Source organism: Mytilus californianus, unplaced genomic scaffold (assembly GCF_021869535.1).
Source record: "Mytilus californianus isolate M0D057914Y unplaced genomic scaffold, xbMytCali1.0.p SCAF_8, whole genome shotgun sequence".
In the NCBI taxonomy this organism is placed as follows: domain Eukaryota; kingdom Metazoa; phylum Mollusca; class Bivalvia; order Mytilida; family Mytilidae; genus Mytilus; species Mytilus californianus.
Window position 1 is genome coordinate 77,890,859 of NW_026262734.1, and position 144,179 is coordinate 78,035,037.

At 31.3% G+C, this 144,179-nt stretch overlaps 2 protein-coding genes and 1 long non-coding RNA gene across 4 annotated transcripts; 2 read left to right on the forward strand and 1 right to left on the reverse strand.

The window, feature by feature from the left end:
• Positions 1-10,799: 10,799 nt before the first annotated feature.
• On the forward strand, positions 10,800-118,674 carry LOC127711697 (RNA-binding protein Musashi homolog 2-like). Of its 2 annotated transcripts, XM_052217809.1 has the most exons (15): positions 10,800-10,967; positions 11,101-11,141; positions 11,354-11,435; positions 20,036-20,120; positions 23,252-23,293; positions 41,165-41,257; positions 67,138-67,186; positions 95,570-95,652; positions 96,906-96,984; positions 99,539-99,598; positions 100,755-100,844; positions 109,438-109,665; positions 110,793-110,977; positions 111,877-111,937; positions 112,468-118,674. In XM_052217809.1, exons 1-14 carry the CDS (start codon positions 10,897-10,899, stop codon positions 111,913-111,915), a joined length of 1,227 nt encoding a protein of 408 aa, XP_052073769.1. In that variant the 5' UTR covers positions 10,800-10,896; the 3' UTR covers positions 111,916-111,937; positions 112,468-118,674. The 2 variants fall into 2 exon arrangements, with proteins under 2 accessions (XP_052073769.1, XP_052073770.1); XM_052217810.1 differs by lacking the exon at positions 99,539-99,598.
• On the reverse strand, positions 14,666-20,253 carry LOC127711698 (uncharacterized). The gene is made up of 3 exons (XR_007986848.1): positions 20,141-20,253; positions 16,843-16,936; positions 14,666-15,611 (listed from the first exon to the last, which is right to left on the reverse strand). It is a non-coding gene; the product is annotated as an uncharacterized LOC127711698 (long non-coding RNA).
• An 18,729-nt stretch (positions 118,675-137,403) lies between the features above and the next one.
• On the forward strand, positions 137,404-139,537 carry LOC127711695 (E3 ubiquitin-protein ligase Trim36-like). The gene has a single exon (XM_052217807.1). It carries the CDS (start codon positions 137,404-137,406, stop codon positions 139,318-139,320), a length of 1,917 nt encoding a protein of 638 aa, XP_052073767.1. The 3' UTR covers positions 139,321-139,537.
• Positions 139,538-144,179: the final 4,642 nt, after the last annotated feature.

Sequence of the window (144,179 nt, forward strand, 5' to 3'; positions counted from 1 at the left end):
CTTCACGGCGATTTCATTTCGCGAATTTCTCATTTACTTGATGTGGTTAAACAAGGAAAAATCAAAGTTTTACATATTCGCGACGATTTATATTCGCGTTATTTTTCTACTCGAGAAAGTCGCGAAAATAAATCGATCCCGAAAATTAGTTGGTTTACAGTACGTTTTCTTGTGGAATTTGTGACTTGTGATCTAGTACGTTGAAATTCCGACTCAAATTTGCGGTCAAGTACAAAGCAGGCTCTAGTAAAATCTCAGTAATACGTTAGCAACCTGTATCTGGCATAATGCATGTAATATTTGCTGCTGGACGCTAAGCAACTACCATTCAATCAGCGATGAAACAAAATATCACTCGATTAGTATTGTGCTTACATTTTGCAATAGTATCTAAAAGATTGGAAAGGAAATATAAGTTAACATTATATAAGTTCTCCTTTAGAAGTTTCCGCCGTAAGTAAAACCAGTCTGTTTAGTTGTTTGGGTTGTATAAATACGCAGTCATGTACACATGTCTTTGGGAACTTTTATTATTTAATAGAATAGAAAAATAAAGGATATGAGGTATCCATCCATGACACAAAATCAGTACATGCACAAAAAGCAAAGACAGCGCTTTTATTGCTGTTCTTCATCTCAAAGTCACATTTAGTCTGTAATGTATGGATAATATGCATCCGAAGTCAAGAACTTATTTCCGACATAAAAGAGAATGCCAGTAACGACTTCTGAATATACGGAATCAATGCAAAATCTCCCTGGCAGATCATTTGGTGACATGTTGGGTTTTTAATTCATTGGTGTATATACTACATAATGAAAGTTGTTAGGATTGGCAGTGGGAGACATGAAATGTATGTCCACAAGACAGCATTCCCAAATTTAGTTGTCATTGTTTTTCATATCTGCATGGGTAATTAGTGAAAGGTCTTCATCGGTGAACTTTAGAACTAACGCCTGGCAGTAAAACAGTCCTTAGTGTCAATTTGAACTGCAATTCTGATATTCAGCGATTATCTACGGCATAATGTACTGTAAAAAAACAATATATGATTTATTCCCCGAGGGTATCACCAGCTCAATAGTCAGCACTTCTGTGTTGACATGAATTATCATTGATATGATTATAATTATAAATTAACTGTTTACAAAACTTTGAATTTTTGAAACACTAAGGCTTTTCTACCTCAGGAATAGATTACCTTAGCTATATCTGGCAAAACTTTTAGGAATATTTGGTCCTCAATGCTCTTCAACTTCGTACTTTATTTGGTTTTTAACTTTTTTTTTATTCGAGCGTCACTGATGAGTCTTTTGTAGACGAAACGCGCGTCTGGCGCAAGTAAAAAATTTCAGTACTGGTGTCTATGATGAGTTTATTTACATAAATGCGTACAACATATATATGTGTTTCTAAAACAAATTGCATCAGTCTCGACCAAAAGAAAAATTTTGTCCTGCATTTTTTTTTAGTTTAATCTCTGTCCTGCCTTTTTATTTTTCACTCTATTCGGTCCTGCCTTTTTTTTATTAGTTTATCTGGACGTATTTTACATGAATTGTCATCTTTCCTTTTTTTTTTGGCAAAGTTGCTCATCTGCCTTCTTTTTACTCAAAACTCCTGTCCTGCCTTTTTTCAAATTTCATTCTAGCCCCCCCCCCCCCCCCTAAAAATATCAAATGGTAGCTGCCTAAACTGTATCAATAATTGTTGTTCCTCTACAATTTCTATCATTCGTTTCCAGACAATGAAGAACTCAGTGTTACAACAGACAAAGAGTGCCATCAAAATACTTGTAACAAACATTAAAAGATTGAAAGAAATGAGTAAAACGGTCGACACTGACAAAATTGTTTTAAAACGCGAAAATTTGCAAAAGTATTCAAACCATGAGGTATTGTCTCTATATGCGTCATGTTTGATGCATTACTTATCATTTTGGTATCCTCAAACCTATTTTCTGATTACCTACCATTCGTCTGCAAAGTTTAGCATAGCATTTAAAAATGCCACAAAGAGTCGTGCTGTTCAATTAAGTATCTTACAAATATACTTTATTATTCTCCTGACGTCTGATGCAATTGCTAATTAGCACAGGAATAAAAACCAAAAATACTGCAAAAAAAAAAGATTGACAAAAGTACATTGCATTGTAAATTTACATGTTATTCAATTCAAAACACATCCTAACATCTTAAAGCTTGTATGCAGTGTAAATCCAAATGTAAATAAATTTAAACATGCAGTTGACATGAATATAGTTTCTGGATAATATTTACTGTTACAACACACCTTAGACAAACATTTATGCGTACTTTGACGCTCGCAAAAAACTGTGTGATTTAATCTGCGGGAGCATTCGACCTGTAATCGATTAATCATATCGGACAGCGTTTAAATACAATGATTCGTATCGATCGATATCGATCGTTAAGTCAATATAATCTACAGAACTTTATTTTAAGTTCAACTGGACAGTATAGACAATCTTAATTATTCGATCGGAGGATTTAATTTAAATTGCGGATAATGGGCAATTCTATATGTTCGACCCTCCTGGAAAGTCCTGTATTATTCCTACTTCAAACGAATAAAGGAACAAATCGACCAAAGTCTGACCACATATGGTTCTCATATATGAATTCCGGTTATCAAAAAACACGTGCTCCCGAACAAGTTTTGATGTCAATTAAAAAATAGGGAAAAATGACGGTATCAATTTCAGAGAACTTTTTGTTAAAGTTATGGTGATGTTTCACAAAAAAAAACTGTGTTGCGTTCCTGAAACAAGATTTTATTTACCTATATACGTTGGCCATTATTTTTTCTTACAAAAACGAACTATAGCTTCTCTTTCATAATGAAAAGAACAAAAGTGTAAATTTAAGAGATTATTTTTGGCTAAATTACACAAACTCTTGGCCATTCGACTCCTGCGAAAGTATACAGAGTGCATATCAACCTTCAAAAATAATAAAAGTTAATTAATAAAAACAAATATCTTTTGGTGTAAATTTTAGTTGCAATACAAACATTGAATTAAGTACTTATTGTGTAATACATCGCTTGAAATGGCTTACGTTGTGCAAACATATATTCAAACCCCTTAAAATCAGTTCAGTACTCAGAAAATATTAAGAATGTAAGTAAATTTCTTTAGATAATAAATAATTTGATCTTTAACTTTAAAATTATAAGAGTAGTATTTCAAAAGTTTCTCACATTCAAGCGATTTTTTTTATTTTCAAAAACTGTTTATAGGTTGTAAAAAAACATCCCCCCTCCCCCACGTACACTAAAAAATAAACTGCACTGAAAAGAATTGAGATGACATTGTCTTACATAGCATTCTTATCTACATCCAATTTTCAGTTGAAAACAAGTTCGCTGGATAGTTGGGCATTTATACCACATCTCCTTGTTTTTATATTGATTGTGCTGGTGCTCGTGCTTTGTAAATGCAAAAGGATGTGGCCCATGCTAGTGGTATATGGCCTTATATTTTATGTTTTTTTAAAGGCCGTAGGGTGACCTATATAAATGTTTATATCAACGTCATTTGAACTCTGGTGTATAGTTGTCTCATTGGCAATCATACTACATCTCCTTATTTTTAAATCTATGTTTATAGGGAGAGGGTTGGGCGCCAGCAAACATGTTTAACCCCGCCACAATCTGTAAGTGTCTGTCCCAAGTCAGGAGCCTGTAATTCACTGTCTGTATGTGCCTGTCCCAAGTCACCACATTCTGTATGTGCCTGTCCCAAGTCAGGAACCTGTAATTCAGTGGTTGTCGTTTGATGCTGTATATCATATTTCTTTTTCGTTTATTGTTTTGTACATAAACCAGGCCGTTAGTTTTCTCGTTTGAATTGTTTTACATTTTTCATTCCGGGGCCTTTTTATATAGCTTACTATGAGGTATGGGTTTTACTCATGATTGAAGGCCGTACGGTGTTAGCTTCTACGTCCTTTGGTCTCTGGTGGAGAGTTGTCTCATTGGCAATCATACCACGTCTTCTTATTTATATATAATATATAGAACTTTGTGAAGCGTTGATGTATTAATGCTGTGGTTGCTTAAGGGGTCATCCATAATTGTCAACCATTTTCCAAAGTGTACAAAACGTACACTAGGGGGGAGGGGGTTAAAAAAATCAACATTTTTACCCTACGCTTTTTTATTAAATGCATCTATCCCATTCATTAAAACCAACAAAACAACAAAATGGTATCTTTATACTAGTACTCTTTTATTCTGACAAAACACAAGCATCACAGATAGATGTCATCAAATAAAACAGTCGGATATGTTTCAGTTTATTTTCAATGCAAATTTCTATATCAAACTAAACTGTAATAGACGGGATCTTCTTTTTATTAAGAATGATTGATTCTTGTCTTGAAATCTGAAAATGGTTGATTTACACTTTTTGAGGGAGGGTGGGGGGTCTGAAAAAGTGTATGTTTTGTACACTTTGGAAAATGGTTGACAATTATGGATGACCCCTAATGTATCATGGCATATTCCAATCATACGCCAGTGTTCTAATGGATATATCAAGTACGCTATATATGCGATATCATATTATATATGCTGATAAATTGTAACCTCACCACAAAAAAGTGACAGTAGAAAAATCACAGATGGATTGAAGACGTGGCTCGCTGGAAGCAGAATTAAGAAATGACTGATGAGAACAACATGTATAAGGAGACACTTGAACATCAGAGACAATTATACATGTACTATACAATTCAGATTCGATCTTAAATGAACACTATATATGCTACTGACGTCAAATACATGTATTGAAGTGCATTTTTCATATGCATGCTGTCCTCTTATGTAGCTATATAGACAAAGTAAAGTTTTAATACTATGCACTTTTGATGTATCATCTTAAGATCCTATTTTTCTTTCATTTTGATTCGATAGTTTATGAATCTGTTTCCAGATGTCGAATACAGCAGATACTATACTAGTAACTTAAGTCTTTTATAGTATACTATAAAAGTTATAGTATCGGACCGGAATATAGTGTCTCTTTTTCAGTTTGGTCGAACGATATACAATGAAAATATTACTTAATATGCTACATTTATATAGAGGGTCATTTTGAGTCTATATATACCATCATAGTACTGAAAAACCCTCAACAACATATCGGCAGGCGTTAATCTCTTCGGTTTTTGTCCCTTTAACGGAATTTCGTGATACTTCATTCGATACGATTTACTCTCAATAACCCGAATAATTCAGTCCCGTAATCAATCTATCCTACTTGCGAGCCACAGTAGAGCAGCGGAATATAACGACTGGATTATTTGGGTTATCTGATTACCAAAAAATATCATGGTAAATAAAACAAACCGCCATCAATAACCATAACCCAAATAATTCAGTCGTTATATTCCAATCACTACGATAATTCGATTAACTCTGCATGACACTGACCGTAAGAGGGCGCTAAATTATTCGAGTTACCACAATCATGCAGGTAGCACATGTCGCATATTAAATTTGGTTCTTTTTTTCTAAAATGAGACAAATGTACCAAATTTGGCTGTTTATAGGAACAGATAGCTTAATTATTTGCGGTCCCGCTCAACATTGCCGAAACGCTTCAAAAATGGAAAACCGTGAGTGACCATCACGTATACCAGGTACCGCAATAAGACTTTCCACGTCTCGCTCAAGTCATATACCTAACGAAGGTATTCATTTTCTTTTCACAATCCCGAAATAGATCCGTTGACTCTCACAACAAAATGTAGTTTATATTGTTTGAGCACCGGTCAATGTACAATAAATAAACCAGCTGTACACTTGCATAAAATTTTCATATATCTAATATCTAAAATTTTATTAATTCACTACAAAATAGTTCACGTAGAATCACATATGTTTATATATGACAGTGTTAGTCAGGGTATACATATATATACAAATAAGTCCATATTGCTTTACTCTAATCAACCTGTAACTGTAATGATGTTATGTGAGAGGAGATGTACGATGTGCTATGGGGGTGTGATCCGTTTCAGAGTGGGGATGTATAAATACACTGCCATTAACGGTCGAAAATATCGGAAAAATCCGATGCCAAACATCTTTTCACGATAAAGGACCGTCTATTACAATCGCTCTTTGAGATGTTCGTGCATGTTAGTGACCTGATGGACGACAAAATGGCTGCCTTCCTAAAAGTCTCCATTCCCTTTGCTCGACTTTTTATCAAATTTCTTCTGTTCCAGGATATGCACGAAATATTTGCAAACGGATATTCGGCAAAAAGTTATTAAATATATCAATCTGACAAACCCTTTTTTGATATGAATGTTTATGCATGATTTGGGTATAAGTGTTCGCTTCGAGCTGTATCTGTAGATTATATGCATTATTCATGCAAACTTTTGTACTATTAAAGCATTACACAAAAATTGATGAAAGTTTGCCAAAATGGATCCAAAATGAAATTTTAACTTTTGCATTATGTCCCACTTTTTTATGTAAATTGCTCATGAAATCCCCGTTTGCATTGGTCACAAGTTTTTTTTATCTAATTAGATTTGTTTTGTTTTTTTTTTTAGCAAATATCTTCCAATGAAATGTTAGGTAGAAATTATTTGAATTGGTAATTTTGCTCATATAGTTATTTGAATGTTTATCGTTTGAAAGCCAGGAAAATTGTTATTGTAGTATAATGCATTTTAAGCCTTTGCGCATCTCTGGTGCTTATTTTCAAAAGCGGTCGGTGAAGGCAAAGGGCTTGCTAAATGTTGCCAAATAGTATTCCTTTCAATTTTCACGTAAAAATCCTTCGATCACAAAATATGGTTCATGAGATAAGGGGACATCTACTTGCATATGTAAACTTAAGCAACAGATTACAGAAATGTGAAAATTGATCGGCATAGCTCTTTAGGGTAAAGCTGTGGTAACGACTTGTGTAAATTCATTTTTCTAATCGTGAACTTTTCATATTTATATAGCAAATACATTCTTATTGCATCTGCATATATGGAGTATACATTTTTTAGTTGATACATGTATACGATATTCAAAAGCTTATTTTTCCAATGATCGAATACCTGTGTCATCTATAATAAATGATCACGCATATGTGTGTATATAGAAGTCACAATCCTGTCATCGTTTTCTCGTTTATGACTTATCTTAAAAGTACAACATAGTTCAAAACAAATTAACAGAAACAACACGCGGCAGTTACTATACCAGTACAACAGAAACCGTCCTCTTCTGAAGCAACTGATAATTCATCGTGGTCTTACATGAGGTTCGAGTTCAGTGGGGAATTCAGGGGTACAGGAGAAGGGCCTACTCTCCCCCTTATCTATCGAAAAAAAATCTTTTAAATTAAATTCCACCTTGCTACATTCGGCGCTATAGTATAGCTACCATTAAAGAGAGAAATACTAACTTTCCTTGATCCGGAGTTGATGAACCATCTCTGAAATGTTTTGTGGACTAATTTTTAGCTTCATTTTTCTTGTTTGTTACTTTTTCCTTCTTCGACATTTGGTATTGTATTGCTACCTTGCCTTTCATGAGTTTGCTGATGCACAATCTGAAAATGCGTCTTGCTTAAGTTTATTGAGCCTTAACTCAATCTTTCAGAATTGTCTTTGGGTGGTCTGCCTTTACCTGTTGTTATAGTTGCTTGATTTGATTGCTATAGCAAATACAGCGATTGCTCGTTGTGTGATCATGGGTGTATGTGTAAAATGGAGAAAAAAAATCTAAACATAGAGTGTTTTATAAGGGGGAACTATGTGTTGCCCCCTTTTTTTTTGGCAAATAAATAAAAAGATAAAAAAAATGGAAGAGGATACGACTATTAGCAGATAAGCCAATAGGAAAGCTTATATTCTAAAGTATTTTTGCTAGCTCCCCCACACTTTTTAATCCACAGCTATATGCCACTGATATCCACGGATTTAATCCACAACTATATGCAACTGATATCCACGGCTTTACATTACTGTTGAAGCCATTTTTTATACAATAGAGCAAAGAGACAGGTTCTATTTCTCCGATATTTGTTTCACTCAAAGGGCCCGAATCTATAAAGTTGTCAATTCAATCCCACAGGGAATTGAATACTAAAGAGTATATATATATATATATGTTGTGTACGAGTTGTCATGTTGTACAAATTATAATTTGTACAGATTTTTTGTACAAGTTATCAGTGTTTTATGAACCGCTTAACACAAATGGATGATGCAAGCACACAGTCTTTTGTTTCGTATATTTCTGTCATATTTTCACAACTACATGATACAGTCTAATACTGAGCATTGATTCCAAAAACATTATAAGAACTCAAAAAGACTTTTGATGGATATGATTTTGGTATAAGGAGAAAAATAAAATTAGAATTTAAACAATTCTGGTGTCCTTATTTCCAGTTTGAGGACAAGGAGAATAGCACAAAATGTTAGGTTGAAGTATATAAATTTGAATTTAAAACATTAAACTGATACATTTTAGAAGATAAACCTGTATCACCTGGTGCAAGAAGGTATGTGTCAAAAAACTTATAACTTGTACAAAAACCCTGTACAAATTATAATTTGTACAAACTTACATCTTGTACACAACATATATATATATCATATACCTAGGACTAACATAGTAGTGTAATAGTCCTAATATATATACGTAAGATATTGTTTCACAGGTTAACATATTTCCATTTATTCAAAATGGTATTTGGCGCTATATGTTGGTGTTTAAGACATTTTGATACTCAAGAGCTAATTGAATATTTTTTTGTCAAATTTTGCATCGAAGGACGTCATTTACCAAAATGAATTAGAGTTTGTGTCAGAAAGACAATACGTAGCTTTACTTTCAACATAATCCTTGGTTTTGGTTAACAATTTATGTCCGTCTTTTACATTTTGGGGATAAATACTCAAAATGCCAAAATCTGTCAAAATTTTAGCCTAAGGCTATCTTCGTGCGTTTAGAATTTGGTGATCTGTTTAGAAATAAACCATAATATTGTCATAAGCATTTGGCTCTGATACTAATTAAAGATTGAAAGACTTTTTGCAAATTAGTCTGGTGGGAAATAATTTCAAGGGAAATTGGTCTACCTCTTTAATCTGTTTTTGATAATCTTGGCATCGGAGGACATTCGAAACTTCAACTTGAGATTTAGCTTTACTATACCGATACATGATTCTTTATTTAAGTTCAGAATATATATTGTAGAAGAAAACTAAAAAATGTTCCGGAATTCGCCAATGAGATAGCAACTAAACGCTAAAAATATCCAAAAGATATCTAAACGACCGGAGGTTTTCGACCTTCAAATGGTATACAGCTCTAAATCGCGCAGTCAAAACCAATAATTGTATGTCTAAAATATTTGAAATATATACTAGTATACAATTCCTTGATATGACAAACGGCTTGGGACAGGCACATGAACACGAGGCAGGGTAAATTTAATAAAACTGTTAATTAATCAGAGTACACACACATAAAACTGTGATTAAACGAATTTATATTAAAAGATTTGAGGCTTAAATGGGCCTGGTGTGAAGAAAAATATGAGGCGAAATTGGCCCTGCCTCATGTCAAATACATTTACATTGAGACATTAGATATAAAATAGGTGCTTCAGCTTGCTTTTCGGTTTAGAACTTGCGCATTGTTTAGACCAATCTAAAAAAGACAGTACAACATATATTCCATCACCGCATAATACACAGGACTCTTGGCGACATTGTGTCAAGATTTAGAGTTCTGGAGATGTGGTTGCTTATTGGTTTCCACGTCCGAGTGTTCTGACAATCAAAAATCAATCCCTCCCATTTTTTCTCCTAAGGGAAATTTCGTCATTAAAACAGAGTCCGCAAATTTCCGTTTTAAGTAGTTAAAGGAATGCTTTCTATAAGCGAGAAAAAAAGTTATTCCCAGATCATAAGGTATTATTCGCACCTGTCACGACGGACGGGTAAATAATTATCTCGTTAGATAACTGTCTCGTGTCGTCTCTATTTTTTATTTTCTAATTAGAAATGATTGCGCAATAATAAGTTAACATAAATCAACAAAAGAAAATGTTTATCTCTTTATGGTTTCCCTAGTTGCACGATTTAGGAGCTTCTTATCAGCTAACCTTTGGCAAACTTTGTCAGACGAGATTACCGTTTCGTTTGATAGGTTGATAAATGATTACAAAGAAAGTGTTATATACAAAATTATTGATAATATCGGGCCCAAGAAATGTCAAATCCTGTTCATTTCTCTGTTAGAATATGCCAAAATTATTTAGACAGGCAGATATACAGTTAATGTAATTACAAACGGATTAATTCAAGTCTGACGTGTTTACATTACGCATTGATTTGTAATAATTTAATAACAAAAGTCAATTCAATAAACTTCTTGTATCCTTACCGCCTAAAGAAATGAAAATATCGATTGAAATTCAACGCAAGTCATACATTTATCTCTCTCAATGTGTATTCGCCATTGAAATGCAGATTATATGTTACGATTTCATTCATGCGTGTTGTAAAATTCCTGATCACTAAAAATAATTCAATTTGCAGCCATAAAATGAAATTTGGGGCGGGTTTGTTTGTATTGTGTATTCAGAATAAAAGGCGTGGTTTGCGGTCGAAGGTAACAAAACGTCAGTAAATACTGATTTGTGTTACCAGGCAACGACCAATTATCCAATCGATAGGTGATATACGACTGTCAATCACTGATAGTTCGCGCCTTTGAGAGACGCGCGGATGGCCCACCCACCTTAAACCAATAGTAGTGTAACGAACATTCAGTCATCCCCACGTGCAGTACCTTGGATAACATTTGTAGTGTTTAGTTAGAGTAGTAGTATTTAGAAAATGAAGATGGATCCTGCTCAAAATTCACCAATTTCAACAAATGGCATCGATGATATTCCAAATGATCCAGGGTATGTTGATTTCACTTCTATTTCAACATTGTTTACTCGTTTGATCTTTTGTTAGTTAGCGTACGCGATCAAATTTCAATCAACTAGGTCACATTTCATGGTTTTCTTAATGCATTTCTTTTTCTTTTTGCAGGAAAATGTTTATTGGAGGATTAAGTTGGCAGACAACGGCAGGTATGTGATTAATTCAATTAATGAAATATGTCATCTTCTTTTGTTTTTACCGATAAAGTTGTGATGTTCCGGTTCAAAGATCGTAGCACACCGTTAATTATTTTCAATGGAGTTTTTTGTCGGAAGTATTCGAATCAAATGTCAACGAGTTCATCAGCAAGTGCTTGTTAGATCTATGGTCAATTTCAAAAATGTGCTTTTTTAATTTGTAGAAACCCTTAAATCGCATTTTGGTGTTTATGGAGAAATTAAAGAAGCTATGGTTATGAAGGACCCGACTACAAAACGTTCACGGTAAGAAACTCATTGTTTACATTTTTCGTTACGGGTCATTGATTTCCAATGCAATTGTAATTGTTTCGCTTTCTATTATTAGAATTCACACATTTCCCATCGCCTCAAGAAATTGATTTTGAACTGGGAACAATTAACAATTGATTTTAAACCATCCAGTCATTTTCTTTGGGTGTATACACTAAAACATTCCACAAGAAAGCAGCAACACAATAGCCTAATTCATTGTGATGTAGATATTTAAATAATTAAATGATATTTTTATAACATATTAGGTCAAATGAATTATAAATTTAATAGTTCACCTTAGTAGATATGAAAATATATGACATTCACTTTTGTTCTTTTATGTAACCCATCAAAAGATTTAAAATGGGACATTGTTATAAAATAAATTACAAGTAAAAACATTGTGTATTAAAATTTCCAAGGTAAAAGAAAAAAGCTATAAAGCAATAAACACAATCAAATAAACAGTGTATTTATAAAATAAACAATCTTACACACATTTAAGATCTTTATATTACAAGGGTAATAAATTTAGTACTCTTCAGTAATGGAATTTCTGTGTAACTAACATGTTCAAAGCTGATATCAACAAGTTCTTTACATATTTTAGTATCTTGACATTTACCAGATAAACTTTGTGATAAATGAAGAAAGTGATTCACTGGGTCCATATCAAGTTTCTTTAAATGCATGGTTATCCAGGTTTTTGGCATTTTAATTGAGGTGCAGATGGGGTGAAAAATCATTCAAATATATAAAATCTTTCAAGTGATCAGATTTAACTTTATTTTAACTTTGGACATTTTCATAAATGAACCTTATCTATCATAACATTCTGAAGATAAATCTGACCTTTATGAAAATCAGTCCAAAAATACGACCTTTAGAAACCTCTTTGATTTCTCATTTTAAAATGAAAAGGGAAATTGGGCATTAAGCACCTACATGTAAAAACATAATGATATTGCAAAAACAACAGCTATAAGTGCATGTAGTATCCTTCAGCAAAAAGCAGATTTACAAGATTAAAAGAGAATTTGCTTCTAGGGTTATATGTTGCAGCATATGTCAATTTCATTCTGATAATTATGACATATTTTGGCATCATTCACAATTCTCAAGATGACTGGACTGTGAGAAATGTACATTTACCTGTTAATTGTATATGAAATTATGGTTGGGGGTTAATGTGTAAAGAAGCATTTATTTCTCTCTAGATTTTTGCTTAAACAGGGGTATCTTATTTGATCGTGTAAGATTGCTATCATGTCTGGCAGCTTTTTTTAAAAACTCATATTTTTCCTATGAAAACCAAAATTCACTACTTCTATTTTAATACACAAAACCAAAAGATCATAGAAATCTCTTATTCTAATTCTTCTAGATTACTTATTCAATGTTAAAATTGTAAGTGGATCAAATACATTTAAAATGGATCAAGTTAAGCCATAAAATAATTCATAATTCATCGACTATACAAATTTATGGGTATTTTTAAAAAGAGTCAAAAAGGAAAATCAAACTTCCACAGGTGTATAAAATATTGGGGACCTGTTTGGTAATTATGAACCTTCTTCATAGCACTACTTCCATTAAAACCCAGTCAAATTATGACAGATTACTATGTTATATGCAGACTACATAGCTATTTAGAACAGTAGATACTGAAAAACTAGTTCAGCATTAGTATCTTGGGGAGCAATTCATCAGAATACTTTCTTCACCTGTCAAACACACTAACTGCTTATGTTACAGGTTGAAAATATATGTATCTACATCTTGTACCAATATTGTAAACATTGTTTTATATATAACCTGCAATTTCCTTGAGAAAGTAGATGGTCAATTTTCCCACAACTAAATTCTCACATTTTCATTGAAAAATATCTTTCAAAATTTCCCCAAATAAAATTTTTCCTCTGTATCAGGTCTTAAGTGATATTTCACATTTGTGTACAAATTTTAACTTGCCTTACACTGCCATTTCATACATAGTATAAAATATTAAGTCAGGCTTACTGGATGACTTGTTGGTTGTTGTTTGTTTTTGTTGGTATGTCTATTTATTCAGAGGAGTTGATAGTTCATATGATCTATTTCACTGTCCAATATTTTTGGTAATTCCTGTGATTGGAATTAACTCTGAAGGGACTAGATTCTTGTTTTACGCTAGCATGTACATGCAATGTTTAAAGGTTGAATTGGCCCATTGAATCCATGTATATAGAAAATGAGATAAAAGACAAAAGTAAATATTAAAACAATATTTCCCAAGGTATAAGTCGGGAATGCTTCTATGAGGTTTTTAAAATGGAAGAACTGGCACTTAAAAGACCATAGGTTGGATGTACACTTTTCCAATAATCCCTCTTAGATACAAATGTAAGAGAAAATTGAAAAGATTCAAAGGCTTGTGTTTGGAAAAAATTTAATATAAATGCTAAAATGTGAATTATAATTAAAGCAGAATACATTGGCAGGATCCGGAGGTTTAAAAATGTCTTGGCTCATATCAGTGTTAAAAATGTAAAAGATTTCTGATTTCTTCTAAAAAAAATGCTATTGTTCTGGTCCAAGATGAAATTTTTTGTAATATTTCTAGAAATATTTTGATAAATTTTTATAAGAATGAAGAATTTACTGTTCTTCTCCAGCCCTTTTTTTCTGTGATACAGATGTATTAATTGTAGCTATATATGAGATCATATGCTGGTTTGCTATATATAAGATCATATGCTGGTCTATTCATAAAATACAGTTACATGTTATTGTTTTTTGCAAAACTTTTACATTCATGAACTATACATTCAGCAACGTATGCTGACAAAAATTTGGCCTATTATTATTGAAATATTAATACAAGAATTCAGTGTTGAGAAATCTTTACATTTGGAGGTGCAAGCATAAACTGTCGTTCACGATTTACATGTACAACCATCCACCTGTCATGCATAATTGCTGCCTGTGTCTAGTTAACAGGTTGTTAACCCAGAAGTTGTCTTTATATTTTCAAAAATTTTAACTGATACAACCATTAACCTTTAACCTTTCCAATTTTTCCATGTACATAGTTTTGGACACTGTCATTGAATTGAATACCTTTTGAATTTCATCATATTCTGTCGGAACATCAAAAGAAATCATAAATATTAAAAACCGTTGAACATGGACTATTGTCTATGCAAACCAGGAAAATGTCAAAATATTTAATAACGATAAAAATGTTTTACATCTTTTATTAAACATTAAAAACATATTAATATTGAAGAAATAGAAAGAGAAATGTGATTATGAGCAACAACCAGGCTCATAAATGACTCTGGAATTGAGTTTTTAAAAATTGAGAAATCTCTGAATGAAGCTCGGCTATTTTCATGGGAATAAATAAAGGTTTAAGCATCTTTGTGAATCAATCTGCCATAAAAACCTTGGGAGGAAAATATAAAACTACTGAAGTATTTTTCAAGTGCCCATTAACAATTAACGGATGCTAATGATTATTATATACTTGAGCATTCTTTAGTAAGATTAAAAAATGTGTAATTATCTTCGGCATAAAAGATAGAGCCTCATTGGAGGAAGTATGAAAACATGTGATGGCTTTGCCTGGGAAAATTTCTGTTTAAAAGCATCTTTTTGGCAGGTTTGGCATTTTTGAGTTAATGAACGGTGTTGATCATTATGTTAAAGATGAGTGGCAATTAAATGACTTTCCGAAAAGAACAGCTTCTTGGTTTCAGTTGTGTAAGTGAGGGAAAAACAACTTAACCATTGTAACCCAATGGAAACTTCTGCAATGTTGTGGAAATTGCAAATGAAATGTTCCAATTTACATGTAGATGGAAGCATGTAGGTTATGGTTCATGAGAACTCAATTAAACAAATTTCATACAACATTGTGTATGGGGGTAAAGCTTTAAGCTATGTTTGAATGAAATTATTCAGAATTTAAGAAATCGGTAAGACGTTTGCTGAAATCTTCTCTATGTTGCAGTATCTTGGCCCTATTAGCATCATGTACATGTATCTGATGCATAAAAAATACACCAAATTCTCAGGAGCCCAACTGGCAGCCATACTTCAACCATTTAGCTATATCTCTGTGGATAAATGGACTAGCCAACTGCAACTTGAAGGTTCAAATCCCTCATGCTCAACTTCATTTATCTAAAGAAGAAAAACAAACTGTTCCAATGAAATTAAAGCAAGTCAAATTTCTTATTTGAAAAAAAAAATACTTATGTTTAAAAAAGAAGATTAAAGTGTTCTTTCTTTTGTCAAATTACAATTAATTTTTTTTTTTGTCAAATTACCTGGATCTAAAAAAAATCTTTAGAGGATTCTTTTATAATGAGGATATGGTCTTGACACTTTTTGTTTGTTGGATTCTTACCTCCATGGTAACTCAAATGTATGTTATCTATTTTGAGACTTTGTTCTGAAAACATTTCTCTGAAACTGGTGTGGTTTACTGGAAGGCTACGATAAAATGAAAATCACATGTTTTTGAACAGAATCTTTCATTTAGTAAAGTTATATCACTGGGATTATATTGCGAAATAAATTGCGATTATGTAATCAAACACAAACAGATTTGTGTATTCATAATGCACACAGACTTGTAATTGCGTTTAATGCATAAGTAGTCTTTTGTATTTTGATATTAAACATGCATTTTCTTTACAATGCATGTATTTTAAAAAGGGGTTGTCAGTTTCATGCCATTATGGATGTTTTTCACACTTAATGAACAACTATACACAGGGTTTGTAGTTGGAGGTCATCATGCATTTGTTGATACTGCTCTGTTACCCCAAGGTCATCCCAAGGTCATCCAAAGAAACAAGGGTAAGACTAGATTCAGCCATAGCTGAGAAAATGAAATTTCAATTTTTGGTTCATTCATGGAACACTTTCAATGTGCAGCATCCTAGAAGTGTATCATAGACGTATTTATTATTCCAAATATTAGTCTTGAATAATTTACCAATTAGAGGTAGTGCTATGTACTGGAAGATATACCAAGCTACTTAGGACTTGAGGACCTGTTTAGATTTTATAACAGTGTGGGAGTGTTGAAGTACATACATTCTAGTTGTTTTTCATAGACTTATAAAGCTCTTTGGAAATCAAAAAGTAATTTCTGAAAGACCTTGTCAGTGATTGTTTTTTGTTATATCATGGAAGTACATATGTACTGGTATTATATAATTATAATACATAAGATTGTTTTTGTTATGGACGGTTTAGGGAATTTGGTAATGTTAACAGATTTTTGAAGGTCATTTAAGGTTGAAATCTGTACAATACTTAGAAATTGTTTATACTCTAAATCAGTTCTATTCTAAGCTGAGTTTGGTAAGAAGTTTGTTCAAGGTAGAGTGAGTCACTCAGTTACCTGTATCTGTAAATTTGTATGGATCAAGAAAGTTAACAGATCGAATGCATGCTTCTTATCATTGCTCTTCATTATAGGAAACCAGTACCATTTCCTGAAAAGGGAAATAACTCATATGAAACTAGAGTTTGGTAATAACTTTCTGGAATCTCATCAGTGTAACTGTTTTCCCTAGGAGGTTTTGAAATAGAGGGGATTCCCTGACAGGATGGTGATCATGATTTTCGAAGAAGTATGGGACATATAAAGGAAAAGTCAAGTTTTTTAAGGATGGGGATTTTAGTCTCCACCATGCATAATCCCTCTAGGGAAAACACTTTCTTTAAAAGGATTTTTGTGTACATTGGAATTTTACAATTGATATCAGATCTTTAATTTCATCTGTTATATATAATCTTACCCAATTTCCTAGAGGGTGACATTTTTACAATATAATTTGCTCACAGCCCCTTCAATTCAAGATACATATACATGTAATTCCATACAAGCAAATAGGTGTCAGCTTTGCAAACCTTCAAAGTAGAATTCCCTCAAGGACAAATTTTCTAGAGGGAAACTTTTTGTAGAAATGTTGTTTTTCATAAAGTTCTATCTCACTTTTTAATGAATTATCACTGTTTGATATTTGTTTTTGTGATTGAATGATCCTTCAAATTAATCCATTCATTTATGAGGATATTAGCTAAAACAACCTGTCAGGTAGACAAGGCACTCTGTATTGTGTAAAGAAACAATGCTTTGACAACCAATTGTCAATTTTAACCAGACAAACCACTAATTGCAATGAACTAAAAAATACAGTGAATTAGCCGGAAATAAAAATACAGTGAATTTTTTGTAAATTTAAATTTCTGTGAGGTCCATTGATAAATCACTTTTGACTGGTTAACAGCATGAATGCATTTTTTTGAAAGCAAAAGATACATGTTCCAGGTATAAATGAATAAAACGTGGAATATTTCCATAATGAATTGAAAGGAAATTATTTACGGGCGGGTGGGCGGTCAAATTCAGTTTTGACTTGAATTTTGCTGAGGTAATCAGAAAATTAAAAGATTTTTGAAACATGATATACATCTTTCTGCTCATCTGAACACCTCATCCAGTCCTCAAAATTATTTACTGTATTTCAAAATATGAATTCCATACAAAATTCTGAATTTAAAGGGAACATGAATAATAATGAAGGCTTAAGTGCACGAAAACTTTCAAAATCAGATTAAAAGTCCATAATATTTTCTCCATAGACTGCCTTGTAAACAAGATATATTTTTGTTCCACATCATGGTGAGAAGATATTCGATATTCACACCATCTTAAAATTATTCCTTAACCAAGTTTCGGTTCTATTTGGTTGCCGTATGATGTGGCTAAAACTTGATTGGCTAGATTGAGATATAGAATTTAGAACAACCGTGGACAGGAGAAGATTATTAAGTTACAGTATGGGTATTCAAGACCGATCAACAGTTATTGCATCATGTTGCATTTAGAGGTTAAATTTATATCATTAAGGATCAGATTTAGAATTTAACCTGACAAAGTCATGTGTCCTTGGTGAGGACCTTCAAAAAAAGTTTTGTTAACACATATTAGGTAAAAAATCTGGTTTAAAATTATTAAGATGCCATAAAACACTTTTATAATGTAAATTAAGTAAACTCTCGGTCATTTGAATAAAATCAAATTGATCAAGACTATATCAAGCTGTTTTGCATGACAGCAAAGTATTATAGATTTACATAGTATTTGATTTATGATATGGAAGATATGATAAATGACTGTTTGATATCTACACAGAGGTGTTGATTTCACTTATGAGATGCAGTGGAATGCAAGTGAAATTTGTAACCCTATGACTTCTGTTCATGATAAACATGATTACCCTGACCCTAACAACATGCTTACCCTGATCCTAACAAGATTGCAGTTCAGAAGCACTCTTTGTAAGTGTTTACAAGCAAATGGTTGTTTATTCTTAAAACCTTCTGCTAAGATTTCTCATTTAAGATCTAAATTAACTCACAGTGACAGACCTGCCAAAAAGGTGACCTCTATTTAACAAAAATCTGTCCTGTCAGGTCACTCTCATTTCGTCCTGCTGTTGTAATTCCTGTGCATTTGGAAGTTGAACCTCAATTTAAAGGTCACCTGTCTTATAAGATCATTTATTCCGGAGAGAGACCCCTTTAAATATGCAGTTTTGACTGTATATGCAAATTAGACAGTAACCCAGCAACATAAAATATCTAAACCTTTTCAAGAGCTCAACATACTATCCCTCTTTGAACAATAGACAAGTATTCATTCAATACAACTAGCTCTAAATTGCCCTGAATTTTAAAGAGTTGTAAATAAATTTAACTTTCACACCAGGCAAGTACCTTGAGGGGCACCACATGATATATCTGGAGACAACCACTGACATGGGTCTTGAAGTCAGCCATATTATCTACCTTTTAATGTGACTGAGTTTTGGATCCAGGGCTTATGGTCTTAGAACTTAAGTGAGTGCTCTGAGTACAAAATTTGTGCTGGAACACCAAATCCAGTATTTCTAGGTGTTGATTTCTGAATCTTGAGTACCATAATCGTTCTCGAAATTTTTATGACAGCAAGGCCTGACACATTGAGTATACAATATGAAAGTAACAAATTTCTTAACAATCATTGTTAGCGAACCATAAGATTTAGTTAAAAGGTGCAAAACTACCACTGCAACATGTGATTTGATTACGGGAAGGGGGACCACCAGCCTTTACTTTAGCATGTGATTTGATTAAGGGAAGGGGGTACAACACTTTCATCCCTCTAGAATGTAAAATTAAATTTCAGACATGAGAAAAGCTGTTCATGACTTTCTTGGGTCCGCAGGAGTTTTCCAGTGTCTTAATGTACATGTCAGAGACATTTGAAACATAGATAGATTTAAAAATGTCATCTAAAAATTATGAAATTTTAATACATCATAGTTGTGGTACACAGCTGACACAAAAACTAAGTACTAATGTAAATAAAAAACATAAAATAGAAACTAAATTTTTATAGAGACATAGTTCACGAAATGTAGGTTAATATAGCTTTCTAACTGCATTTTTTACATAAATATTTACTTATTACTGTTGAAATGTAGATTTTGGTGATTATGGTGACTAGTATTACTAACATTTTTTGACATTTTATTTCTTTTCAGAGGGTTTGGTTTTGTAACGTTTCAGAATCCGGATGATGTCGACAAGGTGCTAAAAGCATGCCCACACGAATTAGATAACAAAGTGGTATGGTATTTTCTACTTACTTTTTGCATGTTTCTTTCATTAATTTATTTGGACCTGACCATTGTCCAATTTGTTGTATCTGTCATCTATCGTACATGTCGTGTAACTAGCTGGAATAAGTATTTTATTCTATATAAGCCTGCAAAGCATTTAAACACAAAGAAAATTAATATGGATGGTTTTGTTTTTAAATTTTAATCAATGGTATAAAAAATGTGAATATTATCAAACCAAATCTTGATTAAAAAGACCTAAATTAAGTGTAAAGTAACTTGTGTGGATTTTTTGGAATGGGCCATTTCATGTTGTTAAGTCTGGTCAATTTGGAATTAAATTATTTGTGAAAATGGGTAATTCACACATTCTGTATGACTTTGGAATTAAATTTTCATGGGAATAGTTCATGTTACCTGAATAATCCATGGGTATTAAACTGTCAAATTTACGTTTATCATGGAAATTGTCACAAATTTCATGAATAATTTGAACTGCAGATTTGAGGAGGTCATTCAAAATTCTTTATGTTATGTTCAAAAACTGAAAATTAAATGATTTTTACAACTTTTCCATGCAGATTATTAATGTGAATATGTTTTCCAGCATACTACACCTTAAAAAAATGGCCATGGTGTTGGATTCATTACAATGTTCCAAATTGCCACATTTTGTGATTTTTTTCTAATATCACTTGTGTCTGAGTTATGCCATGAAGTAAAACGTGTTATGATTATAATACAAACGTATATATCTAATTAGGCATCTATTAAAAAAACACACACACTAATTTATCAGTGTTGTACAGACAGGAAGTGCATCATGCAAAAAATTATATATATTCTTGTATTTCATTAACAATTTAACAAAATGTAATACGATAGTAACAAATTGGCGAAAGGTAAGAGCCGATTAATTACATCATAATTTGAAATGTACAACATAATATGTAAATTGGGACAATTTAGCATACTTGTGTTGTCTCATTATGTCATTTCATCATATCTATTATCATTATAATTAGGTAAAAGATTTAAGATAACATAATGTTTGGCTAGGTTAACACTTAACATGAGGGTACATGGATTATTTTTGACAAATGATTGCGTTACATGTTTTGACCAGAAGGCAGTTTAGAACCCTTTGTGTAAATTTTGTCACCAATGTAGTAAAAATGCCTTAAAATTCGCTAAAAGTTCAAACATCATGTTTTACATTAATACACTTTTATTTATATAAGATATTAATGTGTTGGTTTTGATTAGACCATTCATTTTAAAAGTTCGAAGGTTTATATTATGTATACATGTAATTATAATAAACTTTAAAGTAAGAGTTGACAAACAGGACCATTTTTTTTTTCTAATCAGAAGAGGGAATATGTATGCAATTTATGTTTCAAAAAAATTTAAAACATTTTTGGTATCATATTTATTATTGGTTCATTTTGTGAAATAGAGTTATCTCCCATTATGGCATGGTGTAAAATGTGTACTGGGCAAACAAGAGTGGTGTAACATGATTCATTATGGTAATAAAGATGTTACAATTCCCTGTCAAATCTTGACAGATATACTTGTAATATTCATATTTTATTGAAGTCGGAAATGTCCTCAAAATTGTCAAATTATGTGTTTACAAAAATTTGGTTCAAAGTATAAATTTGTGATGTAGCAATAAAAAGATTCTTTTTTATAATTATTACATTTTTATTACCTAAAAATTCTATTTTTCAAAACAGTTCTTATATAAATGGAAAAAGTAATGTAAATGGGACTATGTGACAAATTTTTTAAGTTGGAAATTTTTTGTCACACTACTGATTTAAAATTTGATTAAATGAAAAGCTTGCGTTTTGTTTATATATTTATGCAAAAAGGGGAAAAGGTTTAAAAACCTATTTTCATTACAGTTTTGTAAAAAAAAAAAATATTGATGATTATATCTTTTAACTTGGCTATGAAAAAAATCCAGATCAGTGGTCTTCGTTTTTGTGCATTTTATATAATTTTCAAAAATTTAACAGTTTCCTTATTCCAGTCTTAAAAGCATTTTATTTACACCAACGGAAGCCATATGGCTCGGATCAATTTCAGGTTTATACTGATTTGAATTTTTGTTTACACTTTTCCGAAATTACATTTCAAGATAGGGTAGCAGGTAAATTAATTGCTTGTAAACAATGGTCAGAGTTTGAAATTATTTCGAAAAGATTACTCTCACTCGTTATGCTTTTGTTTGCTGAACACTTACATGTTAAAATTATGAGGTTTTATTCCAATTTACGAAAATCCACTTTTTGTCAACATTTCTGATCCCTGTTTGCCTGCTTTGTTTAGAAAGGCTTTTATACAACGTCTGCTAATGACAGTCACTATCTGATAGACCAAAATAGATTTTTATACAATTTTCCAACTGTTACCGACAGAAAAGGATGCACGCCTTTATTTCGATCTACTCGGCTAATGTTTACTTATACATTTAAAAATTTGATGGGAAAAAGCAGTGTTATATCACATATGTTCCATTGTTAGCATATAACGATCCGTTTAAAAAGTTCAATACATTTTATAATGTCCAAACAATTCATCTGTGTGTAGAGTGACGTCGACTCTTCAAATCCTCAGAATTCACGATTTCTAATTGGTTCACAGTCAATTTTCACAGCCTGGTGTCTATATAGAAAGTAAATATTAAACTAAACAGTTATTTCAACTTGACTCACTTAGATATCTTTATACATACACAGACCTTGCAGAAGTGGGTCTCGCCATAGAACGCAACATCCGCTTTCTTCGTGTTCACTGCAAGCTGAGCTTTCCAGACAGAGCAACTTTTGGCTACTACAGTACACCAGAAAGTTCTCTGCAACTGTGTACATTCACAGATTTGATCACCAAACGTGAAGGGCAGAATTTGACGTGTCCACTCTTAGCTGTCAGAGGATCATAAACTTGTTGATTGACAAAGACATATTGTTTCTACGATTTTATTGTTACTTTTCTTGTTATATTTACCTTGGACTATCCAGACATTACCATAAGTCTTGTCTATTATTGTGTGTTTAGATTTCTCATCGAAAAAACAAAAAAATGGCAACAATGGATTCTAACAATCTCTGGTATCTTTATCCACAGGTTGACCCTAAAGTTGCATTCCCAAGAAAAGCACAGCCAAAGGTTAGTATTTCAGTATTTATTTTCAAAATTTGTTTTTCATGTATATACATAATTTTTGTATCCCACAGGAACAATACATGTTTGTATACTATATATATGTATTGAATGTATTCCATCAGCTATTTTAAGACATTTAGAGTACATCGAGTATCTATACATTTTTTCATGATTTACAGAAATAAGTACATTCTTACTACAACAAATATTGTTATGCCTACAATGTAAGGCTCTTTTAAATTATTGGTCATCATTTTATTTTTCAAATATTATGAGTGAATTTTCACATGTTCTGTTTGTCTTTTGTGGTAATTGATAGATGACTCTCATTCATGTTAAAGCTATTCTGAGGAGAGGGAGGGGGGATTTTAACATAGCCTTCAGTTGAGGGCCCCCACATATCATGCTCCCTTTGTCCAGTCTGAACCAGTTCTATCAAGTCAGGGCTTCAGGCTACCATAGTTTAGTTTTACATGCAGATATTTTTTGTGCTGGTCTTTGGCATACATGTGTACACATGTTTATACAACTTTGTACTGTATTGCATCGAGGAACACTTAAGTCAAGATTTATCTATTTTCTATAACAATAATGTAGGAAAATTCTGTACTGGATTAGATATTTGTGCACTTCAAAATTAAATGTACTTCATCATCCACATCCCTTAAAAGAGTCGGTTAAAAGGTTTTACATTTTACAACTGGAAATGAAATTGTGCATTATATATTTATAAACTGACATTATTAATTATGGTATTATGTTTTCATCTGGTTGATAAAGCTTAAAATTTTATAAGCAACTAAAAATAATTCCGGTAATCCCAGAAATATTATTTTATAAATTAAAAAATAGATTAATAATCTTTTCCATTAACCTAATACACAGCGCATTGAGGCATATTATATAAAGTAGGAAAACTTAATACCTTGATTTATTCTAATTGGAAATTACACATAAATTGCTCTTTTAAATTGCAGAAAACTTGTTTATCAAATGAAAGAAATTATGGATGAATGAATGCAAGGCAGTGCAATTGTTGAAAATATACTAAATATATCCCTGAAGACATTGAAAAAAAATTCTGTAGAATCAAATATCTTAATAGTAGTACTGAAAAAATTTAAATAGAACAGTGACAAAGTGGTGTCTACTTTGATCATTGGACCCTCAGTGTTCAATTAAGCACATCCAGAGAGAGATTTTTAGATATCTGAGGCTCATTACAAAATAACTCCAAATATTCTTGGTAACAAATTATTTAAATATGTATTGCCTTGTGGGAAAAGTTTTTTTCAAATTTCATACGTCAATATTTGTATTGACGTGTATAAAAAAAACCACTTTATTGTATCCTGGACTGCGCTAAAATAAAATAAATTTTTTTAGTTTTAAATGCAATATTTTCTGTATACAATGTGTTTAGCTAGACACATTATCCTTATAGTAAAATGATGCTAGAATTACAAAAAAGCTTGCCTAAGGCCTGACCAGTGCTTTTAAATTATTCTAACAAAACAATATGAATACCATCTTGTATATATTGCAAAGTAAGTTAATTACAAAACATAATGTAAGATAAACAGTAAAAAATTGTAGCATTTTGTGACTTCAGAGTCGTAGCAGTTTTATTTCTCTTCAGAAAACCCAGTATACACCCCATTGTCTTAAAACATTAATTTAAATGAATATGACATTTTTCAAGCCATTACTGAGTATTATTACAAATTACGCATTAATTATGGAATCTTCATATTGAATAATTGGAGAATGATTCTATATCAGATTAAAACTAAAGCCCTTGTGAAATGAATATCAATAAGCATGCAGCTCCATATCGGGAGTGTCAATTTCATATAGATAATTGGAAAATTGTTTTTTACTACTATTATACAGGTTTCGTAAATTCAATTCTTTTAAAACTGAATGATATAATTCAGATAAAATTGACTTTCCCGGAAAAAATGTTTGACACAGGAGTATTTGGGTTTAAATTATGCAACCAAATTGGAATTCTAAAATTTATGATTAGCTAGGTACAATATGTCACCTGGGTGACAAAATAAAGTGCAGACTTTACAAAGGCAGCTTTTAAAACATATAATCTAAGCTAGGTTAAAAAAGGGGGAGGGGTGTGGGCAAGTAAAACTTGGTTAACCCAGCCATATTTTGTTCCTGTACCAAGTGGTGCATAATTGTTCTAAGTATTGTTTGTTGTTGTTTTATCTTTGTTTGTATGTCAATTTCCTTGAAGGAGTTGTTTGTTTGTTGTCCTTGTGATCTGTTGCAGCTGTCTAATATTTTGGTAATTTCTTTTATCCTTTTTATGTACAATGTTATATCTGCAATGATAAACATATACAAACCTCGTAGCATTCTATATTGTCATCTTACTAATCTTTTTAAATGTAGGGAAAACAGAATAGAAATTTTAGAATTTTGACATTTTTCATACCAATTCCTTATATAACCCTAGAATTTTGTAGTTTTGTCATATTTCAATTGTAGTTTTGTCATATTTCAAATCTTTTAAAATGTCAGGAAAACAGACATGAAATTGCACAAAATCTAGTTTTAGGATAACTTGCTTGTGAAAACCAAACTATTCAATGAAATTATAAGTCAATGCCAGGGGACTTTGACTATCTTTGACAATAAAAGAATACTATAAGAGAAAAATGTTAAGCTGTTTAGCGGATTACAACCTCCAGTTTGTTTTACTTGAAACCAGTATTGACCGTTATTGATGTAACTTTGTCATGCAAGTCTTAAATACAAGATAAGTATGTTTTTTTTATTGCCGCCAGGAAATCGATTGATGGCCCTAGGAAAACTGTTCAGATACAGTAGTCAAAATACCAATGTGGATTTTTCCCATTGAATGATTTCAATATAGGATCTAAACAAAAATCATTTAAACATTTTCCTTATTTTCAATTTAGGATTTACTTTAAAAATTGAGTTTCGTAACGGCAGAATCCTGAGCTATTGTCCTCACTGGTCTATAAAATCTAATCTTCTTTCTTTGCATTAAGACGCCTCTGTCTTCATCAATCGGCTTTATAGAGCGCCATCCAGTTACGTTAAAAATCCAATAGAAATTCCTTCATGTCAGTTCATCAAAGTGAGAGAAAAAATCATTTGAAAACCATAAATTGACGTAAATGTGAGTTTGTTGGCGATGTTTAATCAACTAGAATATATAAATGTTATAAAAAGGTTTCTTTCTAACTAAAGCTTTGAATGTTTACAGGAAAAATCAATCTGTAAATGTTCCTGAAAACTTGACTGTAAGAAAAACACAACATTTATTAGTTTCCATCAAATCCTACATACCTGTTAAACAATGTTAATGTGTCCTCTCTTGTTTTCTTTGTTTTTAAGTACTGGGAATAGTCATTGACATTTGAAATGTCCTCTATGAAATTTGTTTCATGTTTATCTGCAGTGAAACAGAATAGCAGAGTCACTGAATGCATCAAAAGATGAATGCAGTAGATTTGATAGACTGCATGGCTTCAGGACTTCCAAGTGTTCTTTTAATAATGAAAGGTCCCGAACCATTTGAATTTTCAATATAAGAAAGTCAAAGATTTTGTATGTAAAAAGCATCAGTAGGAAGAATTGGAGGTTCTTGACGTTTGTAATTCAAAAATTCAAAAATAAAAAGTCCCTCCCTGAAAAAGACAGATCCAGGTATCGGATCCACTCTAATTTAAACCCCTACGGTTTTACACAAATGAGAGCACAAAGGGTTGGGTATCTCGGAATACATTTTTGTTTTTCTATAACAATCTTTTTGATTTCTAAATGTAGAAAAATTATTTGCTACTGTTTGTCTGCTTGAGAATGGAATTTTCCTTCCTGGAAAAACTTAACAGGATGATAACTTCACTGTCTCAATACGAATAGGTAAAATGTTGGTTGTTTTTTTTTAAAAGAATTTTCAGAGAAATATTTAATTACTTTTTCTCTAACTCAATTACCAACTCCCATAACCCCAGAATTCCTATAATTTGGTCACTTGCTTACAAATCTATTCAAATAGAATGATGACATGAAAGATGATGGAAATATTCAAACATTAATTTCACATTCTGAGAAGAATAGAAAAGTTATTGTTCCAATAACAGTTGTATTCAAATCTTTAATTCATGATTTGATTCAATCCATTTCATCTTGTGTGAAAGAAAATTTGATTAACATTTTTTATCGATAGATTTAGTTCTCTATAGAAAAAAAACCAACATATTTTATATGTAAATGAATCTGAATAAAGACATTGTGTGTTCCGGGCAGATGTGTCCGTGTGTCCGAGGATACAACGCTCATAAATGAAATAGACAAAGGCTTATACTCTGAGCTCGCCAAATGATCACAATAGTTGGAAGGTCAAATATTCATTAAATCAGCTACAAGATTCATCAGTAGGACGGAAGGCTTTGAATGGTTTGCATATGACCATCAGGCTTAAAAAATCAATGTCGGATAGTTATGCATTGTAGCCATTAATAGAATGTTGTTCTTGAACATAACAGAAAAGTGTTGTGGCTGTTCTGTTGGAATGAATTGGACTTTCAATTAAATCAACCTGCCTATATAAAAGATCAATAATATTGCTAAGTCGTTTTCGTTGTATATTTCATTTCTTCTGTTTTCAGACTTATAAGGGCTGAAAATTCCTTCCGTTCTAAGCACATCACTGCAGACGGAAAGAAAATATGTTTGTCCTGGGGATTAAACTGGGATGTAATGATAAGAATTAATCTTCTCGGATGAATATATTGAAAGCTTTTGTTTAAATGTCCAAGTGTACCTACATGGTACATTGTAGGTAAATTAATATCCGCATATTTATCATACATATGTCATACAGATATGGATTTCATTACAAAAACAAACATCATTTATTACTCCAGCAATATTGATTTCAAATTTTACGTAAAATTAGCAATTATAATTTTAATATTGTTTGAAATAAGATGTATTTTCCAATATTTGTAACGAATTTGTCACAATTGGATTTATATGAATAGCAATGTTGAAAAATTGATAAATGTTTTAAAGAGCCATATATAGATCATGATTAATATAAAAATTTTCAGATATTGGCATTTTTTTTTATGATTTACATGTATTTGTTTCTGACACTTAAGGTAGACATTACAGAATTGCCAAATACCTTCTTGATCACAGACAACTTTAAATTTTCAATATCAGACTTTAGAATGATTTCTGGAGAGTCTTCAGTTATAAGATTTTTAGTATATAGATGACATTCATTGAATTATGACAAGTAAAAAGCAACTATGACTGTGGTTGAACCAGGATTTAAAATAGAATAGAGCTGAAATTTTTTTCATTGATTGCTCTCTAATTTGAATCCATGAAAGACCTCAATGCTATTGCAGAAGCATGGATATTGTTAAGGGGGTTTATTTTTTGGAGGAATTTAGATTTCCTGGTTTTTTTAACCAATCCTGTCTGTGAGGTTTATTTATTACATTTTACTTGTACCTGATCTGATTCTCAGATCTTCTTTAAAGATAAATTTTATGCAGGGGAGCATTTTCACTATTTAATCTTAATCACGAAACTCGCAACAAATTTCTCAATATGCAGTTTCTCACTATAACATCTTCATGTTCAAAAATCAAAAGTAAAAGCCATTAATTCTTATGCATTCATTGCACTCTTTTGGATTAATATGTACCTTTGTTCAGAGTCATTAAATGTTTTCCTTTGCAGTTAATTGTTTACTTAACTACCATTATATTAGTACTCTAAAAAAAAATCTAGCTCTCACCATCTGTTTAAAATTTGAAATGCAAAGCAAATTATATCCCCCTCCCTGTAGCTGGCATTTGTCTCAAACCTCTGCTTGGAAGAACAAGTATTAAATGATGCAATAAATCTATTCATAGCCATTGGGCTTTTGGTTGTGACACTAATAGTGCAGTAAGCCCTGGATAAAAGAAGGATTTTATTCTATAGAACATATTGATGGCATTAATTAGCAGCATAGCAGTACAAGATCTTTTAGTTTTATTTGAAAGCAGTTGGCTGTATTTAATCAGTTTTACTTATTCCTAGCCTCTCTGACAGTTAGGAATTGACGAAAGGAAGGATTAAATCTTGCTGATGAATCGAAAAAGATTAAGAAAGATTACATTGATTGTAGATGAAGGTGAAAGAGGTTCAAAAAGAGATACAAAATAAAATACAACCATCAAGGAATACTGATTACAACTGTTTTATCATCCTGTAAATTTTCATCATTAAAGAACATTTAAAGTCATTTTGGCAAAATAATTTTTGACATTGATGCCTTTATAATAAAAAAGGATTGGGATATAAGGACCCTCCCCCTTTTTTTTATTTTATTAAAGATATACTTGAGATTAAATTACTATTGTGGGCATATTTTTTTTTTTGTTGATTAAAGGAAAAATTGTATTTTTGTTGATATTTGAATTTATGGTTTTGCCTAAGCTGCACATAAGCCTATAGAAAATTTGCACTTCGTACAATATTTAAATTTGTTGTTCATGTATGCATACACACGAAATCAACGAATTGGTATCCCATGTAAGAAAATGAATCTACAGTGCATTAAACAAAAAAATTATATCTCCTCTTTTTGTGAAACATGGATTCCCTTTTCATAAAGAAAAAGTATCAGATTCTTTCCATTGTTTGGTAACATTCTTTTTTAAATTGATAGCTTTACTGTCTGTTTAATAAAAATAACATCTCTACTTATTCAAGTAAATGAGAGGTTATACTAAAATGGAAATGTTTAATTTGCAGAGGACTTCAGCGTTTTATATAAATATACATAATTATAACTATGTGCATGACTGCTTGAACTAATAGTATACTATTCTTAAAGAATCAATATTTAGCCCCTGGTGAAAAGTTAGAATATTTAGTTTGTATTTATTATTGAATTTTTCAAGAAAAAATTAACAAATGAAAAACTCACCATGCTAATTTTGAACAGGTTTTTAATAATGGCTTACCTTTGGTGATGAAATAAAGGAAATAGCCCAAATGTTGACAGAAAGTAGGTAAATATTGAAAGTAAACGATGAGGTCGATTTGAAAAAGGGAGGTAAACAAAAAGCAGGGTAAATATTGTCCCAATTGTTTACACAATTTCAATGAGAGAAGGAGCTAAAAGCTTTTGACACTTTATTTTGTTTCTTTGTGTAGCGTTGTTTACATTTATTCCAAACTTCTCAAAAGAAAATTGGTTCACAGGTTCCTTGCTTTTGTGGAAAGTTTGATCCAAATAAGGCAGACGTTGGTTTTCCCAGGATCTTGGTCCAGAAAGTGTTTGTGTATAAATTATATTTAAAACCGTGTTAAAATTGCCATGGTAATGATAAATTTTTAGAGTTTAATAAAAAAGAATTAATTTGTAAGCAAATTGAAGTGTTTTTTGGAAAGGAATTAAATATTTTGTAGAAGTGCAAATGGTGTCCTAGAAACTGCACACCATTATTTTATTAAACACACATACTTTATAACTGCAATAATATTTCACTTCAAATTAAACTTTAAAGACTTTACATAAGATATAAAACTATATACATACCACTTCACACTTCTGGTGCAAATATACAATTCTTGATAAGAAGTTTCTCCTCCTTTTTGAGAGAAGATTGCGGTCTACTTTATGCACAGAAGGAGCAAAAAATGTATATATGCATATGTATTAAATTGGCTTAGTTCATACTTGAGATTAAAACTTTCATATCTTTCATAAATTTTAGATTCTTTTAAAGGTTGTAAAGACATTTTTGGGAATTCTGAGTACTTTATTCATTTCATTGATCTTTTGGAGATTTTATTGCAGATTTTGTCCCAGATTCCCCCCGAAGTTTCTTGTTCAGGATTCAGGTCTTTTTTCCTTCCAACTCCTTATTTTAAATCCCTTTTGTCTGGGTATAATTTTTTAATAGATGAGATATGATTCACATTGTACAACCTTTTGTCCTTGAAATTTGTTCCTTTTTTTAGTGTTGCAAAATGGCCATTTTATTCTCATGTTTATTTTGGTTGTCATCTGATATAGAACAGTAACAGTTTATTATTAAGTTGTAGGGATATTTGAATGGTATTTATTACGATGGTCCTGTTACAGTGATGACCTCGTCGACAAGGGTTCTCCCAATTAACGGCAATTTAAAAGTTGTCAACAAAAGAATGTGTGTTAGGTGAATATCATGTTAGAATCTTATTAAATTCAAAACTGAAAGAAATTGGCTCAGTAAAATTTGAAAAAAAAGTTTCAAATTGGGCCAATTATAAACTCGAAAACAATTGGCTGGCCTTACTGAAACAAATCTTTTTAATTTAAGAACTGTAAAACTTTCTGTTTTCCCTCTAAATAAAATGTTTCGGTAATTACCCTAATCAACATAGCATAAGGCAATTTATATCGTTTGTTCTCGTAATTATTCGGTTTTCTAATAACACCAAAAATCCTTCATTATCTTTGTCATCCCTATTGCATGGTTTGTCATCTCTATTGAAATCGACGAGTAATTATTTTTCGTGTACAAGCACTTCAGTATTCATAAGTTAATAACAAGGGGTATTTATAAAATGTTTGCTCAAATCATATGTTTACACAACTATTGTCGGGTTGATCGAATACAAGATCAGTTCTAGCTTGTACCAGCGACATTATTCTTGTAGACTTTGAAAGGAAGGGCAGGATTTTTTATACCATAGTTTTAGTGTTTTGTGATTTTTATCCCTGGGAGTAATACTTAGTTGTAGTGAAACATGAATTTGACACAAGCCATTGCTACTCCAATGCCAGTCACACCAATGCAACCAAAGGTCAGTAAATTAAGAATTTAAATAAAAAAAAAAAATTTAATAACTTTTTTAAATGCAGACATCACACACAGATTTGGGTCAAAACTTTATTCAGTTAAAGTATGAGTAAACCAAAATGTTTGACATGTATTCAAATTAGCTGAAGAATGGATTCTTTGAAAAAAAAACAATCAAATTCAAAAGATATAGATTTTAAATTCAAATTTATAAAAGTTTGAAGAAGATCAGTACTGAAGAAGTGCTTTAAAGACATACAGTTAAGTTCCACTATTTCTTGGAAAAAGGAAATTTGATCCAAGTAAAAATCAGATTTATTAAGACTTTTGACATTCAGGATCGATCAAGGTTTTCTGAATATACTGATATCAGTGAATCATCATTGCATATATGCAGAAGTATAAAAATAGACTTAACGTTTTATATCACCACTTGTCTTAGAAATCAAGTATACCCAAGACAGTTTGACATTTAAGATAAAACTAAAAAAAGTTGGAAAAAATAAGATCTGAGCTTAGCTACAGTTTAGTGGGAGTAGTACAAAGAAATATACGGTTTTATTACTCTTTAATTTACTCCAAATGTTGCTGCAGTCTTTATGATTTTTAATTAACCTGCATCAAGTTGGAGAATTTGACCTTTTCGACAATATTTTCATTATAGTGAAAATGCATTTAGACTTTTTCCATTAATTGAGATCACATAGATGGCAAATTTTTCTCCTTATTTTTTATGGAAGGGGTATTATTTGAAACAAACAGTACAAAAACCACATAAAATATATTTTTATAACTCACTCATGATGTCATTCTGTGCTGGTGGCCTACAAATTTTATAGGACCACCATTAAAAATCTGAATATGTTTTTATGTCATATGCTTAATTGGTGAGGAAAGCAGTGATCTATATACATAGCTGAAAGGAAAACATGGTTATTGCAATTTTCCCATCAAATTATAATACTGGTTATGATATATATTACCAACAAGAAACAGTTTTACTGGTAATTAACAATACTGATATAATATTCATGACACTTCAGAGTCAAAGGATTTTAGCAGTTTGGTAAAGTGAGGCTAAAGTTTGGGGATAATGAGTTTTATATTGACAAAAAAAAACAGGATATAAACTCATAATTAATAAATAAGATTATTATTGATGATAATGATGATAGGGATTTAGTTGCAGTATAGGTAAATATGTCAATAATCTTTATTTTCTATGCATTTCTATCGTTTAGGACCTCAGTTCCTCTGTACTCATGTGAAATTAGTATTTCTTTTACTTGAAACTTGTGGTTGGTCATTTTGTACTATGGTTGAAAATCTTCAGTCAAAGCTGCTTCATTTTTTACTTCATTTCCATAATTCATTATTTGCAATTGTTGATTGATTGATTGATTGATTGATTGGAGTTTAACGCCACTTTCAACACTATTGTGCTATTTCGTGGCAGTCAGTTTTTATTGGTGGAGGAAGCCGGAGAGAACCACCAACCATCGGTAGGAAAATATTTGTAATTAATAAACCAATTACAGTTATTCATTGTTTTTGCGTGGGAGGGACCACAAATTAAAATTGAAACTTTTGTGTTTGGTTTGAAACTCTTAATTTTTTTAACTGTTGAAATAACGTTTAGTGAAAAAAAGATACAACTTCCAACTCTGGAAACAGCAACCCATTTCACAAAAAAATCTTAGGAGAAAAAATACACAACACTTCAGCATAACACATGATCATATTTTGTCGTAAGAGTTTTTGTAAAAAAAGCCCCAGAACTACTTGAGGTGTATTTAGTAAAAAGTTTGATTAACATTCTACATCTGAGTCTGATTTTTAAAATTTATACTTTTTTCAGTCCATTTTTAACATTTTTCTTATTCTGTAATGAAAAACAAAAGATTTGATCTTTGCCTGTATCTTTTTGCCTGACTTATTTAGACATTTGTCCCGAGGAGAATTGATGTTTGGGTCAGTCATCTTTATCGATCTGTAGTAGAATTCTTCCAAGCTGATATCTATCTTGCATATTAAGTCTGTTTTAACTGTCAAGGTCAAGAAAAGTATATGATACAGAGTTATCTTCTCTTTACAAAAATGTATTATTAATTTCCCAATAAAATGCTTGGACAAACTTGATTTAAAATATGATATTGTGGTACATCTTTTTAAAGATAGAAATTCAAGATTTACATATATGACTGTAATGAGAAATTGTAAATATGAATTTGAAATGAAGATGGTTTGATATGTGTAGAGTAAGAGCTGCACCATAAGTTTAAATTGTTTGTTTAAAACAAGTTTTTCCAAGCTGGACTGTTTTAAATTATAATTATTCTTGGGTGGGAAAAGGCCCATAGGATTTGTTGTTTTTCAAACACGGTGCCCCATGAGAAAAGAGTTTGAATATTCCAGAATTGGTTTGAAAAATCTTTTAAAAAAAAACATCATGTCAAGCAATTTTGTCTGCATGAGATCTGTGTGGCTATGCTAGATTACGTTTCAACAAGTTTGATCTTTTAAGCCGAATTTTACTTTCCATTTTGAAAGCGTTCAAACATTTATTTGTTTTCCATCATGAAGACTCTTGTTGATAATCTCTCGTGTCAATATTGGAAGTGATGGAAGACAAATATGACAGTTTTAACCTCGAGAATCAATTATCTCTGAACAGGTCGCCATCGTCATGAGAGAGAACTCTTTAGAGATATTTTACCGAATCTTTCATAAGATATCGACAACCTGTCAGATAGATTTGTATTCACTAAAAACATCTATCCTCAAACAAATTGAATATCCCGTAATATTTGTATTCATGAACTGCAACTTAATCCATAGGCATAAGAGAATTCTGAGAGAATTAAGGTTAATTTTACTCATTTTTGTAGGAAGACTATGCGATAAAGAGGGGTTTTGAATCGATCAATTGTGACACAAGTGACAATTTTAGAGAAAAACGTCTTGTTAACATTTTCCCTGGTTTTCACAGTTTTGTATTATTAGATAATAGGAGAAGACGGAAAATTTGGTAAATTGTGTTTCTGTCAAATTCGGTTAAAAACAAGATTCATTATTGAGCTCTGCTAGCAACAAGTGGGAGGTAGAATTCAATTGTATAGGCTTGATACTTATTTCTGCCTGGTTTCAATCCATTACTTTTGAAGACTTCCTGTTTTAAAATAAAATTATCAAAAATGAAACATCAGAATCAATCAAGTTTGAGCCAGCTTTTGATAAATAATAATTAATTTTCGGTCATGACTTTGGTCAGTAGTAGTTCATAACAGTGATGAATTATATAGAATGCACTGTATTTAATGATTGGTTAAAGTTAAGATAAGTTGTTACTGGGTCCTGTTTGTCAATAAAAAATAGACTGTTTTTACTTTGTCCTGAAATAATTGTTTTATAAACTTGGGTTGACGTTACAATGTCACTGTCCTAATTGCCCATTGCTGCGACAGGACACCACAACAAAGACATTCTTTATAGAAGGATCAGTTGCTTGGATAAAAAGGCTATTTATTTTCCTGAAGAAAAGTAAACTTGTCAAATTGTAATGAATATGTAAAACATTTAAGTGATCAAGTTTGACATTTTGGGAAAATTAGTTGGTGACTGTAAAGTTAATTTTTCCTCTATACATGATCTTAAAGGGCAATATTGTTTACATATGACTGGAGTCCTTGGTGTTAATATTATAAAAACACAGAGTTAAAGAATGAAGGTTTGATAGTAATGTTTTTTTTGGACCAAGGACAACCTATGTGCTGTGGACTTTATAAGTTGTTTAACCAAGGACATTACATTTATTTTTGGACATCTCTGTGGTTTCTCTTGTTCTTGTTGTAATTTAATCCAGTAACAGGCAAACACAGTTAATAAATATAATTTTGATAAAGAACAGCTTGTCATTTTATAATGTATATGAATTTATTCATAAATATTCCTGTAGATGGTCTCTTCTATAATTTTCAAATTAGTACTGTCAACACTTAGATAGTGTCAGTTTGACACCCCCCCCCCCCCCTGTTGCATGTTGACGCCAATCTTCTTTATTGACTAGTAATGCCAGTTGTTTTTCAAAAAGTCAGTGGTTCTCTCTGGGTACTACTGCTTCCTCCTCTAATACAAACTGACCACTGTAATATAGGCAAGACTGGCTAGAAGTGGAGTTAAACACAGGTGAATAATCAGTCAATCAATTGTCAAATTAGCTCTCCACAAACGATTATGAAATTCCACAGTAAATTTATAATTAGAAAATAGAAGTTAGTACTTTCATATATACTTGTCTTTAGTGATTATGTGGTCACTTTTTTCACAGAGGCTTTGAAGAACTATATAGTCTACAGAAACTTGTACAACTAACACCACATATTGTGATAAAGCCTAGGAAATTAATTTTTTCCTTCTCTCATAGAGTTATAAAATTCATTTCAGAAATAGACTACAATTATTGATCTTAAAATCTCTCCTCTTCAGTAGAATTTTATGGAGGATAAAAAGTCTTAAACATCCTTTAATGAGTTACAAATTTCCTAACAGAATAAAAGCTCGCTCATTAATCAAGGTAATTACATGCGATTTGGAAGTTATGAAAATTTTAATACTTTTTTCATAACTGTGATTTTCCTTGATATATATAGATCCATGCTTGTACATTTATAAGTCAACAAATTCTCTTTAATTTCGGCAATTAAAGTCACCTGTCAAAAAATTTTCAGTGCATTTTTCTACAATTTTGTAAAACTTTGGTTCTTTTCACTTTAGACGCCATTATTTCACGTTATAGTCATGTAACGTGTTAAAAATTACCGCCTATAATTATTGTTAAAGTCACAACACTTTTGTTTGAACGTGTTTTCATGTGATATGTATCTAAACATGCAACGACTGAATGCCTTTTGTGAAAAAAAAACCAGCGCAAATATATAGTATTATATCAAACAAATCTATAAACTTTCATTTTTAATTTAAATATTCCATTTCCAATTTAGAATGTCTTACAAGATATCTATGGACCACACATTACAAATTGGAAACATTTCAAAATAGAGAAAGTGAAATTGGACTCTGTTGATCATGAAGTGATTTGATTGTTGAGCAATAAAATCCTATTTTTAGCTATCGTAAGATTTGTAAATTTAATCATTTGGTTTTAAGTAAATTTAACTAGCTATACATGTATACGAGAACCGAAATGATATCAGTATATATTTATTTTGCTTCAAACAGCCCCAAAAGTGTAAAATTATGTTTAACATAATACCTTGTTGGGACAAAGTAAATGATGTCATTTTATTGGGACTAAAACCTGTAAATTGTTAAGTTAAAAATATTTTATTGTTGCTCAATAGTATGATATATGGTCAACATACTTAAAATGGTTATAGTAAGTGGTCTGATAAAGTGTGACTTTTGGTTATGGGGCACCAGCACTGTTTTTAAGTAATGAAATTAATTTTATTGTAAATTATTTGATGCTGATTTCATTTTTAAATATTACGGAAGATAATAAATGCTTGTGCTAGTTTTAAAACCCTGTTACGCTATTGGAGAAGTTTGTTCAAATTATTAAAATATATTTTAAGTGGTCCTCTAATAAATCATCCTTTATTGGGCCCCAGATAAGTCAAAAGATTTTCACACTTCCAAGTCTACTTTCCTAAGTAAATATTATGCTCACATAAAATCAGGAAGGGTAGAGATTTTATATGGGGACCTTCTTATCATCCAGTGAGATAAATATTTGTGAATATAACCTCGTTGATCTGGATTGGCGAGATTGGGTACCTGCACACTTTAAATTCAAATGTATTCACATGTATATGTTTGATTTAGATAACAAATATATACTCTCCCCCTTTTTTCTGATTTTCCTTTTCCATTGTAAATCTTATGTTTAGACACAGACACACCCCCCCCCCCCCCCCCCCCCCCCCCCATTCTACTATTTTGAGATGTGTTTGAAATAGGTAATGGTGTATAAAAATAAGGAGATGTGGTAGGATTATGCCAGTTAGACAACCATCCACCAAAATATCAAAGGACACTTAGGATGTTATTACATATACAGCCCCAAAACAATGAGCAAATGTTATGAATAAAAGTTGAACTTTTAAAAACAAAATAGTGTGAATTAAGTTTAAGCTTGACATACCAAGTTAACATTTTGGGGGTGGGGGGGGGTGATGATGATTGTGCTGTTGGGTGACTGTCTAATTGACATATACTTCTGATTTCCTGTTATTTAACTTAATTTATACCATCCCCCTTTTTTCCAGTTTTGAATCTACATAATAACAATCAGATGTGAGTCATATTACAAAAGGGTCATGTTTGATTATCGGTACAGGTATAATAAAGATAAAGTTATAAATGTTTACCTGTGTTTTACCTGTAATGAGAATGACAGGTATTAAGATTGATAATCTATTAAGGGACCCAAATGACCTTCCATTAGACTTTTACACAGACAATTGACCCTTGATGTCACTAATGAAATGCATGGTCATTAGTACAGATTTTGTGGTCTGTGATTTCCAATATCATGTTTTATGAATGTATTTGCATGTATTTTGGTATGAGAATATAAGTTCCTTGAGACTTTTGGTCTACAAGTCATGTCATGAGTAAATGAAATTTTATGTGAATATTTTTGACAGTTGTCCATCACTAATAAAGATATAAGATAGGCAAAATGATAAAATCTAGGGTAAAAATATATTGATGGAATTTTCAATAACCGATAACACCTATGAACTTAAATTGGAATTTTGGACTTAGATTAGTGGGCTTTTGGAAAGTGCAGGATGAGAGAGAAATAGGGTATTGTCAGATTGTAATGGTATTTTTCAGTTTGGTCAATATACTGTTTTTGTTTATGGTTGAAAAAAAAAAAAACACACTATGATGTAATCCATTTCCCCTTTGTCTTTAACTTTTAATGAATTTGAACTGTTATTTTTACGTTCATTTAAAGGCTGGGAAAATACCTTTCTCAACAACAGAACCATTTGATTGCACCACAAACAGAACCAGCTGCAACATTAAAAGAAAAACCTCATTATACTGAGAAAACCGCAACAAAAATGTGAATGTTGCTAGGTGGTATCTTGTTTGTCATCTTACTAATATTTACGTCATTTTGATTCGCGAGTAATTAGCATTGGTATGACATAATATCCAATACGCTACACCAATCGTTCTTGATTAATTCGCAATTCGTTTGTAATCATTTGACAATTAAAGCATTTTGTGCTAATATTAATAGGTTCATTGTTTCATGATTTATGAATCCTCGGTAGAATTGCTTGTAGTTGACATTAATCTGAAGAAAGTGACAAATGGAATTGTTACATTAGGAAGGCTTTATTGAAAGTAAACATTGGCATTTTGTAAACAAGAGTTTAAGATGAATATAAGTGTATGATACCACTTTCAAAGCACATGGCATGATGCTTCTGGAAAAGGAAATTTAATTGATATCTTAAAAAGAAACTTTTAAGTTGTCAAAGACTTTCCATGTAAACAATAAGAGAGTTACAAGCAAGAAATTCACATGATGTCTTTGGGGTTTTTTGTGGTTGGGTTGCTTTCTCATTGGCATACATACATTGTTCTCAATTATTCCTTCTAATACTATGAGCAGTCAATCATTAATTTGTCTTCAATTTGTTCTGTTTTTAAATTAGATAAGTTATTACTAAATATAGAATTGTCATCTGCTGCTGACATGTTGGGTGACTGGTCAAGACATTCAGAAGGGTTGGATGAAAGAAAAATCAATATTTAAAATCTGATATACAAATGAAATGATGTTAGGGGCAGATGTACTAAAGCCAAAAACTCAACAATTGAAGTTCACATCCTGATCTTCAACAGTGGCCATTTACTCCACAATTTGCATTTAAGAAGGCCCTGTATGGTTTTATGCCAAAAGATTATATAAACAAGACTTAAGATTTATTTTAATTGTGAAGTACAAAAACTGTAAGTTAACAATGAAATAACAGAACTCGTCCAAATAATAATGATAATATTGAAGACCACATGCTGACCTATATTCCTGTCTTTCTTCTTTTGTGTTGCTGGGTTGTTGTCTCATTGATTTTAATTTTACATCGTTTTACTTTGTACTCATATTTTTTTATATGAATTGAAAGAAATGTGGGATATAGGTCACTGCGATTGCAATCCAGCAACACAATAAAACATGCCACCTTTGTTTTTATTGTCATTTAAAGCTGACATTTGGGTCAAAGAATATTGTACAATGTTTTAGCAAGACTGAAAGAGCAAAAATTTTCTCATGCAAATAGTAAGCCCATTAACTTTACTAAAGATGTTGTACATTAATGCAAATCCTGTGTACAGTAGATCTCCTTTAGAAATTGACAGCCGATTCTAAAATTACCTCTTGTAATCATTACATAACGCTAAGTGCTCGAGATGTTATTAGGGCATATACTATCCAGGATAATTGTCACTTACTACACAGTAGTCATATTTCAATAGGCAATTATTGTAGCAGTTTTTTATGCACAGAATAAATACATTTTTGCAAATTAGTTTGCAATTAAGATATATTCATCGGTCCCATCTGTGTACTACATGTAATAGTTATTAATTATGTGTTCTTAGAGATCGAGAAAATCTAGTGACAACTTGGTAGAAACATTTTGCTGTCTTTTGATGGTAAAGATCTAGACAAATAATGAAATATCATCTGACTGCAGATCTCTGGTGTTGATCCAGAAACAAATCTGAAGACATTTTTGGCATAATTCATATTTAAGAAATTCCAAATGAGCTTGTATATACTCTGTGACAAGATAACCTAAAAGCTGGATTCATTTTAGGCTCATGGGTCTCTAATAGATCTTTAGAATATTTTGGAAGAATATGCTATTCCCACCTTTAAAAACAGCAATATGTCTAGTTTTTAACCAAATAAACCTGTGTTAAATATTGATAAATATGGGTAAATGTTTATGTATAATTTAAAATTTTGTTCTTTTTTCAGATGGTTACAAGAACAAAGAAGATATTTGTTGGTGGTTTATCAGCGTCTACAACAGTAGAAGATGTCAAAAATTTCTTCTCAGGATTTGGCAAAGTAAGTGATGTTTATTGATGAACTTAAAAGGGCATTGGAACCAAGATTTTGTAATAGGTCACACTATATACCCTTCTGTTGTCCAGCTGTTATGCATAAACATGAACAAAATAGAACAAAATCAAGCAATCCTGCGATGGAAGAGCATGACATTTGTTGTAGATCATGGTTTTCAGAAGGATATTTGAAAGTTTTTGTATGACAAATTGAAATGGTTGGAATAAAAGTTATTTATTAATATTGTTTAAATCTGGCAGTTATCCTTCTTTTCCGAAAATTTCTTAAACTGATATCCAAATAAGAGTAAAGTTAGCAAGCATAAAATATTCTATTTATTCTTCCAAGTCACATCTGGCAAATACCTTCATTTTATACTCATCAGAAATTGCAGTAAATATCACCCTGACATGATTTTACATTGAAATAGCTAACATTACCGATCTTAATATAGACTCAAAGCTTCTATCTTTAATTGGCCACACGTTAAACAAATGTAAATTGAGTATCAAATTTTCATAACATGTTTTTCTACGTTGTTTTGGAGTGATTTTTTTTGAATCGGTTCCAAAGTTGAAAAGTAATTATTTACACAATAGCACCTTTAAATATATTGTTATAAAGAAGAAAGGAAATACAACACTTAACCGTTCAATTTATTCTTGTTCTATGTTAAAATTCTAATCAGGGTCATAACTCACTTGTGTACATTCGCCATCAAAAACTCTATTGCACTAAGGTCGTTTTCAGTTTTCTATATCAAATTTGTACTCCATTTTCCGTAGAGATTAGGAGATAATGCAACAGTTGCATTTTGCATTTCAAGTCTGTTTTGAGAAAAGAAAGTATTTTCAAAACAAATTTTCTTAAAAGGGCAATTTTAAAATTGGTAGAATATACATCTATGTTTCAATACATCTTTACAAAACACATTCCTTGAAGCACATTCCTTGCCATCAGCAAATTTTGCTGTGAAAAGAAGGTAACGTGGGTCTTAACATCTTAATTAAACTGTAGCCGAGGTCATTAACAAAGTCAGAACATAAGCGATAAAAAGTTAGTCATGTAATGAGGATAATAATTGATGTAAAATCGTATGTTTTCATGTTCATGCATACTGTACAGAATTTAGCCTGTAGGGAATAAGGAAAATAGAAAAATAAGTTGTTTCTATGGTATAGACTTTTGCTTTGACCAGTCTTATCTAGTTTCCAAGAATTAACCAAAGGCAAAAGAATCAAGACCAGATAAATGGCAAACTATTATGGAGATTTTCATTAAGTAAGTGTATTTTGGCAGGGGTGAGGGAGGGAGGGTTGAATCCTTGCTGCAAAATGTCTTCTGAAACTTAGTTCTTTTTAGTAAAATGTGTTAAAAGACAATTTTGAGTTCATTAAGCCTCAGCCAATCTCAACATGACAGGAATCCTCTGCAGAAGATGCTCGCATAGTTTCCTGTTCCTTGGGTTTGGAATGTTTTTACTTTTTCATTCTATTTAAATGCTGTCATCTGAAAATTTAGAGTAATTTGGGTAGAAGAGCAGGCAATGAAATTTTAACTTTTACTGAGGTTTCATTGTGAAGAAAAATGGCTGTCAAACCATCGATGGACCTATGATACCACTACTTCAAGTATTGTGGATTGATTTATTGTCATTTATTTCAATTTTTGTGGATTAAGTAAGAATTGTGTTTTCGTGGATATTTGTTTTCAGGGTTTTACAAAAGTCTTCATAAAAGCCTTGAGAAAATTTGTACTTAAAAATAAGAAAGATAGGATGTTACAAAGTCAGGATAAAATAATCTCCTTCAAACTTTTATTTTTCATTTTAAATTGTAGTGTCTAACTGACACATCTTCTAACTATAGGTTTACTGCTTGTTGATTATTACTAATACAGAAAATCAATTAACCTCCCTCACTTAGAGTTAAAGAATTATTTCTTGAAAATGTCATGAGAATTCATCTCCAGTCTTGAGTTGCAACTTGTGAAAACTTGCAGTAGCCAACAAGAATCAATGAAAAATGTAAATACGATTGATACTAAGTCCAACCGGTTTTAATATTCACATATTTTGTTGCTGCACACTGTTCTCGCAATGTAAGTTAGATATTAAAATCAGTATCTCCGATTAAACAATGTTGATGTGGTAAGGAAAATCAATTTGACGTGAATTTTGTGTTTAGGAATTGACAATAATTATATTTAAATGAAAGGATCATGCAATGGCATGTGAACATCATTTGAATCAAAATTTCGTCAACGAAAGGGTTTCAATTGTTGTGGCCTAGTATAAACATTAAACCGTTAGTATTCATATGAATTTTGATATAATGTGATTGGAATTTTAAAATCTGCGTCTTTTCTGGTCACATGAAGCGGAAAGTTGATTTTGGTGTGTTGTATAAATAGATGTATTGCTTTATTGGAAATAAAGATATTAGTTGTTATAAGGGCAAAGTATCTCGTACAAAATACTGTTTTGAATTAAAGTCTGCCATTGATGGAAAAAAAAACCCATCTATTATGTAAAGCTCCTGATCAAATTTTAGGATGTGAAAGCGCTACTGTTTAACAGGGAAATCATGCTTAAAGATTTAAATAATCAGAATGACTTATGAATAGATTAAGAGATAATATTATAAAAAATATAACTCATTCCTTTAGGATTTTTTTAAATGTTGAATTCTGAATAGTTTTAACAGCAGTCTGTCCTAAAAATTTAAAGATACCTTTATTATTGATAAATCTGATCAATAATGTGAAAAAGGAGGGGGGGATATCCACCAAACTAAAAATATGTATCTTAACTCTATATAACAGTAAAAGAAATAAACAGAAATTTGTCCTTTCAGCTCAAAAACCATTTTTCATGACAGTAAATATCTAGGAAATTCAGGCTGAGGCAAAGACTTGACTTGGGCAGAATCCCTTACATTAACTCCTCTAACCACAGTGAATGGCATCTTCCATTGTATCTAAAACAGAAAAATGCTCCCCATTAACTTGTTTTGTACTCTAATTTGAAGAGTAAATTCCAAACATCCATACAAAAGTGAAGCAATTGAGTTGAAATAAAATCTTATATTAAACAGTAATTACTTTTTAATGTATACAAATTGTGTGTGTTTATGTTACAGCAAACATTATGTATTTGTGTGTTTTGGTAATGGTCATAGCAATCATATTATGCTATGTCATTTTATATTTGGTTTAGGCTTTAGATAACTGTACAAAATTGGCTATGTTTACCTTGTGGTTCTCGCTTCGATGGAGCAAATCCGCCTTCTTTTAGTAATGTGAACTATTATAGTTAAAGCTTATAAAAGATAGAAATTATAAATGCTGATCAGACCAGTATTATATGAGTCATGTTGTGGTTTTGACAAATAGATAGTACATCTTTTCAATTTTTTCATGAGAAAACTATTAAAAAAGGGAAAGTTAATTTTTACATAGATACAAGGAAATGCATTTAAAATACTTCTAGATGACTTAATGCTTCATTTGTATATTTTTGTTATTCATTTACTGTGTCAATCACGTATACCTCACATTTTACTGTTTCCATATAAAAATATATTTGTGTTAAAACAAGATTATGGGAAATAAGGAAATGCAAAGGTTTAAGAAGGGAAAAAGACTGAAATAATACCATCAAATCAGGGGGCAAAAAAGTTTCTGTGTAAGGAGTAAACAATTTAAGCTTCTGCATAGATTTTTGAGCATTAAATGAAAGGACAATAAGAGATTAGTTAACACATGCCCACTAAGCTTACACTGGAATAGCATGCAAGATCTAAACAAATTTGGTACAGATTAAACCACCCGACCTTGTTTTATATTGCTAATTTAACTAACCAAAGTCAGCATGCTAAAAAAAAAAGTGAAGATATAATGGTCAGTAATTGTATAATTTTTGTCTTTTTTAAATACATTTTGATGATTTCTCAATTAAAAAAAACAAATTTATGATTTAAGTTTGCATAACACATGTTTCTAGAATAAACTTCATCAAGTCTGCCCAAGACCATAAGTTTGTAAAGCCAATTATCCTAAGAGGGTTGTAGCAACAGTTTGATATAACATTACATAGTTATATGAACTGGAAAACGAGTTCTTTTAGTCTTCATGTTGTCAAACAGCTATACACTTTAGGTTGTCTGTGAGTCTTCCCCAAGAAGATGAATCCAGAAATAATTCATAGGTCCCCCCTCCCTTCCCTGTGCTTTAAATAGGTCATATTTCTCCTTGGTGATTACATAAAGTTGATAAAAAATTATTTTAGCCCAAGGAACACCCTTTTCATAAAGGCTACATGTTCTTAATAGTAGTTTCTTTGCCTTTGATGCTTCAAGAGAAAGATGATTAACAATTTTATAAAGCAAGCAGTTGGCTGAACAAATTTATCCATTAAATATTCGTCAATTTCTTTGGTTTAGTGACTCTTTTGTCTGAAAATTTAATTAAATTTTAAATTGCAAGAGAAAGTGAAAAACATTTCCATTATTATCAATTCACTTGATGATGAAAAAGTGAATCTTTATAATACAGTTGCGTTCATGTATTTTCAAAGTTTTTTTCTTCCTTTTAATTGTTAGTTGCTAATATAAGGTGTTTTAAATGTTTATTCGATTTCGTATGAAAGAAATTACAGAAACTATGTTTTATGACGTAAATAAAAAGACATTACGGAAATTGATAGCAATTAATATAAAAATTACAAACTTGTACCTGCGTTATGAAACAGGATCTAAAAGGATAACACATTATTATATAAATAAAAATTACATGTTTTTTAGTAATTTATACTGTCAGATAAAAATTTAAAGTTTCACTACAAAGGTTATGAATTTTGGAATTCGAGACTAAAGTTTATTGTCTTTTCATGGGAAAGCAATTTATTTACAATTTTAGGAAGTAAAATTTCAGTGTACACGTACACATGAAATAATAAGTTTTTGATATACATGTATAAAAGATGTGAACAAAAAGCGTGTTAAATAAGAATAAAGTTAGTAACTGCAGTTCTTTTGCTAACTACAAAATGACATTCTGTTTACCAAGATAGGATACAAAAAGATAAAGGAAAGATTACACAGCTGTTTAAGTCAATAATAATATATCGCAAGAATAACAGGAATTACTTGTTCCAAAAATTTTAAACGACAAAAGCCACCAACACCCGACTCTTTTGAAAAAATAGACAAACAAACAACAACAACCAAGGATAAATTGACCTGGTACAGGAACAAAATGTGGTGGATTTAAACCAGTTTTAGATTCACACAAACCTCCCTATGTTGTTTTAAACTTAAGTAACTTTTTAAAGCGTTTTAAAGGTTTTACAGCAAGCCCTTAAGTTTGAATGGATAGAAACTACTATTTAAATGCAAAGATATGTGTAGTATACTATCTAAAGTCCTGATATAAATTCAAATTGACTTATGCAAGTGACAACCGTCTCATTACACAAATGTTATTGCATCACTCTTTATCAATTAACCAAACCACCCTGCACTATTAGGTATTTAATGGCTGCAATGCTACCTTTTAGGACCGACATGGTCCTCTACTATATGTGTCCTCCGTCTCTGTTCAAAGGGCACATAACTATTCTGAATCCTTTATACCGTTCTTTAATTTCCAGCACTTTAATATACAATATGGAAGGAAACCTCCCACTTGTTGTAAAAATTCAATAAACGAAAAGTATCGCCACATTAAGACAAGATAAATTTAGAATAATGTCGTTTTGTGTTTTTCTGAGCCATAAATAGTTCGACTGATCATTTGTAAGGATGTAATTCGTAAATAATTAATTTGTGTACAAGGAGAATTTATTCTCCATGCAATTAAAGTGAAATGTCTTCCTGGATAATTTTTCTTCTGTTTTCCTTTGTTCATTTAATCAGAGAGTAGGTTTAAAAACCTACGAGAACTGAATGTTAGCTGTTGTCTTTGGTTTATGTGTCCATTAGAGTTCTCAAGTGTTAGCTACCAGATATTAGTTTTCTAATAGTAATAAATACTATCTTTCCTGCTGGCATTCTGACAATGACAACAGCACAACAACACTATTAGAATTTAAATAAAGCATTTTGTTAATACCTTTATAGATAGTTTCATCTATTCCTTATACATTGTACTTGACTTTAACTTGCAAAGGTGAAGTCCTTGATAAAAAAAGAAATATTTGCAACTGGACATTACACAAACATCAATAAACAATAATCAGATTAAGGTCAATTGAAGTTCATGCAAAAAGAAGATGTCTTAATGTTGTCTTTGTTCAGGGTCTACTCTACAATTTGTTTTGCATGGTTACAATAGTCTGAAGAGTTTACCAAGTTCTTTGTTTATGTCTTTTTAAAAATATCTTTCATTTTATTTTTTGTTGGAGGAATAAACAGAACTATTCCTTAGCTTGCTTTTTATATGATGTCTGTTGCGAAGCAAAATTTCTGCCCCTAACACCCAACATATCAATGGTTTCCAGTGGCCATCCAACATTTCTCACCCTTCATCCCAGTGTCTTCTCACCTTACAGAACCTTGTACCTATTGTATCAATTGTTTCTCTGCCTGAACCACTGGACTAAAGCATGCGACAATCAATCATTGTTGATGATGTCACATAAAAGTTGTGTAATTTCAGAACTTATCTAATTTCATGAAAAACTGTCAACTTTTTACAAAACGGGCAAATATGAATGAGGCTTTTAACAATTACAAGGTACAATGTATAATGAAAATTGGAATTCCCAAGTGACTTTATATAAAATTGAAACTGAAATATGCTCAAACAGAGAAAAGTATTGTTCATATGTATTCTATAAAATGTTTCACTGTAGCAGTTATGATTTATCATTTAAAAACACTTTTATTATTCATGAATTTCGGCAACTAAGCGGTGAAATTAAACATGTACTCTCTTGTTTAATATATGTAGGTAGGCTTTATATGCAAAATATGCTTCAGCTTAAGAAGTTAAGTAAAGGAACGTCTATACAAATTGTGCAATAGGGTGTGTTTCTTACACTTGCTAATAAAAAGTTCAACTGATGTGAAACTAATTTCACTTTCAAATGGTATATAATATTGCTTCTAGAAGGGAGATTAAAATGTTGGACAGGGGGGAGATTGTATTTGGATCAGTGCTTGTATTAACAAGAAAAATAGTCAAATGATGGCATATTATAATATCTTGAAAGGATACGATATGTAACCATGTCATTAAATGCAAATTTGGAGTTGTTTTGGTAGATATATTTCATGACGGTATTGTCGAAAACGAAAAATTCTCACCAAAATAAAAATAAATGTATTCAGGATCAATATTTGATGGTACACACACAGTACATGATGTAAATTTCTGAAAACTTTAATTTAAAAGCCATTTTTTCCTACTTTTAATGTATTTTCTATAAAAATGCTAAATTAAAGATTCTTAGGTCTGCAATCAAAAATAGGTTTGTATTGTGTAATAATGTCTTGAAATAGAAATTGTGTGAAGATTCCTATTGTAATACTATAATTCTCACAAGTCACAAACCCTAAAAAAATCCTGAGTGAATTGATGTGAATAACGACTCTTACCTACATGCAATACTTATCTTTTATTCATTATATCTAGAAAAATTTATATAATATCATATCTCTTTGAAAAGTCCTTGGATCAAAGGGAAATCTATCAAGAAATTAATGACTATTTAATTAGCGTTGTAAACCCTTTCAAAAGATCAAAAGCAACCTATTACGTTCAAATTTGGAATTCAGAACATGTTCCATGCAGAAACACATTTCGATCATCTAAATGTAGTTGTTATTTTTTGCCTTCTGCATTTTGATACACGAATTAGTAATGCAACTTCACTACCTTTCAAATGCTGCAAAAAGTTTTTAGACTTTTAAAGTGTTTTGGGCTTGATGTTTAAAGGGGTGAAAACTTAGGTGTTCAGTTTCAATTGTTGATGAGTTGCTTTCGGTCTGATGTTTATAGCTGATATTCATCTTTGGAATTAATCCCACAGAAACAGAAAACGAAATTTGGAATTTGTTGCTAAATTTAATCAAGTTGTCTTTTTACCATATGAAAAATGCAAAGTCCTCTGATATATCAAATAGATTGAAGGTCAACTATTGCAATAACTGTTTTCGCAGATAATTTACACTTATATGGAGACATGTTTGTGTACCCTCAGTCACATTTCATCCGCAATTTATGTGTCTGTTTTCACTCTTCATAATTATATACAATTACAGGAAGAAAAAAATGGATTTCTGACAAAAGTACATGTCTTTTATTAAAAAAAATGACTATTATCAAGGGAGCTTATGGGCTAATTAATTGAAATTGATTGATCACTGATAGGTTTTTTTTAAATTAAAAAGTGATACCTATTACAAGCCTTGACATTTGCAACATGACAAGAAGAACGCATAAGCATGACAAATAAGCAGGAGCATTAATTATTAGTGAATACATCATCATAAAGAATTGGCTAGTTAAATATGATGCATTGACGAATATATCAAAATGGGCTTAGATCGGCAAACTTGTGAAAATTTAATTTCTCATTTCACACCAGAATGGATCCCTTTACATCAAATTTGTTTTGGATATTTGTAATTGTTTTTTGGTGGCTTGGCTTTCTTATGATTGATAGTCTAGTTGTGTTATGGAACAAGTTTTTTTTGTGAAGACTAGCACTTATTCTATATGAAAAAAACTTGGCAAGCAGAGATAAATAAATAAAAAGGTCTAATATTTGTGAATTGATCACTGTAAAATTCTTCTGTTTATAGACTTGCTGAACTTTGAATTTTTTGTTAACATATTAATGGATAATCTGAGTCTATATATATATATATATATGCTCATTGAGAGATCTGGACATGTCAAATATGCAAATTATGAGTTAAATTTTTTTTCTCAGTATTCAAATCTGTTGAAAATAATGTGGTGGCATTAAAAATACAATATCTTTTCTTTCATTTACAAATTCATTTTTTTGCTGACTGTGGTTGTATGTCTGAATATGTAGTCACATGAAACTGACAAATGTAAAGTGGGCTAGAATCTGTAACATGGTTCTTGGCATGCAGGGTGTGACATATTACAAGATGAGCCATTAATTCATATGTATATTAAAAAAATGAGTTTCTGTAGAATTTAATTAAGCCAGATCACCTGGTAAGTTAATGATGACATCTGAAAGACTTTAAAAAAAAAAAAAGGTTCATTTCAAACTGTGAAACATACATCCCTTCAAGACAAACACGGAATCATGTTGATTTTTTCAACAGCATAAATATAAAATGTCATCTTCACTGAATATTAATGACTTAAAAATGTGATAAATAGCATAATTTTGAATTTTCAACTTTGATGAACTTATTAGAATTTTCAAATTTAAATTGTATTAAATTATATAAAATTTACATCCTCTTTAAAAAAAAGTATTTAAGCTAGATTTAAAAGTTCATACACATAAGTGGTTTATCCTTTTAACTTTTTAATGATTGTTATGTTAAGAGATAAAGTGCTTTGCCCTGCTTGACCACTCTTGTGGTAAAATATAACAGAAATATCAAAAGAGCTTATATTAAAATTTACTGGAATAATGTATGAATTAGGAAAATGCCTGTGACAAGTCAGGAATATGTTAAATGTTTTCCGTTCGTTCTGTCGTTCGTTCTGTCGGCTGATATAGTTGAGTGTTTGGTTTTGTCATTTTTTATGGACTTCATGTTGGAGTTCATTATTTTTATTATAACATTTTTAAGCTATTTTCTGTTCCTTTTTTCCAGAGTGCCTTCAATGATCTTAGTATAAATTGCAGTCCCAGTTCACAATGAATTAGCCTCAGTATAAAATTGTTTTCTTTGTACTTGACCTCTGTTTTTTTGTTTTTTTTTAAGAACATTTGTTTTTTAACAAGTTTATTTGCCTCTAAGGCGAAAGTGTCAAAAAGTTTCCATCATTGGCAATAAAACATGATCAGTATTTACAAATTAATTGACAAAAAAATTGTGAAGCGTTACATCTTGTTACAAAAGTTGATACTGTTTTTAATTTGTTTTGACTTTAATTTTCATAATTATTAAAGTTGATCATAAAAATGAAAAATGACTTAATATGATAAAAAGTTGTGTAAGAAACATTTTTATTGGAAAGTTGTATTGAATAAGTAAATATTTTTACACTTGTGTTAAAAAGGACATGTACTTTTATTTTGAACCAGGGGATAATAGTATCTATAAAAGAAATTTTTGAGAAGATTTTTATCTAACAGGCCCTGAGACAGACACGACTCTGATAAAGTTTATGATTTTGATGCTTTAGGACAAATATTTGATAAGTGCTTGGGAAATTCAACATACAAAAAGAATTATTTTTATTGATTTTTTTTAAACATTGAGTAAAAAGAAGCTTGAAAAAAAGAAGAAAAAGTAAAGTTTTTCAAATTAAAATGTTTGAAAAAAGAGAAAGAATTTTATATTTATTCAGATTAATTTAACTTTTATTTTCTGTTTAATACAATTGTGTGTTACAGGTGAAGAGACAATTTAGTCATACTGAACCACAATTAAAAAATAACCAGTAGTTTCCTGCATGTATTACGCATGTGCTTGTAACTTCTGAAGGAACATGAGAAGGGTCATGTCGTCTGTGTTCTAGAATAAACCAAACATTCTTGTTAAGATACCGAAATAGTGTAGGTCAAAGGGGAAACAGTGAAGGTCAAAGTATGGTTGTCGTGGGAAATATTTACATCCTATCATCCTCTTGTTAATGTATGTTAAAAGGAAGACAGGATTCTGTATTGTGTCTTAAAAGACTTGTGAAAAGTTGTCAGTTTAGAAAATAGCCTCAGAGAACAATTTTGTTTTGTCAAATTAGTTTTAAGATAGAATGTGTCTTTTTCGGAAAGGCATTGGGTCCTGTTGTATATCCTACTTAGAAGTTAAAAATATAACGGTAATTTAGGTAATTTACTGCGGTCACATATCTAACCACTCTTTATTGTGCAGACCCAGAGCCAGGATGTCTCAAAGGGAGGTTATTTAGGATCGTAACTTTAATAGTCAAACTTCAATGATCTGAATCTTGCATTACATACATAGTCTTTAATAGTTGTTCTCACGGTCTAAAACCGCCTTGGCTGGGGATATGCTCTCATCACTTCACGACTTCTCACTTTTCAAAACTCTTTTGCTGTGCTCGCTTGTCAAAATTCTTTAAGTACCATCAATCTAAACTGTGATCCCTCCTGTCCGAAACTCCCTTGGCTACAGATATGCTCTTGTCACTTCACAACTTCTTTCTTAATGAAACTCTTTTTTGTGTTGGCTTGTTGAAATTCTTGACTGCGCTCACTTGCCATCATTCTAAACTGTGATCCCTCACAGACCAGTAAGTAAACAACAACATGCCATTAAATATATATAATCAATAAAGATTAAGCAGCAGTACTGTCCCTGATCTGATCAAATCATCTTCCTGCAAAAAACAAGTCTTTGACGCTCACCGCTGGACTACACACATAACAAATAGGATTAAAAAAGTCCTTGATAGATTACAGCCGATTTCTAAAGCATGTAAGACATAAGATCTTTAATCTGCTTAAAGTGTCACACGGCATTCTTACAGCCTCGCTTGAAAACCTCTGGGGAAACTGATGACAGATCGGCATCAATATTCGACAGAATTATAAGATTACAATGATCAAGAAGATAATAGACAATGAATTTAGATGCCGATGGTTTGTAAATAGGATTGTGGCGCTGTTGCATGAATACTGACAACCTCGGAAAACGTTAATTGAATTTCCCCAATTTGGTATGGAAATAGTTTGATATAGTGTACAATGTATTGTTTTGTGTTGTCTGAAAAGGAAAGATAATCAAGGTTATTAACGATAAAAAAACACTAACAGAGTATATTCTTAGAGAAGATTTATTTTAGAAATTCTTAAGATTCGAAACACGCAATATTGGTAAATAAAGGATATTTACTAATGATAGAGAATGTTTTTAAATAACGAAATATAAAAATCTGCTAAGTTGCAAATTTTTAATCCTAAGTATATATGCTTTTGCGCTTTCTTTTGTGATATTCTTTTTTATTCCAGAGAGAACAATTGAAAAAATGCAAACAACATATATTTTTAATAACTCTATAATAAACTGTATTTCTCCACACTCAAATTAAAAATTGCTCTCCTGATTTAAAACCGATTAGAATATGAAGATCTGAATGCATTGTTTTAGACTAAATTAAAGGTGAGATGCACTTAATCATTTGAAAGCACTGTTTTATGTTCACGTTGAAAAAATACGAATAGATTTTTCTGCTTTAGGACATGATAGAAACAACCTCCATCTGGGAATTCCACATGACTTTTTTTTCTCGCTTACATTACAAGATAATATTGATTAAGTGATTCTACCAATACCCAGTCTAACATTAAATATATGATTAATGAGAGATCGTCCCAGGTACATAATGTCACAATCAATTACAATTGTCGCACACCTTGCAGGTGCTTGTAGGTAGCCTGGACAGGAATTATAGGTCGGAATAAGTCATCGGTCACTCTTCATGTGATGTGATGGTCGAAACTTGATTGGTGGTCTTATGGGAAGGTAATGAAGTGTAAATAGTGGTCGGCTGCAAACTTCACATGAAACTCGCAGAGATGATGGGCTTACCATTCTTGTTGTGGTCTGGATCAATCGTTTTACCTGTACTGCTAACACCTGAACTGTTGGAGTCTTTGATCAGGTTCTAATGTAATTAGCGTGGCTTGTTAAGCAGATTGTTGTTGATTGGTAAGTAGATACAGGTGGCTAAGTTAAACTAGAAGATTATAAGCCAGTTGTATTTATTGGGACTTAATTACCGGTACACTTATATGACAGAAGGAATAAAGGAAAAATAGTGGACAAGATAGGAGGGTGTGGAATGGGGTTTACAGAATAGAGAATAATGGGCAAAAAATATAAAGAAAAGAGATTAATGAGGTGCTAAACTATATTAAGAATAGAGAATAATAGGCATAAAGAATAGAGAAAAATGTCCTAAAAAATTATGAAATACAGAAATGTCGAAGGACCCCCCCCCATCCAGACCATCAGATAGTGTATTTTTTCAAAATTTGATTGATAAAAAGAGAAAATGCTGATCATGCTGATTTTAAAGTAAAAGAAATTGATATCAAAGTTTGTTGTTACAAAAAAAAAAAATTTGGAAGAAGAAATTTAATAGCGATCTATCAATAGTTTGATTAAAAAAAAAAGAAATTAACTTAATATTCAGTATACAGTAAAAAGCATACAATTTAAAACTGTTTTATTAAGTACTGATCCTTGTTGATGCTTTGAGACTTATAGGTCCTAGATATATAGTAGTTACAAAAGTCCATGCAAGATTATTTTTGGTTTAAATAAATATTTAAATCAATTGGACAATTATGAAATAGGTCAAGAGGTTAAATTAGTTGCATAGTATCATGAGTATTGTACCCAAAAATCATGCTGTAGATTAATCTTGAACTTGAACATGTTGAGAAGAAGTTAATTAACGTACTTGATAACAATTAGACCAACAATATGCATCCATAAGTCTCTCAATGAATTTGGAGTTGAGACCCATTATTGGACTTATTTGTTAATATATTTATAAAGAATTCTTTTAATTGAGTTTGTGTGCAGTGAAAGGACTTAATTTTAAGGTTGGGAATCACATTAACGATTAATTCAACTTCACAACTAGATAATTTCATTCCATATTATGTCATTGTCAAATTTTTTTACAAAATTATCAGTCTTCAAATTAAATATTTATAGTTCGTTCTAATTTATTATGTTTAAAATGTGTGCAAATTAGGATTCAAATCATAAATGGTAATGTCTTCATTTAGGAGAGTGCAGAAATGTATTGCATGTATTTAATTCCCCTTTGAATATTGAAGAGAAATTCCTTAGTCTGTCTTGAAACAGTTTCAATCGTGGTCAAGTTCAATTAAACCACAGGGAAATATTAAATATCAAAGAATGTTATAGTGTTATAGACAACTTACCCGGAATCTTAAATCTTTTATAAAAGTCTCAATTATTATTTATCTACAAGTACCAATCATTACTGGTACTGTGAGCCCAACTGTATTACATTGTAAGAGACTTTTTTGTGATTTTTAAAAGTTGTTAAAAACTGTCAGATCTTTATAATAATATGAAGAAAAAAAAATGATATGGCGTAATGAAAAGATTTAACTTAGATTGATTGAGCCTTAAATAATATCAATTGTTACTTTTTATGCATTTTTTTTCCAAACTATAGAAAGAAGCTATTTGTTCATGTTCGTTTGAGGTTAGGGTGACATACAATTAAAGATTTTTTAATGACAACTCTATCAGATTGAAACGTTAAATATAGTCTGCACTTGAAGTTTTTGTTTGATCTTGAGAACTTCCCAAGTAGTAATTGATTCTTGGACATTGTAAAATTTGAATAAGATTTAAAGAAAATTTCAAATTACGTAATACTGTTCACTACAATTTACATACCAAGCTTTTTGGAAATGATTGAGACTTGTACCTTTAATTTATGGCTATTGGACCTGTCTTCGTACTTAGCCATTTTAGACACGTATGATTTAAATGTACATGTACTTTTCAACAGCTTTATTTCAGTGTCAATTTCATTTTGATCAATATGTTAAAAAGATGCCAAATCATTGTTTGAAGAAATGAAAATGCTACTTGATAGAGTTTATTCAACATTTTTTATCGGACTTATAATGTCAAGATGATTTGCAATGGGATCAGATTTAAAATCTCTTTTCCTGTGGTGAGATTAACAGGATTTTCCCTCCAATGCTTTATCCCTTTTTTGTGTGACATGTCTATTTCAAGCCGTTATGGCAGATTATCGGCCTGAAGGCATACAAATTTTTGTACTAATCCTACTGCACCATAATGTGTCATGTGGGTTCAAATGAATGCATGACTTTGCACATCAAAGGAAATATTGTTTTCAAGACATTTCAAGATATTTACAAGTGTAGGTGTGCAAAAGTGTCAATTTGTTTACAATTTAAGTCTAAGAATTTAAACTGGAGATAAGTTGTAATACTTTTTGACAACCCCTGTCATTTCTAATACCATTGGTCAAGAACTTCACCTGTAACAGGGTTAGACCTATAATCAACCACATGGGGTATTATAACTTGTATGTGAAACAGAAGATACCAAATTAGGAAAAACAAGGGCTTGTGTTAGGGGCGGGTCCAGGTGAGGGCATAATGGGCCTTTTCAAAAAACAAAAAAAAAACTATCGTAATCTGCTAATATTGTATTGAACCGTTACATTAGTGCATTTCACAATTATTTTATGTTTTTTAGCAAAAAAAAGGTCCACAAAAATTTTCGGCTCGCTCCGCTCGGCGAAAGATTTTATTCTACACCCTCTCTTTCAAATATCCTAGAAACGCCCCTGTGTGTGCACACACCTGAAGTTTTAAAGAAATTAAGAAAAAATCAGTTCCCCATCTGGAATATATATCTGTTATGTTTTGCCTACGTATGTTAAAACAACTCAAATTGTTTCTCATTTCTGTTCAGACAAATAGTTGATTTACTTCTTTCCTATGATCAGTTAAATTTGCATTTAAATAAACAAAATATCCTGGCGTTGAAGTACAAGTTTTTACTGAATTTGAATATTTGAAAGTGTTTACAAATTTGATTTTAACGATGTAATTCAAATCTAATATCATTAGACTGTTGTGATTTGTTCATCCAAGCCTATAATTGTGTTTTTCTGTATTTTCTACAAATTAAAATTAAGCTGAGGTTCCTTGTGGGAGATTTTTAAGGTTCTTTGTAAATTTTTTCAGGAGATTGGAAAAAAAAATGATTGCTTTAATTTTACTTTTCTTGTCATTAACTAAAGACAGAAGAAAACCTCCAAAAGTATTCCCCAACAAAGTGAGATACTTAAGTTCCATTTGAAAAAAAAAAATAATGCTGAATTTACAGAAATTTCAGCCAGAAACAGAGAAAATTAACAGCTAAATTCAATGTACATTAGCTGTCTCCCAAATGTGTGATTGTCTGCAAGTGACACAATATTGTTTGATTTTAGCGTGATATGACAGAAATCAACAGTGGTATTGCTGTATGACAATCATGATTTCTGAAGGCTTTTCACGACAAATGTGCCTTAATCCTACTGTAAAGAGTAGCTACAGAATCGTCTTCGTCTTCGGTATGCTGTAATTGTAATCCCCAGAGACAAAATCTTTAATCATAGAATCCATCAATTATGAAGAAGTGATAATCGGTAGAATTTTGTGAGGTTAATTATTCTATACAGGTAAAAAAAAAAAGAAATAACAAGAATAAGTCCAGTATGATTGTGATGGTGATATTGTGGTCAGAAACTTATCAATTGTATCTTAAATGAATAAGAAAAAGCATAGGTTGTTAGTCTATTAATTATAAATTACATCAGGGATACAATTACACAGACTTAAGGACAATTACTTGTTACTTTGCTTGATAAATTTTTAATATATGCAGCCAGTGCACGGAAGTAATACAGGATCAGTATGGTTTGTTTCCGAAGGAATGGACATGGAGACATCCATAGTTCTTCATTAAGTTGCAAATTTTTATGCAATCTTTTAGACATTATGGTCAAAAAGACTAGAATTTATATGGAAATACAACAAGGCAGTGGGTTCAAAGAAGGCCCAGTCTAGACCATGAGTTGTCGGACTGGAATAATTAACACTCTTCCTTCACATTCCAAGTCATTTCTTGGATGAGAGTCCATTATATAAGTTTCAAAACTGATTGTGAAACTCAGAATCTGACAATTGATTTCGTTTTCAGAAATAAAGACAGCAAAGTTTGCAGTTTCAGGCAAAACGAATACTGGTAATGCCTTTAAAATTGCAATCACGTTATTATGTCCAAAATTTTAACCAAAGTAAACAAAAAGTGTCAACAGATTGATTTGACTGATTTTTTTTCATTCATTTCAATGTTTGATTTTATCATTTTTGTCATCAGATACAAAAATCTGTTTCACCACGATTTACTGTATTGTTTTGTGTAATTGCTGTTACAAATTGGGTGTCATCTGTTGCATTGATTATCGTTACCCTAAGTAAATTTACTATAATATTCTTCAATGGCAAAAATCTTAAATTTCAATCCCAACAGATAACAGTCTTAAAAAATACCCTTCAATGCACATCAGACGTCATAATTTTCTTCAGTAAAACCCTGCAAGCAACAGCTTGGGATAGTATTATGTACTCCCTAGTCTCAAGTTCATCAAAATGATTTATTTATTATCAATATTGTTTGAACAGTAATTTTATAATATGATTTGACAGAATTGAGATTGTTTTGGCGATATGTGTTTGTGTATTGATGTAGACTAAACCCATGTAAGCATATGTTCTGCGACATGTTGTGTATTGTTGTAAAGTATCAAAGATGAAAATGATGGAAAATTGACAAGTCGCAAGGATTTTTGTATGTGACAGATTTGTTCATATAATGAAGCTTTAAAACTAAACTGATAGTTATCTTTTTAGATTGAATGATTCTAAAATCGAACTGTTTTTCTCAATAGGAAAGAGCTGTAATGAAATTAAATTGTTTGATTTATGTGATTTTTAAATTTGAATATTTAGTGTAAAAGTTCGTAGAAGTGAATTAAGGAAAATGCTTTATTTACTGAATCATATTTTGAAATAATTGGGTTCTCTTTTATAATTTTAAGACTTTAATGATCTGTTTTGAAACTAATAACAACAGACAAAACCATTACATTTGAAAATGTCTTAATCCATAAAGAGAATTCTCTGTGATTCCCAAAAGAGGCCATTTAAAGAAAATGCACAACTATAAATTGCAATATGAAAATGAGAACAGACTTGTACTTAACCATAAATGTCAACTCAACAGACCTGTAACATTGTCCAGAGTGGGTGATAGTCACCACATCTTTCTCTCAGGGGACTCACCAATTAGTTTTTATGACCCTTTTAGAACATGTAGAATCACTATAACAAAAGTGCAATGATCATTCTTGGTTAAGTGTAACATGTCATTCCATTTGCTGAAATGCATGTTGTGATTACAGCTAATTATCTTGTAACAGGGGCATTTTATTCAAAGGTTTGCTATTTAAAGGTCAAAAGGTCAATGATTTCAAAGGATTTTTTTTATCTGAATTTGATTTAGAGATAGTTTGGTAATAATTAGTATGTCACTTCATCCAATAATGTTTGAATTTCAAACTTAATTAAATCTTCGTCTCCACAAAATGCTTTTCATTATTCACGCAGGTTGGATATTCGACCTCAGGCAAAAAAAAAATGCCAACAAATCTTTAAATTGCTATAATCTCGTGGTTATGATAAAACCTAAAAATTTCCCTAGTTGTAGAATGTGATCTCGTTTCTCTCCATGTTTTTATTCCGACCTAATTGTTATTGAACTTTCTTGCTAACCATTGGTATTCTTGATTTTTATGCTTTTGATTTTGGCGTATATTGGCTTTTACCATCGTGTAATATCTATGATGGCCATTCAAGCAGACGTTACAGCTATTTCCGTATTGATTTTGGGTTTTGTTTAGATTGGTATTTTTCGGCTGTAAGAGATAAGCATCGATGTAATGAAAATCTTTATTTGACACGTTGAAAAATTGCTTGGTGTTTCTCCCGCTGTCTGTACATATGTATAGCCCTATATCTTCTCTCTTATTGATCCGAATGCTTGTGCCGAGATTTACCATGTCTAAATGTATCGCAATCAATGGCCACTTCATTTATCGTAACAATCCTGTATACTTGTGCTAGGACTGTCAGGGGAAAGGAAATCATTAATAAGTTTATGATGAATTAGGAGAAATCAGTATCAACGTTAATGGCGAAAAAAAATAAATGAGACGGTTGACGTTAGGAAAGGTTGAGGTGGTAACTCTTGACGGATTTTGATTAATTGATTTAATTTGTGATATAAATGCATACAAATTCTGAATTTATATCATGTATGGTTGATTAGAACTTATATTGAGAATGGAGAAAAAGAGGTCAAGATAAAAGAATGCAATTTTAGCAATCTGCATTCTAGAAATGACGCAATATGTATTTGATAGATGTGCCTCAAGAAAAGTATAGTTTTTTGAAACAGGGGACACTCGTTGAGCTCATTTTAATTGCTGTTATAAATTCATGGAAATACCAGTTGTATTAAGTATTATATAGACAGAGGTTTTATTTTGAGAGTTACCCATATGTTGAAATTTCAACCTGTGATTAATATATCATTTATATAATACTTATGTCATCAAATTTTAAATATTCTTAAGTGACATTTTAGATCATTTTAAGATAATGATAAATTTTTTCTACCTACAGTTTGAATATAGACATTATTATTTCGATTTAAAATCATGAACGTAAATGTAAAAACATCAATGCTGAGCTCTAAATGACCCTTAATTAATCATTGTTAATATACAAACCATTTTCTATAATAATATATAAAAGGTCAAAGTATATAGAAATCCGTTTTGAGAAATAAAAAAGTATATTAAGAAATGAATAGTTCTGATTTTAGATTAGAATTTGTTTCAATGGAATCCTTGATATTACCAACTGAATTGATTTTATATTGTCAGATCTGTGTAGAAGAAAATAAAAATGAATGATATGACGTTATGTGAGCATATTTTTATGCAAATACTGAACTTGGGTGATACTACATAAAAGGTGCTCTTTCCAATTCATAACTTCCCAATACTTGAAGCTGAAAAAAAAGCTGCTCAAATTTTTTCAGTATTAGAAAGAGATTAAGAACAAAGAACACACGATTTTGGAAGTTAAAAGACATACAAGCTGTTAAGGAAACCACTTTCTTCACATAATGCCTTGAAATGACATTTCCTTTAAAAACAACTTTTAAAAATTAGATTTTTGTCTTGTCTGTCTGTTGGTGCAAAAATCCATTACAAAAAACAACTTTTAAATTAAACCTTTTTTTTATCATCGTCTTTTGGAACTTTCATTTCTGTAAGTGGTACCGTTTTGTTACAAATTGACAGTTATATGAACGGTGACTTGAAATGGCTGGCGGGAGAAAACACTTTTGTTGGCTTGAAGCTACAATTAGATTGTCTTAAACGTGATATTATATGTGGCGAAAATTACACCAATTTGAAGTTGAGTTGTCATGGAGAGAATTAATAAAATATTGTATGACAGAAACAAATTTGGCAACCTTTCTCGGCGTCTGCTGAGTTTATGTAAGTTCAGTTGGTAGTTTCAGGAGAAATATAAAAAAGACTTAGACGTTAAAGCTTATAAGTAAAATTGCCAAAACTCTATAAGCTTATTTAAAAAAAAAATCATCATACACACAAATTAATATCATATAAAAAATACAATTAATACATTGAATTCCATGTGTCTGTTGACATTTTAATGTTAGTGGTTTGCTCACTCATTGATGTAAATCCTACGTCTTTTTTTATTCGAAAACTTAACATTTACATACAAACAGTTGTTTTAATAGAGGATATGAACCTAATATTTTCTCCCTTAATGAATTTCATGAATGTTAATTAGCAATTGTTTTGATACAGAATCGCTTTGATATACAAAAAAGAAGTTCACATGTAGAATTGACAAGGTTTTGACACGTCAAGATTAAAACCAGGATTGAAGAATGCGATGAAATTCATAAAAACATATCTGATAAATTATGATATAATAAAAGACTTCCGTGGTTGTCTAGCTTCAACGCTCGTATTATATTAACCGTCCATCATGTATGTTTGACAGTATATAGTTATTATCAGGCATTGTTCGTAATTACCTTATGATATTTATATGCATATTGGCGTTGAAAGGCGGGAAGAATCAGCATTTGACTTCAGTTTGATGGGGCATGCCTTTGTTAGTCGGCAATTTATACAGTCAGGTATAATCGGATTTAAACTTTGATTCTATTGTGGGTGGTAGAACTTGACGCTATTGTTGCGTTCCTTGTGTTGGGAGATTTTAACGATAGTTACAGTTTAACAGTTGTCTATTCTTGGTGGCTGACAAGTCTATTGAGGGACCTATTGTTAGTTAGTTGATTGACAACCGAGTGACTAAATCCCCGTTTTGTATTGTGTAAGGCCGCAACCTTGAAGGATCAAGTAATCAGATGGTATTTTGTTTTGGTCTGGGGTAAATTTACCATCTAAAGTCTGTTTCAAAAAATGGACAGATCTTCAAGTATTTCACCGATAATGCACTTGAAAACATGATATTTGATTCTTAATAAATAAAATAACCTTTTCTTGTTTTTAGATTTTCCGCTTGTCTTGGTAAGACAATGAATGGAAACCGCCTCAATACTAAGTATAGTGCATGAACAAAACAAAAAAAAAAAACTTTTGTTTTATGTAAAAGATTTGATTTGTTAACTGATAAAAAGTAATTATAGGCATTTCATTAGACCTAGGGCATAAAATAACTTGTCAACAAATGATATGATATTTGTATTCAAATTAAAATGAACTCATACTTCTTTGACAATTTGTACAAGGGAAATTATTTACATATTTACATATATGTCTTCTGTCAATTTCTGGTCAGAATAAAACTTATAGTTGTTATCCAATATTCAAGTCTATGTCAATTTAAAAAGATAAAAGAGAATTGAAATAAGGGTTAAATTTACCCTTTCAGTATTATTTATAGATATCTGTCTGAAAATGCCTCCCTCATGATTTTGTTACAGCCATTTAAGAACGATGTGTGGCAGAATATATGATGTCATGTACATAAGAAGAAAGTGGGTTATCTGTTTCATCTCCAAATGTGTAGTTGAGTATGCCAGAAACCTGTTTGGTCTACAAAAAGACCATAAATGGTGCTGGCATCAAATAGGTTAGAAGGCCGAAATCAATTACAAAGTTGAAAAGCAAAAATTCCCAGAAGTTATGCCAAATCTGTAGTACTCAGTTAGATTGTAATGTTTTAACAATGATTCGGTGGCAGGATCGTCTGATTTGCCTTTAATATGAAGTGATGATTGCCAGGGAGAAGGAATTCTGTTTCGCCAAATCTTTTAATTTAACAGATGGGTTCACCTAATAGTGATTTTAATCAAATATGCTGGGGTGTCTGGCGAATAATGAAAGCAAGTTTTTGCTTTTTCTCTCTCAAGTTCTTCTTGATGCAATTAAGCTTGATGGGTCTCGGTTCAGATACAAACGTACAGTGCATGATATAATAACCCTATATAATCATTATTTATAATTGAGAAATTAATCGGTTTTCTAAATGTTGATGGAATTTCTGTGTAGTGTATAAATAGCTGCCATATTGTTCTGTTTTAATGTTGTGTACTTGATTGTTTGAAGAATTTGATTGGGAAAATCCAGATTGGACAATTGTAGTACTCAAATTGAGTTTGGCATTGATGTGAAATAGATTACGAAATATTATAAATTTGAACGATTTAAAGGATTGGAGTAATATTTTATACATATGCATAAAAAGATAATTAGGTTTCCAATAGTATATCAATGACAACCCTTAAACATTATAAAGCCAGAAAGATGCCTAAAGAGTTACCCATACATGAAGCCTATAAAACACCTGAAGTTATACGAAAAATAGACATACAAAGTACCCTAAGGGGATAGTGTGAAATCACCTTCAGAAAAAAAGGATGCATACAATTGGAGATTTTGTCTAGCTTCTTTGACTTTGAGATTTTTTTTTTTTTATTAACTTCCAAAACACAAATCGGTTAAAATGTGGAGAAAAAAACGACAAAGCGTTATAACAAGTTTGATCATAATTAAGACTAAGTAAGTACCTCATGATTTCATTTACTCACTAAGAGATGATTACAACATCTTCTATCCACTTTTGTCATTTTAAGAACCCGAAGATGCATTCAGTGATATCAAATGTCGCCATTAGACAGTTTACATGCAAACAACAAATCAGAAACGATTAATCAACTATAAACTCTCCTTTGCCATGCATGATATCGTGATCAGAGTGGGGTATTAGGACAGAGAGCCTTTAGTGAAAGCTGGTTCAATCACCCATTATTAGACATTTTCTTAAAGGTTCTATTCTGTACATTCATAAGGGGGAATAGTTACAGTCCAACATTTATCTTGATCAATAGCAAAAGAGACTGATATGTTGTTTTTTTTTTAACAGAAGTAGGCTTGGATAATTTATCATTGAGAACAATATGAGGGTAATTGCATACAGAATTGACTGTGTTTTGAATGCCTTTCCGGACTATTGATACGTACTAAGAATGTATCTTTGGTGAGAATGGTTTTCTCTTTTGGGTCCGTAACTCACTCTGCAGCATCTCTTGGCCTATTGCAGCTTGCTGTGGGGTTTGGGTTTTGCTAATTGTTGGGAACCGTACCGTGATCTGACAATAGTTGTTTGCATCTTTGTCATTTTGTTTGTATGGATAGTGGTCTTATTTGCAATCATGCCACATCTCCTTATTTTTATATTGAAAACAGAAAGCAACCTTTATGGGATCCCAGCTGAAAGTTACAAATTGAACTATATTTGCTGAACCTATTTCTTTGATATTTCATTTCAACTTTCTTATTTTGCAATCCTCTTTCAAGATGAGGCTATTTTTGGGCTTATAAACTTTCCTATAAGTCCTTGTTGGATATTGGCTAATAGGCATAACTAAATTAGAAGTTTGTTTGATGTTGTATGATTTTCCGCAGCGAGGACTGAGATCAAATCAATCAGCAAGGACTCTAAATAAATTCCCATTGATTGCTACCACATCACATAAAATTTCTAAAGATCGTAGATCTAATGAATCTGTCATTAAATAAAGTTCATCGGTTTTTCCTCCAGAGGAAAAAAATATATTCAAATTGACTTCATGTTTATAGCTAGCATAATGTAATTAATAGGAAATCATGATATTGATCGAGTTGTCACAACCAGTTACATTTGAAATCTTTCCAGTAAAGGGGAAGTATAAAGGTCTGGCAAAAAAGATATGGCTTCTGTTTTGGGAATCTGTTTTGGTCCTCTAATTGTAATCACATTTAAAGTAGCCTCTTTTGATGTTTCTATACTGGGATGGGGAATAGGTAATGAATATACTTAGGATCAAAGGTTAATATTTGTCTCAAAGCAAAAGAAAATGATTGGTTTCTCAGTGCAAGTTCTCCTTTAGGAAAATAAAAAACAGTTCTGACATATTTTTTAAAAACCATTTTCATTTTAATGATATAAAGGGGGCAGTTTTTGTGAAGGATACATTTGTGCTGAGTATATGATTCAAATAGACTAGCAAAAATATCTCCTTGTGTAAGTTTAATATTCAAGAAGGAAAAGATTCCGAGACAAGAACAACATAAAATGAATCTTTGCCAACAGCTTTGGCCCTAAGAAATTGTGATATTTCAAAACTTGCAGTGAATAATATAATTCACTTTTCAGTAATATTTTCAATGCTTTAAGAACTCACTGCCTGGAACTTCTTTTCAAATGATATTTACAAAAAAAAAATCATTGAAATTGATGGTTTACAGAGCATGCTATGTTAATTAAAATTAGAGTTTGTTTAAATAACAAAAAGTACTTTTATGAACACATGGCTTTTTAATAAAGGGTCCTAAAATAAATCAACTTTATTAATACAGTGTTTAAACAGTCTACTTTGTCAAAACTTTAATTATATAACATTGCATAATTCAATTACTGTTTACAAAATATTGAAAGCAAAGTGGTTAGAAGGTGCCAAAAATATGTATTTGACCCACTTGAAATCAATTATAATAATATTGGGTCATTATGTTCATTTAAAAAATCATTTGCAGTATTTGCATAAGTTCAGTCGAAATTGATGCATATTTACTTAGCGTGCAATATGTGATTCTCAATTTAATAATTTTTTTCGTACTTCTTGAAGAGCTTAGTACGATGTACCTTGAATAATTTTTTGAGAAGTCATTTGAATTTGATGTCAGTTAGAAATGCGATTTGTAAAAGAAATATTTGAAGTGAAAGTACTTTTAATAAAGCACTTTCAAATGTCAAATGAAAAAAAAATATTTGTAGAAAGAGATTGGATAGTAAGCAAGGCAATTAGATAAGTTTACTGATGTTCAAATCTTGCAAATCCAGTTTGACTAAACAAATCAATTTAAAACAACCATGGAATCATATGAACTCTTAAAGGAATGAGACTAAGATTAATGCGTCTACAGGGTCTACAGGGTAAACAACAATCTCTTGCTTTGCAAATTCACACTCATCGAAAATGTCAGATTTGGAATACTGGTCACCATAAGTACATTAACTGACCAGACCACTAAGATCTCTAAGACCTGTAAAACGATGTCTCTGACGTGACTAAAAGAGATATATTTGAGTTAATCAGCTGAAGTCAGGCAAAGTTGGCATACGAGTAGGCTGCTATAGATGCATCAAATAACATATATTTGTTTCTTATTTCTGTAAATTCAGAAATTATTGCGTGCATTTATTATTTCAATTGTTGAAGAATGGACAAAAATGCGAGTTTAATTATTGCGATTTCAGGAAAATCTGCATACAAACATATGTATCAGATATCGGAATGTGAGTTCTTATTTTTGTGAATTCGACAAGTCGCATTATTCGCATTAATAAAAACCTCGCAATAATTTCTGAATTTACAGTAATCTATTACAGCAACAGGATTTATATGAAGCAAGAAAAAGATATAAAACTGATTTTCCTACAGATTTGTTTTTAGTCCCGTCACCAAAAGGTCTAAAATATTCTCTTTTTATCTTTGCAGATTGAAGATGCAATGCTTATGTTTGATAAACAGACAATGAGACATCGAGGTAAGATGGCTGTACAGAAAACCCAAAGGGAATTATGGGAAAATTAAAAGTTCCCACAATTCCCTGACATATTAGAACCAAATTAGCTCAGTTATGTCACACTGAAATAACCAGTCAAGATACTAAAATTGATGCAAAATTTGGAAACTATGGGAGTATTTTTCCTCGGGTATCAATTTTATAGGTTTGTGAAAATATTGTTGGTTTTGGGATTTGGAAGCAATGGAAAATATATATATTTCCTGGGGGACTTCAATCTCATTGTTGAAGGGAATCAAGAAATCTACGAAAGATTAGTATTCCATGAGCAAATTAATTAAGGAAGAAAATTTTGGCCCTGTTAATGAAATAAAGATCCTTAGATTCAGTTGTTTTCTTTGAGCTAATTTGGACCGGTATCAAAATGGAATTTTGAAATGACATTTATTTGAAAGGTCTGCTGTTTCAGAGAGCTAATAAAATTTGGATTGATTCAAGATTATTGTTTTGTACAAAAAAAAATGTACAACATGTATAAAACTTGCTTACATAATCTCAATTTCTTTTAAAATTGGACTAAATTTTTGTATAAACTTTAATTTTGAAAACAATTGACACGATTTTGAGAAAGTTTGATAAAAATCTTATAACTATCTGACATTTAAAAAGCCCCAGTAAACAGTGAAAACGTTGAAATAATCTTGATTTTGAATTGAATGTTCTTTTGTTGTGAAAACATGGGTGTTTTTTAGATCAATGATTTGATAATGATTTGGATAATAAAAATAAGCTGATAAAATTTGGCGTGTTAAAAATGAATTTATATTTTTTTAAGAAGTTTGGTCGAATTTCACTTAACAGAAGTCACTAGAAAACATTACAAAATGATTTTCCTCTCTCTTTGACTGGAAGAGCAAAGTTATCAAAAGGGAGTTGTGAAAAATCTGTAAAAATCATCAAGGAAAGCCAAAAGAGGCGGGGGATTTCGATCGGAGCCAACATTTCATAACATTCTGCATGATAATCACTTGATTTTGATAAAAGTAACAGTAATTACGAAAAAATTGTAAAGAAAACAAATAAAAAAGAAAGTATCAAATGTTTTCTATTTTCATCAGTTTGATTTGATGCATCGATTGCTTGGCAGATCCCCAAATTCCTGACTGACGTCTGTTTTTTTACATATGGACGTAGATAAGTTGTGTTTTTTGTTGAACACACGGTTTGAAAACAGCTGTCATCTGCAGTGCCTTTTGGAAAGCAAACTTATTGCCTTCTGTTCCCGACTATTATAATCTTTTAAACACTCCATCTCATTATCGCTACCGTAAAGAAAATGAATTTGCTATTAGTTTTGCTAGAACGCAAATAAACATTGGGGTTTATCCATCGTGACCTACAGGCAGAGAACCATGCTGCTGTAGCTGTGTATTTTGCACTTGCTGATTTTGATGTGTACTCGATAATTACTTGGTTGAATGTTTTTGAATATCTGATTGGCAAACATCATCAATACAGTTTTGAAAACATCTGCGTTGGCAGTAATTGCTGGCCAATTTAATTGCAAAGAAAGTGGAATGCAGGCTTTGATTTTTAGACAGGGATGAAGGCAATTGAAGTTATTGCAATGTTTTGTACATAGACAGTTAATGTATGGAATGTCAGAGGTGTTACTGCTTATGTGAAGAAAGTATTGTGGCATGAAATAGTATCTGTTATTATTGTAATAGTCCTAGTTAACTTAGTATGGGTAGTTTGTCCTTTATGTATATTTTTAGCATAGTCTTTTCTTGTAGTTTTCTAACTGGTGAATGGCTTCTTTAAATGTCAAGTTGTAGGTTTTCTGTCTATAATAGTGCTTGAGTGGTCTCGTAATAGTTAATTTTTTAGATAGTAGTAGGCCTTAGATTTTGTTTTCTGTACAAGAAAATGTAGGTTCTTATCGCAGATGAAAAAAGGGAGGCTCAAGAACAAGGAATTATGTGGAGGATGATTCTGTATGGATTAAAACGGGAATTGTATGTGCTCCTTTGTTTACTATGTAGATTGCGAATGTTTAATGTTTTCATCATCGTACTTACTGAAAAGATAATGGATTTAAGTGCTCATGTAGAGAAGAAATGTCTCTTTCATAAATGATGCTTTAAAGTGTTAATTGCTTGCACTTTTTACCAGTTATTGACAAATGTTTCAGAAATGTGTTTGGATGGAATGTGACGTACGTTGTTATTGTTTGCTGGTGGATTTATTTGTTCATCTTTAAACAATCATATCTATTGTGTTTTACAAGCATTATTTCAAGACAAATGGAAAAGCACTTAATATTTCATATTGATTATCCAATAGAGGTGTCACATTTATCAATCTTCCTTGGAAATGGATTGATCTCAAAAGTAACATCATTTTTAAATAGTGATATAGATGAAGGAAATAGGTTGGGGAAAAGAATTTTGAACAACAAGACAGAATGAATATGACATGTTAACAAAGATGTAGCAAGTGTTCAGAAGATCTTGATTGCTTTGATCTGAATCACTGAAATGTTTTGCAACAAGTAATATGAAATTTTGATCTGAAGTTTTTATGTTGCATAGAAGTATAAAGATTTGTGATAAGAAAAAAATTTAAATTTCGTTTAATCAGGATCGAAAGGTTGGTAATTAGGTAGATTTTATGTAAATAAAATATATAGTCTCTAGCGTAGTCTTATTTCTCATAGAATAGATGCCAAACACGGTTCTGTAATGTTTTTCCTCTTTTTTTGCGATTGTCTCCTTGTTATGTTTACTAAGCGAAGCCCGTGTTTCATTTTTGGTGCTCTCTCAAGGTTCATTTACGGGAATAAGGTAAAAAGTCTTGTTTTTTTTTCTTTGCTGTAAGCAACTTGTGGAATTGCAAAAAATAAGATGATTAATTGATTTGGCACTAGCTGTCAGTGATGTGATAAAAAATTTCACAAAATTCTTGACAACTTTCAAGAACCTAGGCAATAGGATTAAAAGAAATTAAATGAATACATTATCTTGTAAATTTGACATGAACTGTGCCCTCTTTGTTTTGATTCATGCTGATTATGATACTTTATATGTCAAAATTTTATTGACATTTTTCAAATGAAGCAGTAGAGAACCTGCTGAGAGCTGTTTCTTATCTCTAAGACAGAAGAGTTCCATTCACACCTCACCTGTCGAACCAATTAATACCCTATCCTTTACATGCTGAGACAGGAGTTTATGTGGCCAAGAATAGTCAACCATAGTATAGATTACTGATGAAAACATTAAAAACTTATATACTATTTTTTTGTGGTATAGAAATTTTTCATTTGAAGTTTTATAGAAAGCCATGCGAAACTTTATTTGATCACCCTGCATAGGAATAGATTTAACAGACTTGAAAGAAGAAAATCACAGAAAAAAATTCTTATGGTTGTTGATGCCATTTCTGCAAAGTGCTTAGTTAGGCAGAAACAAATTTTTGATGAAACAGTTTATGCTGTTAGAACTAAATCTACAATAGTAAATTTCATATATTTTTGTGAAGTGCAAAAAGTTTTTTACTTTACTTTTCATCAGGTTTCTTTGTTCATTATATATATATTTTTTTTTATCATTTAGCAATGTTTCAAGAGTTTAATTTCTTTTTGTTTGATTAAAATTACTAAATGTTCCACTCTTAAGAAAAAAATGACTAAAGTCTGTAGTGCAGTGCAAGAATTGCTTCCCATGATGAAAAACACTTAATTCTGAAAATTTCAAAATTGATAAAAAGAATTATGGTTTTAAAAACCATATTTTTAAGTGAAAGGTTTTGAAATGCTGTAGCTATTTTCACAAAACTTCTTACAACTAAAATGGTTTACTAAATTGTTGAGTGATTAATAAAAGAGTAATTGTTCACCAATGTATTTCTTCTGAGTCAGTGTGAATGGATATATTTACAAATTTCAAAAAAGATAAACATGTGTTGTGGGTTTTTTGTTTTGCATCGAAAATATGTTAAATGATATTTTGTGTCTAAAGAGAAAAAAAAAATAAATTGAAGTTGACTGGGAGTTAATTATTTGGTCACTACGTATCCATGATAAGGGCTACAAAACACACAGATTAGCACAAATCTCTCTCCTGCCATTAACTATGACTCTGATAAACTCTTGATCCTGCAAGGCAACCTGCTTAACATTTACAAGCAAAACAATGAATAAATCTTGATAAATATGATAAGATTTCTGTGGCATGGATTTATTGTAAACTTGGTATGCTGATAATGCTTTATCTAGGGGTCAGTCTAATTCAATTAGAATTAATAGGAAACTGGTTACTGGGTAGATATGAATGAATATGAAGTCCAAAAAGTGGAGAGTAGATTTGTTTATCACTGATATTAAAGGGTTGTAAATAAATTATTCAAGGTCAAATGTAAAAATGGACCTTTTATTAGTTTTGTATAGTTGTTTGTTTGTTTGTTTGTTTGTTGTGTCATATATCAGATAGGGAAAAGTATCAGCATTGTTCAATCATTGGAGAATTTAAATTTAGAGTAAACTTGGACAATATTTTTTTCAACATTTGCAGAGACATGCCTTGTCCATTGTTGAGGGCCCACACAGTGACACTGTCTCATTGGCAGTCATATACCAAATCTCCTTACTTTTATTGTATCATTAGTAAGCAAAACATGATAGACATATTCAAATTTTATTCCAAAAACCAAATAGATCCACTGCTTTCAATATTATTATATATCAATATAGCTTGTTAGTTATTACATGTCTAAATTTTTGGATTTATTTTAGTATTGGATGGTCATACTTAAGCTCAGATTTGCTTTTTTTTGTAATTATGTAAAAAAAAAAAATACTTGTAATTAAGGGTGTTTTTATATTGCATCTAATTTCAAAGACTTTGCAATTTCCTCTCCATCCATTTTAGAAACCATCAGTAAACAAACTGTAGTATGGCTTTAATTTAGTGTATATTTATATGAATATAAAGTAAAATAGTCCGGCAGACAGATGGGTTGCTTAGCGATTAAGACAGTAAAATAGATGAATCAGTTTTATAATAAATAAACTTTGTTTTAGTGTAAATTACTCATATTTTTGATGAACAAAGAAAATTTTGGATGCCATGTTTGAAATTTTGGTTGCTATTAACTGACATGTTTACAAATATTCTGATATGGCAATCATGTGTGTATGTGCAGGCAATTAACTTTGGATTCATTTTAGCACACTTCATAGATTTCTTTATTTAAGTGAATTTTTTTCCCACAAATAACTGCAGAGTTTAATATAGCTATGCGATTTACAATGCATATCCTATTAATTTGTACATAAATGTTTTAAAATGGTGAAGATAATACAGGCAGACTGGCACATTTTGCAGACTTATTATTTGTTAATGGTTCCAAGTGTGTAAGAGTGAATACCTGAAATACTTACAAAATTAGCTCTTCTCTGATGAGCTATTAAAGAATCTTTTCTTTAGTCATAGCCATCCATCTTCCTGCATGAGAAACTTCTGCTAACCAAAGTCAAGGTCTTTCTTGTGTTTTATCAATATACAATTTAATTTTACAAGTAAATGCATTGATTTAACATTGATGGAGGAGTTAATTTGTTTTCTACAGATGAAATAAAATGTTTATCAGTCACCTTTGGTATTTGGCTTTGATAATTTGTAGCTTTAATAAGACTTTATTGCGCTTTGATTGAATCCTGATAAATTTACTTGTGTATTCAGGCAATGTAATGATTTTCTTTGAATTTATAACAATATTACAGTTGTATATATGCCAAAGTGGAATTAAAGAAACTAAGTTTAAATTTGTTCTGGAGGAAAATATTTTTTATTTCAACTTCAAGTTTAGTAAGCATACTGTCCACAGTGTCTTGTGCATTGCAGGCACACTATTTGAAAATCATAGACAATTTTATGTAAACAAATTTCTCCAAGATTTTTGAAATTATGACAGGGTGCAAAAAGCTGGAGACTAACTTGACATGCTTTCAGTTATCTTCCATTTCTTTTTGATGAATTTCTTAGGTAAAGATGTGATCTGTTGCTATGATAAAGGCTTTGTATTGTTTTGAGAGGAATTCCCTGCATATGTAATGTTTTGTTTCTGTCTTGTATGAAGAGGCAACAGAAAAGTGGCTACCAAGATATCTTTGATTAATTAATGTCATACCCAAGGCTTTCATATTTCAATTTGTTTTTTAACCTCTTAAAAAGAACATTAATTACCATATTTTAGTAAAAAAAGGATTGATTTTATTTTGAAGAGAGGGGGGAAATCGTAAAGTGGAATGAAAATACTAGACTTGAACCTGTTTAACCTTGCAGCAACATCAACATTTAATGAACATGACAGGGATTAGATATGACGAATTTGCCCATCTTCAATCATTGTCCTGATTAATTAGGATTTATTGTTTAATGGGCTTAGAGTATACCAACACATCTGAAAAGCCGATTACATGTAATTACAGTGTATTGTAAGGAAAATGCACAGCTGAGTTTTCTGTATGTAATTTTAAATATTTGTCATCTGCAGAAGTGAGAATTAAACTTCTTTGTAAAATTTTGAGTAGGCATTAATGAATTAAATGGGAAAAAAAAGACAAAATGGAAAGAAAGCACAAATATCCTGGATACTTCTGAAGAGGTATATGACCTTCAGTCTTAAACACATTAGAGTAATGAAAAAATAATGATAGCATATGTTATTCAGCTTGATATGTTGCACATGTGTTTTTGAAAAGAAGATCTGTGTTTTAGATACTGGAAATGAATGGAGTGTTTTATTTTTCTGAATGAGTGATTTGAAACATGGATGCACATGCATTTACATACATGAATTATCCAATATAGATAAAAGGGAAGGAAATGAATTTCAAGGAAGAGAAACATTTTGATAAGGGGGTCTCATTGGGGGGTCTGATCCCGGATCCCGCTTTTTTCTTTATCAGAATCCCATATCCCGCCTATCATTGTAATAATAGCACTTGTAATTTCATGTGTCTCACCCGACTTCGTTTCCCCATTTTCACGCTTACAAAAAATTGGCCAATCCAGCATCACGCTTACACCCCAATGAGACTCACTGATAAGAACTTTAAAAAATGTTACTAAAATTTATTGTTCAATTTTGATTATCAGTGTTGCTTCGTCATGGTTCCCTGCATTCTGGACAATCTGGTTCATTCCTTTTATGTTCTTTTCTAGTACAAGTGTGGTATTTACCACCTATTAAAAGCACTGTTAACATAGGGAACATTTGAAAAAGAAATTTTAATGTGATATATGGTTGTTACATAACATAAATTCTCATAAAAAGTCAGAATAACAATAAAAGACAATTATAATCTTCTTACATACACCCATAAACACATCCTGTTAAATAATTGTCCATTCTTCATATATTAATTTGTTTTATTGTATGCTTATATTTTTAGGACTAAGTTTTATTGCAATCGTAGAGGCTTAACTCCTACTATTTCAATTGTAGAAGCTTTACTCTGTAAGAAATATAGATTTTCAAATCTTTCTTTGCATTTTTTGCTTGTTATTCTTTGTCGGTTACATGTTGAGCATGCATGGGACATATTTTACAGACAAATGTAACGCAGGTTTTATTTCTATTGATGCAGGTGGTCTAAATATTAAGCCATTTTTATTCTGATTTTTAATTTTAAGAAATAGTCCTGGTTTATTGTTGAATTTTCTGATAAACACATTTCTAATGGAATACTGATTTTAGTTGTTACAAAGTTAAAATCTTTCTATTCATAATTCTCATTTAACACAACTGCATGCAGTGAAGTAATGTCAGAAGTCTGATAAGTCGGTGCAATTGGTTGACAATTACTGGTGGATGAAGACTTTTGGGACAAACAAATTAAATAGTCAGCATGTTATCACCTTTTTAAGGGTTTTTAAGTATTGTTTTAGAAGAATGAACAAGTATAAGTAATAAATAGATTATCTTAGAAGGGTTCATCAATTCAAATTTTCATGGCATTCTTTATAAAATGATTATCTTAAATCATTAGTTATCATGAACATTTATAAATAGGGAACTCCCCACATACATTTTTAAAAGCTCAACATTGATTATATGGTACTTGCATATGCAGAAATCCTGCCATCAGAATTACCTGGGTAACTGCATTTGGTATTATGAAACCACAAGCACATGGATGGATAAGAATTCTTTCAATTGACCTTGACCAGTTCCCAAGGTTGAAGTACAGGAAAAAATTAATTGAAGACAAAGATCATAACATAATCAAATAACTTCAAGGCAACTGAAAATAATTAATGAGCCAATCGGGATCAATCTGTCAAGTTTGCTATTGTGTGTTGTGGCAGGACAAATTATTTGAAATTCAGAAATGCAGCAACTGTGTCCTATCGATTCTGCATTTTGTGCAGGTCTCATTCAGAGTTGGAAATGAAGTGAAAAATTACTACCGGTACATATTTCAATTATTGAGCATAGCTGAAAGAATTCGTTTTAATCAAATCGGTTGAATAAATTTCTAACAAAATAGGACACTTACATAAGATAAAAAAAAAATTCTATACTGGTAAGCATTATGTGTTGACTCAAAAAGAAATTTGAATAAAAATGTGGCAGAAGAAGAAATTTAAGAAGAGTAAACATGTATATTGGACGAGAAGTATGTGTTTTTGTTTTTGTTTTACTGGAATCATGCATCATGCCCTTTCTCTGATGAAAGACCTAGGTTTATAAATCGCTAAAAAATTGAAATACACAAATGTCTTATGTTGTAACCAAAAGTAATAAAGGGCAGACAACTCTAGCAGCATGCAATTTGACCTTTTTTCGATTACAAATTATCTTGTTTTTTTTTTACATCATAAATATTCTGCGGCAGGAAATTCAGGAAATTACCATCGACAGAACTGTCATAGTTAAAATGAAACATCGTAATTGATGAAGTACTCTCTTCCCCTGTTTGTCCTTTTCACTGGTATTGACGTTTACGAGAAATATTGAATATTCCATTCTTCTTAAGTGTTGCTGGTATCACTAACTTGTTGCTTATTGAGTATTTGATATGAAATGTGATATTGGCAGACATTTAAAGTGGTCTTCAAATTTAGAGCTGGTTGTCCAATGTCATTTCAAATGAGTTTTTAGCTAATGCTTTTTCAAATTGTTTACATGTTTATGGTCCCCTCAACTTTTGGTCTTGATATTGTATATCTGATGAATGTTATTGCAATAGCTGTAACATTGGTGCACACATAAAATAACATCAAAAAACTTCAATATTACTTAAGAACTGATTATTTTGTGTAAGTGACAACAAAGTGCTCAGATAACTGTGCTCATATAAAAGTGCAAGGAAATTAGATGACTTCAAAGAAATGCAGCTTTTTATTAGATCTGTCAAGGACCTCCCTTAAAAATGAAGGGTTATAATTACTAGTAGTTGAATGTATTGAAAGAGACACAAACTTGTGTGGGTGGGAAGGGGTTAATTGATAATCACATGTAATTTATAATAATGTATTTTTTTCTCTCTCAACATTTTGCTACAATTATTGAACCCAAAAAAAACATAACAAAATATCATTTGAGGAAAAATATCCTTGCATGCATTAAATGATACAGTTTGAAGTATTTGGATATTTCAGAAAAGTTGTCCATTTATAAAAATATTATAGATTGGAATTCTTGAAGTATTAATTAATATGTATATGCATAGAACAAAAAATAAGACCAAAAAATGTATCTTTTTGAAGACAACATTGGTGAGACCAAAACAGGAAATTGGTCTCGCTGCAAAACTTATATGATGTGTCCAGCACTGAAATTCAATTAATCTCAGATGAGACAGCAAAGAAACAAATCAACCAATCATATCTTTTTTCCAATAACACGTAATTCAGAAGGAAAAAAACAAGTTTGTAGTCATTCAGCCATTCAAATTATCTTTTAAATTACTTCAGAATCTAATAGAAACGGTGTCATTCTTTAAAGCAAATTACATTGAATTTGTTCATGCAAGAGAGGGCCAATAGTCATTGATTTAGAGAACTCAATAAGGCTAAGTTTACTTGTTTTTTATTAGTATTTTGTAAGCTACGGCTTATTGATAGATCTGGTTCCCAGGGGGGAAGGAGAAATCATGTCCTGTTAGTATAGTTGGCTAAATTTATGGTGTCTTTTGGTGCTTTGTGGTATTGATTCCCAATGATCGTTGATAATTACGTGGAAGCGTGTAGCGGTAAAAGGATGTTAGTTTGCGTCTGCTGGAAATAATACAGTATTTAAGATGGATTGGAAAACAATGCTTTTGCATATAGTAATTTGTTGAAGAGATTGGAATATGTAAGAATTAAGAGTGATATGATCTCAACCCTGGATTATATAAAAGAAAGCTGAGTGGATGATTTGTTATATCAAAATCTCTTTTCTATTCAAATTATGTTAGATTTAAAAGTTTGTTGAAATTACATGTTTTTCTCACTTTTGATATTTTGTGACAAGTTTATGAAGAGTATTTTTTTTTAGCAGAATGCAGCTTTAAGATACTTGAATTAAAATGATGTTCTTGGCAAGAACAAAAATCCTGAATAAATAAAAAGACCAATCAAATTGCCATTGCATTGATTAACATATACATTAATTTGATTTTTAAAATGTATTACTGTTGAGAAGTTTTTATTTCTTTTTTTTATTTGGCCTAAAATAAACATATAAAAAAATATATTTTTCCCAGGAAGAGTTCAGATTAAGTAGGTTCTGTTTCGTCTAAAAGTTAATAATATGAAAAGTATGTACTTTTAGAGAGATAAGTAGTGCCTTAACTTATCAAAATTATTTTTTCTCTTTGGTTTATTTTGAGATGGTTGCCAAGAGAATCATATATTGACTCAAGATTGTGTATAGAATAGAAGAAAAAAGACAGTATTTTAATGTTTGATAGACGATGTTGAAGAATATTTACACCTGTTCATTTGTATCTGATTTCAAATCAACGAGAGAGAAGTACTGCCAAAATTTCGGAAATGCTGTTCAGCTTCAAGTAATGATTTGAAACTAGCAAAAATAAATCATTTGATTTGATGTATATAGAAACCATTAATGTTGTTGCACTTAACTTGTATTTACACAAATGTTGTTAATTAATCTTTGTTAGTGAAAGAATTTTTAAAGTTCTGTTTTATAGTTTTGATGAATATTATGACTTTCACAGCTTTGGTTAAAATCAGATAAAAGTTGCTGGCTTTCAAGCTGTGCAGGACCATCATTTTATATTATTCGTCATATGCATAGTCACAATGTTTGTGGACACACTGAATTTCTTGAAAGATTTTTGATATGTCATGATTCATGAAATGATATTTTGACTTTTCCACTTCTAATTTATTAAGGATTTCAAAATTTGGATATTGTCTCTCTAAACTTTTGGATTCAGGCCTCATACATATCTTTGTTCATTTCTGTTTTTATTTTTTTATGCCCCACCTACGATAGTAGAGGGGCATTATGTTTTTCGGTCTGTGCATCCATTCGTTCGTTTGTTCCTTTGTTCGTCCGTCTGTCCCGCTTCAGGTTAAAGTTTTTGGCTAGGTAGTTTTTGATGAAGTTGAAGTCCAATCAACTTGAAACTTAGTACACATGTTCCCTACGATATGATCTTTCTAATTTTAACCCTAATTTCATGGTCCACTGAACATAGAAAATGATAGTGCGAGTGGGGCATCCGTGTAATATGGACACATTCTTGTTATTTTACAGTTAATTCTATTAATTGGGTCAATTCGTAAAATCGTTCACCATTTCTACTTTTAAGAGGTATTAAAGATGGAAGGAATGCAATCATCAAATATCAACATAATTTCTGACTATGGTTCTATCAAAGCCAATCAACTCTTAACGCCCCATCAAACCACCCTTGCCTACAATTACTGAAAATCACTCCATCACACTGATTTTCATTAAGATTCAGTAGTAAATGTGAGGAGAAACAAGAAAATATCGCCAAAGGTGTCAAAGGTCGACAGAATGTTACCTTATTGTTGCATTGAAGCTGGATGTGCAACAAGCCAATAAGATTGGGAATAAATGTCAAGATGGTCTGATAGTGCTTTGAAGATTTGGCCGTTAACAACACCTTCACTTTATTGTCATCTGTTGTCTGTTCTTCTTAGAAGTGTGTGTGTGAATGTACTTAGCGTTTTTCCTGTGTAACATTCTGAAAATGGCCTTTGTGATCTGTGGCTGACTCAAGCTTGAGGTTACGATGCAACTTTAGAATATAAGTGTGTTAAAAATAGTATGTGAACATAATATGCCACCCGCTTACCTTGGAACAAATTTTAGAACACAGTCACCCTTTAAGCTCAAAATAGTTTTCATTAAAACTTGTTTGTTCATTAAAAAAGTAATACCTCCATTCAGATAAGCCCTTTCACATCTTACTGTTGTAAACCTAGCAAGAGAAAAATTTTCTTCTTTCAAATACTGAAAAAAACCAAGATAACCTAATTGAGTCATAAAGGATGGTATGTACTTCTGAATGATAAAATTAGAAAAAAACATAAATTGAAATGACAAACCACAAGAGCTACAGTACTTTCTAGGACATATTCATTTTAAATTTATTCGTTAATTATACAACTTGAAATGAAATACGATCAGTTAATGTTTGATCAGCTATTTCCTGGTACATGATATAATCAAAAGAAAGTGTCATGTTTTCTTCTGAATAAGCAAGGAAGGGTGTAGTTCACAAACACACACATTAGAAATTCCGGTAATGAGATTTTTGTAGACCTCAAATCTTTCAGAGAAATATTTTATATATAGTTTATCAGTCTCGTTATACCCAAACTTGTCTCTTTAGGTCGTAAAAGGTCAGGGTAGTTTTTTTCTTTCCATTTTGTCGTAACACCCTGTTACTCAGGAATGAAAGCTTCAGTTAAGTCGATATAAATTTTAAAAGTATTTCAAACTGTTTTGACCTTGTCTCCAATCATATAACGTTATATGTTTAATCTCCATTATTAGTTGATTTTGAAATTTTCAAGTCTATATTGTACGATAAGTCATGAGTTCGGGATTTTTAGATTTAGAATAGAAACTTTGGACTCGTAAATTGGACATTTTTGTAATTGAAAGTGGACATAATAAGTGACTTTTGTTAAGTGTCAGGTATTTGAAAAAAAAGTTTGAAGGATACAAACATGTGTGGTTCATCGAAAGTTCAAATTAAAATGAGATTTTTTTTGTGACAAATGAATAATTTACATTGATCATAAGATTTACTTGAATTCAAATTTTGACAACAAAAAGATTTAGGTATTTCAATTTTCAAGTGCCATTTGATTAGCTAGGCTCCAATTTTTTGTAAACAAGATGGCAGCTAGACCTTAATATTGGCTGTAAACTTAAGCTGCTATCTAGATAAACCAAGCAACAACTAGCAATATTTACTAGTAGATTTCAAGTTTTAAGGTCAATATTTACTTCAAAGTTTTGTTTGAATACCATTTCAATCTTGCTCCTATTTTGAATTGGTAGATTCTCGACCTACATTCGTCAAGTTGTGTTCAAGGTATTTTGTTGGACCTCAACTTATTGGAATCGCAATTTTCTTGAGTGTCAAAATAAATCACTCTCTCCTGATCAAACAGAGGAATATTCTTTCCTATTTAGATTTCCTGTAAATAGCCTGCCACAGTTGTTCTGTAACTAGGAAACACTCGCTCCTTTGATTAGAAATCAAGTTTTCCGTTGCCCTGATTACAAATAATAACATTGGTGGTTTTAATAAGACAATGTTTTTCCTTAATGGAAAAAGTTTATGATTTGATGTGAACCACTTGTCCACTGAAAGCTGAGACATCGATTGTAAAAGGTATGGTTAATAAGTCTACTCGCGGCACTATTTAATTTCGTTTCACTGGTTTTGAGAACGTGATTGACAATGTGTCTAATGACTTTATTTAGCAAAGTGCGGCAGATTTTGACCAAGGTTGTCATTCTGATTCAAAGGTTGTTTATCATTGCGAAAACCTGATAGGGATAGATGTAGAAAAAACGACATCAGAATGAATCGCTTCTCTTTATCCAAATTGAATTGGAACCAGGGTCTCTTTCAAGTAATGGATTCATTTATTAGTCTCTGATTTAATTGAAAATGATGCTGTGTCGATATTGTGTATGCTATAACTTGTGAGATTGTTATTTTTCTTCATAGTTCTTGAAATTCCCCAAGATTGTATTATATACTGGACTATTTAGATAAGGATGAAGTATGGAAATTTATGATTTATCTTTCTCAGAACTGAATTTAGCACAGATTGATGCCTGTGAGACAAAAGTATTTATCTTAATAATTGCCTCAATCATGTCAATGATAGTAATGTTCGATTTTCTCATAATTTTTCTCATAAAATGATAGAAAACCTTATATTGTACTAGTTCGTTGTCTTGTCGGTTTTTATTGTGTTTGTTGTCACATTGGTCCTTTACCCTGTTAAAAGTTCTGTTCAATTTTTAAAGCGTTAAAAAAAAAAAGGATTTGGCTGATATTGCTTTTCTTTGCAAAGATTTTTAAATTCATCTGGTTTTGGTTCCTGTAAAAGATCTTGAATCATGGCAAACCTTAGCATTTTTCACAAGAAGCACCAATGTCTACCAAATATATGCATCAAATGTTTTGCTTGGCTCCCAGGTTTTCACCTGCAGTGACCACCAACAAATGGAATTCTCAACCATTAACTGAGCAACAGTTGGATAGTTTCATTGAATTTGATCAACTGCACGTAGCAGATTTACAATCAGAAAGCTGTCTGCATTTACTAGAATTGAAATATTACAAAATTCGGCAGTTGATATTTTTAGGATTAGATAAGATTGATTTCAAGATAAAATAAACTGTAATGTGTGATAAAACTGAAATCTTACATCATATCTCTCACATTTTAATGAATACTTTACCAGTATGAAGACACAGCCCTCCTAAGGGTGTTACCTTCAAAACATGATATTATATCACACGATTGGGAATATAAACAGCTAAATATTATCAGTTAAAAAGCATTAAGATTTTTATGATAAATTGTAAGATAGAAATAGACCTGCAATTTTTTTTTACAAAAAAACAAAGTTTTTGGCAATAGAAGATACTTTATATTCGTGTTTACAACACAAAAACTTCTTTTAGAATAAAAAAAAGCATTTTGTTTTGAGAAAGCAAATTTACTTCCAAATAGTAATTAATGATGTAACAAAATGAATAGGGGAACAGGAACAAATTTGTTAATACAAGATCTAGATTCATCTACTTCTTTTGTCAGAAAGTTTCCATTAAAAAAGAGGATTGATGTGACTGTGACCTTCATTTCATTACAATCTTTCTCTCTTTCTCTTTGTAGTAAATTTTCAAAAACAGTTCCAGTTCTTTTGTAATCTTCCTTGAAAGATCGCCGCGATATAGCCTTTCTGTGCTAATGCGGCGTAAAGCAAACAACAATCAATCAATCAATCAATCAATCCTTGAAAGATTATATTGCATGTCTGTTACTAACATCTTGAATTTTCAAAAAGGTCAAACTAATTAATAAACTAGTAACACCAATGTGGGGGCAGCTGTTATGGTTTTATGTTGTTCTATAAACCTTTTGCATTCCACTTCCAGGTGTTCCGTTTATAGTTAAAGTAAACTTATCAGACTCCCAGTCATAACAAAACCTTTTGTAACATTTCTAGCTAAGGAACCAATTTCAATAAAATAACATCATTGCATTCTTTAGAATATTAGGTCCACTATTCACTTATTTCATTGCTTCTTTGCATGACTGCAGTGTAGACGTATTTACACTTGTATGCAAGTTTGTCCTCCATTATGTTAAATCACACAGGTTCCGGTAAACTTTGACATCATAATTCAAAACATTTGACGTCACAATTAAAAAGTTATTGTTGCCTGATGTCAAAAAATGATTTGGAGTAGGTCTAATGTCATTCGGGGGCAAAATATAGCTAATTACCAAAAGTGTAAATACATTTATTAATAAGTGTAGGACCCATTTTCCATATTTCTGCTTTGCTTGTTTTGACATTTACAGTATGACGATGCAGTATAAATCTGGTTCAGAATACATTAGTTCATATATAAATAAAAAGAGGTAGAAGGTTATGTTTAACCCTTCATTTCGTTGATGAGGAAGGGAATGTGTAATAGCTTTCTCTAACAATCTGTTGAAGTGACAAATTGTTATGAAGGTACAACAGTAATATGGAGATTTATACATGTTGTCTGTTGGTTTTATGAGCATTTTTGTGGTTCCATGGATTTTGGCAAACAGATAGCATACTTTTCATCAATGAAATATTAAATTCTATATAGAAAAGATTTTTCAATGAAAAAGTTAATTGAATCTTTGGAAGCATTTTAATTGGATGAAAAACTTTTTGTAAAATCACAGGTCTTGTGGTTTTTTTCAAAGCACATATCTTTCAAAGTTCACTCATCAAAGGTTTTAGCGGTATTGCTTAAGTTATATTCTTATGTAAGCAGAAAGAAGATAAACATATCTGTTTTACATTATGACTTTTTTGTTTGAACATTAGAAACCATATGTTTTGCTCTAGGAAATTCAACAATGACTTCCTCTTAAAAACAAGAATACACTCCATCCTCTTGTGCAAATTGACATGCCCTGAGAGAAGAAAGTATTTAAAATCACTGTGTATATACGAAAAAGCCTTTCAGATGCTATTTCAAGGATAGAAATAGGTGCGAAACTGTAGGAAACATAAATGAATCGATATACAAATAAACTATGGAATTGCTAATGAACTAGTAATGGTAGACAAGTGTTTATTCATCTGAAGCTGTTGGTCTGCTGTAAGCCTTGCAGTTAAAAAAAAGGAAGAGATTTCGATCTGGTTTAGTTAATTGACAAGTATACAGGAAGTTCAATGTTTACAATAAAATTCTATTTCTTTTTAATTGCTTGTGTCTGCATTTGAATTCCTAAGTAAGCCAAGTAAAGAAAAACTTTCATCAACTTTTATCTTTGTGCAGTAACCCCAAACATGCCAGAGATATCTAGGGTATAGAAAAGTACGGCTACCTTGAATTTTTCATTCAGTAGGATGATCAACAATACATGCTTATGAAATTTTTAGTTGGCTGTGTGAATATACAAGAATTCATTGTACATTTTAAAAAAAGAAAGGAAAAATGCTGCTCGAGTGACAATCCTTTGCATTATAGGGCCAAGTATTTTAATTTCAAAGGTCAAGCTAACGAAACACGAGAAGTAATTATGCTAAAAGCGTTGATTTACAATTTATTTGTACTTTTCAACAGGTTGTAATTGCTGATGAATGAAACAAAGGAAAAATGTAATAAAAATAAATTGCATTTATTATCGTGCAATGGCGGAACTGATCACATGATTAAACTTTGTTTATTGGTTTAGGTTCTCTGTACCAATAAAATATTCTCCTTTTTAATTGAAAAAAAGTGATATCCTAGCAATTGTCTACCTAAATTATGAGAGTTATGCAGTTTGATAATAGTTTGGCCATGAGCTGAGTATCCTTAAACATGAAAACCATTTTATTTCCTCAGATTTTCTTGAGTTATCACTTTATCTATCTCACGTTTCTGTCTATTTCTGCTAATAAACTTGATATTAGAGAACATCAGATACACAGTTTCTAAACTGGTTTGAAATGTAAGCACTAATTGATGGTTTTAATCAATTTTTATGGCTTGTTGGAAACAGAAGTAAATGTATGCTTAATATGGCGTTGTAGTCAGTATGCTAGATTGGCTTCAACTGGTGAATTGTTAGATTAAATTTACATAGTGAATTTAATTCTTGTCAAATTATAAAGCCATGAACAATGCACTTGGGTACTCTTTTTTTTTCGAAATCTGTTTTGTGAATTGGGCATAATTTGATTGCATTTGCATACGAGATCTGGCCCAAAGTAATCTAATTAAAATAAACAAGAACTTCGGTAAACATGAAGATTTTAAGTTCAAAACTGTTAAATCATGCTTCATTAAAACTTGATTTACATATTTTAATAGGAAGTTGACCTGAAAATTGTAGTTAACCAATTGCTTTTAGAAATCTTAAGCAAATGTTGGTGCAGTTGTGAAGAGGTTTCCACATTGTTGGCCTGGCCTCGTGTATCCCACTTAAGTTCCTTTCTCAAAAATGTATTGCTAAACTTGGCCCTTTATCTCATTCTTTCAATGTGTATTAAATATAAGTATATTTTGGGGTATGTCATCAAATATAGGGTTCATGATATTTTTATTTAAAGGCACCCTAATGTTCTATTCATTTTATGTTCAATCTAGATTATCTGCACTAATGCCGACTTGGCCAGGAAAGTGAAACTCGCGAATTCTGCCACCAGTAATGAAAAAACTGCTGTTAAAGTCTATTTTCAGAAAATAAAAGAAAAAGTGTCAAGCCTTTTTATAGGTTATGGATTTTTACTAAAACTTCCTGTTTAAGATACATAATTGTCAAGGGAAATAGTAAGACAATTATTCATAATTGTTACTGCTTCTTATTAATCAGATAAGAAGATAATTCTTTCATCTTGTCTGTCATTGCTAAGTGTTTAATGGGAAGGATAAAAAATAGATTGTAACTGTAGTACTGTATATTTTAAAGGATGAATATTTTAGAATGCTGCAGAGGTTCATCTCTAAGATTTCCATAGTTCAGAAAACAATTTTTTGTTTTTTTTTGTTTTAAAAGATCTCTAATAAAAACTGGAATGAACTTGAGCAATTCTCAAGCAAAGGTCATTTTGCATGCCAGATTACATTATTGAAATAGTTGCAGTTTCTGTTCAGAGTTCGAGTTTTGACATTCTTTGATGCATGTGTGCAAAAAATCTCTGGACAGTCTTGTGCAATTAGGCGTTAATTGCTAATGAGAATAAAATGCATCCTCATATGTTCAGTTACAAGGCCAGGTGTAAAAAAATCAGTTCTGTATCAATTTTTGCCAGGGAACCAGAACTAATTGACTGAAATTGCCTGTAACACTGGTGATGGGATACCAGTCTGAAGTGCATGGCATTTTACATCCATGGTCATTTCATCAGATTTGCATTGTTGTGCTACTATTTCCTGTCTAATTGACTGGAAAATGGATATTTCTTGTCAATTAAAAAATTCCTTTTCTCCAAATTATATGTAATCAAAAAGAATTTTTTATAGGAATAAGAAGCAAACAAGAATAACCCACAATTGGTTAATTTACCATAATTTCAGATAAGTTAAGACTTGGCAATGATGGTTGGGATGAGATCAGAGAGTTCATTTCTGGTTCTCAGAAGAGTTTGAGGATTTTAATTCTTATATTCTATTCAATTGCTGTCTCATTGACATAGTTGTATCCCATTGAGGAAAAAATTCAAAATTCATCTAGAAAAATTCTGGCACAATTTTATTTGAAGTGGTTTAAGAATATTATTGATTGCTAATTTTAAGGAAAGGATCCAATCTTTAACTCAAGTGAGGAAGATACCAAAGTGCCTGCACCTGCTTCATTGGTTAAATCATGAATTTAATCAAAAAGTTTTACAGTTTTATTACTTGGTTTTTATGTTAAACAGACTTCAATAAATTCTTTTTTTTTGCAATACTTATCATATTCTTCAAACTCTGTTGGAAATAGACATTTAGATGAAGAAGACATGAGATGTATCATCCAAGAAGGTTAATCAAAATTTTCAATGATTTTTTCTCCCCATTTATTGTTTATCATAGATTGGATCTTCTTGTTTATTTTCAGAGATTTATCAACTAAAATTATTTTTGATGTCTTTATCAGAATAATCCTCTCCAAGAGATGCTAGCAGCAGCATCCTTATCTATTATGATAAGTTATCAACTTGAAATTCCCTCATCGCTTCAGGGGGTTGTCTGAGGGAAAAATTCACAAAAGAGGGGTACTTTCAGGATAAGATTTAAAGCCTCTTAAAAGTTTCTGATTAAAAAAAAAAACGGTATTTTAAAACTTTTATACCATAAATGTTAGTAAGGAGGAAAAAATTGACAAATTGTTATGAATCTTTCTTTTATTCTAAATGCATAGTTGCTTAAAATATGCCATTTATTTTTTTTTTTGATTTTTCATCTAAAACATCTGTATAACATTTAACCTTGAATATAAAATCTATTTTTATGCAATCGTTAGGATTAGAAAAATAATCAATGAACTAAAAGAAAAATTTCATACTACAAACACAGCTTACCAGAACATCAAAAGATATTAGTTCATTCTGACAATCATCTGTACTTTTGCCTCCAAAGGAAATAAATGAAATCTGATTGGGGTACCCTACATAAGAATAAATGGTAAAATTTGGGGAAAATAAAGTGAAGATGAACATTTTTCCCTTTTTTAAGCTGACGGATAACTAAAAATAAAATATAATGTTACAATAAACTTATTGCCTCATTTGACGCTTACATACAGTTGTAAAAGGGGATGTTTGACACTAAATCATAAAGCCCCCATTAATACCCTCATCAATAACCGGAAAAATAAATATTTAACACAAACATAATATTGCTGAACAGAATTCATTAAGAAAGCAAATACTGCACATGGAAACCATAAATAAGATAAAAGTACTTTAGTGGGAGTTGAGATGTAATTTCTGTTTTTTTTCAAAAAGACTCAAAATTGAAGAAGCCGGCTTGATGTTGATTTAGAATTTTAATGGGAACAAGAGGTGTAGGGGAATGCGTTGGCTGTTAATTGGTCATATGTTCATTTCTTTGCAGAAACTTTGTAAATAATTGTAATATTCTGGTAATACTTTTGTAAAAATGAGAAGTCGTAAGAAATTGAATAATTAACTTTTAAAAATAGTCAAGGAAGAGTGTTGCAGATGTACTACTGCATCAAATCTGTTATTTTATATCTGTTGAACACATTTATGTAAGTGAGTTAGTTTAGAATAATCTTTTGCAAATAAAAATTGGGCAGGAATATCGCTTTTTAGATGTTTATAAATTTTTTATAGATCATTGCAAAGGAAATTATGGCATTTCAGAATGTGGTAACTCCTTTTGATTTATGAGGAACTAAATAAAGATCAAATTTCTTCTATTACATGTACTAAGATTCCTTATGTAATCGTTTTGCCAGAAACATTTATGTCATTAGTGAAGCCTGAATGATATTCAGTTTAAAAAAAAAATAAAATTCTTCCCTACAGAAGGCCATTTTTCTCCCATCAACAGACTTAAATTAAAGTATAGTCAAATTCAGAATATTTTACTCAATCCCAATGAACCAATGGAAATAGGATAATTCAAATAGGACAAAAGTTTACATTTGTTTTGCCACATGTGGAGCAGGATCTGCTTACCCTTCCGGAGCACCTGAGATCACCCCCAGTTTTTGGTGGGGTTTGTGTTGCTTAGTCTTTGGTTTTCTATGTTGTGTCATCTGTACTATTATTTGTCTGTTTGTCTTTTTATTTTTGGCCATGTCGTTGTCAGTTTGTTTTCGATCTATGAGTTTGACTGTCCTCTGGTATCTTTCATCCCTCTTTTTGCATAAATTAGTTGGAAAAACAGAGAAGAACAGTAAGCGATTTGTATTGCACAGTCCTTTCTTTGTCCAACTCTATGATGATTCCCAAAACCCCAAAAAATGGTGATGACACACTGCCTTTTGAATATCTGGTTTTATCAGTGTTATCATCTGAGGAGTAGACAGGAAGAACTGATATCAAATTAATGGCCTACTTCACTAAATTCTTCCACTTGATTTTTTAATTTGATAAGAAAATTACAGAATGTTTCTAGGTGCATATTACAGACTACATGCTGAGTACATTTGAGATGTACCACACAAAAAAAAATAACAAAATTTTATCAAAATCTTGTATCTTCTATCATGCCATTTAGCTTATTTGTCCAAGATATTGTATCAAATACTGGTATCTTTATATACATGCAGCATGGTGCTTTCTATGAATAAAAGAAAGATTTTTCACAGCTGTTTTACATTTAAAAAACAGAAGTTGTTTGCTTTTTTATTAACAAAAGAAAGATTTTTTTATAGCTATGAGAGCTCAAGTATTTTTTAACAAATTTGAAGGGCAGATGGGTCAATTTGACCATGAACAGATAAAAGATTTTAATTTTAAAGTCCAAAAACTTTACAAGTTTAAGGCAGCTAAGCCAGGTGGGTTGATTTGACCATAGATGAATAATAGAGAGATTTAAGACAGTTATGAATTTTAACAAATAAGATAGGCAGGTGGGTAATTTTGACCATAAAATTTTATAACCTCAATATTTAAAATCCATAACCAATACAAATACAAAAGTAAACAAGGCTTGAATGTCAAATTAAAGGATCAGTCAATTAATAGCTCCAATAATCGGCTATAATGCAAAACTTTGTTGCTTTTATAAGGCATTTCCATGTGTTTATTTGTTTCTAAGTGGAAATCCTACTAACATTATGTGAACACTTTTCTTTGACTAAAAGTTAATGCTGCCTTTATATCTTTAGGGCTATTGATCAAGTGGTCAATATTTGAAAACACACATTGTACACAAGTTCAATTTTATAATAGAAAAACCTACAGTTGACACATAATATATTTGTTTTCTTAAAAAGATTTGAATGTTCGTTAAAAAGAATAGTTTATGATAAATAAGGCAGATTTAAAACTAACATTCATACGCAGCATGAAACAATTTTGAAATATTATCGTTACTTCAATATTAATCACTGTCTGCAAAGTACATATGTCAAAATCATGCCAATTTCTATCAACTCAAATCCTCCGTTGACTTTTGATATTTGAAACAAAATCAGAACTTGTTGGTCTTGTGTTGTCTTTTAGGTCATTTGCCTTATAGCTGGCAGCCATTTATACAGATCAAAAAGGTTCTCAAGTCTGAAAGGTTACATCGATGTGTCATTATTGCTTTAGAAGAGCTCAATATAAACTGATTAAAAAGTCAAGAATCTTAAGGATTGAATTCTTCTTGTGTTATGCTATGAGGAGCCTCAAGCGAATTAGTTTCATTAAGTCTTATTACGACAATTGAATACTTTCTTGCTGTTTCAACTAATTTTAGTTTATTGAAAAAGAAAATGGGTTTGAAGTAATGAGAGGTTAGAATACAAGTTTTAAAGCTATTTTCAGCAAAAATTCAAGGCGTGAATATGACATAAAAGAGAATAAGTAAATCAGATGAAAATAGGATCGAGAAAGGAGGATAAGAAATTAAACAGTTTTGCTCTTTTCTTATTGGTATAGATAATATATGTAAAAGGACTAGTTGTTAAATAGCATTGTGACAGCAACCCAAAACACGAGTGAACCAAAATAGACATATATATGTGATTATGAAAATGCTTCATGAGGTGGCAAAAGAATATTCTTTACAGTTGTATGGTCAGTCATGACTAACTAATATTATTTCTTACTTTGTTTTTATGAATTTTCTTAAGTAAATGACAAGTGATAGGTTCAAGTTTATCCCCATTCCACAAGGCCCCCTACCTTTTCTCCTCTGTATATCCCCATTCCACAAGGCCCCCTACCTTTTCTCCTCTGTATATCCCCCTTCCACAAGGCCCCCTACCTTTTCTCCTCTGTATATCCCCCTTCCACAAGGCCCCCTACTTTATCTCCTCTGTATATCCCCCTTCCACAAGGCCCCTACCTTTTCTCCTCTGTATATCCCCCTTCCACAAGGCCCCCTACTTTTTCTCCTCTGTAATGATTGGCAGTATTGGGGAAATAATAGAAATACTCTCTATTTGGTAATTCCCAATTTTCAATATGCAAAGTTTTATTCTCATCTTTTGGATATTATGCACAAAAATATTTATTCCAGTGATATATTTGTCTGCATTTGAACCTGAAGACTTAGAGAATAGATTGTTTTACAAAACTGGATAAAATATTCTTAGAATCATAGTGTGAAATATTAACTTGTTGTAAGACTTTCAAATGATGGATTCGACATACAAGAGATTGGAACTTTCAGAAAATATCAGTGGTCAATAGATACTGTAGTCCCAGGAGTTTTAGCTTCATCCTTGTTGAATAGATATTGTTCACACTGCAAGTTTGTGGTTAGCATCCATATTCCAATTTTATAGTATTTCTTTATTGATTTTTGTTGTCAGTTTGAAGAAGACAGGATTACTTACCGCCTTCATTTGATTAGAAGTATTTTAAACCATATCAATAAATTGGCTGTGATGAACTAAGAGAGATAACTCAAATTAAAAGTAGGGAAACTGTTATTGAAACATTTGAATGTAATAATGAAGTAACCAAAACATTCAAGCTAGTTATAGAGACCAGGATAAATAATCCTTTCATTCACTAGTCTCAAAATAGAACGTTTCAGTTGTTATTTGGGATAAGTGAATAAATATTATTGTATTAGGTCTTAGTGACAAAGTTAAAAGTTAAAAAGCCTTTTTAAATATACATATATTGGATCAGTAAATTTTGAAGAATGGTATTTGACCTTGTAGAGTTTGTTTTGCCAAATAAATAAGCGGAAGTTGTTGGTGGGGAAATTGCCATCACTTTTATCACTAGTTTACAAATGACTGAAGAAAGTGATGAAATTATTTTACCATTTGCTTGAATTTTTCAGGAACGGTTATAAGCTGACTGATGATTGGCAGAAATTAATCGGTATATCTCATCTCTGTAGCTAGAGAAATTAGACCTTAGCCAATCGTCTAGCACACCGCTAGCTTTACGTTTAGTGTCTGGTCCTTGCTTCCTTGGCAGCCATGTTTGAGGAAGCTTGGACCCTAATGTTCAGTAATGGTTCATGAGCAGTATATACTTAGCATATGTAGGAAACTCTTTGTTCATTTTTATTTTTGGCAGACTTTTACTATTTGTAGAGTTAAATCTGTCAAAAACTATGCATAGAATTAAATCTGGTGGACGGAACTCGATGCACAAAACATAAAATTCCAATTGACGATTTCTTAGTCAGTTTAGACAGTTTAGCCAAGTCTTTGTTAAAAAAGATTAATTTCAAAATTTTGTAACTGAAATTGTTGATTGGAAGTCACATTTTAAATGCATGATTATGTTTGAGTAACTATCACCACTTAATAGTAGAGAGAAAAGTACTTTTAGGAAATTATCTCCCCTTTTGACACTTCTTTAAATATCTTCTACACAAAATTGTAATATCGTAGACTTGTATAAGAATGTTCATACTATATTTAGATGTTGTCTTCATTTTGCATGACTGTATGTGGTAATTTGACCACCTTCACATTGGTTCCAGGATTTTTTTTCAAATGCATGCTGGGTAATATACAACCCATATGACAATGTAGGAATTGACTGTTAATTTTGGATGAGTATTGGGACCTTCTCTAGTAAGGCTCAGAGCAGAAGGCCCAATGTCTGTTTGCAACAAATGAATCTGTAAAGAATAACATTTATGGGAAGAGAATTTATAGAAAGATAAAATTAGACTGGCAAATTGGTACAACTTTTAATTTGATTGATTGGTGTTTAACGCCACTTTCAACACTATTGTGCTATTTCGTGGAGGAAACTGGAGTGCCTGGAGAGAACCACCAACCTTTGTAGGAAAACTGACAATCCTAGTCAATTAAGATTAGAGTCAAGTGCACCTGCCACGTGCGGGATTCGAACTCACAACCTCAATGTTGACTCAACTGACTAGTGACACAGTAGTTCGACTACTTAGACACTTGGCCACGGAGGCCCCTCATTACTTTTAAGGTCCCTATCAGAAAATGGTACGAAGATACCAACCAATCAAGACCTCACCAAAAAACCGTATGTCAACTTTTTTTTTACATTGGAAGGATGAGACTCCTATTTAAAAGACAATTTCACATTATAAAAGTCTTAAATCAGTAATTATTTCTTTGTATTCACAAGCTTGCCATGCAGGTGCTAACTTAAACTTAATTTATTCACAACTTTATCAGATTTGGAAGGAATTGGAGCTGTCCATATATTATATAGAATACTGTAGAAGACCTTGTTGCCCTCTAGATATCTTTGGATTATTTGTGTCACTGGGTTTATCTTGTTATATTATTTTTTGCAACTTTTATTTGGTAATTCAATGTATACAACAAGTCCTCTACTGGTTGTAGAAATGGAGTTTTGACTGACATCCATAATTAACAGTTATAATTTGCAGGTTGTAAAATGAACCTGATTATATTTAAACCTGATTTTTTATATTGGATATCCTCATTTCAGATTAGATATTAAATATAGATTTGTTATCAATCTTATAGATTTACTTTTAATCCAGTTCTTTCTGTCAACTAAATGAATCTTATGAATAATAGTTTTGCTACTTGTATTTTCTGCATTATACATTTACTTCAAAAAAAATTCTTATTCCGACTAATTAATACTGCATTTAAGAATTTATGATTTAATATTTTGAGTAAAAAGGAAAAAAAAAAAAGAAGAAATGTCCCTTCAGTTTATGTTTTTAGGTCTTTCCCCTCGAATGTTTTTATATTCTATATATGTAAGGTGTTATTCATATGATATATAATGAAAAATAATTGGTCTAGTTATAAATTCTTGGATACTGTTGATCTTTTACAACAAGTACAGTATGTAGGCTAGTACTCTTTCTTTCCAAGTTTGTTTACGGAAAAAAAACCAAGAGAATTAGAAAGTGAAAAATTTATGATCTTAGATTAATAGTCTTTGGTAGTTGAATAGCCACTTGTCAAATTAAAAGTAGCACTTCATATATAAGTATAGACCAATAAACTAGTCGAAAGGCTTTTACGATCTACTCAAAAATTTATGACACTTCTTTTTTATTACGTCATTTTTCAAACAAGTGTAATTTAGTCCTGAATTGGTTGATTTTAGTTGCTTTTGAAATTAATGAAGTAGGGTGGAAAATTATTCTATGTAATTATATAGTAATTTGGAGTTGCAGAATATGGTGGTATTTATGGAGAACAAGATTACGATATTTGCACATTTCTATGGCAAGTTGATGTGAAGATTCTTGTGAAAATTCACACATAGTTAACATATAGTCTTGTTTCTTGATCCATCTAGCCAAGATCTGTCCAGACTTGTTTTTATAGCCACATCAATAACTTTTGTTTGCTAGTTTACTGTTATTATTTATGGATTTTTCTTGAATAAATAATGAAACCAAAGAATAAAGACTTGAAAGAAATTCAAAAATAATGGAGGGATTGAACTTCTTGTTTTCTTAATCTCGTTCAAATATTTACAAGTTTGGAAGACTTTTCTAAGCTTCTTTTGTTGTTTGAAGTCCGTAGTTATGATAAAAGTTAAAATACCGTTTTTGAAACTGGTTTTTGACTTTCCAATGTCGGTTGATACTTAGTCAATATCCCTTTGTTATGAAAGTTATGAAAATTCAAAAACGAAATAAAAGATATTTATTTTATTGTTATTCGGGTGAAAGAAAGTTTAAATGTTATTTTATCTATTTTCTTTTACAAACTATGCTCTGTTAAATGAAAGTACACCCAATAGTTATTTCATTTAAGATGAGAAAGTTAATAGTTAATATATTGCCTTTGTTCTCGCTGCTACAATTAATAAAAAAAATGACAAACTTTTGAAAATTTGAATGGAATAGAATGTTCTAGAAGTAACAGTTAATGAAATATGCAAGAAAGGGAAATATCCATCAAAAATTTGTTAAAATATTTTTTTTAATTTGAATCCTGCATTTATTCCGATGATTTTCGGTTGTCAAATTGTGTGTACAAGTTGTTATGCATTCATGATTATTAGCAGAATATTTGTTTTTAAGTATTTTATGGAGATTTTTAAAAAAATGCAAATTTATTGAAGTTGATACTAAATAAAATGAAAAACTGATGAATTGATTATTCTGTAAGGAAAAAGAATTTGGAGGTTTATATGGTAAAAGAGTGTTGTTGGGTTTATGAATTATTGACCTTTGCCCTTAAGTCTCCTTATACAGACCTATAAAGCTTGTGTACAATTTATGTTGTCTGACTAAATTTTCTTAGAATTATCATAGGTAATCATATTTTTGCTGATGAAGTAAAACTTGATTATAAATTAAAATAAAATGGTTTATTAAAGTCTTTTTTCTTTTCCTGTTTTAAAAATCTTTCAAATCTTGAAATAGAAGGTACTACTGTATGCATGATTGTTTTTTTTTCCATGCATTCTTTTGAGTACATTTTGTACAAGAGAAATGAAACAACAGCAGACCTTTCATGATATTTTAACATTTTATGCATAACATAGACAGCTTTATGAATATTAATAATATTATTTATCAATAATTATTAACCTCTAAATTTTCTTTCATTACAGGGTTTGGTTTTGTCACATTTGAAGATGAAGATGTCGTTGATAAAGTCTGTGAAATTCACTTTCATGAAATTAACAAGAAAATGGTAAGTACTGGATTAAAATTGAGCCCAAAAATATGACCACAGAAAGTCACAAATATTGTGCGAATTACTTACAGACAAGAAAACTACACAATGAATAAGGGGCAGGAAAACCTATTGCAATATTTACACAAAATCGCAGAAATCAGTACTGTCCCCAGTTATCTAGATTTTATGCGAAAAGAAAAGTTAACAAAACCCACTTTCCAATGGCAAACGGTTTATGTCATTAAGAAGCAGTACCAAGTACTTTTACCCTTCTACGCTACCGATAAGTACCGCTTGAATTGAGAAAATCTTAAATAAACTACTGATAGAATCAATTGAAAGAACAGCCTGCAAATAGGAAAAGTACCTGTTTAAATCAAAGATAATGTCCCCTGCATTGGACAGTCACCTCACAATGTCCCCTGCATTGGGACAGCCACCTCACAATGTCCCCTGCATTGGACAGTCACCTCACAATGTCCCCTGCACTGGACAGTCACCTCACAATGTCCCCTGCATTGGACAGTCACCTCACAATGTCCCCTGCATTGGACAGCCACCTCACAATGTCCCCTGCATTGGACAGTCACCTCACAATGTCCCCTGCATTGGGACAGTCACCTCACAATGTCCCCTGAATTGGACAGTCACCTCACAATGTCCCCTGCATTGGGACAGTCACCTCACAATGTCCCCTGCATTGGACAGTCACCTCACAATGTCCCCTGCATTGGACAGTCACCTCACAATGTCCCCTGTATTGGACAGTCACCTCACAACTAAAAACATTTGTACAGAGACCTCAAAATCAGAACTATGAAATCTTGTTTTTGATTATATATGCTTGGTGAGGTATATTTTGTCTAATATTTTTTGTGCATTTCAATATCTTTGTTTGAGTAAATATTGATTGATTGTTGGTTGCTTAACATCCAGTGGCAAATACTATCATGCATGTTCATGACAAGTTTTTAGTAAAGTTTTTAACTCAAGTGATAAACAAAAGCAAAGATATATTGCTTTTATTGTTGTTCTTCATCTCAGACTTGCAGTGTGGGCTTCAACATGGACCTAACGCTTGCACCTCACTCCATGTTCGAGACAGCTCCTAGCTCCTGCTTGGGTGGAATTCTCTGCTACCAGATCTCTGCATTGGAATATATATTTTAGTACAATTGTTTATATTTTGGTTTGTAAAAAATTTCACTTGAAATGTTGAGTCTGTTTACGATAAGAACTGTTTAAGTAGAAAGTTTCTTTTTTTGCAGGTCGAATGCAAAAAAGCACAGCCAAAAGAAGTCATGGTCCCAACCAACTTAGCAGCCCGAGGGCGGGGCATAGCTCGTGGTATGTTCTATATTCAACAGTCAATCACAAATTTTGATTGGTTGTTGCGTAGTGTTTATAACTCTTGTCAAAATGCGAGTGGCAAATTTGTAGGATGCAGTCATTTAAAAGATGTTTTTGTCCTTTTGACTTTTATTGAATTAAAAAGATGGCAGATGAAATATTTACTGTCAAAAGTTGAAAAAAAGAATGCATTCTGAAATTTGCCACTCATAAGTAGAGATATATTATTTTTGTCTTTCCTACAAATTTTTTCCATAGCACTTTGCCCTCAACTTTTTGGGGAAGGTTGTTTTCCCAATGGCAACCTTTCAGTCTAGCATGAGAGATTGGCAAGTATTGTTTGATGTTCATTATCATATTACACATCTTCAAACACAAAAATTATGAATTATGAAAAAAAAAAATTGTGTTAAAAATTAAGAAATTATCCTGATTGTTTAAAAACAAAACAATAGAAAATGGAAATAAAAAACTGCATGATTAGCGGTGATGGTAAATTTTAGAAATTGGTAATATAGGCATAAAGTGTTTTATATACAAGGGAGGCAACTTGTTGATAGGCAGGGAATGAGAATGATATGTACTGGTACCCTACACAATTATGTGCTGCCACCCTGCTTCTCCATTGTGACACTACTTTCAAACCACCATTTCAGAATATGGAATTCTGGGAAATATATACATTCATTCTTTAGTGTAAATGAAATTAAAATTAGAAGAATTGTGAAAATGGGCTAATTTAAACTAACTGATAAATTAACATGACCAACTATTGAAATCCTTTATTGTGGTTACTAAGGTCATGCCATCATGAAAATATTCTTTTGAATATTTGCCTGCAAACATCTTAGATGTATTTCAATCTCATGAAATTTCGATTGTTGAAATTTATAAAAAGGGAATACATAAACTCACATTTCAAGTGAAGAGTGAATATTTTCTTTGAGTTACAAGATTCTGAGATTGTTGAGTAGCTGGTGGTTATATATTTAGTAGTAATTATTCATGTGTAAACAGGAACTCTTGTGTGATGTATTATATATTTATGTACTCAGTAACAATATTTTAATTAATAAACAATTTAGTTCCACTTTGATCAAAATATTTCTCAATAATTCTACTGATTTGGTGTGAGGTATTCACTTAGTATATTTTACAATTACTAAAACAGTTTTAAGTAGTTACATATACAAGCTTAATGAATTAACAAGCTTATTTATTATTTTTTTAACTAGCTTAAAAAACATTAAAACTGTTAGGGCGGATATATTTAAAATATGTTATTGGGTACATAAAAGAACATTCTGTCAATGCCAGATCTTAAAAAAAACAAATAGAAACTTTTAATTGAGAAAAAAACAATTGATAAATGGAAAGATTTTTCAGATCATGTAATGGATTGTTTCCCTTTTAATAATGATTACTTCCCTTGAATTAATGTAGTTTGTCTATCAAGAAATGTTAAGGTTAAGTTTGGGGTGGTAGTTTTTGAAAGAGCTGTTTAATGAAGCCATAAACATTGAACCTACATACCATTTTACAGTAGAAAAAAAAAATTTAAGGGAAGTTATCCTTATGAAAAGGGGAGACAATTCAGTTTTTAAATGAAAAACAAGTTGTTTGTAGACGTAGATCTGTCATTCATGAAACAACCAGTTTATTTCCGTGGAGTATATGTTAGAGTATTGTTTATATAAGTAATTTATGTGAGTGCACAGTATATTTTGAAAGTGTCTCAGTGGAATCCATCATCAGTAAAAAAAAATTGGTCTGTTTGGGATATTTTTGGCTTAGGTTTTTATTTGTTGTATATAATATGCACTAGTAGAATTAAAATCACTGACATAGATATTTTTTGTTAGTTGTAATTTTTTCAAAATTTGAAATTACAGTGTAGAAAAAGCTGTTTACAGAATGAGAAAAAAAATGTCTAAAAGGCTTTTACATTTAAATATGAATGAAAAAGATCTGAACATAAATAAAACTTTGAAAGGAGATAAATTTGTTCTGAAACTGAAATTTTGTTATGAAGCATCACCAGAATTATCCTTGCTTATGCAACTATTTCTTGTGAGAAAAATTAGTATAACATTTAAATTTGAAATTTGTGATATATTTTTTGAAATATTCTGTAAACAGCTGAAGTTTTATTATTATGAACACTTAAATTCTATGGAAATTAACACTGAGGCTCTTTCTGATACAGATATATGCAGATGACCTGCTACAAAATTGACACATGATATAAAGAATTACAAATATCTGCTGCCATTTCCATTGCAAAAAATATTCCAATTCACAAAAGGGGGAAAGTTGTAAGTTGACTGTATTAACACAAAGATGATCGAGTTGGGAAAGAAAAACTATACAAAGTTTTTCCAGTCTTTGTGTTATAAATGTCAACTTACAATTTCAATGAACAACTTGGATATTAAAATCTTTGAATATTTTTCTTTAAATATCAGTCATTTGCAGATAACTGTATTTGTGTGTGTGTGCTTTAATTTCTGGCGCCACTAAACTTATCTCCCTTTTTCTAATCCTTTCGTAGTGACAGAAGATGGCGAAATTGTTTGGGAAATACCAAGCGACATGATCGTGCCAGAGATGTGTAAGTCTTTTCCCAGGTCACGTGACTCCCATGTGACTTCCTTACAGATTTTTATGAGTGCAGTTTTTAACCCAATTTTTTGTGCTGGTTCGATTCTAACCAGCATGTACTTGATCCTGATTGGAAAACAAATCTCTTGCAGTTTTCTTCTAATCAGTTTGTAATGGATTTGATTGTTCAAAGTTTTTTTTTAAATTTCTTTTTCTAAAAAAAATACTTATCTTTTTGAAAACTGTGATATATTTCAATTCACGCCATCTGCTCTTAAGCTTTTCCTATCGCTGTTTGAACTTAGAGGTTTTGCATGCTTAAATGGTTCCGTAACTAGAACTAGAGGAACGTAGCTGTTTTATACTTTATTTACTTTGAATTAGGAAGTGTTTGCATGTTCTGCACACAAATTATCAGAGGTGTTGTACATAATTTTCCAGGAAATAATTAATATTGCTGCTTAATTAAATTATGATATAAAATCACATGAAACTTGGTTCAACTTCTTTTCTGATTTATATATTTTTTTTTCAATGCAATAGCATGCTTTTCTAAGAAACAGCATGTTGTTTGCTTAATCATTTATGAAATTTAATGTTTCCCATATTAAGATTTTCAGTGCATGTTACGAATAATTACAATTTATCTCTCCTTTTCGGTTAAAATAATATTTTTGTAATAATAATGCATGTATCCAGAATTTCAAAAAAATTTCAAACTCTGTTTTTATGCTAAAATCACTGCTGTCTTTAAGATAATGGCATCCTGCTTTTGACATACAGTTTTTTCCATATTTTATAAATTTGATTACTTTAATACATTTCATTAATTTTCTATTTTAATCATAACTTTTAGAATTTATTCATGCTATACTTCAAGAAAAATAAACTTTTTACTAGATTTCACATAACTGTAAATATAAATGAAAATTCAATTACTGCTCTGTAGCTTTACTTGAAATTTGTCAATTCCGATTTCATTTGAAAAATAAATATATTTTTTTTATGATTTAAGCAAAGTTGATGTAAGTTTCTTTTCATTGCTGGAATAAAATCTTCGAATATTGGAATTAGCAGAATGTCAATGAAGCTACAACATTGCATTTTGGGAATTGTATCATGGTAACCAAGACAACTAAAGCTGGAATACCATTCTTTATTCACAGGTTTGCTACCTGGAACCATCCCTGCAATGTACTCTCCATATGGGCGTGGCTTCCCGACGCTGGCTCCTGCCGGATATTACTATCCACCAGGTATGGAAATCTTAGAATTAGGGCAGTGGTATCCATTCTAAATCCATCAGTTGTTTTCAGTGAGACCAGAGAAGTTCCAAAGAACTATGAACAAGACTGTTAAATTGTTTTTGACTGTATGGGTGATTCAGAATTTGAACTGTTTGAAGGAATGAATGAAGAATGAAAACAAAAAGAAACATTTCACATATTTGTACTTTGAACAGCATTTTTGGACATGAACATGTCTCATTTTATGTTTTATGATGAACTCCCTTTAATGAACTATTTTTCAAAAGGTTGTAATTTATGCCAGTTTCTGAGTATGCAGTTTTCCTATATAACAATTTGTTAATCTTGCCACATATGTCATTTTGACGTCAATTGCTTCATCATGTTCACAAGAAAAGGGACATCACCGTTTTAAGAAGTAGCAAATCTTGTCCTTATACATTTTGTACCAGCATTTTCATGGAGATAACTTTGTTGCAATATTATTGAAAGTCACTAATGTATCTGAATAAGTTGTGGATTACATACATTCATACATACATACATACATACATACACAGGTATTATATGTAAAAAATAGAAATGCGATAAAAAAAGGACGATGGCATGCAGTCCTTAAACTTCTAAAATAGGAAACAAAAGGAGAAAATTGTGGGCTTATGTCAATGAGAAATCAACACAATTGTGCCGAAAAAAAAAACCTAGGCATTTGGAAGTCAATATAGAGTCTTCAACAAAAGACAATTAGTCTACATTTCATCCAAAGGAAACCCAATTTAAAAGGAAATAAGGGGTGCCAGAGCACTCAGATTTTAAATTTTTTACATTTACTGAAAACTCTTTTTACGTACATGCTGAAAAACATGTGAAGTATTCTAAACAGTACAGTACAGCACAGCGATATTTTGATGCAATATATAATGGCACTGTTACGTTTTATTTGATATAATATATAACAGCACTGTTATTTTATTTGATTTAATATATAACAGCACTGTTATTTTATTTGATTTAATATATAACAGCACTGTTATTTTATTTGATTTAATATATAACAGCACTGTTATTTTATTTTATTTAATATATAACAGCACTGTTATTTTATTTGATTTAATATATAACAGCACTGTTATATTTTTAATATGATTTATTATAACGAAACAGTTATTTGTTATATTTAATTTTATTTATATAACGACACAATTATATATTATATTTGATATGATATATAATTGCACAGTTATGGTATATTAAATATATAATAATATATGTGACGGCAATGTTGATTTTTACTTGGTATAGTGTATAAAATGTAAATATATATATGTACTGTTAATATTTATTTTATTGATTCAAAATATAGCCAAAAAGTAGATATTAACATATTTATGAATTATTATTTAATTAGCTTGAGTTTTTTTTATCCCTCCTTAAAGATATTACATGCATTAAACTTTAGTTAAAATGAATATATTTATTTTAATTTAATATATATTTATGAATAACTTAATGGTGCTTCAAAGCAATAATTAAGCCATATTTTGAATAATTTAATTTATTATTTATTTATGATTAAAAAAGTAAAGTTCAAAGCAATAAAAGAAATACTTAGAATACTAAGGTAATAATTGGAACAATTTTTGGAACATTTTGATATACATACATGACAATATCTACCTCACAGAACAAGTATAATTGATATGTGTTAACCAGCATTTAAAGTGCAAAAATTAAATAGACCTGCCATGCTATGTTGTCCTATTGCTTGAAATTATTAAGAGTAGAATTTTCTCTTGTGTTATGAAGGAAAGGAGAACAAATTTTGAATAAAAAAATAAAAATGAATTTACTTGAATTTTTATTTAAAACCAACAATGAATGAAATTGTAGAAATTGTCTCCTATAAACGGTTACTATTTGATGAAAAAGTTAACTTAATATTTCTAGCTTTTAAGATTTAACAACAATTTTACAGCTACATGAACTTGCAGCTGAAAATTTCAGCACTTTGTCATATAATGCTAGAGATCTCAACAAATTTCATTAAAAGTCCTTCAAATAAAGTAACAGTATAGTCAAGATTTTTGTAATTTCATTATAACATCTTAAACTGCAAAGGAGAAGCTAGCTCCCACTAATTAAAAAGATAGGGACGAATAAAAAAGTGTTAAGGATGTTCGCTACTCTGTTTCTAAATAACAAGCTTTTTAAAAGACTTGTTATAAATTGATAGTATATAAATAAAGAAACTAAAAAATCAGAAAAAAATTAAGGGTCCGTGTGCTTGTTTTTGAGATATAAGCCATTGAAAAATTGGCGGGAAATAATTCTCTCTAGACTTTTTATTCACTTAACATTGGCGCCTTTTTTCTTTCAAAAAGGAGGAAAAAATAACAAGGATTTTTTAAGATTTTCAAAGATGACATTTTAAACTATATGTAATCAAATTATGGAAAGAAAAGTAGGGGTTAGTGGGCAAAAATTTTTAATGGCGCAACATGGATTAAACCAGATGATTCCGAATATCTGGCAAAAATTCAAAAACAAGAGGAGCGAACATCCTTGATACATTATTTCAGAACATCATCTACAACATCTTGATATCGTTTTATTGTAATCTAAAATTTTCGTGACCGATTCTGAATATGGATCAGTGATACTACTGAAATAGGCAATATGCATTTACATATCGCAAGACCAATTCAGGATTCTCTAATATATAACTCCACATTAGGCAATAAGCATTGAGTTTTGTTGTCCAGTGCCTTTATTTCATGATTGACCATTTTCAGGACCGTTAAAAATTGATAAATATTTATGTGATAATTTTGTAAAACGTTCAGTATTAAATGACAGAGGGTACCATATCTTTATTATTTTGATTTATGTTTGTGTAAGGGGACCTTCTCAAAAGTATCAAGCTTTTTCCTTAATTGACTTTATTCGACCTTTTAACCTAATTTTAGGATTTGATGAATCAAATGCTGAAAGAATTTTTCAGAGTAAGCATTAAAAGTTGTAAACATTTGTGCCATTGTGTATTTTGATTCAACAACTATCAAGGTGTGCAACAGTGAGAATGGTTAAAACAGGAACTTAGGCCACCCTTAACAACTTCCTTGTTTGGTGTTGCCTACCCATGTCTTGTAGGGTTGTGTTGGTAGGTTGGGATTTTATTTTTTGGGGAGCCAACAACGTAAATTACATGTTTTAGACAGGAAAGCGATGCAAGAGCAGGAAAAAATCTTTGAAAAAAAAAAAGGAAACGATTTGTCTCATAACATTTTTCGGGTAGGCTGCTTTTTCATGTTTTTAGTAGGGTAGGTAGGCAACATCAGACAATTTAAATTTAATTTTTGGCCTTATTTTTTCACTAAAAAAAGAAAAAAGCTTGCTGAGTTTTTTAAACAAAAAGTTAGAACTAGTTTTGTTTAACCTCAAGGTAGATAATTCATTACAAAAATTAGAAGTGGTCTCCCTTTTTAGATTTGGAAACCATCATCAGAGGACAGAAATAAAAATCATACATATCAATGTTAAAACTTCATGAAAAACTTTTGAGATGTTCCCTGATGAATGTGATATTTTATTATTATATTTATTTATATAACAAAAGTACCAAGTTGTTTTAAACAAATGCATCATGATTGCAATAAATCATCAGTTAGGGAAAATCTGCAATACTTTTTCTTTTTGTTTTGTTTTTTTGTAATGATCACGGGGAAAAAATTTAATTGAAACAATTGTGAGTGACAACTTGGTAAATTTGTTAGAGATAATATAAACTGTTGATTTCAGAAATATGCAATTTTTATCAAATCTTTACTGTTCATATCTAAATGTATATATATTTGTTGAAAGTTGTACTGTCCCACCATTTATTGTAAAAACGAAGTGTTTTGTGTACTTTAAGAGCGTGTACAATGTTTTGTACATCTAACATTTTACTATTTATATAATTGTACAATTAATGCGTCCATGCCCATTTTATAATTCCTCTCAACTCAAATCCAAATGAAGCTACCATTTTATTTTTCATCTCTCCCTTTTTTCCCCCCTTTTTATCTCTTATATATTGGTACAAATTTTTGTGCTATTTCTTGTTTTGCTGATTTTGTTTTGTATTTTTCTTGTTCCTTTGCTAGGTGCTTTTATTTTGTGTCAATATTGCCTATATATAAATAACGGTATATTTATTTTTTTTCGTTATTATTTATCTAGCTGTATATTTGAAAGTTTTATTTATTTTTATCAATTTGAAAACAAAATCTCATTATGATTGACCAAAACATTTTATGTGAGGCACATGATAATTTTGTGCATACGCTTTCTTTGAGATATGTTGGAAACAAATTTCGATTATTAGTTGTATTTATGCATTATACATTCAGTATTTGAAATTTTACCTGATTCATTGATTATAAGGAACAATCGCATATTTACCAAAAAGTCTATTTGCCAATTACCAATAATTGGATTCTGTTATCACACATTTTTAACACAAGTTGTTTCCCTTTGACAATTGTAGACTGGTTCCAAACTGGACAAACTGTGGTGCTCCCCATGCACAGCATGATAAGTTGAAAGTGATAGGTGTTTTAACCAATTTTTGTACAAAAATAACAATTGATATCATAGTTTTTACTTAAATAAAAGATTAAATGTAATTCAATGTTTTAAAAAGTTACAAATTACCGGGTACACAACATTATGCACAGATGTATTTGTTCTTTCCCCTTGCTCATAGACAATTAATATACCACCCTTCTTAGGGAAACAGTTTGTATGATTTGAATTCTAATTACAGGATCAATTACAGTGTTGGCAAATAGCCTATTAAGTAAAAGTGATTTTTATTTACATGAGAATATATGGTTGATTAGCCTTGACTTAATTCACAGATTCTAATTTTTTTATAACGTTAAATTTTTTTCTGTAAACACTCAGATATTTTGTAAACAAAATTCTGTTAATTTGAAATATTTTTCATGCTTTTATCTATTTGTTGTGTGTCCTTATTTTGAGGTGTAAATTTGTATCTTTTCTGCGTTTTGGTTTAACTTTGTTTCGTTGTTCTTTGTTGCTTTTTTTTGGGGAGGGGGGGGTGTATTCTTCTCATTTTATCAAATATCTGCAGTTTTTCTTTTTAAATGGGGAAGAGGGAAATTTAGATCTGTCAATTGATTTAATGGCTAAAATTTTATAATGGATGGACAAATTTAGCGTCTGCACTTGTTTTGTAAAGTGCAACAATTGTTTTTATGTCCCACGTTCTCTATGTTGTAGCCCAAGATTTTATGTTGTTAAATTACATTTTACAAAATAATACATGTTGCACAATATTTTCATGTGCTGTATACTCATTTATAATCTTGTATGATTGGATTGATATTCAATGAGAATAAACATTTTGTTACACAAATTTTCTCCATTTTTCTTCATCGAGAAAATGTTTGCACTTCAGTTAAGAAATCTTAAAAAGAACAGAAAAAATAATTATTAGGAAAAATATAACGATTAAATCAAATTTAGTTTATTAATGTAATTTTACAAAAAAACTTGGTTCATATTGAGAACACATGTGCTGTCGTACGGTTAAGAATTTCCTGCTTAGAATTTTGTCAATTCAGTTTTTCTTCACTTTAAAAAATATACATATATGTTAGAATAACACACTTAATCTAAGAATATTTGTAAACTGATTTACGTTTGTCACATTCAGGGCTTGGTGCAGCTCTTAGTACCTCTATGGGGGCTTCCCTCAACTCCCTGGCAGTGTCCCGCAGTGCTGCATTAAGAGGTGTTGGACGAAGCGTAGTGGGACTCCCTTTAGGCACAGCTGGTAAGCACCACTGGTGTCTCAACGCTCAGTCCACATTTTCTTCTTGATTTTTCTGTATCAGTCGCTTTCAGCTTATTTCCCCCCATCATCCTTTGCACAAGATGGAGTGTTTGTTACTTGGAAGATTTTGTCATTTTATATGTGAATATGTTATTTTTGACTTGAACTCTGACCTTTGTGCTGGCAAGATAACTGTATATTTTAGTAATTATTGTTTAGTTCTAATCAGTATATGCATAGTGATTAATCATTGTACATTGGATAATCAGAATTTTTTTAGAGGGTAGAGGTCAAACTTACCTAGCCAGCCAATGTGAGCTATTGACATCATTTTACCTCTCTGTTTTCTATATAATTTATTTTTTATTTTTAAAGATCTTAGATGATTTTTTATTTATATACATGACTTAAAATTACTATTGTGAAAGAAAGAAAAAAAATATCGGGATTTGAAATTTGTTTTCCTTTGAAATAGGTAAACAATGGTTTCAAATCTGGATAAAATTCTCTTTTGTGAAGTCCTAATGTACTTGGAATTCATTTATTTTCTTGTGACAATTTTCATGATTTGGTGAAAACTTTCATTTTTGTTTGAATTTTTTGTTTTTTTGTTTTGTTAAAGTCTGCATACAAGCCCATAGAAAGTTTGTAATTTGTTGAACATCAAAATTCTTGGCTCACCTGTACAACCAATGAAATCCATGGAAATTGGTATCCCACATATAATAATGAATTCACAGTATGTATCTGATGAAAAAAATTTAAATTCTGGATTTTTTCTAAGGGTATAATGGTTATCCAATGTTAATATCTAGATGTAAATACACTTACATTTATACATGTGTGGTTTGTATTGATATATCCTGTGTAGCTAAATATAGAATTGTGTAATATTGTGTGCTATGTTTGTGAAAATCTTTATCAAAATCTGTGTCACAGACACATGTTTCATTTCATAGTGTAGTTTTAGCATGAAATATCTCGACATTTCTTCAAATTGGAATAGATATGAGTTAAAAATGTATCTTATAATATATATCCTGATACAACACAATACGCTTATTCTATTGAGAACAAAACTACATGTTATTAAAAATCTTTAAGGGAGACAATCCTGCTATTTTAAGCTTCTTTGGTTTATTTAATAGTTTATTGATACATGAGGGTGTGAATGGGTGTTAACAGAATATAGAAAAATGTGCAAAAAATATAAAGAATAGAGAAAAATGGACCAAAAATATAAAGAATAGAGAATAATGAGGTGCTAAAATATTAAGAATAGAGAAAAATGGGCAAAAAGTATAAAGAATAGGGAAAAATGGTCTAAAAAATTAAAGAATACAGAAATAAAGGACCCCCCATCCAGACCCTCATACATTTGAAGATATTTCTTGCTAAATGTCAACTTGAAATGAAATTTAGCTTGAGCATTTGTCCACTAGATGTTGAGGTATCTCATTTCAACTTATTAATCCAAAATATATAGAAAACAATGTTTCGAACTAAACAGACACTTATTTTATTTAGTGAACAAACAGAAAAATATAGTATTTGTAGATAATGTTTCTGATCATTTTGATAAGCATACCTCATGAATATGCCTCCTTATAATTGATGTAGTATTTAATCTAAAATCAACAGATTTCAACCAGAACATAAAAGAGCATACTAGTTTTGTTCTGGCAGTGAACAAAATGGTTGAAATTAGTTGATGTTGTTAGATTTAATGTTTATGCATGTGACTTTACAGCTTTTTCTGATTGGACAATTTGTTGTTAATTGGTGATCATGTGACCTTATGTTTGTAATATATAACAAGATTATGAAACATTTTGGCTCCGCTGATTTTGCATGTAAACAGTAGTAATCCAAGCACACAAAGATCTGTAAGACTGCTTAGTTAGAAAAAAAATGTATGATTTTTTTTCTTTTTCTTTTTTTTTTTTTTAGAAGTTAGTTTTGCTTTTGGTAGTGTATTGCATGTGACTGACATAAAATTTAGTTTCTAATATACAAAATAGACAATAGGTAACCATTTTTTTTTTGGGGTATACTTATTTTTAATATAAATATTTTAGAAACTAACATTATAATTTTTAGCAAAATAGAAATTTTTGGATTTTCACTTTTCCAAAAGAAATAAGTTTATTTTTGTAAAGGTTAAAAATTTATTTAGATGTTTTAAAAACGGAATGCTTCTTTGCATATTAGTGATAATGATAAACTTGGCTTAGATATATGAATAGTTAGATAGCTTGAATTTGATTTAACTATATTTAGTCAACCTAATGTTGTGTGCTTGTTATATTAATGTTCATGCAAAACCAGGGAAGCCAAGCCTATATTTGTTACAAATCCCCCACCAAATTGTAATGATTTGTCCTATGAAATTCTTATCATTGCATATTTGGAGGGCTAATGAAACATGTTATATTTTGTGTATGTTTCTGAAATCACGTTAATGAATTTCTATGATTGCCAGACAAAATAAATATGTATTTGAAAAATTTGATTTAAGTCATAATGAATTTTCTCACTTTTAAAAAACATTTGAAATTCAAAACAGCAAAACTAAATGGTATTTTTTTTTATCTTGATTGAAATTAGTTTTTAAAACACTAAAATTTTAAATCGATATATGGATTCACTATGACTTATGTTTTATTTCAAGGAAATTTGAATTTTTTTCAAATTTGATGAAATTTTGTCTTGCAAGTTTCAACATAACATGTCTAAGAGAATGTCTATTCTCTTATTCAGGCTTCCCTGGTTATACAAGCTATCTTGCTGCCCCATCCCCTGCCGGTGACCGACATGCTTCACCGACTGCCATATACGCTACTGATCTTGGTGCTGCACAGACTAGTCAGCTGACCGGATTACAGATTCAGCGGAGCGAGCCGTCTCCCCAACCTAACATGTCCTCTCCACTACAACGTGTTAGTGAACAGTTGATTAATGCACAGCGTGCACAACAAGGACTGTCAGGTAAGAGAGGATAAACAAATTATTCTGGCACATGAAAAATGTTGCCGTCTGCCAGATTGGTTTTTTTTTCGTTTATTGTTTTGTCCTAAATCAGGCTATTGGGTTTTGAGTTTGAATTGTTTCACATTTTGTTATATCTTGGTCTTTTGTAGCTGACTATATGGCTTGGGTTTGCTCATTGTGGAAGGCTGTATGTACTGTGACCTATAGTTGCTTAAGTCCATGTCATTAAAAAGTTCCAGTAAATTCTGTGGACTAGTTTTCATTTGAAAAAATGTTGAGAAGATTCTTTCAGGAAGAATTTATGGTTTTGATCAGATATTTTATGGTTTCGTCCAACATTCAGATAGTACGGGTACACAGTCTTCATAATTCACTGAAGAGATATTTCATTTGAAATTTGTTAGTAGTCATGCAATAATTATACAAGGATTTTAGAATTGTTGAAAATGTATGATATAGTGAACAAATCAAGCTCTGTTAACATGCATAAAAAACCAAATCATAAATATTTTCACACACCGTCTAAAATTGCAAAAATGAAATTATTTATGCGAATTACAGTAGTTGTCCTCAAAATAAGAGTGCATTCACAGTTATAATCATTGATTTGCAATAAATTAACAAACAGGTGATTAATTGTTATTTGTGGATAACTAATATAAATGGATTTTGTGGATAAAGATGTGATCTGTGAGGTTCAGAGTTCAAGATACCATAAAATTCCTAAAGGCTTGAAAACAGAGTTTGTCAAAACAAAGAAATCAAGTATGGTACTAAGGAAAAATAAGAAAAAATCCTCAATCCAACTACATTAGAACAGCTAGCTATCTTGGCTATATCATAGTGGCTAGATCTTATTGTAGGAGAAACCTGTAGTATCCAGAGAGATCCACCATCCTTCTGCAGAAAAACTGGCAGTCCTTATCAATTAAGATCGGGGTCTAACTTGAGTGGGGTCAGAGCTCACAACCTCCGAGTTGACAGACAAGTGAATCTACAGTATCCAAGTTGTACCAATTTGTATGACATAGGTAAACATACAATCTCATCATTTTTTTCACATGTTCGATCCATTGTAAACAAGTTAAGTATTGCATCTTTTAATGTTATTTACTTTTTTTCAGCCATGCTGAATGGTTTTGGGCAATCTGCCTTCCCTGCAACTACCTCACCAAGCCGTGGTTTACCCTTGGCTAACAGCCCTGGTCCACTAGACATTTACAACAGTCAGGACAGTCTGTATCTTCAAGCCACCAGTCCTCAGCCAACTCTCAGTCTAGGCCATGGTTTAGCTGGCCACAGTTTAGCTGTAAGTATTATTAGATCTCAGACTTGTGCCCTCAGTATATAGATGAGTTAGTAGTTTACATATGAAACTATCATAACTTTCATATAAACCAGCATAATTTGTGACCAGTATCATGGGAAAGTTATTGAAAAGAATGTTTTTTCTTGCTTTTAATTTTGAGGTAAGGACAGGATCAGACAGAGATAATAGATTTAGTAGAGATGAGTAGTAATATAATAGCGGCACAATATTCTGTAATGTGGCTTTATGTGTGATGTGTATGCAATTTAGATTTTTTGTTTTCATTTTTTAAGTCTGTATTTTGCGGTTGATGTCATGCAAATAGGCTCAAACTTCAACATTATTTCTAATCAAACTAAATCACACTTTTACTCATATTAATCTGTGGGATTAATCATTTGCATTGGACAAATAAACCAGACCAGATAATCTCTTGCTATAGTTGTATATTATTTTTATGCCCCGCTGTCACCAGAGGGGGCATTAAGTGTTACCCTTCTCCGTCTGTACGTCCGTCAGTACATTTGTCCCAAAATAGGTTTCTGTTCTCTAAATATAGTTTGCCTCAACCAAATGTTATGAAACATATACACAATGCTTATAACCACAAAACTCAGATCAAATTCGAATTTGGATGGTGTCACTTTTACTGTTCTCGAATTATGCCTATTTATAATGTTATATGCAAGTGGGGGCATCATCTGTGTCCCATGGACACATTCTCCATTTATGTGGACAGCAATGCCCAAAAAGTAGATTTAAATTTTTGTCTTAAGCTTATAACATTGATGATCTTAAGCTTATGACATTGATAATCTGAAGCTTATGATATTGATAATCTGAAGCTTACGACATTGACAAATCAGTTATGCTTATTCTTTTTAATGCTTCTTTTGCAGGGACAGTTGATAGCTACAAGTTTCCAGAATGGATATTAGTTAACAATGGTAGAGCAAAATGGTATGTAAAACACTAGTTCCCTCTTTAATTTGTTTGGCAATTCCTGTTATGCTTCTAAAGCATTATGTGTATGTACTTGTCGTTTGTACTGAGGCCATTTGCAGAAGTATATATTTATTTAACTGTCAATAAGTCTAAATTGAAAACAACGTTCAAACCTATGAATGCGTTGGATAAAAACCGCAATTTTATATGTGTGCATGCAAAACAAATGTCTTTATTTAACTGTTGATATGCTTTCATGAAATATTGAGAGATGAATTCTGAACAGAGGAAAAATGTATACACGTATAAACTGCTACCAGAAAAGCAGATATAAAAAAACCAATATTCTTTTGGAAAAAAGTTTGTAATTTACAAATAAGTTAGAAATTACAATTCCTCATTTTTTCGAAACTACAAGAACTGCAGTTTTTGATAGTTAACAAAATGACATAATGAAATATCCATTGAAATTAAAGACTAAGTGATTTTGACCGTACTTCATAATTTAAGAAATATGTATTTGATTAATCTTCTTTTCTTTTCAGATCTTCAGGAGGTGTAATAACACAAAAGATCATAATGGCTGAAGGAAAAATTGTCTCGAAGAAATGGATTGTTCTTAAACTGCATTTAAAGGTCCTTCTTCAGACTATATTGTTTACAACTTTTATTGCTTATTATTATTATTATTACTATTATGGATATTTATATATCAATTCTTATGGGTTATTTGTTGCGAAATATTTTTAAATGTTTGTTGAATTACGCAATTTTACCAAAAAACAAACTGTTGTATTTTGTATGTTCTATGCAGTCAAAATTTTACATGTAGAAAACCAAATTTCAACCCTCATCCCAAAGTTGTAGATTGGCTGTGGAAATACCTATATCATGTTTATTCTATCACATTTTGAAAATATTTCCTGAATCAAAGATTAATACGCAAAGATTTTTTTTTTGCATTTGTTTAATTTTTATCACAAGAACCATTAAAAAGATAGTAATGTTTCTGTCAAATCCGCTGATGAAGTCCTGGAATTTTTGTTTGATCTAGGTATTTTCACAGTATTAGAAAGAATTTATAGGTTTGTAGTATTTATTTAAATGTAGAAATTTTTATGTCTTAGGAAAAACATGAAATGTTTGCTACAATTTTACATGCAGTGACTAATAATTTATGATATGTAATTAAAACTATTAATAATATAGGCATTAATGTAATTTCAAAACCTGTGATATGATAAATTTTGAATTTATAAATTCTGAGTGCATAGATACTAAAGAAAAAAGATCTGGGGATGTATGGTTAGTGATAAATGATTGTACTTAATTCAAAACGTATATCTATTGTTTGATGGATGGGAGTCTTCAGTGAAGAAAAATCCACAAAAATGAAGAATAATCTAGTTGCCATGACAATATTTTTGCATTTTATTTTTAGAGATATGCTTTTTGAAATGACAAATTAGAATTTAAAATTGTTAATTCTCAGGACCCTTTTATGAAATCAGTTGATACCAAAGAAAAAGGGATCCTTAAAAACTTGGATCAAAATTTAAATTGTTCTTGGTCTACCCATCCATTTTTCTCATTGTCATGGTAACTAGACTGATAATGGCTAGTTCAACATGTTGTATATAAAGGTTGTATATTATTTTTTCATGTTATATTTTTCTTTTTATTTGATTATTTACATTTTAATTGAAAATGACGTTATAATTGTTTATTTTTTTGCATTCATTCACTTTACATTTAAATACTGGGCAATTTATTTCATTAATTAATTTTTTAAATTGATATTTAATTAATAAAAATAAATACTTTTCCATTTGATTTATTAGGCTTGCACAGAAATTTCATTTTATTATTTGTAATTTTTAATTAAGGTTAATTTTAGGTTTAAAGAGATTTCTATTCCGTGAAATTTTAATGATATTTTTGTTTTAAGTTTAAACCAACAGATATTTTAAACATTTTTATCTCGGAAATGAATGTCCAGTATATATATATTTCATTCAATATTAGAAACCATTATCATGTTTTATCTTTCATTTATTTTTAAGTTAAATATAGTTTTATCAACTATTGGTAGTATTTATTCGTAGAACTTTTTTTTTTATTCCCTTTCTTTTCATAATACATTTATTGTTTTTATCGAAATGTGATAAAGTAACAATTTTTAAATGGGGTGTAAAAATGGTTTGTTTACGATATTTGCATGGTTTCGTAAATGTAAAATTATATGTGTGAATGGTAGGGATATATGTTTTTATAGATTTAGATTCCCTATATACCTTTTATATATTTTCTAAAAGTTTAATTTTGTTAAAATCTTTTATTACCAAATTTTTTATTCTGCTTCAATCAAACTTTAAACTACTTAATTTTTTTTAAATTCTATCTCTGTTTTGAAAGGTTGAGGGTATTGTTAAATTTTATAATGGCAATAATTTATTCCTGGAATAGTGTTCATTGGAAAATATTTCTTCTAACATTGTGTTCAGATTGCACTTTTTTCTCGATTACCTTTTTAAATTAAAAATTAAAAAAAAAACAATGCTGACCAAAAATTCATTATTAGTAAAAGAGAAAATATTTTTTACCAACCCTAAAAATTTCAGGAGTAAGGTCTACCAAATATAAATTTCTTGATAATTCCCACAAGTCTTGAGTAAATATTTGACATTTTGTAAAACATTTGAAATATACAAAAATACGGGGTCAAAATCAGTAGACCATATCCATTTGGCAAATTGAGAATTTTTGAATGGCAAGGATTTGTATTATTTGTTATTTTTGACATTGTACACTTCATGTTCCAACTTTTTGCTAATAGGATTTACTGGTATGCTACGCATAAGATATTTGAAAGAACTAAGCTGGGTCTTGGTCAACAAAAGTTACAATGAACAAATGAATGAAACTTCAGGTATTTTTTTATTGTTTGCATGTTGGTTTAGAAAAGAGGCAATACTTTACTGTTATAGAAATAAGTTCCATTTCTTTTTGAATGTCGTATGATCAGGAGAAATTTGAAAATAGAAGTTCAAATTGTTTTTCTTACTTTATGGACGCGAAAAGTAAATTGAATTGATTTTTTTTTAAAAAGAGCATGTATTGAATAAAGTCTTTTTGAATAGAAAAAAATGTTTAGTTCAAAATTTTAGAAGTAAGCTCTTTATAAAAAGTCTAAGTTAATGTTATGCATTTATCTTTGAAATGTTTTTCTACAATTTAATTCACTTGGTTGTTTTTTATTCGTTAATTTTATAAAATATACAAATAACCATCTAGAAATGGTCTTGCATGTTTTCTTAAACAATATTTCATTTGTTATTTGTAATATTTTTTTCACTGTTATGGTGTAAATATTACAATTACGCAGAAAAAAATAGTGCTGTTATTTTGGAAAACAAATCTTTTTTTTACACATTTTATTGAAAAAAGGTGCTAAGCCAATTACAAATTTTCTATCAGTTTGACATTGAGGAAAATCGGTTTAATGTTTGAAGTTAAAAGCTGACAATTACTTTTTCAAATGAATGAATCTGTTTCACCATGTGAACAGTTTTCTTGTAAATACATGTAAAATTAAGGTTGTTTTCCTATATTTAGAAAAATATGTTATTGTTTATTATACATTTTTACAAATTTTATGGACAGTGTTAATCTATTTGTTACGAAAATTTGGTCAGTTAGTTTCAATAGATCAGTGTGCACAAGTTCTACGCATATCAAAAGCTTTTGCTTTTTATATAAGATTAGCAGTCCTGATGTTGATTTTTTGCTTGATTGCTTTTGATTATTACTATATTTTTTTAATTACTATCTGCTTAATTTTAATTACTAGCAATAATTCATTTTAAGAATTTAAGAAGTTTGTAATTGGATATTTTGTAAAATTTTTAACATGTCTGCAGTTTAATTCCTTCTTTTGCATCTTTAGTTTTACAGAAAATAATTTTGCAATTTAAGAAAACCACGCATTTGGAAACAACTTTAATGGATTGTGTAAATTTTGTTTTTTGTCGACGTCTGTAAATATTAGCTTTATCCATGAATGTGATTTTTTTCTGTGTCAGCGTTTGCATGAAAAGGCACATAAATAAATAAGTAAACAGCCCCTAGTGCTATAATAATAGTAATAGTGTACAAATATAAAGAATCATCAGGGTCCAAAGTACAAAAATATGTCTCAGTCACAGAAGAAAGGGGTCTTCTCAAAAATGTTAATGTTTGCTATATAGTCAGATTTTTTTTTTTGTTATTTGAATAATATTCATCATAAGATCTGCATCTCCATAATGTTTGGAGTGACTTTTTGGGCTTTCTTCAGTAGTTAGTTTCACAAACAAAAACATTTTTGAGATTTCCCCCTGCATTACTATCTGTGATAACTAGGTTCTTAACCTGGTTTAGTTAGTAAATATGTAGTAGTTAGTAGGGTGTGTATCGTGACATGTGTAAAATACCTTTGTTAAGTTAAAAAGATATCAATATTTCACCCAGAAATTGTTTTCGTTTATATTTATATTCCTCGTGTATTTGTCTTTGTACATAAAAAGTTTTGATCAATGTAGATTTTGATAAGTCATTCATGCTTTCTGGCAGGTGATATCAACGCTAAACATTTGACAAAAATGATGGGAACATCTCAGAATATAAAATGGTGCTGATATTTTGTCAATATATAATTTGAGGATTGTATTTATATAAATAGATTTTCAATAGGATATTTATACTATTTAGTATTTTACTAAAATGCCAGTCACTGTTAGTTTGCTCTTTGGTCAAGCGTAAAAATAGTATAGATTGCATGACAAAATTTGCATGATAAAAAATTGGTTCTAGTCACAGGTTATTTCTCGTAAAAAATAGACTAAAATAGGTAGCTTAATTACCATAAAATAATGTAATAATGTGTAAGCATTTTTAACACAAATGAATTTTGAGATGTTCCCCATTATTTTTTCAAGAAAGTGTGATTGAGAAAAATATTTAAGGGACATTCCTATTTCTGGAAATTGAGAAAATGAGAATAAGGACTTTGCTTAGAAAATGGGAGTTAAATGATAACCAGCAATATTTTTTTTTATCAAGCAAGGCAGATTTTTGAATTATGAACTCAGGGAACACATTTTTTTGTATGAATACAGCTCTTTCAATTTTTTTGATTGAGTTTAATGTATTCGGTGAATAGAGTAGGCTTAGTGTAGGAAAAAGTTGGTGAAAATAGTGAAAAAAAGTGTACAAAAGTAACTTTCAAGCAACTAAAGATGATTTCCAAAAAAGAATAATTATCAAAACTGTATTAAACTGAACGAATAATTTTTTTCTAGACTTAAAGTGTCTGTGAGATTTTGTGCAAGCATTTTGAACATAAATGAATTTTGAGATATTCCCCTTTGTTAACAGGTTTGTTAACACATGGTAAGAATGAAATATTTTTGATTACAAAAAAATGGCAATCAATTTTGTTACTACAAATCTTAATCTTTGTCTTTCATTTTAAATTTCAGTTAATTAGAAAATGATAAAACCTATGGTCAATGTATTTTCATTTTTCAATTCATGCATTTTTCAGTATTTTCACCAATAGGTTTTAATGTTAGCTACATCAGTTTAAAAGATCTATATCTAATATTAATGAATCTCTATGGATGTGTGTCCTGTAGCAATTTCCAATAAGGGTCTTTTTACATGAAGCTGTTTCAGGAAGGCTTTTCATGATACTGTTATCAAGTCATAAATATTTTCAGGCTTTTTCAAAAAAAGTCATCAAAAAGTTGAGGAATCCTTAAGAATTACGGTTAAAAATTGAAATGCAGACTAGGCATTTTTCGATGTCTACATCGCGACCAAATCATGAATCAAGTTGTGATTGTTTCTGCAACACAGATAATAAAAATGTTCAAAATTAACTAGGCTTTACTGAAATACTTCATGAAATAATGCCCAGCTTATTTAATCAGTAGAAAAACATATAACCTTTTTAGAACGTTTGTTTCCTAACCCTGTATATGTAATATTATAATAACTGGTCCGTTTTTTCATATCCAGTTTTTTTGTGAATTTTTTATACAAGTATTATGTATATTTGTTTTTGTATAAACTAAATATTTGTCTCATCATGTCGTCTGCAATAAATGCTGGATTATTGTTTACTCCCATTTTCAAAATGATTGACACTTGTAAATAATTTTTGAATTTGATTGAAATATTTTTTTGGGGGGGACTTCTGATCATTCAAATAATTATTATGCAAAATAGGTAAGGGTTTCTGAAACATTTCTTCATAATAAAGAAAATGTGTAGATGTAAAAGTTATTTAAACAGTTTTGGGCGTAAGTTAATGTAAAAGGATTTAAGGTAAAAGCATCGTCCAAGTTCAACTTTTGTCTGTTCTCCAGTAAATTCTAGTTTAGGCTTTTAATTAGAGTAGCTATTTATTTGAAGATGCAGCATATATTATTATAAGGGTATTTATTTATTTGATACCATGGCAACTTAAAACTTGTGCCAAAGATGTTACTGTATCCCTGTGTGATGACATATCTGTGGTAACCAGAGAAGTGGCAATAATTGTATGTGTGCCATGTTTAAAACTATACCAAAAACAACTTTAACCTTGACAAAGCCAATAAATTACTTAATTATTAAGATACTTAAAACCATCTTTTCTCATCATTATGTCTGTAAAGTGTATTTGTGAAAAAAAAGTTCATTCAAAAATTAAAGTATATTCAAATTGATTTGTCTTGTTGTTTGTTGATTTGTAAACCTCATTATAATGTTGATGTATAAAATGTATTAAAAAAACACAGATAAAAGGAGACGTGTGGTATACACCAATGAGAAAAATCCCAAAACACACTAAAACCAGAAAATATTGATTCTGCCATCCACCAAATTCGAAGGACAAAAAACACTGATATAAAAAAATAATAGGCATGGTTCTTAAATTGTTGTGGGCACGCTCACTTGTCCTGGAGGTGGTGTTAAACTGGTTTTGTAAGTACAAAACCATGCTTCTTCTCATCTCAATAGAGGAATATCAGAAGGTCCATAGAAAAATACACAATAAAAATCACTTCAGAAAATGCATTTATCTTTAATATCTGCATTATAGATGACTAAATCATGGGTACAAGTAACATATATTCCATGATACAGTGTCAAAGGATGCTGTCAGTTACTGAACACAGCCTTAAAATTCTTTATCTGCTAATGTATAAGACATGCATTTGTATGCTTACATTTTGGCAGCTTCACTTTGGAGTAGGTTTTACCTGGCAAGAAACTAACTAATTTTATGTCCAAGATTCCACATACTGAATCATGAACATTATAAAAAAAAACTACAGCATTTTTTTCAAAGCCTTAAGTAAAATTGTGTATACAATTCAAAACATCAAAAGTACATAAATATGGTCATCCTTGGAATTCTCTCACTTAGCAGTAAAACCCATGCTAAAGAGTGGGTCCATTTGGCTGTGCAGGATGTATAAATATGCAGCCACCCCCTGTCAGATTCAGGGTAGACTTAAAATCTGACACCGCATATCGGGAACATGCTCTTTGCACGTTAAAAAACCTTTGCACCAACAATTTGAGAAGTCAGTAGGTAGCCTGTTGCCTGGCAAAACGCCCTCATATTACAGTGGCTGTCAAAATTTCAGTCCCGTCATCCCTGTCGACCCACTTTGTCAAACCTACGTACATTTTTGTTTACTTGGTTTCCTGAATATGCATGAATATTTGCCACTGGACTTTGAGAAAAAAAAAAACAACCAATTAACACAGAAAAGCAGATCAATCAAATATTTTGATCCAAAGTGTAATTATTTACAGATATTAATAAAAAAAAAGCTGCAAAAAAACTGATTACACAACAGCAATGTTATTAAAACTTTTATCAATAGTCTTATACTGGTTTCTTGGTAATTTTATAAGACCATATAAAGCAGAATGTGAAATACCTCTGTTTGGTGAAATAATACTTTCACTATCAATCCCTATATAAGGGATCAATTTATATCAAAACTGTGTCACTCTTACTAGGTAAAAAAATTTGCGTCGATTGAAAACTGAGGCTTCACAGCAAATTGGTGCTAATCAAACACACGGAGCCTTGTACATTTAAATGGAAAGTCAATATCAAGAGGAAACATGTCTTGTTTGACACAACGATTGATGAAATTAGAGTTTTGACCCCAATTTCACGGTCCACTGAACATAGAAAATGATAGTTCGAGTGGGGTGTCCGTGTACTATGGACATTCTTGTTTTATGATTAGGACCATATATGTTCTTAATTTAAACTAATATACATTTTCAAAAAAAAAACAAAGGAAAAAATCCTACCATGGAAATTAATTAATTTGACATATATAGCGTTGGCGTATTATAAAACAAATCCGTATCCAGTCCATACTATTTTACCATTGGAAACAATCGGGAGGTACTAGGACATAGTCTTTGAAGCGTTCAATACGTATATTTGTATTGCTATTGATAAGGAACAATAAGGGATAAAACCATGGTAATGTCTGTCTGCCGTTTGATTGCATCCTTTTTTTTAAGTTCAAAAGGCCACATAAAGTACGAAGTTCAAGAGCCTTGAGGAGTGGACCTAAAATTCCGAAAGGTTTTTACAAATACAGATAAGGTAATCTATTCCAGGGGTATAACATCCTAGGTATTTCGAAGACTTCAAATTTTTGTTAACAGTTTTTATTCCCCACCTATACGATAGTAGATGGAGCATTACGTTTTTCGGTCTGTGCGTCCGTTCGTTCGTTCGTTCGTTCGTCCGTTCGTTCGTTCGTTCGTTCGTCTGTCCCGCTTCAGGTTAAAGTTTTTGGTCAAGGTAGTTTTTGATATAGTTGAAGTCCAATCAACTTGAAACTTAGTACACATCTTTCCTGTTCTAATTTTAATGCCATATTAGAGTTTTGATCCCAATTTCACAGTCTACTGAACATAGACAATGATAGTGCGAGTGGGGCATCCGTGTACTATGGACACATTCTTGTTTTATGATTAGGACCTTATATAGACAATAGACAATAGACTATATTTATTTGCACAAACACATTTTCATTAAATGGTTATGGCATACAGTAGTGAGACAATAAACTGACAATAATTAAATTAGAGTGACAGTGGTATTCACAATAAATATGTGTATATCGACAGTAAACGCATTATTAATATTCATGAACAAAAAAAAGATACATATTAAAAAAATATAAATTATACAGATGTTCTCAATAAAAGACAATCATTAATATACTTTGTGTTGATTTTTATAATGACTGGCAAACTGCTATTTAAAAGTGTGATCATATGCCTCAGTGTTATAAAATTGAAATTAAGATTAGTATTAACATTTTGTATATAGGTATCCCTCAATGATATATAGCATGGACAGACTGAGAAGAAATTGTATTCATCCTCAATTTCTTGCATATTACAGGATAAGAAAGTGCCTTATATATGAATGATAATTCATGAAATTACAGAAGTGTTGAATACGACATCTTATTGTTTTCTGTATAATCATATGGGCCGATAAGTAGGCTCAATGCAATATTTATCGTACATTTTTGGATTTCTTTTTGGTTCAGTTTATTTAGCCCCGTTCATCGTCCGTTTTATCTGTCGACGTCCGTTCTGTTCGGTGGAAAATTTTGATGAAGTGTCCGTTGAACGTCCGGTAGTCGTCCGTTTTTACGGTACTCGTCCGTTCCGTTTCCGTTTTGTATCCGTTACTTGTCCGTTATACATTCGTTGGAGGTCCGGTAGACAAATTCACCAACGGACTTCTACCGGACGTGTAACGGATAAAACGGATGAAGAACGCTGGGATGTGAAACGGTCATAACGGAAGGATAACGGATAAAACGGATACGTACCGAATGTAAAACGGATAAATGCCAATTGAAAATTTCGCGTCAGAAATGCCAACTTCTCGTGGGTTTTTAGTGGCATCAGATTCTGTATTTGGTTCGACTTCTAAATCATGGTCAGGCGGAGTTATTGGCATTTTTCTCTGACATTTGTTTCCTCTTCCTTTTCCACCCTTACCCGTTGGCGACAGAACGGATGTCGGACGTACATCCAACGGACGAGTACCGCATAAAACGGGCACCTAAAGTAAGCGCACCGGAAAAAACGGATGAACAAGATAAACTGCAGATATTTTCACTTGTAGTTCGTATAGAAATAAGGAGATGTGTTATAATTGCCAATGAGAAAACTATCCACCAAAGTTCAGTTATATAGATACAATGGATAAGCGTGGATTCTTGAAAAAGAAACCATGAGCCCGGAGGGCGAATGGTTTGTTTTTCATGAATCTACGCTTATCCATTGTATCTATAACTTAAACTATTGTGTTAATTTCTTTTCAAAATTAAAGCCTTTTCTTGATTAGAAGGTATTGTAAGTGAGTTTAAATAACCATGTCATCGTGTCGAACGATGCATTGATAAATCTCAGATCACAATTAATTGGTTAACAAAACACAAATATAACACTTCTACCTTTAAAGATCTTCATATTACCAGGCATATGAATATTATCTGTTTATAAAAAATAAGACATATTCGAAATTATTTCTAATAAAATTGAAAATGGAAATGGGGAACGTGTCAAAGAGACCAGAACCCGACCAAAAAGCATATATAAAGTATATATAATAAGTATGTTATCAAACTTTTTCTAGCACTCTATATATAGGCACATCACGATTTTCACGCATAGGAATTTGCGAACAAACCTTTGTAAAATTATGTAGTAAAACAGATGAAATCATACTATATTTATAAAACAAAAATTGACAAATAGAATGTAATCGTTTTTGTTTCAAACATGTGAAATAGCCAATAATGATAAAAAAAACGGTAAAAACTCGCTATTATTACAAAAATATCCACTATAACATGCAAAATTAGAAAAAAAACCAGGATAACTTAAGAAGTGGAACAACAGAGAGAATACAGGGATTCGAACCTAAACCGACAAACCCCTATCTTTGACTCATTGATTTTAACCATGCTAACCTCGCGGCTACCAACTCATACTATACGACTGCCTATTATGTCTATATAAAGGTACAAGCCCTGTGTGTCCGATGAACCGATGTATATCAGATGTTCATTCAAATATATAAAACAGACATCTATAGTGTAACCCATTGGTAGCCGAGAGGTTTAGTTGATGTGTTGATGTCAGTCACACATAACAGATTTCAAGGAAGGGTTCGATTCCCAGTGAAGGCATATAAAAATTACAAAAATTAAAGGTAAGTTTTTAAATTAATTCCATTAGTGAACAGAAATCAGTAAATTAGCCAATTCAAACTTAATGAAATTAGGCACACAAAGAAAACAATTGAATATAATTTGGTGAGTCAATTTCAGCGGCAGATTTAGGAAGCGTTGATTCTAGAAAAAGAATCCACGGTAAATGAATAGGCTGACGTCACCACAATGGTTTAAAATGAAGTAGATGTCAGCAATTATAGGCAACTGTACAGCCTTTAACAATGAGAAAAACCCATACCATATAGTCGGCTATAAAAGTCCCCGACATGAAAAATATGATACAATTCAATTGAGAAAACTAACGGCCTAATTTATAAAAAAAAAATTTACGAAATACAAATATTACAGACATGAACCAACTACAGGCTCCTGAATTCACTGGTCACATTTCACCTTTATACTTTGAAATTGTATATATATGTACGACTAATAGCTAGCAACACAAGACTAGTGATGCCCTTTTAGCAGTAAATATTAATCGTGCAGATACACTTTGTGATCATGCTCTTAATTGCTAATATGCTACAAATGAAACTGAGAACTATCATTTTCTTTTTATTTGGTGAGTTTTTACAACCACTGGGCGATACCAATGCTGGGGAACTTTCGTCCCCGAGGATATCACCAACCCAATCACAGAATCAACAATTTTTTGTTGACATGAAACCGCATAGGTATGTTCATTTTCTGTAAGTTTTCTGTTTATAACATTTTTAATTACAAGTATTTGAAACACAATAGTTTTCCTATCCCAAGGTATAGATTGCCCTGGCTGTATTTTGCGCAACCGTTTACAATTTTAGGTTTTTAATGCTCTTCGACTTATTGCTTTGATTTGGCCTTCAAACTGGTGTGATTCGATCGTCAATGACTGTATTAAATATGCGTGTGGTGTAACAAATTAGACGCCTGGTATCTTTGATGAGTTTTCATATTGTAATATCTTTCTTGCAACAGTGAATTATGGAATAAGCTACCTTTGAATATTAGTCAATGACGATAACTCGATCTCTCGATTTTTAAGACGTATTTGTAAATAAATCAATAAGGTCCAACATACTATTGGAAACCGAATTTAAAAAAATCTATACCACGCTTTCGGATGAGCTGTAGCGGTTTCAATTTCCAACTTCTACTTATTATAGAAGATTCTCCTTATTGTCGTTGTCGAGTTGCAGAAACAAGCTTCAATTTTCTTTAGCCTGTGATATTTATACTAATATAATTCATACGTTACTAGTATTACATTATCTTGCTGATTTTGTACGGTGTATAGGTGTCATTATTTTGGTCTTTGGGTCATATCTTTTAACTGACGAGGAATATAGTACTGTTTTCGCATAGGTATATAAATGTGTATTTAAAAAAAGTTTCGCTTCTTAATACGAAAGCTTCAATTGAATGCCTTCCTTGCAATTCATCCAGTTAATTTTCTTTAGATTGTTTTTTTCTTGTTTCTTTCTCCTCAATTTACAATATAATCAAACTTATTTGTATTCATTTTTTCTTCACTTTATTCAAATTGACAGTGTATGCTTCAAATAGTAACATAAACATTGTTGCTTGTTTCTGTTTATACTGTATGATCTTATAATGCACGATTTAATTTCCAAGTATTTGCCCTTATCCTATTACCACTCTAAAAATTACTTCAGAAAATCAAATGTAAGTCTGATGGAAGAAATGGTAAAAAAATGTTTGGACATAATGCAGTGTTGCCTAATTTTTTGGAAAATATTCTGATATTGATGACACAGGAAGAAATGTTAAGTTTGTATTTGGAGTCTTGTCTCCGAATAATGGCATCTTTCATTTCGTTGCATGTGTTATTGTTATATATTATTTTTTATCACCGCATGAAGATGTGCAAATAATGTTTAAATGTGGCAGGACCAAGTCCTTCTACATTTATTTCACACTAGAGCTCTCAAAAAGTATTTCTGTCTACATTAGAGAATAATTCCACAATTTTACACAGAACCAACGGACAAAGAGCTAGAATATTCAAACTCACACCCTTAAGTAATTTTTAACCGATGACTTTGATAATGTAATTGGATACTATATACTGAAAAAAGGCAAATTTGGAAAAAAATTACATGCACAGTTTTTGGCTGACATACCCAATAAATAGTGCAACCCCAGACCATGCGTTATATTTTGGCAATATAGCTTCTGCTATTTAGAAAATAAATTGAATTTCACAGTGATATTCATGTAGCCAAAGTGTGAAATCCAAATTAATGTGGGTTTGGAGAGACAATTATAATACTTGCAAAATGCATCTATATTCTGTTGGCATCTGTACAAAATCCCTTTTTTTATGATTATTGGGCTTACCTGTTTTCCTCAGATATAGTCTTAAAGCGTCTGTCAAAATAAAGAAAACCCGGTTTGCTGTCAATTCGTCAGCTAATTCTTTGTACTTGATAACCTTTAAATTTTTTCACTCAAAGATTTTTTTTTTATTTCTAGTTGTGTGACAATGAGCATGTAAGAATATTCGGCAGTGCAAATACGTAGCGTTCGTGAAAAGGCATCATGCTAAGGACTGTGTGGTACAGTTTGAGCATTAGATGTAATGACTTTTTCATATTTCTATAGTTAACGTGCACCAAAGATTGTAACTTTTATTTTATATCAAACAAAATGCATATTGTTTCGATAAATAATTAAATTAGACAATATGCATTTGCATGCATATTTCAAATACCTTAGTTTATAAGAGATAATGTTTAAAATGTATAATTGTGGCGTCACCACAATGGTTAACAAATTAGTGTGTCACCTTAATCTCTTGAACAGTTAGATTTCTTTTGTTTTCTACTCACCAGTTACACGATTGGTTTACTCCTATTCTGTCACGTTACTGGTCTTTATCTTTGTGACTGTATATATGAGTTATGACTCAAGACAGATGATGTACTTATAGTAGAAAAACCAAAGTAGATGCATCTAGTCTCACTGCGCTTGGAGATCATGCCATGCCATGCATGCATGTTTGTGTTTTTATTTTTTTTTGTAGCATGACTGAGCTTGTGATTTTTAACTGAACATGGTATATGTCTTCATATCTTAATAATAATATTACATGCATGTTTCATTATAATACGTTATTTTGATTGGCTAACAGCAATCTCGCATCATTCTGAAATTAATTACTAGTAACTTCATTTCAAAATGAAATGTAACATTCATGATGACACGAGCTGCTACAATAAAGTGCACAGGTAAATAACAGAAAAACTTGAAAGAAATCGTGATTTCATGATCCTAGCAAAAAAAATGTATTGAGTATTGAATGCTTCTTTTAGTAATTTTAAAGGGTTGTAAAAGCGTTGACCATGTGCACATTTTTAGAGCGCTTCATACAAAATGTACTTCGGTCAACGCTTTAACACCCAATAAATTTACAAAAAGAAGCATTCAATTCTTAATTAAAATTGTTTTCTTCATTTAATGGGTGAAAAAATACATGACATACGCAATGTTCAACGTCTAAAACGACTTGTCAATTTAAACGACTTTTGTGTTCTATTTATAACCGATTCAAGGTCCAACAGGGAAGGTAATTTAAATAAACGATTTAAAATGGCGAAGGCGGTAGAAGTAAAAGACGAGTTAAGTGAGTTATTGACATGTCCCATATGTTTAGAAACTTTCCATGTTCCTAAATACCTTCCATGTCTTCATACCTTTTGCCAATCCTGCATTTCTACTTACATTCTTTCGTCAGTTACAAAAGGAAAAGACAAAAGTGGGTTTGAGTGTCCGATTTGCCGAAAGTTGATACAACTCCAAGAAAATCCTGGTGTTCCAGAGAAATGGGCAGAGCAACTGCCAATAAACCATCTCATAACATCGATGATGGACCTAAAAGACATTACAAGATCGGAGAAGTTATGTAACGCATGTCAGTTGAGTAATGCATCGAAAAATGCCGTGTCTTGGTGTACAGTATGTTGCGAGTCATACTGTACAGAGTGTACCAACTATCATAGAAAGTTTCGAATGACATTAAATCATAAAAATAATTTCTATCGAAGAACTGAAATCTTCTGAAGGAGTATTTGGTAAATCAGGGATCGTTTTTTGTGATGAACATCCTGATAAGGCCATTGAAGTATTCTGTGATGACCATTCCAAACCATGTTGTACATTATGTGCAACAATTAACCATAGAAAATGTGAGAGCGTTACTACTATTGATAAGGCTACTTCCAGTATCAAAACAGCAACGAAAACCTTAGAGCTTCACCAGAAACTACATCAGTTCAGCCAAGAAATTGACAGTTCTATTAAAATTAGTGAAGACAATAAGACCGCCATTGAAACCGAAAGTACCAACATCATATCAGAGATTGACAGATTGAAAAGTAACATCATTAAACACTTAGCAAGAATGGAAAACGAAATTAAAGAAGAATTATCAACTAAAAAGGGAGAAATTTTGAAAGCTATAGAAAATGAAGCGATGGAACTTACAAGTCTGAAATGTACTGTTGATAACTGGAAGAGAATAATGGACACTTCCATTAAACACGGATCGGAACTCCAGTGTTTAACAGAAGTAAATAGGCTCGTAACAAAGAAAGAGGAATTCGATAACCAAAGAAAAGATGTAATGTCTATTTTAAAAATTAGGTCTTTGACATTCCATCCAATTGATTTCATTAAAAACTTTGAAAGTAATGAAAAATGGTTCGGTAGCTTATGGTTATCCGATTCGTTGATGTTTGAGCCGTCAGTAAACATGCAGACAGGAAACATAGAAATTGTTCATGTTTTTGACGTTGCCAATGGAAAGTCCGGGAATTCCTATGGAAGTGGTACATTCATTGGTAATTCCATATTATTAACAAACAATCCAAGTTCCAGAGTTGTTAAATTCAATCGAGAATTTGTCTACCAAAGCGAGTTGAAGTTACCATATGCACCATACGATATTACAAAAATAGATAATTCTAAAGTTGCTGTCGGAGCGACACCACAGATCATTATCATAGACGTGAAAAATATGCAAATAGAAAAGACTTTAACAATAAAGAATCCGTTTATGGGAATTCAGTTCGTGTGTCCGAAGTTTCCGGAGTTTATAATTGGGTATTCTGGAAAGTTAATGTGGATAGATGCATCAAGCGGTTCAAGAAAACAAGATTTTCAAACTGGTTGTGATTGTTACTATACACATGCTTCTGGACGAAATGATTATATATGCGCTGCGAATACCAATGGTGTGTGTAAATATGTAGACCGGAAAGTCAGATTCACATACAATGGTACTATTGAACAATTAAGCAGTCCTAGAGGAATAGATGTCGACTATGAAGGGAATATTAACATTTGTGGGTACAGCTCAAAGAATGTCCATCAACTCACAAAAGACGGTAATGTTGTGCGAATAATTCCAGCTAGTACATTTGGAATATCCGATCCGTGGATTATACGGTTCGAAACAAACAGTAATAGATTTTTATTGACAAACTTGAGCTCTGGGAAGGTTGTCCTCTGTAAAATTGGTTAGACTAGTTATAATTTTTTACAATTACAGAATCTTTATGAAAAATGTCAAACTTTTTTCATTATTTCAAAGTCACTGTTTAACAAGTGTATTCATATAAAAAAAGAATTGAACAAAATATTAAAATGCGTGCATTTTCTATCATGATTTCATTGATAGACGGTTGCTGCTTACAACGAAGCTATCAAACCAAGGGTTAAGTTGAAGTCATCCTAACCAAGATTGACGGACACCACCACGAGTTGGTTGACCGTTATTGAATATCTGTTTCATAGATATGTTCCAGTTGTCGTAACCACAATCCCGTCTTTTTTGGGTGGAATATGGAATTACCGAAATTGTAGTAATATGAGTAACTCGACGGGTACCACATGTGGAACTCGATCTGTCTACCTATTAGGGTCACGTGAGATCAACCCCGGTTTTTCTTGGGATTCGTGTTGCTCGGTTTTTAGTTTTCTATGTTGTGTTTTGTAAATTGTTGTTTGTCTTTTGGTCGTTTTTCATTTTTTACCGTCGCGTTGTCAGTTTGGTTTTCGACTAATGAGTTTGAATATCCTTTTATATATTTCGCCTCTCTTTGATAATATTTGTTTCATACTCGGGGGAAAATCGACGAAAAGAGTGAGAAAAAAAACATTTATTATCTGTCTTGTAAATAAGAACTCCTGAGATAATCAAACCATCAGATTTATCCAAACAGTTTGATTCTACACAGCAATATAATAAAAATACCAAACTTCAAGGGTAATTCAAAAGGGGGGAGTACATTAAAACTGACATACTCAAACAACGGAACGAGCGAAAAACAACAGCCATATTCCTGACTTGGTATATGCATTTTCCAAATAGATTTAAAGCTATTAGTATAATAAAACTTGATAAATAAGGGTTCAGTACAATTATAATTCGTATGTATTGCTAGTGTAGAAATTGTAACACACACACACAAAGCAGTGCTTTTGACATGTCTATGATTGTAAGTATCTTTAACGGCTTAACATCCTGTGCATACATTAAAATACTAATATACAGCTATACTTATCCCAAAGAAAAAAATATAACGCACAGTGTCCCGGATCATACAACGATTATGCATCTTTATTATTTCTTTATAATATGAATTAAACAGACTAATAGTACTATATAGGCTAACGAAGTTATTCTTCTTTTTCGATAATTCCGTCTGTCTTTTTGTACCAGCATTGAAAATTTTCCAGTTAAACTGAGGGGACTATCATTTGATTTTCATTGGGGTGCGGAGGATTTTTCTTTCGGATGTAAAACTCATCTCCACTTGTTGCTAGGTCGGCTGATAAATTTCAATTTTGTACACAATCATTTCCTGCATTTTGTGTTGACATGAATTTTCATTTATATGGTTGATACTAATTGTAACGTTTTTTTTATTTAATGTTTACTTATTCAGGGCCTGGTCTATATACCAGCTTTAATAAATGCTTGGTATTACTATACATTTTCACTTCTTCGTACTATGAACATCAGAATTATTCATTTTGTAAAAATATTTCCTTTCTCCATTTGAACTGTACACGAATACCTAACAACAAAATTATTTTCATTTACCTGTGTTTAAAGTAATTGCAAATGGCTGATATTTTTGTTCAAGCATATTGTTTTTCTTAAATTGTTTAACATTTCACAGCGGTATAACATGTTACTTTAATTATTCTTCCCTTAGTTTATTTATTTTGTATTTACATTGTATCATAGAACAAATTTATTTGTTCAGTGTATGTTCACTGGTGTTAATATGTCTTTTGATTGAGTTAAGCCATTTCAATTGATATTTTATAGTGTGTCTTTCTATGTTGTGATGTTACACTATTGTTTCAGATAAGGGTGAAGGTTTGGTACCATTAAAACGTTTAAACCCATTGCAATTGTTTGCACCTGTCCTAAGTCAGGAATCTGATGTTCAGTAGTTGTCGTTTGTTGATGTGGTTCATAAGTGTTTCTCGTTTCTCGTTTTTTATATAGATTAGACCGTTGGTTTTCCCGTTTAAATGGTTTTACACTAGTAATTTTTGGGGCCCTTTATAGCTTGCTGTTCGGTGTGAGCCAAGGCTCCGTGGTGAAGACCGTATTTTGACCTATAATGGTTTACTTTTATAAATTTTGACTTAGATGGATAGTTGTCTCATTGACACTCATACCATATCTTCTTATATCTATTGATAAATTAACTGGTTACAAAATTTTGAATGTTCCGAAATACTAAAGAGTTTTTACCTTTAGGAAAAGATTATCATAGCTGTATTTCATATCACTGATGTATCTTTTGTAGACGAAAGCTTACAAAATCATTAGACTGGTATCTATGAGGAGTGTATTCGTGAGGCAGAATATTTACATTCATCCTCTCTTAGGCCATTTTTTTATCTGTTTTAATCAAGCCAGAATATTCATTTTATGAATCCTTTTGCCCTCCTGAAAATTAGATGGTCGTCCCCTTATACTTATACTCCTTTTTCTTGATACTCGTTTGCCGTCATTTTCTTATTTAATGCTTTTTCCTATTGAATCGAAATTCCTAGTACTAGTACTATTTGGATTATGTGTCTTGCGTCAACACTCCTGGTATTGCCCAACCAATTATTCTTGTATAAGCAAAAGTCATTGTTAGTACAAATCAGCTAATGCTACTGATAGTGCCAGCATTTAGTTTTGCTTATTTGTTTTTGCGTTTACAAGCACTGTTTTAACCGTTTATCCTAATGTTACCTGCATCCTGTATAAGAAATATTTTACCCTGGAGATTAAGCCACAACAGTCAACCAATGTATCGAATGCTTACCAGATGTTTATTTTGTTTGTAAGATATACCTTTATTTTGTTTGCATTTGTATACAAATAACCTTTTGAAAATTAAGGGCCATTTAAGGCGCTTAATGAAAACTTTATAGGAAATTATAACAATTAACAAACCGACAGCATTACATCGATCATCTGAAACTGTCGTTTAAGAAATTGCTGATGTTTTTCTTTTTTGGTTAAGTTGGAAAGCTAACGACAATTGGTATCGGCTTTGTCAACACTGATGAAAGAAACTATTCCACGTTTGAGACATACGCTGTAAAGATAATATTTATAACAGAGGCGGATCCAGGATTTTAGGTTAAGGGGGAGGGGGGCGCAAACTTAAATTTTCGCCGAGTGGAGCGAGGCGAAAATTTTTATTGAAAAAAATATCGAAATATTCTTTATTAAGCTGAGGACAACCCATGCTTTGCCATATTAAGGGTGGTGCTCACGCCCGCCACGCCCCGCCTGAATCCGCCCCTGGATCATTGTATAACTTTGAAAGAAAAAGATTTTGTTAATAGGATAATGAAAACAAACTAAAATGAAAAATATTAATTAAATCAATAGGGGATGCGGCTGAAGGCCGAAATCCTTTTGGATTTTATTCAGTCTCTATGGATCCGTAGGGGGTCAGCAATGAAACGTATAACGAATTAATCGCACACGGAACTTTTCCTGCCAAATATTGTATAACAATCAACAATGAAGTACAATAACATTAATAGATGACGTCACCATTAATAGTAGACATGACGTCATGGACCCCATATGAAATTTACTTACCCCATACTTATCCATAGGGGTCACCACTTGACAGCGTTAAACTAATCATAACGTCACTTATTATACCCGAGGTGCGATAAATAATATTGTCAATTCACTCTTGATATAGCAAAAGATAAGGAAAATTTGTAAATTTGGTTACGTATATATACTGGATCCCGCTGATTCTCCGAATATGTATAAAACCAGATACAAGTACAGGGAAAAATATGAAATGCAGCAAAGATTAACACTTTTGAATTTTAATCACTATAAAAATTCAAACAAATAAATATAATGCATCAAGAAGACCACAAATATGATTTATGTTTAAATAGAGAAGACCATGTACTTTCGACATATGTGAGTTTGAATGTCACTCTGGTATCATTCGCCTCTCTTTTAAATTCTTAAAATGTAAGCATGAGAAACTGATAGATTTCGGGAAACTGTATCATTCTAATGACAGTGTGGACCAGTCTGAACAATGGCGCACGAAAAGAGCATGAGACTTTTTTGTACCTTTCCATTTTATAAAACAAAATTGTTAACCATGCATTAACATTTTTGTAAAACATAATGAAAACAAGAAATGATTGTAACAGGATGCTGTTACGAAGTCTCCCAAACGAAGCTCCCATAATTCATAATTCCAAGGGTCGCCTGACATTGGGCAATGTCCAGTGAAAATTGGTTTGGTCCAGTAAAGTTATATGCATTAGTGATGCCTGGGGACTAACCTTGTATATCATTCAAATCATCTTGGCATGACAAACCAGAATATATTTGTTTTAGGAGTGGGGATCTCGACCATTTACAAGATACTAGAACATTAGGGGTGGGGAGGAACCCCTGGGGACTGGCCCTATACGTCATTCAAATGTTCATTACATGGCGAACAGGAATATGTATGGTTTAGGGGTGGGGATCTCAACCATTTACAAGATATAAGAACATTGGGGGTGGGGGGAACCCCTGGGGACTGACCGTATACGTCATTCAAATGTTCGAGAAATGACAAATAGGAATATATATGGTTTAGGGGTGGGGATCTAAACCATTTACAAGATATTAGAACTTTCTTAAATGGCAGGGGGTGGGGGTGACCCCTGGGGACTAACCCTGTATTTCATTTGATATGCTTTATCATGACAAACCAGAATATATATGGTTTAGAGGTGGGGATCTCGACCATTTACAAGATATTATAATTTTCTCAAATGGCAGGGGGTCGGGATGACCCCTGGGGACTAACCCTGTATATCATTCAAACCATCTTAGCATGACAAACCAGAATATATATGGTTTAGGGGTGGGGATCCTGACCACTTACAAGATATTAGAACTTTCTTAAATGGCAGGGGATGGGGGTGCCCCCTGGGGACTAACACTGTATTTCATTTGATGTGCTTTATCATGATAAACCAGAATATATATGGTTTAGGGGTGGGGATCTCGACCATTTACAAGATATTAGAACTTTCTCAAATGGCAGGGGGTCGGGATGACCCCTGGGGACTAACCCTGTATATCATTCAAACCATCTTAGCATGACAAACCAGAATATATATGGTTTAGGGGTGGGGATCTTGACCACTAAGAAGATATTAAAACTTTCTTAAATGGCAGGGGGTGGGGGTGACCCCTGGGGACTAACCCTGTATATCATCTGATGTGCTTTACCATGACAAACCAGAATATATATGGTTTAGGGGTTGGGATCTCGACCATTTACAAGATATTAGAACTTTCTCAAATGGCAGGGGGTTGGGATGACCCCTGGGGACTAACTCTGTATATCATTCAAACCATCTTAGCATAACAAACCAAAATATATATGGTTTAGGGGTGGGGATCTTGACCACTTACAAGGTATTAGAACTTTCTTAAATGGCAGGGGGTGGGGGTGACCCCTGGGGACTAACCCTGTATTTCATTTAATGGGCTTTATCATTTAGAACATTTTCAATTAAAAAGATTGTGTCTATCACAAACGGTTTTCAATTTATAATCATTTGAAAATTTAAAAATATAAAATCCCATAGTGTTCTATAGTAAAACCCTCTTTTCTTTTTGCCCCTCAAAGTACCCCTTTATAAACCCCATTGCACAAACAAAACCCTGATTGCACCACTAGACATGTAAGTCTAACATATTGTGAAACCCTAAGTTAATCTGACAAGCGGTTTTGGAGAACGGGTGCGGACAAGTTCAAATTTAAAAGCGGCGGAAGAAGAAGAAGAAGAAGAAGAAGAAGAAGAAGAAGAAGAAGAAGAAGAAGAATAATAATAATAAGAACTGAGCAAAAACAATAAGTCTTCCCAAACTTCGTTTGGGAGACTTAATAAGAAAACACGCATCTGCTTGTATTATTCAAATGACATAGTCTAAAAAAAAAAATTTAAAACTGTATAATTCTGTCATCGAAATCGCTTGAAGAGGTACTTTTCTACTGTTTTCGACTCACAAGTTTTATAACAACCTGATTAATTCTTGTTTTGTTAGGTTCATGGTCTTTATCTTTACAACTAAATGTGCGGATTTTCAATATTAAGAAGGTTGCTGCAATCATAGCAGGAAATAATTACCGTTAAGACACATCTTGTCTCGCCCCAGTCAGCTCGAACATCATACCATACCTTGTTTTTTTCATATCCAGGCGTGTTTATGTGCTTTATTTTTAAATGATGTTGGTTATCTTGGTTTGTAATGTTCAAATGATTCTCATATATATATTATATTTAATTCATATATATATTTTCTTTTGCTAGGCATTATGCATAAGATCTGAAAAATAACGACAAAAAGATTGACTAATCATTTAAACCATTGTCCTGACGTCAGCCTATTCATTTACAGTGGATTCTTTTTCTAGAATCAACGCTTACTAAATCTGTCGCTTAAATGGACTCACCAAATTATATTCAATAATTTCCTTTGTGTGCCTAATTTTATTAAGTTTGAATTGGCTAATTTACTGAAATCTGTTCACTAATGTAATTAATTTAAAAACTTGCCTTTAATTTTTGTAATAATTTTTATATGCCTTCACTGGGAATCGAACCCCTCCTTGAAATCTGTTATGTGTGACTAGCATCAACACATCGACGAAACCTCACGGCTACCAAATTATGGGTTGCAATTTAAATGTCTATTATAAACATTGTTATGATATTGTAATTATTATATTTATTTATCTTGACCTAATTTGTTTTGTGAGGCCTTATACTATGTTTAATATGTTTACATAATACTTATAATTTTTTACAACTGTGCAGTTTAGAAATCACTGGAACAATCATAGATACTGATGGAATGATTAGAACTTTCTATTTGACTTACATAATAATTCTGAAATGAGTTATTTTAACTTCTACCATATTCTAGAAGTTTCCGTTCTACAGTTTTCTAGGAGTTTCACTTCTACAGCGTTCTAGAGATTTCCGTGACAACTATATATATATACAGACACTAAAGTTAGACTTTCAGAGTAGACATTAATATTCTCAGAAGTTCTCTGGAGTTGTTACATTGACACTATTATTTAACTACATCATACTATATTGTGATTTATTGGACATACTATTCTGTTTGGATTTCCGCAACAGTGAAGAGAAAAATTCCGGATAAAGAAAAGACAAAAGGATCGGACATATATTTTAACAGTTAAGTTGATATTTCAATTTGTATAATATTTCTTGTAAAATTGTATAATAAATCTTGTTAAATTTTATTATTGATTTGTGTCTTTTGTTGTCTACAATTTAAAGGTGATTTCTGGCCGTAACAACATATATATATATATAAATGAACATATGATATATATATCGGTACAACGGACACACACGGCTTTTTCCTTTATGTTTTCATAATAGACAATCGTAAAGGATAAGTTGGTAGCCGCGAGGTTAACATGGTTACAATCAATAAGTTAAAAAGTCACGTAAAAGGTAAAGACTGTCGGTTTATGTTCGAATCCCTGTATTCTCTTTGTTGTCCCTATTCTTTAGTTTTTCTTATTTTGTAAGTTATTGTGAATGTTTTTGTAATAATAGCGGGTTTTCCCGTCTATTTTTGGATTATTATTGGTTATTATTGATAACTATTTACACCACTGGGTCGATGCCACTGCTAGTGGACGTTTCGTCACCGTTGGTATCACCAGCCCAGTAGTCAGCACTTCGGTGTTGACATGAATATCAATTATATGGTCATTTTTATAAATTTCCTGTTTACAAAACTTTGAATTTTTCGAAAAATCTAAGGATTTTCTTATTCCAGGAATAGATTACCTTAGCCGTATTTGGTACAACTTTTTGGAATTTTGGGTCCTCAATGCTCTTCAACTTTGTACTTGTTTGGCTTTATAACTATTTTGATCTGAGCGTCACTGATGAGTCTTATGTAGACGAAACGCGCGTCTGGCGTATTAAATTATAATCCTGGTACCTTTGATAACTATTGGCTATTTCACATATTTGAAAAGAAAATGATTACATTCAATTTGTCCATTTTTGTTTTATAAATATAGTATGCTTTCATCTGTTTGCCTACATATCTTTACAAATGTTTGTAGGCAAATCCCTTTGCGAGTAAATCGTGATGTGCCTAGAATTAGGCTTCTTGATAGAATTTTCGGTAGCATACTTGTCATATATAATTAGAAATAAGTTCGAATAGGTCTTATTTTGTAAATTGCGGATGATGTTCAGATCCCTGATAATTTAAAGACAGACGTGCTATGTTATATTTTGTATTTCTCCGACCAATAAATTGTAAACTTAGATTTATTAATGCATCGTTGGACATGAAAACATGATTATGTAAACTCACTAACAATACCTTCTAATTAAGAAAAGGCTTTTATTTTGAAAAGACATCAACACAATAGTTTATAATCGAGAATTGCCTTCCGGGCTCATGGTTTCTTTTTCAAGAATCAACGCTTATTCATTGGATCTGTAATACTTAAACGATGTTTGTAATCAATTTATAACCGATTTAAGGTCAACCAGGGAATGTAATTTAAAAGGTAAATTAAAATGGCGACAGCGGTAGAAGTGAAAGACGAATTAAGTGAGTTATTGACATGTCCCATATGTTTAGAAACTTTCCGTGATCCAAAATACCTCCCGTGTCTTCATACCTTTTGTGAATCATGCATTTCTACGTACATTATTTCGTCAGTTACAAAAGAAAAAGACCAAAGTGGGTTTAAGTGTCCGGTTTGTCGAAAGTTGATTTCACTCCATGAAAACCCTGGTGTTCCAGGGACATGGGCAGAGCAACTGCCAATAAACCATCTCATAACATCGATGATGGACCTAAAAGACATAAACAGATTGGAGAAGGTGTGTAACGCATGTCAGTTGAGTAATGCATCGAAAAATGCCGTGTCTTGGTGTACAGTATGTTGCGAGGCATATTGTACAGAGTGTACTAACTATCATAGAAAGTTTCGAATGACATTAAATCATAAAATAATTTCTATCGAAGAACTGAAATCTTCTGAAGGAGTATTTGGTAAATCAGGGGTCGTTTTTTGTGATGAACATCCTGATAAGGCCATTGAAGTATTTTGTGATGACCATTCCAAACCATGCTGTACATTATGTGCAACAATTAATCACAGAAAATGTGAAAGCGTTACTACCATTGATAAGGCTACTGCCGGTATCAAAACAGCAACCAAAACCACGGAACTTTATCAGAAATTGGAGACATTCGGTGAGGAAATTGATAGTTCTCTTCAAATCAATGAACACAACAAGACTGCCATTGAAACCGAAAGTATCAACATCATATCAGAGATTGACAGATTAAAAAGTAACATTATCAAACACTTATCCAGAATGGAAAATGAAATAAAAATCGAATTATCAACAAAAAAGGGAGAAATTTTGAAAGCCATAGAAAATGATGCCATAGAACTGACGAGTCTGAAATGCACGATTGATAACTGGAAAAGGATCATGGACACTTGCATTAAACATGGATCGGAACTCCAATGTTTGACAGAAGTAAACACGCTCGTAACAAAGAGAGACGAAATTGAAAACCGTATCAAAGATACAATGTCTAAGTTAAAAACAAAGTCTTTGATATTCAAGCCAATTGATTCCGTCAAAAACTTTGAAAATAGTGAAAATGCATTCGGTAGCTTAACTATATCCGGGTCAATGGTGCATATGCCGTCCGTTGATATACAAACGGGAAAAATAGAAGTTGTTCACGTTTTTGATGTTGCTAATGGACAGTCACGATTTTCGTTTGGAAGTGGTATTTTCCTTTGTAATTCCATATTATTAACAAACAAGCCATCGTTCAGAGTTGTTAAATTCAATCGAGAATTTGTCTACCAAAGTGAATTGAAGTTACCATATGGGCCATCCGATATTACAAAAATAGACGATTCTAAAGTTGCTGTCGGAGCGAAACCACAGATCATCATTATAGACGTGAAAAACATGCAAATAGAAAAAACTTTAACATTAAATGTTACGTTTTGGGGGCTTACGTATGTTTATCCGGAATACATAGTGGCGCATAGTAAATCTTTAACGTGGATAGATGCATCTAGCGGTTCAGATAAAAAGGATTTCAAGACAGATGGCAATAGCAACTATTTGCACGCATCTAGACAAAATGAATTCATATGCGCATATAATATCAATACTGTTTGTAAATATGTAGACGGGAACGCTAAATTCACCTACACAACTGATCAATTAATCCATCCAAGAGGAATAGATGTCGACTATGAAGGGAATATTTATATTTGTGGATTCGGCTCAAAAAATATTCACCAACTCACAAAAGACGGTAAATTAGTGCAAATGATACCAGCTAGTACATTTGGAATATCTAGCCCATGGAATATACAGTTTGAAATAAACAGTAATAGATTTCTATTGACAGATTATGACTCAGGGAAGATTGTCCTCTGTAAAATTTGTTAAGCATAGACAAGTAAATATTCTTTGCGATGATACCTACATTGGGAAATCTAGTATAAAAGAGAGAAAAAATACCTTTTCTTATGCTAGAGTCGAGAAAATAAATAATCAAGCAATGCCGGTAACAACACTGAACAAAAGTTTTTTTCAAAATAACAATTGAACATTTTAAAGAAATTATTTGTTAAACTGTGCTATTAGAAATATACATGTATATACACGATGTCCAGTATTTATCGAGATAGTTGCATTAGAAACTTGTGAAACTGAAATCTAAAAAGTGCCAATCTTCGCTATATATTGATAAAAAATGAGAAAAAATCATGTTCATACAAACTATAAAGATCTTTCGGATCACCAATTTTTTTTAGTGTTCCACAAAGTCCCTAGCATGGTTCAATTTCCCAAAATATACTTATTTTTCACATTTCAAAGTTTCGAGTACAATGGTCTGCTCTTGTCGCATGAAAATTCAATATAGAAATATTATCTTTTTATGAATATAACAATATAAAAGGCATCTTTTTACTATTTGTATACAATTTAAGAAAACGTCGTCGTCTTGATTTTTGTTCATGTATGTGCAGTCTTCTCGATCTGTTCACATTCAATGTTTTTATCAAAAGAAGGTCCGTTTGAACTTGCGTAGTAACTTAATTTCAGAAGTGCCAATCTTTGCTGCATATCAACCGATTCATTTTGGATTTTTCACCCGACTTTCTCTGATCTAGCCACATATATGCGGATAATTATCATGTTCCAGAGAGAATACAGCCATTAAAAAATAAATTGAAGTTGGTACTCCAGGAATTTATTCGCATATCAACATTTCAAACCAATTTTACACCAAGCTCCTTTTATAGTCTGCTGTACACGTCGTTTTCTATTTTAGGAGAGAAATAATAACATTAAATGAAAGTTTTGTTTTTATCTCAACTTATTTTTATTTCTATTTTTTACCGTAACGTTTTCCCGTGAATTTATAATTAATAGCGTCCTTGCAAAACATCGAAAAGATCTAGTTTTCAGTGTTTACTACAGGAGTTGTAATATTTTGTCAATAAATTTCCAACTGCATAGATGGATGTTGACGTGTCAAACTTAATGAAACTTACACACCAGTAAATATTCTTTGCGATAATACATAAATGGATATTGACTTGTCAAACTTTATTCATGATTTCAACGTCACTAGGTATAGTTCAGCGGTAGAAATTAAAAAAATAATAATGCATTCATCGAACACATGCAGGGCTGAATTATAAATCACTGAGAAGTTTTAATAAATATGAACTTTCAGACAAATGATGCCGTAAGCCTATAAAGGGCCGAAGGTGATCAATTGTATAGTTCTCAAAAGTGTCTTAATTGTTTTCGGATTTATATTAGGAATTTAAAACACACGGAAAAATCAGAGGACATTATTTGATGTAGCATTTATGAAGCCTGTAGGTTATACCAAATTAAAAGAGAATGACGATTTCGGACCTTTATTTTGAGGGTGTGTGTTTTGTTTATAATTCATTCATTCATGGCTCAATTTTTGTTTAAATGTCTTCAGCAAACAAATAACTAAAATGTAAAATGACATTCTTCTCTGTGTGAATTTTAGCCTGGATGGTGGTGGTGTATTTGTGTTTGTACATTGCTAGTTGTTGACAAAGCATATGGTTTATTTTTAAAAAATCAACATTTCTCAATTTACGTTGGCAAATAAAAGAAATGTACGTCATACATTCTGTAAAAAAAAAGATTCGAGACCTACTTAGTGTTTGAAATCTTAATTTAAGATAAAAGCAAATTCCAAAATGTATACGAATAAATTCAGTGTTCAACTTTTTGAGTGCAAACGTCGAGACCCGACAACTTTCACAACTTTCACAAGGGTGTATACGGTTGTTTTCGAATGCTACTATAGACATACTACTTATCTGATATAATATACAGCATGATACTCAGTACTCAGAAACTGTTCGACACAATTTAACTGTGAATTAACCAATAGATCTATAAGAAAGAAATCGTTATTGTATACATCTACCCTCTTTTGTGCTACTTGTATTGGCATCTTTAGTTGTGTTTAAGGAATGTTAAACTGTTTTGCCTTATCTCAGCAATATTATTACGACCTAGTCATATGATGCTCCTACTTTTTGTGGCAATAGTTTTTCAAAATTCTTCTCACTTCGCATTTAATTAAGGCATCATTTTATTTATATATATATGAGACAACTCTCCATCCAAGTCACAATTTATAAAAGTAAACCATTATAGGTAAAAGTACGGTCTTCAACACGGAGCCTTGGCTCACACCGAACAGCAAGCTATAAAGGACCCCAAAAATGACTAGTGTAAAACCATTCAAACGGGAAAACCAACGGTCTAATCTCATTAAAGGGAAAATTCGCGATTTTTTACTATTCATCTTAATATGTTCATAATACCATAAAAACATATTCACCAAGTTTTATCTGGATATGAACACTAATAAAGAAGAAAATTGGGAATTAATAATTTAATTTGTTCGAACTTCCTGACTTATGTGACGTAGTTTAAGTCTTTTTGCATGCCGGGAGTGAATAAATCTCATTGTAAGTCTTGTTCGTTAATCATCTAATAACGCGATTTAAAGCGCATCGACGACTTTTGGCGTAGCTATTAACCAACTAATAATTAAGAAAGTAAAGTGATCAGCCGTGCAACTTTCAAAATTAAAATGTACGATTTATATTTAAAGGATTTCTGATATGATTATAGTAATAAAAGTAAATCATACAATAGATATATTTTTATGATTTTTTTTCCGATGGATATTTTGAACAAACATATATAACTGATATTGTTTTACAAATGCATGTTTGTATTCTCACCTGAAGTCTCTTACTTCAGTCTAGCAAACATTTCCCACTAGTACAGTGTAAATACAATGTGTATTGTACTGTGACACTTAGTGACTACCTGTTGAATGCGTGGTTAAATTCAAGGTAATTAAAAGATTAGCATCCTGTAATTCTATTCTTTTGATCTTCACTCAGTGAATTTTAGCCAACACGGTTCACCGTTACAGGTGTGAACAACATTTCGTATGAATGATAAAAACATTAATTATTTGGGGAGGAATATGGTGGCAAAATACCTGAATCGCCGTTATATATATCTTTTATATTTTTGGTAAGCTTAATTTTAAAATAGATAGGTGAGTATTTTGTTGTAACATTGAAATTCTGAATTACTTTTAATTAAATAATTTTATAAATAAAAATGGCCCACGAAAACAAGCGTATAAACTAAACACTGTACTTACTTTTTCAAATTATCATGGGTATTAACCTTGAATATTTCAATGTTTAGAGAAAATTTTCGCGGTTACATGATTAATATAGCTTGGTCCGTCCACAGCGATCTAAATTTACCTAATCAGGAATGCCCTTATTAAAATATTTAAAATCTCACAACGTGTACATACTTTAGCTATTTGACCAACGATGTTTGAAAAAAAATAACAGATTCAATCTTACGTCAACTTTCCTTTTTTGAATGGAGACAGACCGGCGAAATCAATTTTCAATGTGCTTTATATCTTGTACCTTTGCAAGACTTATCATTCATTCATAAACCCACTCTATACCAGAGACATATGTGTCAGTCTTAACTGACAAGAATACACCTCAAGCGGACAAGCAGTATATTCTTTAAATTTCTGTGATTTGATACCAAGAAAGAAAAAAATCCCGAAATTAATTTGATACTTTGTGATACTCAATATTTTTCCTGGAAAATATTCACATCCACACGTTTGGTCTGAAAATAAGATAATAATATGGTGTACAGAACATGCAGAAGTGTGAATGTCATAAAACCTTGTTATATCAGAAACCATTATAAATGTGAACCTGTATACGTAAGACCTCATGGAACGTCACCTAAGCACATACAGGTAATATACAAGTAGCTCTGTTATACCCGGAAATGTCAAGGTAAATCGCTACCGATACCGAATGTACCAATGCAAAGAAAATTCGGATGATTGTGAAGCGTGACCATTCATGATTTTAGAGGAGTCTTAGGTGGAAATTGCCGGTACGATTTAAATTCTGACTAGATTTTTTTCTCTCAATTTAAATCACTGAACTAAAAAAAAAGAAACCTTTGTCCAAGATCAGAATTCTTCATGTAAATTCATAAATACAACGTTCTTATTTTGTAACTTTCAATATACTTTACCTCCAACCATAGCCCCCTCCCAACCTGGGAACAGTATATTTAACATTACAATGTTTGTGTACCTGCCCAAATCAAAAAAAAAAAGAAGAAAAAAAAGAAAGAGATGAACAGTAAGTCACATCAGATTCAAATATTTATATGGTTGATTGTCGTTAACTGGAGATGTATAGTTACACATCTCTGCGTTAACTTATAAGAATGACAGGAAAGTATATACTTGAAATAGATGTATGATGAATAATATGCAACTGCGGCACCCCTTTTTATCAAAGTGTACATGCATTTTAATGACTGTCCGTTATTTTGATTAAGAATGACAATTGAACGTGAAATTCTATAGTTGCCAGTGAGACTTTTTTTTACCACATATGCGACTTTTCGTATTTATATTTTCTCTTACATTACTCTCATTTAATATTTTATGCATAAGTGCAATATTGGGAATAGTTTATTCCCCCACAAGCCAACTAAATAAATTAATCAACCATCTAGCTAATCAGACGTTAATACAAATACTATCAGTCTATCCGGAGTGAAGTTTCTTTATTTCTTCAAATAGATTTTTTGGGGATCATTAGTGTACGTCCAGTGGCATATATATTACATGCATGTCGGAATAGGAAAGCCGGTTAGCATAA

Bases quoted from the DNA above. Each gene is read 5' to 3' on its own strand.
- LOC127711695 (XM_052217807.1), top strand. From the start codon at position 137,404: ATGGCGACAGCGGTAGAAGTGAAAGACGAATTAAGTGAGTTATTGACA.
- LOC127711697 (XM_052217809.1), top strand. From the start codon at position 10,897: ATGAAGATGGATCCTGCTCAAAATTCACCAATTTCAACAAATGGCATC. The intron at 20,121-23,251 runs GTATGGTATTTT...CTTTATCCACAG, and splicing joins ACGAATTAGATAACAAAGTG to GTTGACCCTAAAGTTGCATT. The intron at 95,653-96,905 runs GTAAGTACTGGA...CTTTTTTTGCAG, and splicing joins ATGAAATTAACAAGAAAATG to GTCGAATGCAAAAAAGCACA.